General features: G+C 34.5%; 8 protein-coding genes across 11 annotated transcripts; 3 read left to right on the top strand and 5 right to left on the bottom strand.

The window, feature by feature from the left end:
* Nucleotides 1-11,213: 11,213 nt before the first annotated feature.
* On the top strand, nucleotides 11,214-24,061 carry glmp (glycosylated lysosomal membrane protein). Its single transcript, XM_051136281.1, has 6 exons — nucleotides 11,214-11,398; nucleotides 12,994-13,266; nucleotides 15,968-16,162; nucleotides 16,231-16,449; nucleotides 20,740-21,005; nucleotides 22,991-24,061. The coding sequence occupies exons 1-6, from the start codon at nucleotides 11,300-11,302 to the stop codon at nucleotides 23,160-23,162; spliced, it is 1,224 nt and encodes a 407-aa protein (XP_050992238.1). The 5' UTR covers nucleotides 11,214-11,299; the 3' UTR covers nucleotides 23,163-24,061.
* A 1,752-nt stretch (nucleotides 24,062-25,813) lies between these two features.
* Nucleotides 25,814-33,337, bottom strand: tmem79a (transmembrane protein 79a). The gene is made up of 5 exons (XM_051136284.1): nucleotides 32,817-33,337; nucleotides 30,271-30,818; nucleotides 28,847-29,029; nucleotides 28,504-28,726; nucleotides 25,814-26,691 (listed from the first exon to the last, which is right to left on the bottom strand). The coding sequence occupies exons 2-5, from the start codon at nucleotides 30,731-30,733 to the stop codon at nucleotides 26,499-26,501; spliced, it is 1,062 nt and encodes a 353-aa protein (XP_050992241.1). The 5' UTR covers nucleotides 30,734-30,818; nucleotides 32,817-33,337; the 3' UTR covers nucleotides 25,814-26,498.
* Nucleotides 33,338-33,498: 161 nt separating this feature from the next.
* Nucleotides 33,499-53,423, top strand: msto1 (misato mitochondrial distribution and morphology regulator 1). Its single transcript, XM_051136280.1, has 14 exons — nucleotides 33,499-33,696; nucleotides 35,656-35,785; nucleotides 36,774-36,843; nucleotides 37,186-37,261; nucleotides 37,364-37,427; nucleotides 43,242-43,407; nucleotides 43,542-43,656; nucleotides 46,101-46,235; nucleotides 46,382-46,534; nucleotides 47,317-47,448; nucleotides 47,579-47,763; nucleotides 49,452-49,556; nucleotides 49,656-49,768; nucleotides 52,605-53,423. Exons 1-14 carry the CDS (start codon nucleotides 33,613-33,615, stop codon nucleotides 52,856-52,858), a joined length of 1,782 nt encoding a protein of 593 aa, XP_050992237.1. The 5' UTR covers nucleotides 33,499-33,612; the 3' UTR covers nucleotides 52,859-53,423.
* An 11,390-nt stretch (nucleotides 53,424-64,813) lies between these two features.
* Nucleotides 64,814-73,594, bottom strand: LOC127181510 (4-galactosyl-N-acetylglucosaminide 3-alpha-L-fucosyltransferase 9-like). 3 transcript variants are annotated; one of them, XM_051136283.1, is made up of 4 exons: nucleotides 73,358-73,594; nucleotides 66,187-70,156; nucleotides 65,486-65,927; nucleotides 64,814-65,356 (listed from the first exon to the last, which is right to left on the bottom strand). In XM_051136283.1, exon 2 carries the CDS (start codon nucleotides 70,147-70,149, stop codon nucleotides 68,986-68,988), a length of 1,164 nt encoding a protein of 387 aa, XP_050992240.1. In that variant the 5' UTR covers nucleotides 70,150-70,156; nucleotides 73,358-73,594; the 3' UTR covers nucleotides 64,814-65,356; nucleotides 65,486-65,927; nucleotides 66,187-68,985. The 3 variants fall into 3 exon arrangements, 2 of the variants coding, with proteins under 2 accessions (XP_050992240.1, XP_050992239.1); XM_051136282.1 differs by having other exon boundaries at nucleotides 64,814-65,367; XR_007829787.1 differs by lacking the exon at nucleotides 66,187-70,156 and having other exon boundaries at nucleotides 64,814-65,367.
* A 9,659-nt stretch (nucleotides 73,595-83,253) lies between these two features.
* LOC127181566 (4-galactosyl-N-acetylglucosaminide 3-alpha-L-fucosyltransferase 9-like) lies at nucleotides 83,254-84,466 on the bottom strand. Its single transcript, XM_051136337.1, has one exon. The coding sequence runs from the start codon at nucleotides 84,464-84,466 to the stop codon at nucleotides 83,303-83,305; it is 1,164 nt and encodes a 387-aa protein (XP_050992294.1). The 3' UTR covers nucleotides 83,254-83,302.
* An 18,937-nt stretch (nucleotides 84,467-103,403) lies between these two features.
* Nucleotides 103,404-112,299, bottom strand: LOC127181981 (4-galactosyl-N-acetylglucosaminide 3-alpha-L-fucosyltransferase 9). Its single transcript, XM_051137039.1, has 2 exons — nucleotides 112,185-112,299; nucleotides 103,404-104,994 (listed from the first exon to the last, which is right to left on the bottom strand). The coding sequence occupies exons 1-2, from the start codon at nucleotides 112,199-112,201 to the stop codon at nucleotides 103,818-103,820; spliced, it is 1,194 nt and encodes a 397-aa protein (XP_050992996.1). The 5' UTR covers nucleotides 112,202-112,299; the 3' UTR covers nucleotides 103,404-103,817.
* A 4,650-nt stretch (nucleotides 112,300-116,949) lies between these two features.
* Nucleotides 116,950-129,714, bottom strand: LOC127182327 (lanosterol 14-alpha demethylase). 2 transcript variants are annotated; one of them, XM_051137592.1, is made up of 10 exons: nucleotides 129,386-129,714; nucleotides 127,992-128,087; nucleotides 127,711-127,887; nucleotides 126,188-126,314; nucleotides 124,347-124,521; nucleotides 124,142-124,261; nucleotides 122,171-122,366; nucleotides 120,704-120,799; nucleotides 120,454-120,622; nucleotides 116,950-117,563 (listed from the first exon to the last, which is right to left on the bottom strand). In XM_051137592.1, the coding sequence occupies exons 1-10, from the start codon at nucleotides 129,539-129,541 to the stop codon at nucleotides 117,373-117,375; spliced, it is 1,503 nt and encodes a 500-aa protein (XP_050993549.1). In that variant the 5' UTR covers nucleotides 129,542-129,714; the 3' UTR covers nucleotides 116,950-117,372. The 2 variants fall into 2 exon arrangements, with proteins under 2 accessions (XP_050993549.1, XP_050993548.1); XM_051137591.1 differs by having other exon boundaries at nucleotides 127,992-128,090.
* Nucleotides 129,715-134,340: 4,626 nt separating this feature from the next.
* Nucleotides 134,341-141,718, top strand: nup42 (nucleoporin 42). Its single transcript, XM_051136030.1, is given in 8 exon segments — nucleotides 134,341-134,573; nucleotides 136,203-136,458; nucleotides 136,550-136,638; nucleotides 136,848-136,924; nucleotides 138,852-138,938; nucleotides 139,018-139,144; nucleotides 140,690-141,041; nucleotides 141,043-141,718. Coding segments are annotated over 8 exon segments (1,239 nt in total). The 5' UTR covers nucleotides 134,341-134,452; the 3' UTR covers nucleotides 141,173-141,718.
* Nucleotides 141,719-144,179: the final 2,461 nt, after the last annotated feature.

Below are 144,179 nucleotides of genomic sequence, written 5' to 3' on the forward strand. Positions count from 1 at the left end.
AATCCACAACTGTTGCTATTTACACTTGGACTTGGACTGGCTGCCCCACAGTTTACGTTGTATGGTCCGCCTGTTGTAGTGATTCTGTAATGTTTATGTGTCGTATGATTGTGTCTGGGTTTAAAGGTTGAATAAAGATTTGTGAATTGTCATAGGCTACTGGTGCTTTGTTTTCTGCTTTTGGGTTTGCCTGATTGTTATAATATAATTGTTAAATTTGTGATTGTTACAATATATTGTTGTTATTACATTATTTTTATCTGACATATACAGTATACATTCAAGATATTTGTATTATTTCCAGTCAAAATGACACCCCAACTTCAAGGAGCATGTCTCTCATACCAGATTGATGCTGGCCCACTCGGAGATTACTCCAGTCATTTTGAAAAAAAAATAGCCACAGTATTTAGTATTTAGCCTTTGCTAACTTTATTATTCATTGTATTTATTAAAGTTGAATGATTTATGGCATTTATTAGCGCTATTATGTATAATTATTGACACCTCACCGTGGACCTCACTAATAATTAAACCCTGGCTATGGCCGTATCCAGTGTTGTATGTTCTATGTATGTTAATATATGTTATACATATGTGTATATAGCCTATTACATCACTTATGTCTTATATAAGTCAACTGAACGCAGTCTGTAAAAGTTCTTTGACAGTTTAATAAAAAATTTCTAAGAGCCATCATAGAGAGCAATCCACTTTTCCACGTTACCGGAGACAAAAAACCTGCATGAGTACAAACGGGATGAGATGACACAGCACTGACATCACAACCAACGTATAAATGCATCATTGACTCTAAAGTTTAACGCCTGTCTATGTACATGTCAACGTAAAATTATGATCTCATTCACGAACAAATGTTACGTGTGACGTTTGCATAGGTATTTGCTTACCTAACAGCACGTCATCCCTCACGAAAAGAAATGTCGTCTGATGTTTATATACGTATACAGCAACGTGTCATCCCATCACAAATGCAAATTAAATCCTAAATAGAGCAACGCTATTTGCTGTTGTGCAGTCTGACGCGACACCCGAACATATACTTCGTATTTACGCGTACAAACTTTGCGTGTTAATGCGTCCAGATTTCACGCGTTTCATATAATAGGTAATGTCCCCAATGGCGTTCCATAGTATACCTAAAATAATTGTGTAAGTAAAAAAAACCCCGCAAAAAATGCATTTAGAAACAGTTGAGTTCCCCCTCCCCTTCCTCACAGTGGTTTGGCCCACTGCTTTCCCAGTTCAAGTCAGGTGTGTGGTTGCGGGTCAATTAATGTTGAACTCCAGTAAGTAGGGTATATTATTCAATTCAAATAAAGCGATTCTCTTTAATGTAGTTGATGCAGACTCATTCATAAATTAGTTGCGGCAAAAATGCTGATTACCGATGTAATTTTCCATGAATCTGCTATATTAGCGATTAAATTATTACTTATCTAGTTAACGTTAGCTTGTTTACAATAGCTTGTTGCATAGTGCACTGCAACTAACACGACAAAGCCGTTTCCCATGCATTGTTTTATTTGTGACGACTTGGCATAATGTTAACTTAACATTAACGGCCACAGTTAGCATATTGTTTAGCTGTGCATTTACTAAATGAGCACTGTGCTACGTCCGAACTGACCCCACTGTAGTTTTTTGTATAATCAATATCTATTCTGTTCTAAGTGTCTTAATTAATTTTAAAATACAATTTTAAACCTTTTTTTAATTCCTTGTTCTTATTGTTGTGATTATTTTTTTATGATAGTTTTACTATCTTTATGTAAAGCAATTTGAATTACCATATTATATAATAATTGATTTTGTTACAAAACATTACTTATTTTATATATCTTTTTCACAATAACAGTCATGTTTAAATTTTATTGTATGTTGATGGCTTGACTGTAAACAACATAAACAATGCAATAAATAGTTTTGAAGAAAAATCTGCTTTGTCATTGAACCTGAGAAAAACTTTGAAAATAACCATAATGGCGCAGTCTCCATGCTACAATAATAGTGATAGATGCAAAGTTTTTCACTGTGGGGACGTATCTTTATAAGTACAATTTGACTGTATTATTTGTGTCCCCTTCAAAAATTGCTCATGAGAAATTTTATATTTATTGTCCCCCCCTACTGTTAAATGAAATTTACGCCCATGTCATTTGTGCATAAACACCACTGAGCCTCACAAGACCCTTCTCTAGGTGTGAGCATCCATTATAAAACAGGACATTCATTTTAACAACTACGCAAATGTTTTGAAATTTCACGCAAAAATACTAGGGACAAGAGCCCCAAAAGCGCAAATAGCTTGTGAATCAATAGCGAACTTATGCGTGCCTGATGTACGATTCTGATAAACAAGAGCGTCATCCATTAGGCACGCGCACGTTCGTTACTGTTACTCTGATCGTCTTTACCTTTACATTAGCGTGACGGTTTGTTTTATGCAGCCAAGAGATGAAGTAGAGACCTACACTCCCGCGGGAGAACCGCAACAGAGTGCAGTGCAAAAATTAATGGACGAGTGCGGGTGCGGGCGGGATGCGGGAGAATAAAATGATTCTCAAGAACGCAAAATAGAAATATCTAAACATAAAATAAAAAACATAAATTGTTATTTATCTATTGCACTAAAGCAACAAAAACAACCAATATAACATAAAAATTATTAACGCGCAAGAATAGGCAGTTTCGATTTAAAACACGTATTTGCAGCTTGAGCAATGAAGCCATCTGTTGATTTCTGGAACGCATTTGCCAATCAGAGGTGTTTAAGTTAGAATTTGCTCACGGCTTATAAGTTTTTGCACAGTGCTGAATGTTGCGCGAATCCTCTCATTACAACACACGAAGTGTAGACATTGTGGAAGCTTCATTGTGCATATATTCATTAGTGTTGGGTTTGAGTCCACCTAAGTCGAGTCCGAGTCCAAAATGGGCCGAGTCCGAGTGCAAGGAAACACTACTGTTTGTCAGTATCTTAACATTTTTTTTTAACCCAAAGGGTTCCCAAACTCGACCCTGGAGGACCGGTGTCCTACAGAGTTTAGCTCCAGCCCCAATTACACAGCATAAACCAAGTAATCAAGCTCTTACTAGGCATACTAGAAACCCCCTGGCAGGTGTGGTGAGGCAAGTTGGAGCTAAACCAAGGACCAGGACAGAGTTTGGGCACCCCTGTTTTTAACCTTTACAACTAGTAAAACGCAATGTCAACTGAAAAGCAAAAAGCAAAGAAAAGCAAACCTCTAGTGGATCTTGCCATTTTGATTTTTGATTTCACGTCTCATACATCTCACAATTAGCGTCCATGCTCTGCTTAGCAAACTCAAAGTCATGTAACAGAAGTTATGGCTGACTTATGTCTTGTGACATATTTCAGAGTGAAACAGGTTTTAGAATGTGATAAATTATAGGGCGGTACGTGACTTTATTCATTGATATAGTAAGTGTATAAATTCAAGGGTGGGGGTAAAGGAGTAGGTATCTTGGTGAATGGGACCTTAAGAGCAGAAAAAGCACCTCTTTTATTTCTGATTGTGGCTGTGTGTGTTTTGGGTTTTATATGACTTTTTTTTTTCTTGGATGAAAATGAGGCTGTGAGGGATAAACCTAGTCTTTACAATACACTGTGTATAAAGCCCTACATATACTTTCCATAAATTACAGCAAAGTCACACCTATTTTATTTTTGAATGCATTTATAGTCACATTAATTACAATAAATTACATTATATAAAGAAAATTTGATGACGTGCCATTGATTTATTAGAAGATCATGCACACCCAAGGTGTTTTTTTGGACCCATTAAAATTATTGGTGCAAAGATGTTAGAAAAATTATTTTTGTTCATGTTTAAAAAATAATAATTTTAATATAGCAAAAACTAATCAGCTAAAGTAAAACATTCTCACGCTTACTGAAGGCAAGTAAACACTCCAAGCAGGCCTATTACTTACAAACAAAAGGATAAATAAATATATTAATCAAAAATACAAATGAAATAATATTTTTAAAAAATAGATTTTTTTTTAAATGACATTTTTTTTATTTATTTTATTTTATTTTATTTTTTTAGGTAGGTCTATCTAAAGGCTATTACAGAAATATGCTACTACAGACATTTCTTAATAAATGTTAAAATAAAACACTGCAAAATCTTCACTGTATACATTAAAGACGATTCTTATTAAAGTTAGTAAGTGATTCAGTCAAGAAAAGTAAGCGGCTGCAGGTTTACGCTGCTGTCGCTTTAAGATCTGACGCGCATTTAAAATATTTTGACGCATCAGTATTTCTCCCAACTGTTCAGGTTTACTTTTTGGTTTGACGAAACCGACTTCATTTACATGAATAGTCTCTAAGACGAGCATGTGTGTAGCAATAACAGAACCTATTAGAGGCGAAAGAGAACTCAGGTTGGAATGAGAGGCGCGTTCTGTGAGCGCGCTTTGAGTGTGTGCGCACATAAACCCGTCGGCTTTCAAGTAGCCTACTGGACAACACTTAAAAACACATGCAAATACTGTCAGTGACATTTCAGTCAACTTTCTCTGGACTCGGATGGACTCGGGATATTTTCAGAGTCCGAAATGCTCGAGTCCGTGACAAGTCCGAGTCGCTTAAAAATTGTACTCGAGACCGGACTCGAGTACCCCAACTCTAATATTCATCATTGTGTTATAAGAGTTTTATGAGATCGCGATGAACTGAGATGTCAGCTTTAAGGGAGCGCTGTTACAGTAACAGTGCGATGAGGCTTGCTGCGCCGAGTCCGAAGCAATCAATCACAGAACAGGACAGGCTGTGCTTTGAACATTTTAATTTAAAACATTAATAATGAAATTAAACAATTTTAGGATAATATTTAAATTAATTTTAAGCTATCTCGCGGTCCCCCTGGAGGATCACTGAGGCCCACCGGTTGAGAGTCACTGCTTTAGTAAACTGTTCACTTTTCCCTGGGAAACCAAAAATGTTTTTGTTTTGTACTTTTTTTAATTGAATCTCTGCAAAAACTCTCTTTTGGATCTTTTATTTTTAAGTTTATAATTAAGATTATAATTATTGTTAAGATACAGTCAAGGCCATTGAATTTATATGCTAATGCATTTGACTGAAGTATGAGTTCTGCTCTCACCTGTGATCTCGAAATCCTCTGGCATTTCTGTGACAGAATGAACTTTGTCCTCTCTGTCTGGTGGCTTGTCTAAAATATTTTAAATAAATGATCACTTTATCAAACATAGAGTTTCAATATTCATATAGCAGTAAACCTCTCATCAGTAACACACACAATTTGATTTCACAGAACCTTTCCAGTCCACAAAAAGTTCTTTATAGTGGAAAAGGTTTTGTAGATGATTAAAATGTTCTTCATACTAAGAAAACAATGGTCCTTTTAAGAGCTGTGCACTTGAAGGTTCTTTGTGGAAACAAAAATGATTCTCCTATGGCATTGCTAAAAAAAAAAAAAAAAAAAACTTTTTTTTGGAACCTTATGATGATTGAAATAAACTGAGCAACAGTACAATAGTTTACTAAAAAAATCTCTGCACTGACATCATTATGAAGATTTGAAAGAATGTGACAAGTCAGCAGTACTAACCCGCGATCAGTAGTCTGATGGGTTTGTTGAAGTGCATTTCTGAAGTCACTGATTTTGTTCCACAGAAATAAAGACCCGAATCTGACTCTGTTATTCCAGAAATATCTAGAGTGACTGTGTTGATCTCCACATCTGCATTAACTTTCAGACGACTCCAGTTTTGATTGTATCTAACTAGCAGTTTTCTTCCCGCTACACTGCTGGTCTTGGCTGCCATCAGTAGTGTTAGTTGTCCAGAATTAAGATTCTGGTGATACCATGAGATTTCATATTTATCGGTCATGCTGCAGTTCAGACGGATGTTTTCATTCGGCTGGACTCGTAAAATACTCGGATCATGATCTGCAGCATCTGGAAAAAATCAAAAACTGATTATTTGAAATTATTTTGATAAAAACATCTATTATATTTAAGGTTAAAAAGTCTTGAAAACATTAAAGTAGAATAAATTTACCACTGGAAGTGATCTGAATTATCCTATATGAAAACGCACAAAAGAACATGAGCTTCTCCATTGTGTCTGTCATTGGTAAAAACAAAGATCAAACTACAGGTTTCAACGCAAGGCACAGACACTTCAACCACAAAGTGTTTCCATTTCCTTTGTTAACTAAAGCTTATGCAGCTTCTACATAATTTAAAAAGCTTTGTTTTCTTACAGCTGTGGTTTATTAAGCTACACTGTTTCATCTGCAAGGCTATAATGATTCATAATATACACTGACCAAAATTATAAACGCAACACTTTTGTTTTTGCCACCATTTTTCATGAGCTGAACTCAAAGATCCAAGACTTTTTCTATGTAGCACAAAAGGCCTGTTTATTTCAAATATTGTTCATAAATCTGTCTGAGCACTTCTCCTTTGCCGCGATAATCCATCCACCTCACAGGTGTGGCATATCAAGATGCTGATTAGACAGCATGATTATTGCACAGGTGTGCCTTAGGCTGGCCACAATAAAAGGCCACTCTAAAATGTGCAGTTTTATCACACAGCACAATGCCACAGATGTTGCAAGTTTTGAGGGAGCGTGCAATTGGCATACTGACTGCAGGAATGTCCACCAGAGCTGATGCCTGTGAATTGAATGTTCATTTCTCTACCATAAGCCATCTCCAAAGGCGTTTCAGAGAATTTGGCAGTACAAGATCGCCTGAGACCAGCCACCCGGACAGCTGCTGCAACAATCGGCTTGCATAACCAAAGAATTTCTGCACAGACTGTCAGAAACTGTCTCAGGGAAGCGCATCTGCATGTTCGTCGTCCTCATCGGGGTCTTGACCCGAATGCAGTTCGTCGTTGTAACCGACTTGAGTGGGCAAATGCCCACATTCGATGGTGTCTGGCACTTTGGAGAGGTATTCTTTTCACGGATGAATCCCGGTTTTCACTGTACAGAGCAGATGGCAGACAGCGTGTATGGCGTCGTGTGGGTGAGCGGTTTGCTGATGTCATCGTTGTGGATCGAGTGGCCCATGGAGGCAGTGGGGTTACGGTATTGGCAGGCGTATGTTATGGACAACGAATACAGGTGCATTTTATTGATGGCATTTTGAATGCACAGAGATACCGTAACAAGATCCTGAGGCCCATTGTTGTGCTATTCATCCATGACCATCACCTCATGTTGCAGCATGATAATGCAGGCCCTATGTTGCAAGGATCTGTACACAATTCCTGTAAACTGAAAACATCCCAGTTCTTGCATGGCCAGCATACTCACCGGACATGTCACCCATTGAGCATGTTTGGGATGCTCTGGATCGGCGTATACGTCAGCGTGTTCAAGTTCCTGCCAATATCCAGCAACTTCACACAGCCATTGAAGAGAAGTGGACCAACATTCCACAGGCCACAATCAACAACCTGATCAATTCTTAGCGAAGGAGATGTGTTGCACCGCATGAGGCAAATGGTAGTCACACCAGATACTGACTGGTTTTCGGACCCCCCCAATACAGTAAAACTGCACATTTTAGAGTGGCCTTTTATTGTGTCCAGCCTAAGGCACACCTGTGCAATAATCATGCTGTCTAATCAGCATCTTGATATGTCACACCTGTGAGGTGGATGGATTATCTCGGCAAAGGAGAAGTGCTCACTAACACAGATTTAGACAGATTTGTGAACAGTATTTGTGAGAAATAGGCCTTTTGTGTACATAGAAAAAGTCTTAGATCTGAAAAATGGGGGCAAAAACAAAAGTGTTGCGTTTATAATTTTGGTCACTGTCCAAATATACTTTTTGGTATGTATTATTGGATGTGCTCTACATTAGATTTAATGTAACTTCATGTGTGCACAGGCTCTGAAACTAACATTTTGCCACACCTGCCAATGGCCGGTGGCGTAAGAATAAACTGGCCATGAAACTGTATGTGCAGTGTTCTATTAAAAACAGACAGAACAAATATCTAATCTAACTGTATGTATGTATGTATTATTAATGTAATTAATAATAATTACCAATTTAACAATAATTAATAATTAAATCGATGAGGAAATATCTGTATAATAGTGAACTGTAAACCCATTTATAATGCTAATGATTTTCCAGTAAGAGTGTTGCATTATTGCTGTATAATTTTCATTTTCTTCTGCATCTCTCTTCTGCACAATTTATTGCACAAAACATTTTTTTTGCATGATTTCATGTACAAATGTCTCTTTTGTAAAACGTCATGTACAGTACTTATGTAAAGTTTTTGTAGTCTCAGTTTTGTATGTGTATTCAACTATTTTTTTTTATAGTTATAGCATTCATAGTATATGTATAGTCAGATGGTTAACTGTTGTATAGGTCTATAATTGCTTTTCTTATTCGTGTACTGTTTTATGTTTATATTATGTTTAACTAGTATGTAGCACCGTAGTCCTGTGAGACATGACATCTCGTTCCACTATATGTCCACACATGTAGCAGAATGACAATAAAGCTCAACTTGACTTGACTTGATTTTCTTTTTGTAAAGAAAAAAATGTGAACAAAAAAATCTGTGAAGGCAATATTAAAATATATAAATATTTATTATAAATACTATTTACATGAACACATTTTTAACATTTGATATAAAAAACGTACTTTATAGCATATAACATGAAGAGAACAAGAAAAGAAAAGCAGCATATAAAGTGGAAAATGATTAATCAATGATATAAAAATAGGAATCTATAAAAACAAACAGACTGCCCTATTAAAAACAAAGGTCCCTTTGATGCATTTTTGATCATAAAGGTATCCTGGCCTGAGAAAGTCCATTGTTCTGAAATGTAAAGGCCAAAATGGTAGTTTGAGTTGTTGTAATGCTGTGTGTGCATGAAGAGGTTTCATGGATGGTACACAGGAGTGTTTTTTTGGCACTGGAGTAGCTGTCGTGTCTATATGTGTCATTATCTTGGTCCCTTAAGGTGGAAGATAAGCCAAAAGCCAAAAGCCGAAGGCTAGCGGGATCAGGAGCTTGTTAGACTTTTTCCCTTCTGCATCATTTGGATCTGAAAAAAAAAAAAAAAAATGTAACATAACATAATTTCACTTTATGCATTACTATGTACTTTCATTTGTTTTTTTTTTAATTAATACAAATGATGGGGTGTTTAGTGGTTGTTTACTTACTTTTCCTGTCTGACATGCCCTCTGGATCACAGACTGTGGAAAATTTGAGAGAGTGAGCCAATCAATAACTCATTAACTCAACAGTATAGAATTACATTTGTAAAATAACTTAAAGAACAGTTCACTCAAATGATTCAATTACGTTCATGTTTCTTAGAAGAATGAAAACATTTGAATATAATGAGGATGAGGTTGTGTAAACACTAATAAAATATTCAGTTGTGGGTGAACTAGTTCTTTAAGCATGGGTTAGATGGTTTGTGTCCTTACCAGGCTGTACATTGGTTTTGTCAAGGAGTGCAACAGACACTGTTTCACTATTATTGGCGTATATTTTCAGCACATACGGTGTGTCCCTGTGGAAACAGCCTGGCACTGAACAATGTTCTCCATTATACAAACTGGAGATAGTGTACACTTCTTCATGTTCTTCTTGTAAAGGAGGCTTTATAGAAACAATAACACTCTCAAGTTTCTTCAGTTCAGGTGCTCCATCGCAAGACAGAGAACACTGGATACACGTCTGCGGTAGAGGAGAACAACCTGAGGGTTTAAACAATGGTTTTACTGACACATTTTCTTTAAAAACACTGACATTAAAAACACTGCAGAAATAAAATACTCACTTGCACAGTAAACAATGGTCCACAGCAGTAAAATCAACCGTTTGAGCCTGAGGAGAATATAAAAGGGCTGATTATGTGACAGAAAGAAATATCTGTTTTTTTGTTTTGTTTTGTTTTGTTTTGTTTGTTTTTTTTTTTTACAGATTTTCATTGATCATTTAACCTTTGTGCTGTGCTGAAAATTAATCTGGCTTTCACAGTAAAAAAAAAAAAAAAATGGTTGTAAATCTCTCATTACGATTTATAATCACCAAATCATGGATTTTTTTTCTTATTGATTATAGGCCTCACTGAGTTGAGTTTATCCACTTCCGTTTTTGAATGGAAAAAGCATTACTTACATATTATATAATGTTATTTCTATTATTTATATATATATATATATATATATATATATATATATATATATATATAATAAATAAATATATAATATATATATATATATATAATATATATATAATAAATAAACAATCCAATATTTGGTGATGATATAAGTATATGACTTTTCTCTGGTCACTGGTGTTTTTGTTGCCATGTTTTCTTGAGTTTATCCTAAATATTATAAATTAATGAAATTAAAAAGGTATCTACAAGGTTTATGTTTCCTAAAAAATAACAGAGGCAGACACGTCAAAACACACGTCAGCAAAGCTATAAAAATGTCTTGAATTTTAGTAATTTATTATAGGAACTTACACTTGCCGAAATCCTGGCATGTTAGCAGTCCGAGCGAAGGCGGAAGTTGTCTGATAAAAGGTACATTTACGAATTTTCTTTTTTAGAAAGCTGCTGTAAATTGCCGGGCAGACATTCTTGTGAACGCCAGCCGAACACGAAATGCAAGAAAACTCCATGACAGAGCCTGATTAAGCCGGTTTCAACAGGTGTATGTATTGCTACATGTCTTCCGGTTGGCATAGAACTTCCTAAAAAAAAAAAAAAAAAATAAAAAAGAGAGACCTTCCCTCTCTTGTTTATTCTTATGTATTACCGCCTCCACCGAACTGACTGTGAAACAGCAATGCGGAAAGACAGATTTTAGTTTATTCAGAATAACTAACATTCTCGAATGTCGTACTATTTATACCTGAAAATATCACCTATTATATCTAAATTACCGTAATTTCTTTCCACCAAAAGACTTTTTAAATGGCATTCCTGATGTTTCAATTTATAAATATGAATATAAATTATAAAAAATGGACTACACAAAACAAATGCGCTTTTCAATAATAATAATAATAATAATAAAATTAATAAAAAAAAAAAAATGAATGAATGCGTTGGGAATTCTCGGCGAGCACGTTAGATGTCACGTGGTGACGTCACGCGGAACTGATCTCACGTCACATGATCGATATGAAACTACAACAACAGCAATAGACATGTCACTTCTTCATTCCGCATTTATGTTGATTGTTTAAAGCATGGCGACGTGTAAAGTCAATTTTATATTTTCTGTGGTGTTTGTTGTGTTTGGCGCTGCGCTTGGATTCCTGGGAAGTGGAGATACATTTCGACGGAAGGTAACAATGTATCACTGAGATTCAAAACAATGAAACAAACTTCATTCCGGTGCAACAACATATAACATTTACAACGCTGCAAATACTTCCGTCATAGACACAGTTTAGAAAAATAATTACTTTTACCCTTGGTTGTTTTATCCAGTGTTTGGACGTGATGTTTATTTTAGATGAGTTCATGTGTGCATTGAGGCTCATACCTTACAAAAATATTTTGCAGTGGTTCAGTGATGGATAATACCATAGCAATATTTGACTAACATAATTATTTACCTTCAGAGTACAATGGTACATATCCAAAACAACTACTATGGTATTTTTTTCTGAAACACTATACCATTGCACATTATGGCTGATTTTTTGCCTGTCTTGCTGGTTGTCAAGTTCCTCTTTATGTATTTTGAAAGGTCTGAACACAACTAGGTAAGATTTCAGTGTAATTAGTGACATTCAGTAAGATTTTTATTTTATTTTTTTTAAAAAAAAAGAAGTTTTGTTCTGCTCACCAAGGCTACATTTATTTGATACAGAAAAAATACAGAAAAAAACTGTAATATTATGAAATATTATTGCATTTTAAAATACTGGTTTCTATTTTGATATACTTTAAAATGTAATTTATTTATGTGATCAAAGCTGAATTTTCATCATTACTCCAGTCTTCAGTGTCACATGATCCTTCATAATTCATTCTGATATGCTGATTTATTATCAGTGTTAAAAAAGGTTTTGCTGCTTTATATTTTTTTGGAGCCTGTGATACTTTTTTCAGGATTTATTGATGAATAAAAAGTTAAAAAGGCATTTATCCAAAATAGATAGACTGACACCAGACTTTTGAATGGTAGTGTATATTGTTAAAAAATATTTTTATTTTGAATAAATGCTGTTCCTTTTTAACTTTTTATTCATCAAAGTATCCTGAAAAAAAAGTATCACAGGTTCCAAAAAACATTAAGCAACATAACTGTTTCTAACATTGATAATAAATCAACATGATTTCTGAAGGATCATGTGACACTGAAGACTGAGTAATGATGCTAAAAACGTTGCATCACAGAAATAAATTGTATTTTAAAGTATGTTAAAATAGAAAACCATTATTTTAAACTCCAATAAATTTTCATAATATTACAGGTTTTTTCTATATTTTTGATCAAACATATGCAGCCTTGATGAGCAGAAGAAACTTCTTTAATAAACAAAAGTCTTACTAATCCCAAAATTTTGAATGGCACTGTACATTTTAGAGTTATTATTTATGTGTACTGATGTTTCATACTTTTAAAACCCATAACCTGCATCATATTTTATAATTCTAACATAAACTTTAATCGAAATGTGAGAAACTATAATGAGAAATTATTATTTAACTAAATCAAGGCTCAAATATAAGGGGTTTCTTTCTGGTGGCAGTAGTTCAGATTGCTCTTCCAGCATTTTCTCTTTATTAACTCTGTAAATATGGTAACTATAAATTCATAAAAAGATATGCAATAAAATATTACCATGTGGAGCAAAGCATTTCTGTTTTTGCAATTTAAAATGTCAACAAAACTTCATATAATATCTCGTCTTCTCTCGTATGGTCTCAGGTGTCTGTAGAGCTGAATCCTGGTCTGAAGCCTCCGTCGGTTCTTCCTCCTGAGGTGGGTCTGGTTCATGTGCGAGGGCTGGGGCTCAATGACACGCTGCACTTCTTGATCTGTAATCGTGGAGCTCCAGCGCTGTTGCTGGTCCACACAAACAGCACTCAGTCTACGGTGCAGGTGAACTGGCCTAACTTCATCAACCACAGTTTATCCGGCAGCCTGAAGGTGGAGCCGCAGGACAGCGTGCAGTACAGCAGCGCACTAGTGTTCACCAGAGTAAGTGTAAATGTCTGTCTGTGCAAATACAGGCCTTTATAAATAAGTAATATGAATATTCTATGTAGTCTGAATGTAATCTGGATGTACTATATTCACCATGTTGTCATTGTCACATGATCTTCCAGCATCAGTTGCGTCATGTCACTGCTATTTATAAATGGGATAGTAAAGTGAAGTAGTAGGCCATCTGGGTACTTCAGCCTCTTTTATAAGTACTGTGAAATTGGACATACTTCTTTAGTCACATACTGTTTTTCGCCTACGATATAGTTGGGAAGTATGTGATTTCAGATGCATCCAAACTCAGTATTGAATAGATAAATATATTGTTTTCACATCTTATAATAACCTGTAGTAGTAATAATAATAAGCATGCTAAATACTATAAATAAACAAGTATATTTCACAAGTATGCTAAATTTATTACAAGCATAATCTCTTCTATGTAATGTATGAATCTGCTGTCTTATAGTAACTTGTAGTAATACTAAATTATAATAGTAATCTTTATTATAATTTATAATAATAATAGTTATTATTATTATTATTAGCATTCACAAGCTATTTTATTTTATTTATAAATGTGCTGTTTTATAATAACTTATAATAACAACTGTTATTAATACTACTACTACTAATAATAATAATACTAATAAGACTTAAAAAATAGTATAATAAAACATTTTTTTCACAATTATTACAAGCATAATCTCTTTATTTAATTTATGAATGTGCTGTCTAATAGTAACATTTATTATAATTAATAATAATAATAGTAATTATTATTATTATTATTATTATTATTATAAACATTCACAAGTGCACTATTTTTATCAGAATCAGAATTAGCTTTATTTGCCAAGTGTGCGCAAACACACAAGGAATTTGTTGTGGTTTTTTTAAGGTGCTCCTGGTACATACATACATACATACATACAACATTTAAATAAAATAAAAACTTAAAATAAATAATAATGTGTATGAATCTGGAACAGATGACTTATGTACAGATTTGTGCATTATTTTCTCTATATACAGCTATATAAATAAGAGATGTGCATGAGTATTTACATAATAATACTACAGAAAGAGACAATAATTAGAAATGGAGAAAGAAATACAGAAATGAATTGTAGAACCCAGGTAATGATTCATGTTTATCTGTTTAAGCTGGAGATGGCATTTGGGAAAAAGCTGTTTTTATGTCTAGATGTTTTAGTGCTCAGGGATCTGTAGCGTCTGCCTGAGGGGAGAAGTGCAAGCAGGTTGTGTCCGGGGTGAGTCGGGTCTTGGATGATGTTTCCTGCCCGTTTCTTCACTCTGGAGATGTAGAAGTCCTGAAGGTTGGGCAGGTGCACACCAATGATTCTTTCTGCTGTCCTAACAGTCCGTTGCAGTCTTCTTATATCTGATTTACTGGCTGCCCCAAACCAGACAGTTATAGAAGAGCACAGAACCGACTCAATGACAGCGGAGCAAAACTGTGTCATCAGTGCCTGTGGTAGATTGAACTTTTTCAGTTGATGAAGAAAGTACAACCTCTGCTGGGCTTTTTTCACAGTGAAGTCAATGTGAATTACAAACCTAAACTATTTTATTTGATTTATAAATGTTTTATAATAACTTGTAGTAATATGAAATAATAACAATTGATATTATAATTATTCATAATAATAATAGTGATAACAGTTGATTACAGTTCATAAATACACTAAATTGTTTATTACAGGCCTAATCTATTTATTTGATAGTAACCAAATAATTTTTTATTTGATTTGTAGTAATTCTGAATAAAAATAAAGGTTTTAATAATAATTACAATTATTAGAGTTCACAAATACACTAAATTGTTGTTATAATAACATGTGTAAATAATAATAATGATGATGATGATTATTTAAGAGTTCACAAGTACACTAAATAGTTTTTTACATGCATTATCCTTTTTTATTAATAAATGTGCTGTTTTATAATAACCTATACAGTAGTGTATGAAATTGCAACTGTTATCATTATTAATAATAAATGTAATGATGATAGTTAGAGTTCACAAATACACAAAATTGTTTACTACAAGCCTAATCTCTTTTAATTTGACCGTAATCAATTTTTTTATTTGTAGTAATTCTATATAAAAATAATTACATTTTTAATGATAATTATCATTATTAGGGTTCACAAATGCACTAAATTGTTATAGTAGTAACATGTATTAATAAAAATGATGATGATTATTTAAGATGTCACAAGTACACTAAATAGTTTATTTCAAGCCTAATCCTTTTTATTCAATTCATATATGTGCTGTCTTATAATAACTTGTAGTAATACTAAATAAATAAATAAATAAAATGTAATATTTTTAGTAATAATAATAATAATAACAATAATAAAATGTGTTATTGTTAATAACAATACTTTTAATTATTATTAATATCTTTAGAGTTCTTAAGCATACTATATAGGTTTATTACAAGCCTAATCCTTTTTTATTTATAAATGTGCTGTTTTATAATAACCTGTAGTAATTGTAATATTATTTATTGTTATTAGAATTCACAAGAACACTAAATTGTTTATTCTGTTATAAATTTATTATATCTGTTTTTGCCATTGTGCCTTTGAGACACTGATGCCTTTACAGACAGATGAAGATAAGAAATGAAAATGTGAAAACACTGATGTGTTTGTTTATCAGGTGTGGGAGTATGATGACGTCAATGACACCGCCGACCCACAGCAGACCGCGGAGTCCAGCTTTTACCCTCCATACGAGCTCCAGAACTTCACGTGGTCTAACCTTAGCATCAATGATAACCAGTCGGATCCCACTGTGATGCTGTGCGGCGGAAAGGAAACAGAGAGTTTCCTCAACGGCACCCTCTGTCTGCAGGTCAGCAGAACTACAGAAACATCTAACAGGTAATGTTTAGATTTAGAATAACTCATGTGTGTCATCAGTTCTCAGCTTTTGAGTCGGAGGGTCGTGAAAAGGCCTGGCCGAGTCTCCTTCATAACGCCAACTCATCGCAGCTGCGCGTGTGGCTGAACGGCGTGACGCCGCGAGGAAACAGCTCCAGATTCGCTCTGGAGTTTCACTCTGTTGGTGAATCTGAATTCCAGGGACGAGTGGACGTCCACAGCTCCATAGACGATGAATACACACCCTCCATCTTTAAGGTGAAAACTACAGCAAACATGGCTTTGGGGTAACCAGTGTTGGGCACGTTACTTTAAAAAAAGTAGTTAGTTATAGTTACTAGTTACTTCACACAAAAAGTAACTGAGATATTAACTGAATTACATCATTACAAAAGTAACTAATTGCCAGGGAAAGTAACTTTTGTGTTACTTTAAAAAAAAAAAAAAAAAAAGTCAAATATGTTCAATATTAAATATGGTAAATGAATAAAGCATTATACACTAATCTACACCAGTGTTGTGCAAAGTTACTTTTAAAAGTAAAGCATTACAATATTGTGTTACTCCCTAAAAAAAAAAACTAATTATATTACTTAGTTACTTTTTATAGAAAGTATTGCGTTACGTTATTTTTGCGTTAATCTGGGTGGGGCTTGCTTGTTTGTTTTTAATATAAAAAGTTTTTTTGGCATATGTAAAAGCACTTTCACACTGAAAGCCTCAGACTGAAGGAAAAATCAATTTATGTCTGTACAGTAGACCATAGAAAAAGAAAGTTCAACACTCTTCAGCAATAAAAAAGAAGAACAAATGTTAGTTTATCTTGAGTAAATGCATAAAGGATATTTGTATTATTTCAAGTATTTAATTAGTGCAGGTTTGCGTCATTATGAGTTGCATTTCACTGTTTTTATTCATTTTGAGGAATACTGCATGTGGGCTAAATTAATGCATGTTCACATTTAGTCTAGAACTAAAGTATCATCTTACTCTCGATTTCTCTCAACATGGGGACAGGAGAGCTTTCACTCAATAAATAGGGAAAAAAAGTAACTGGCACCGGTGCCATCTGTCTCATTTTTTCTTGATGACCATGAAAAGAACTAGGGTCTACTTTGATTTGTGTATAGTCATAATAACAAGAAAACAATGTGCTTTTGTAAAATAAATAAAACTAGATAAAGTTCATCAAGACACAACTTTGAAATTGGCTTAAGAAAGCTAAAACAGGAAGTTTAAAAAGTTTTAAAAGCTAGAACTTTGAAGGTTTTCAGTTTGAAGTAGTTTTAAGTTTCAAAGATTAGATAGATAGCTAGAACTAGCATGTTGCTAGCATGTGTCTAGAATGATTAGCAAGTTGCTAGTATTTTATTAGCAAGTTGTTAACTTGTTAACATGATTATCATTTTACTAGCATGTTGCTAACATGATTAGCAAGTTGCTAGAATGTTGCTAGCATGATTTTATCATGATTAGCATGTTATTAGCATGCTGTTAGTATGATTCTAGCATGATTAACATGTTACTATCATGTTGTTATCATGATTATAGCATGATTAGCATGTTTCTAACATGTTTAACATGTTACTAGCATGTTGTTAGCATGGTTTTAGTATGAATAGCATGTTTCTAGCATGGATAGCATGTTACAAGCATGTTGTTATCATGTTGCTAGCATGTTGTTAGTATGATTTGTGAGTCACTAGCATGATTAGCAAGATTCTAGCATGATTAGCATGTTACTAATGTGTTGTTAGCATGATTCTAGCATGATTAGCAAGTTACTAGCATGTTGCTAGCATGGTTTTAGTATGAATAGCATGTTTCTAGCATGATTAACATGTTACTAGCATGTTGTTAGTATGATTTGCGAGTCACTAGCATGATTAGCATGTTACTAATGTGTTGTTAGCATGATTCTACCATGATTAACATGTTACTAGCATGATGTTAACATGTTTAATATGAAACTAGCACGTTCTTATGATTTGCAAGTTACTAGCATGTTAGCATGATTCTAGCATGAATAGCAAGTTACTAGCACGTTGCTAGCATGATTTTAGCATGAATAGCGTGTTTCTAGGATGATTAGCATGTTGTTAGCATGATTCTAGCATGAATAGCAATTCACTAGCATGTTGCTAGCATGATTAGCATGTTACTACCATGTTGTTAGCATGAGAAATATATGTAGAGTATAGAAAGCGTGAAATGTCTACTTGTAAATGAAGTAAGTCATATCGAAAACAAATATTCTGTGATAAAGTAATCCGTATGATATTAATGCAAGCAGTTTTTCCTATCTGAGCTCGTTTTCTCGGCTCCGCTTTTCATATTTCATATGCACGGTGATGTAAACGCCCACATCACCTCCGTAAACAAAAATTAGTATTGATCAAGTTCATCTCACCTACTTTTCATTACTGGAAAAACACACGCTAAGAGGAATAAGCCAGAATTTACCTCAGAAAAAGAACGCAAAAATTATAGTAACGCCGCATTTTATTGTCAGTAACGTAACAGCATTGTAATGGGAAACAGTAATTCATTTGATTACTTGTTACTGAAAGAAGTAGCTTATTTATAAAGCCATACTAAAAGTACTAAAATTAAGTTGTTTTTTTTTTTTTTTTTGGTCGACCTTTACAATAAGGTTCCATTAGTTCATTAGTTAAGTTGTGCTTTGTAATTCACCTTAAAATGATCTCAAGAATAATTGTAACCACAGTTATAAAACATTATTATACTATAATCTATTAATTTTTACACCTCTAGATAATATAATGCATTAAAAACATGACCAACACCCTTCAAGTATTATAATGCATTATTTTTTTTTTACTTGTTAACAACTTGCTAATCATGCTAGAAACATGCTAGCAACTTGCTAATCATGCTAGAAACATGCTAACAACTTGCTAATCATGCTAGAAACATGTTATCAACTTGCTAATCATGCTAGAAACATGTTATCAACTTGCTAATCATGCTAGAAACATGTTATCAACTTGCCAGTCATGCTAGAAACATGCTAGCAACTTGCTAATCATGCTAGAAACATGTTATCAGCTTGTTAATCATGTTAGAAACATGCTAGCAACTTGTTAACAACTTGCTAATCATGCTAGAAACATGTTAGCAACTTGCTAATCATGCTAGAAACATGTTATCAACTTGCTAATCATGCTAGAAACATGCTAGCAACTTGCTAATCATGCTAGAAACATGTTATCAACTTGCTAATCATGCTAGAAACATGTTATCAACTTGCTAATCATGCTAGAAACATGTTATCAGCTTGCTAATCATGTTAGAAACATGCTAGCAACTTGTTAACAACTTGCTAATCATGCTAGAAACATGTTAGCAACTTGCTAATCATGCTAGAAACATGTTATCAACTTGCTAATCATGCTAGAAACATGCTAGCAACTTGCTAATCATGCTAGAAACATGTTATCAACTTGCTAATCATGCTAGAAACATGTTATCAACTTGCTAATCATGCTAGAAACATGTTATCAACTTGCTAATCATGCTAGAAACATGTTATCAACTTGCCAGTCATGCTAGAAGCATGCTAGCAACTTGCTAATCATGTTAGAAACATGCTAGCAACTTGTTAACAACTTGTTAATCATGCTGGAAACATGTTAGCAACTTGCTAATCATGCTAGAAACATGTTATCAACTTGCTAATCATGCTAGAAACATGTTAGCAACTTGCTAATCATGCTAGAAACATGTTATCAACTTGCTAATCATGTTAGAAACATGCTAGCAACTTGCTAATCATGCTAGAAACGTTATCAACTTGCTAATCATGCTAGAAACATGTTAGCAACTTGCTAATCATGCTAGAAACATGTTATCAGCTTGCTAATCATGCTAGAAACATGTTATCAGCTTGCTAATCATGCTAGAAACATGTTATCAGCTTGCTAATCATGCTAGAAACATGCTACCAACTTGCTAATCATGCTAGAAACATGCTAGCAACTTGCTAATCATGCTAGAAACATGTTATCAACTTGCTAATCATGCTAGAAACATGTTAACAACTTGCTAATCATGCTAGACACGTTATCAACTTGCTAATCATGCTAGAAACATGTTATCAGCTTGCTAATCATGTTAGAAACATGCTAGCAACTTGTTAACAACTTGCAAATCATGCTAGAAACATGCTACCAACTTGCTAATCATGCTAGAAACATGCTAGCAACTTGTTAACAACTTGCTAATCATGCTAGAAACATGTTAGCAACTTGCTAATCATGTTAGAAACATGCTAGCAACTTTTTTAACAACTTTTTTATCTGGTTTTAGTTTTGTTTTGTTTTTTTAAATTTTATTAAACTTTTCAATGAAAAGATTACAGCGTGCATTATGAATGTCTTTAGAATGCGTTATACATAAATGCTTTATGTGTTACCAAAATTTTAGTTGTTGTTTAACAAAATGTTAAAAGTGTAAATGCATAAATGTAAAATCTGGTATAAATTGTGTTGAGTTGATTGTTGTGAATGTTGTCGTCTCTTCTGTCAGGTTGCTCAGTGGGTGTCGTTTCCGGTGAACAGCAGTGGTGTGAGGGGTTATAATCAGTGGAAACCCGTGGCGTATCGTAAAGCCGAGCCGGCATTTGAGGACGCAACACCCTGCAAACACTCCAGGCTCGTGTCTGTGAATCACATCCCTGACTCTGGTCTGGTTCAGGCGTATTTCACAGACAATCCTCAGACTCACGGACTGAACATCAGCTTCGGCATCGCTAAAGACCCAGTGTTTTACAGTGCCACCAAATACGTCAGCTGGTGAGTGTGATGAGTAATTTGACATTGTTCATGAGGAGCATTAGAGACTGAACTGAGAAAATGAATAAAGCAAGACTGTGAGGGACGGAGGTGCACTGTAAAAAGTGCTAACCTGCAGTTATTACTTTAATGAGCTATTTCTACCTATAGAAAATGTTTTGTTGGTATAAATTAATGTTTATACACTGGTTCAATTATATTTTTGACTTTTAAGAAAAATAGTTATTTTAGACATTGCCATTTTTGTGCGGTCTGTCCAGATTTTACTGTATTTTTACACAAAATATGTAATTTTTGCTTCATCGTGTTTTTCCCCCATACTTGCCAGTCTGAGGAAAATAATAAAATATTACAAATATATGCCCATTCAGCAGTTACAGCATGCTATAACTGATCGAAAAAAAAAAAAACGAATGACAAGGACCACCGAAACCATACCGGGGGAGTTTTTTTTAAAGACAGCCGCCAAAATGTAATTGTAATTTTTGTATGTAATTTTTGCTTCATTGTGTTTTTCCCCCACACTTGCCAATCTGAGGAAAATAATAAAATATTACAAATATTTTATATTATTTTGGGTAATTAGAGTTAATAAAATATTAAAACTTTTTTGTTTTGTTTTGTTTTTTCCCAACTTAAATATTTGGGGAAAAAATTAATGTAATTATTATTTGATTAACGTAATTATTTATTTTTGTTGATCATTTACTTTGGTCCATTTATGGTCCATTTTACAAACTGTTAGGAAAATAATAAAATAGTGAAATTATGTACACTTTTTTTTTCTCGAATATTTAAATTGGGAAAACAAAAACTATATATGTATATTTATTGGTTTTGTTTTGTTTCATTTTTATTTTTTCCCAACTTAATTATTTGAAAAAAAGAAAAAAACATAATTATTATTTATGAGGTGTTTTTAAAAGTTTTTTTTTTTTTTTTTTTTTTTTGTAAATTGAAAGTTTTGTAGTGATATGTTAAAAGATCCATTATTTTATTTATTTTTTTGTCATTTACTGTTTTTTATTTTTCCAAACTGTTAAATAGTGACAATAGTGAAATAGTGCAATTATTAAAAGTTCACTTCACATTTATTTAAATTGGGAAAAACAAAAAATATATATATTGGTTTTGTTTTGTTTCATTTTTGTTTTTTCCCAACTTAAATATTAATTATTAACATAATTCTAATTATTAAATTATTAACATAATTTATTATTTGTGGCGTCTTTTTAAAACCCTATATATATATATATATATATATGATCAACATAAATAAATATTTATTTTTATTTATTTATTTTTGTTGATCATTTACGTTGGGCCATTTTCCAAACTGTAAGAAAAATAATTAAATGGTGAAATAATGTAAACGTTTTTCCCCCAAAATATTTAAATTCAGAAAAACATAACACAATTTTCTACGGGTTTTTTTTGCATGTTTTTTTTTTGTTGTTTGTTTGTTTTTGTTTTGTTTTTTTGTAAATTTAATGTTTTGGTGTCTTTTTGAAAGCTTTGTTTAAAAACATTATTCTTAGTAAAGTTATTATATATAAGTTATATACTATCATACTTCTATAATAAATTTATTGCAACTTGTAACAAACTGAACAGTCTTTGACTGTGTTTTTCCATTAATTACAATAAAGCCCGTATTTTTTAGTAACATCTGCTCATATTTAAATACCTTAAATACAGAATACTGACCGTTTTCATACAGGTTTCCTGAACACCCTCATCTGTCATTGGTCAGTCATACTTATAGTCCCGCCCCAAACTCACGTGATTGGTCGAGCCAGAAGTTGCTGGGCGCTCAGACAAACACATCAATGTTTTATAGGCGTCAGATTACCAATGAGTGACTTATAGAGACTCTGAACATTAAACTGACACACCACAAACCAAATACACACATTAAAACACTCTGGGGCTGCTGTGCTGTGAATGATGTTTGTCTGAACCCTGAACTCTGCTTCACTCCACAGGACTGTTTTAATGGGCGTGGGCGAACCTCCGGCCGAATCGTTCTCCACGTTAATCATTATCATCATAGCTGTTGGACTTGGTACTCCGCTGGCCCTCATTATCGTGGGTGGAGTGTTTGTTTGGATCCGCAAGAGGATGTCGCACTCGTCAGTCTACGAGCCAATCAACTGAGACGTTACGGCACTGCACACACCTGCCAATCAGTGACGAGGTAACTGACTCCTGAGCGGAACATTAGAAACACGTTACTGACGAGTGGATGAGGGAGTGAAATATAGCTGACCAACTACACAGACAAACACTCTCTGGAAGGGTTTTGATTTAAACGTATAACATTGATTTTTTTTACACGTTTATACTTTAACCTCATTGGCCAGTCAAACAAGGATCAAACCTGAAAGTGCAAATGAGTTATTATTTGATTGTTTTGTTTTTACGCCATCATTTTTCATACTTGATGTTTGTTTGTGCCAAAATCCTGCTTGTAGAATCGATTTAATTGGCCAGATTGATGACAGCTGCACATTTTAAAGATTTAAACCATGATTTTCTCTTTAATTCTGAAATCTATGCAAATGCTTTCATATTTAATGGAAACTGCACTGCTGGAGATTCTCAGGGATTCTCACTGTGTTTATTGTGTTGAGTTTTGATGGTTTTAACATAACTGTGGTTTATGGGAGAGTTTATTGTCAAAGATGTTTTTGTAAACGTTCATTTGCACCATGTAGGAACACTCTGAAATCTTTCTTTTTGTTGTTGTTGTTGCCAACAGTGACTTATAAAATGTAAATATGGATTCGACGACTTTTCATTTCACTATATAAATTTATTCAACACTTTCTTGTGGACTGACATCCTGTGCATCATTTATTTATAAACATTTCAACATATACAGATGGAAACTTCAGACACAAGAATGCATTATGATAAACATGAGGAATATGGCCCTAATCTGTGAAATATAAGACAAAATAAACGGCATGATGCAATAAATGAGATTAATTTATTTTTAGTTAATCATTTACTTTTTTCCTGGATGCTTGCAAATCTGCAAGGAAAATAATAAAACTGTACAAATATATGTAAATATAAAAATATGAAATTGTACATATGAGATTGTACTTAAATTATTTATTGTAATTCTTATTTACACTGATTACAGTTATAAAGCACATATTTTTAAATCAGAAGTTTGTCGGTTTAATATTTAGGTTTTTTGGTTTGTTTTATTATTTACTTTTCCCCATATTGTCCAAACTTCGAAAAATTATAAAATATTAAAAATGTTTAAAATATTTTTTTAAAAGGTTCATACAAGGTGCTTAAAGTGCTTGAATTTGACTTTTTGAAATGTAAGGCCTGGAAAACCCTTGAAAATAGCAGTATTCTTAAAGAGATATACTTGAAAACTGCTTGAATTATTGAAAGACAATGTATCTATGAAATATGTTTAATTTTGTCAATAATAATTTTGCTTATTTCAGTTAATGTTAGAAAACAGTTGAGCTAAGCCAGTAGCAGTACTGACAGTGTTGTGTAAACATGGCAAGACCCGAAAACAGGAACAGATGAACCAAATCAATTGAGTCATTTATGCTGGAATCGATCCGAATCAAACTCGTGACTTTTTAAAACGATTCACTAGCAAAAACCAGATCAAATTAAAAGAGCTATTCATTTTCGAATTTTAACATCGCTTGTAACGATTTTAAAAAGCACTTGATGAGTGAAACGGAGCTTTTCGAAACTCCGAATCAGTTTAACCATTGCGTCGCAAAATGATTCACTGTTTCGAAGTGCTTCAATCGGATTCCGTATCACGAATCATTTGATTTAGATCGGAACGGGTTCCGATCAAATGATTCGCAAAAACGCGATTTGAAGTTTCGATCTACATCAAAAGATTCGCGAATGATTCGCGATTTGCGATCCGAGTCCTGATCTAAAAGTTTGGTTTGGGAGTCATTATTCAGAGCGCGTATCGCGAAGATCGGAGATCACGTAGATCAGAACAGGTTTGTGAATCATTTTGCAAATTATTCAAATAAAGTGATTCACGATATGCGATTAATGTCCCGATCTAAATCAAATGATTCGCGTTACGCAAAGTTCCGATCTAAGTCAAATGATTTGCGATCCGAGGCCTGATCAGATCGGGAGTTTTTGTGGATCGTGAATCATTTGATTTAGAACGGAACTTTGAAGCGGGTTCGCGAATCTTTTGGTCGGAGTCGGAATTACAGAGTGTGAATCGTGAATCGTTTGATTCAGATCGGGACTTTAGTGCGGGTTCGCAAATCATTTGTTTCAGGATTTCGGAGCGATTTCGCGAATCTTTTTTCTGATTTTTTTTTTTTTTTCCTTAAACGGTAGAAAACATCAAACTAATAAGGCGGCAGAGTTATAAAAACAAAACTAAGAAAAAGAAGTGTGCACAAAAACAAATCCCTTAAGAAAATTAACTGTGGTTTTACTATCGTAAAAGTGTAGTATACTTTGTAATGCTTTAGTAGTAATAATTTGCATGTGCTTAACTTTTTTTATTAGTATATTTTTGTTTATCTATTGTTCTGATTTTTTAGAATTTAAAAGAGAAGACATTGTCCTTGAAAGTCCTGGAATTTTATTTTACAGTATCTGTATAAAAACCCTATTGTAATTTAAAAAAAAAAAAAAAAAAAACTTAAAATGTAATTATTAAAAATTACAATATATATACTAAATAAATATAAAATCTTTTTAAAATAATACATTTTTATGTGGTCTTTTTAAACTGTTAGGAAAAATAATACTCAAACCTTAATCAAACACAGAGAACATTAAAATCAAACATCTTGTGCATCATTTATTCATAAACATTCAAACATCATGTGCAGATGGAAACATCAGATTCACTAAGACTGCATTATGATAAACATTACATATGAAGAATATGGCACAATCAATGAAATTTCAGCAACAATCATGGCATGACAAAAACAACATGTCTGAAACATTAAGCGTCCAAATACTTTCCTGTAATACAAAAAAATACAATTATTATCCAAGACTAAGTTAATCTCACAAAAAAAAAAAAAAAAAAAAAAAAAAACACATGACATGTCCAGGTTAAAATTCAATTAAATTTTGCTATTTTAGTTCCGTTACACTTCTGACGTTGTTTTTATAATTAAGCATGTTTTAAATATACCAGTATTTTCTTCACATTACATCAATTTCTTTTGATTTCAGACATGTTTGTGAAGTCATAGTGATTAACTACTGAGGTCAGATTTGCTGAAAGCCCAAATCAAGAGCGTTTGCAGCAGTTAAACTGGTTTTATCATGACACATATCGCGTTTCAGCCCATTCATTGTCTCTGCCTTTCAGTGCAAGTGAGAGTCCTTAATTTACTCTTTCAGTCTTTATGCTTTGATCATCTCGCTGGACGGGCGTGACTTCTGCAGTAAAAAAACTCTTTTTTTTTTTTTTAAGTAACAATTCTGATTATTCAGACGATGTTTTCAGCCCCACCATCTCTGCTTTGGGGGTGGGGCTGTAGTGGGCGGGGTCACGTGAAACACCGCCTCCTGTCCACTCACCGAGCCAATGAAATAAAGGTTTGCGCCCAACAGAACAAGCAGAGGCAGGAAGGACAGGGCGAATCCGAGCGCTCGTACGCTGCTGCCGAATACGACACACACCCAGTAGATCAGTCTGAAAATAAAATACACACACGCTTTCATGAGCCACAAAAATACATTCAGAATACACTAATATATGCATCGTTCATCAAGTAAGAGAGAATACGTTTGTAAATCATTTGTACACAAATTCCTATGTAAACCGTCACAGTGAATTGAATGTGACAGTTTCTGTAAAAAATGGTACATGAATGATTTGTTCGGTTTGTTTACATAAAGTAACATGCAGTACATGCTTTTTGGAATTAATAAAGTAACATGTTACTTTCTGAATATAAAACAAAATATCCATGTCACTTTTTTCAGATAAGAACATTTCTTAATTTACTTGGTATTTTAATGTAAATGTTACATTTAAAAGTCACAAGTAACATTTTCCAAGTAAGAAACACATAACATTTATATTTATTGAATTTATTATAAATAGTTTAAAATCTAGCTTCAATAATGTAAATGTTACATTTTTAATTCTTAAAAGTAACATTTCCAAAGAAACTCGTAACATCTATTCATATATAAATAGCTCTCCTCCACAAACAATGTAACACATAATTATTAGTAATATCATTTTAGAGTATTGCAATAATGAGAATGTTACATTTAAGTCTTAAAAGTAACATTTTTAAAGAAACATGTAACATATCTATTCATATGTATAAAATGTCTCTCCTCCACAAACAATGTAACATAATAATTAGTAACATAATATTAGACTGTTGCAATAATGTAAATGTTACATCTTTCAAGTAAAAAAATTTAAGAAACATGTAACATATCTATTCATATATAAATGTCTCTCTTCAAACAATGTAACATATACTTATTACCAACATATTTTTAGAGTATTGCAATAATGTAAATGTTACATTTAAAAGTTAAGAAACATGTAACATTTCTATTTATTGAATTTATTATAAATAGTTCTCCAGGTGTAAATCTCTCCCTTGTAAGTTTAGAGTATTTCAATAATGCAAATGTTACAATTTTAAGTCTTAAAAGTAACATTTCCAAAGAAATGTAACATATCTATTCATATATAAATGTCTGTCTTTAAACAATGTAACATATTTTTAGAGTATTGCAGTAATGTAAATGTTACATTTAAAAGTTAAGAAACATGTAACATTTCTATTCATATATAAATGTCTCTCTTCAAACAATGTAACATATACTCATTACCAACATATTTTTAGAGTATTGCAATAATGTGAAGGTTACATTTAGGTCTTAAAAGTAACGTTTCTAAAAAAATATTTAACATATCTATTCATATATATAAAAATGTAACATTTAATTATTAGTAACATAATATCAGAGTATTGCAATAATGTAAATGTCACATTATTCTTAAAAGTAACATTTTTTATGAAACATGTAACATATCTATTGATATATAAAATGTCTCTCCTCCACAATGTAACATATACTTACTACCAACATATTTTTAGAGCATTGCAATAATGTAAATGTAAGAAAAATGTAACATTTCTATTTATTGAATAAATTTTTTTGATACATGTGAAAATCTCTCCCTTCCTTAAAGTAACATAATTAGTGATGTAACTTAAGAGTATCTTAATAATGCCAATGTTACATTTAAGTCTTAAAAATAACCAACTTCCAACTTGAAAGTAAAAATTTTTATAGTACGCATAACTTTTCTACTTGTATTTCTTTAATGTATCATAAAATTAGTAGTTTTAGAATTTTGCAATAAGCTAAATGTTTAATTTAATTCTTAAAAGTAACATTTTTCCAAGACACATGTAACATGTCTACTTTCTACTGTAAGTGTTACATTTAAAGTAACATTCCCAGCATGTACCTGCCAAAGACAAACATCATGGTGAGAAGCGGCACCAGTTTGAGCATTTCCTGTTGGGTGTATGTTGCCATGACAGCAAGCTGCATGAAGTAGAGCAGGTACAGGTATAGCGAGTCTCGCACGTAATGACCATGAACGGCCACCTCGCGATTTTCCCACGTTCCGTCAAACAGAGGCTTCAGCTTCCCGAATTTCAGACGCGACACACCCTGAACCAGCACACCTGAAAAATAAAGCGTCACGATTCCAAAAAAATCCAAAATGTTTCTTGATCAGCATATTAGAATGATTTCTGAAGGATCATGTGACACTGAAGACAGGAGTAATGATATGATTTGCTCACCCAGTATGATGGGAAAGCTGGCGAAGAATGCGCAGCGTAACGTGTACATGAGCCTGAGGGCGGAGCTGTTGAGGGGAGGGGCATTGAAGGGGAGGAGCTTGTATCCTCCCCACGTCAGTAATGGGAAAATCACCGCAGCAGCCGTTACACACACACACAAGCGCACGATCTCCACACAACTGTCTGGAAGTGAGAGACAGAGATCTGTGTTCAACATAAGCACTCTGATTAAAATATTTTAGCACAGAACAACTTTTGAGCCATTTGCCAAAATGTACACTATGATACTGTATCCCACAATGCAATGCACTTGACACAGGTGATTACTAACACTAAAACCTAAAACTAAAAATTGTTACTTGAAATAAAATAAACATTAACCAAAAAATAAAATACACTTTTCATATTTAAATTACATTTTAAAGTATTTTTTTAAATACTTTTTAATATATTTTATTTTTTGTTACTTGATATAAAATAAACGATAATTGAAATAAAAATCATTGAAAATATGAAAAAAGGTTACTTAAGTGAAATAAATTTAAAAGTTAAATAAATAAATAAATATTTTACTCCAGCTAGATGCAAAGGCAGCATTTCTCTTTTTTTTATGTAGTTCAACTTGAAGTACTAAAATAAAACTCAAAATAAAACAGAAGTAAAATGAATAAAAAACTATATAGGCATATTAAAAATAAAAATAAAAAAAGTAATACAATTTGAATAAAAAATACAAAAACAAAATGACCTAAAGTTTAACTAAAATTAAACTGAAAACCATAAACACAAAAATAAAAGCAAATTTAAAATATTATTTAAAACTATACCAGTATCTCAATAATACTAAAATAACACCAACATTAACTGAAATATTGTAAAATGTTAAAACAATTTAAGCATATTTTATTTTATTTTAACATTTCTCATGTTTAGTTGAACTAAAAAACTGAAATAAAATTAATAAACTGTATAGACTTACATAAACTGTAACTAAAATTACAATGAAAGTGGAAAATATAAAAATGAAAACTAATTCACCTTTAATTTTAAATTTTGAATGACCCAGACAACAGTTTTAATATTTTACACTAAATGCAGTTACTATAATTAAAAATGACTGCATTATAATGTGAATACTGACAATTACTGACAAAAACTATTACTTACGCATTAGTGTGCATACTTCATACTGTTGCATGCTAGTATACAGTATGTACTAACCAATACACAATTACTCAATTCCTAATTGAGACAAACTCCTGTTTTCATCCAAGTATCTTCCATACCACTAGAGTTTAGGGTTGGAATGAAGTATTATGTAGTACCAACTGTATTTTTAAATGATAAATACTATCTGTCCCACACAAATCCAGTTATATATGCTTTGAAAACAAACCTGCTCATTGTTCAAATGCGTGATTTACCTTCGGGTTTGTCTATATCGTCAATCCACGCCGGGTGGAAATGTTCTGGAGGGTTTGTGTGAAAGTTCTGCACGTACAAAGGAATCTTCTTCATCTGAATGTCCTTCTGGACGTTCTCGTGTCCCGTCGGCTGCACGATCATCACGTTCGGCGTGAACGCCTGCACAGCTTTTTCTGGACTCCAGGCATCCTGGAGCCGTTTGCCATCTTCTTCATCATCTTCATCCTCATCATCAGCTAGCGAGCCGTCGTCCGTGTCCCATGGCTTCTTCTGCATTTCCATCGGTTCGTCTTGTTTCTCCAGCTCTCTGCTGCTCTCCGTCCTGCTGTCCGGCTGATCTCCATCATATCTGCTGAGTTCAGTGACGCTCTCACTGGGGTTTGTTGGTTTGATCTCGTCTGGATGTTTCAGCATGCTGGTCTCAGTCTGTTTTTCTGGGTTTGTTTGCTGATCTGTGATCATGTCTGTGGTTTAGTGGTGAATCTACAGACTGATGAATCTCCAATTAGTTCAGGGTTGAATATAAAAGTCACACATTTCCAGAGTCCTAAACACAGAGAGAATGAATCAGCAAATGCAGATCTTCTCAAAATGCCCAAAAATCGCAGATGAATCAGTCTTTCTTTAAATCCTTTCTAAAATCTACAATGACTTTACAGATGACATTAATATGATATTTGTCCCTGGACCACAAAACCAGTCTTAAGTAGAACAGGTATATTTGTAGCAATTGCCCAAAAATACACTGTATGCGTCAAAATTATTGATTTTTCTTTTATGCCAAAAATCATTAGGATGTTAAAAGATCATGTTCCATGAAGATATTTTGTAAATTTCCTACCTAAATATATCAAAACTTAATTTTTTATTAGTAATATGCATTGCTAAGAACTTCATTTGGACAACTTTAAAGGCGATTTTCTCAGTATTTTAATTTTTTTGGCACCATCACATTCCAGATTTTCAAAGTTGTATCTCAGCCAAATATTGTCCTATCCTAACAAACCATACATTAATGGATAAATCTTAATATCTTATAAATCTTAATATCTTAATCTTAAAAAATTGTATTACAAATGATGTATAAAAAATTAACCCTTATGACTGGTTTTGTGTTCCAGGGTCACATATAAGTAACGCAGCTCCAAATTCCATATTTTAATTTCAATAATATACACTATTAAAAAATGTTTTTTTTTTTTTTTTTTTTTTTTTTTTAAGTTTTTAAGTTTTAAATATAACAAATACTATTGGAGTACATTTTACAAGACAATACTATTTCAGTCTTTCTACTTAATAATTTCATATTTAATTCAAAGTGATATTTGCAGCTGTAATTGTATTATATTACATTATATTTGCAGTATTTGTAATTATAAATTAAATCTACTACCAATTTGTAAATTAAGATTGTTTTCAGTGTATTAGTTAATTTTAATAAAATTAACATTAAGTAGGATTAATAAATGCTCCAAGTATTTTTCAGTATTAGCTCACATCAGCGAAAGTATGATAACATGTTTTTTATGCACCTGAAGTGCATTTCTGTTTCCCAAATAGGTCAAGGATTTGATTCCCAGGCAGTGCATGAATTGATCCAATTCATATCTTCAATGCAATGCAAATTGCTTTGGTTTAAATCATCTTCCAAATGCATACATGTAAATAAACTTTTTAATTGAACTTATTTTTGTATTTATGACCTTTTGTATAAAAAAAAAGTGTTAATTTCAGCAATTTAACTTAACCATTATATTGTATTATGTATATACCAGGCTGATTATTGGTGGTGGTAGATTAATAATAGGCCTATTACTTATTATTCTAAAATAAATCATTCTATACGTTTTTGTAAGCGCAGGTGCTGACAGCCTAGCGGTTAGCGCACTGACATATAATGCAACCGCACCTGAGGCCCGAGTTCGAGTCCCGACTCGTTGCCAATCCCGTTCCCAACCCTTCACCCCATACTTTCCTGTCAATCTCTACTGGCCTGTCCGTTAAAAAAGCCAAAGACATAAGTAATGCTGTGTAAAATAAGCATCTTTGTTTTGTTATATCAAATATTCTCTGTCTGCTTTCTATTCATCAGTTCAAAACAAAATTCACCCAGAGCTGGTTTATCAGTGAACAGATTCCTTACGCATTTATCAGCAGACGACGAACACACACACAATACTTCTCTGTTAAGTGTTACTCTGATTCATTACATTGTAAACATTATTGCAGCAGTAAAGCAGACAGACTGCGAGCAGCAGCAGCTGTTTGTAAAGAGTAATGTAGTTCAACCTGTTTAACCTGAACTCACGGAAATCAACACAATATCCAGCAGAAACGACACTATACGACTCACTGTGCTTTAAATCTTGCCAAAGGCTTCATTCAGAGCAAATACAATCACACGCTGCTCTGAATAATTAAAAAATATGACATATAAACATTTTGTGAAATCTGAGATATTTTATACGAAACTTTGATATTTCACAACAAGCAACTTCCGTGAAGTCTGAGAATGAAAAGTTGTTGAAATGCTGTTGTTTCTTACCTGATCCTCCATTGAGAAGATTAAACAAATGTATATCGAATATATAAGAGAACAGGAGTGTCAGATTCGATCGGTATCGCTGTGATCAGACACACACGTACAGGTGTGACAGACGGTCAGCAGGTAAATCATTTCTCTTTCGGTATCATGTGACTGGCGTTAACGCCTAGACTAGAGTATATCGCGCTGAATTCAAAGTAAAGCGCATTTTGACGCTTATACGTTTCAAACTACACGTTGCACTACAAAATCGCACTTAATTAAGCATGTTAAAAAATAAATGAGTTTTCAAATGGCAGGCGTCAGCTTCTAAAAATTGCAAAACGCACTATTTACTGCACTAAAAAATAAAAATGATTAATTCTGCTTGAACACAACTATTGCTAAACACGCATTTGTTCATCTATGAGCGTGTATGTTATTCATCTGATATGAAACGAAACTAGCATATAGTTAAATGAAATTTTAAGAAGGAGGAAATGCGTTTCTAACGTTTTCATAGCATGACAGCTATTCTGAAACTCTTGTTTACTAGCGCTGCCCTGCTGCACATGTGCGCGAGTCAGGCGCGGTGAAACCAAACTACCCCTCCGCCGAGCGACAGCTCCCTCAGCCAATCAAAACGCTACGTGCTTCGTGACAGCCAATCAGAGTGAGGAATCGGCAGAAGGACTAGCGCACACACACGGAAGTTCGTCTGTATCCCAGTCGTGTGTTTTCAGAGCACATCATGAGAAATATCATGTTCATTTGGACTGAACTGATGATTAAAATGTTTTAATATCTAAAAGGAATCATGAGCGGAACGTGCAGGGAGGTAGTTACACTCCAGCTGGGGCATTATTCCAACTTTATCGGGACGCATTGGTGGAATTTGCAGGTGAGTTTGTTTAATAGCGAATGTATTCAGTTTATTTACTGTTAAATACGCGAAGAATCAACATATAATGTTAGTGGATCAGTAATAAATGCCCTGTCAAATGAATTTAGCCTGTGTTTGTTTTTAGTCAGGTGCACCTCTGTTATACCATGGTAACAATAGTTTCAAGTACCGTGGTTACTACAGTTAGTGTTAGTTACAGTAAAACTGTGGTAAATTGGAATTAAAAATCACTGTCACTAAATTAAAATGTGTCAGGTTCTGATACTATTTCAAAGAGATCATAACATTTATGATTTTACAGCAATAATCCATCTGTAGGGTTGTCAAACGAATAATCGCATGCAAAATAAAAGTTTGTGTTTACCTAATATATGTGTGCGGATTGTCTGTATTAATTATGCACATCATAAATACACACAGATGCATGTATATATTTAAGAAAAATATGTTAGTTTTATATGCAAAATATGTGTATTTATATTAATATTTATATTTAAATGTTTAAATTACATACGTGTATGTGTTTGTATTTATATATACAGAAATTATATACACAGTACACACACATTTTTGAAGTAAACACAAACCTTTATTCTGCATGTGATTAATCGTTTGACAGCCTGCAATGTTCTCAAAATGTTCTGGGAAGCTTCTCGCAAAGTTACGAATAATCGTTTTAGAGTTACGTTAACTGAATGCTAGTTCAAGGTTATTTGGTTTTTTAATAATGTTCCCAAGATGTTAGTTGAACGTTCTTCTAACAACCATAAGTTATCCTGCTTGGTTCTGGAAATATTCAAAAGTAACAATCCCATGCTATCTGCAAAATGATAAAATTGATTGTTCCCAGTCATGGTTATTAAATCAGTCCAACATTTTGTTTACATATTATATGTGTGTGCTATGTATATTTACTAATATATATAAATAAACATACATGCATGTATATGTTTAAGAAAAATATGTTATGTTTATATCATACAAATATTTATATATAATATCAATAATATGAATATAAATATGTACCTGTAAATATTTTCAAAATGTGTACATGCATGTGCGTGTATTTATATATACGTAACAAATATATGCAGTAAACATACATATGTTATGTAAACAAAAACATTTATTTTGGTGGCTGTTTTTTTTTAATTTTGAGTTTTAATTTTTGTTTTCTGTTTTTATTTAAATTTAAGCAACCGTTTAATAATTTAGTGTGCTTTTATTAATTTTTTGTCTGTGTAGTTTTTTTTTTTTTTTTAGTGTTGAATAACAAAAACATTAAAAAAACGAAAATTTTGAACTTGCAGAAAACATTCAGAAATAATGTTTTCATAATTTAATAGGAACGTTGCCAGAACATCTTTTGTTAGATACAAACAGTGACTGTAATAAAATTTAGTTACTAGTAGTATGTGGCTATGTAATCAGATTACTATTTTCAAGTCACTAGTAAAGTAATGCATTATTTTTAAATTTACAAGAAAATACCTGAGTTACGTTTTCACATAATTAACGCAAGTTACTTTGTTTTCCCATTTATCGACTGACACACCTCCTGTCCCGTGTTGAGAGAAATTTGCACTTTCTTCAACCTGAGACTTATTAATTTCACTTTCAGTTGCCAAAAATCTAACTTTTGGATTTTCTGTTAATAAAAATAAATAAGCAAGCTCAGCCCAGGTGACAAAAAATAATGCAAAAGCAACATAATGCATTACTTTTCACAAAAAGTAACTAAGTAATGCATTTAATTACATTTTTTTTATTATTGTAAAGAATTACTTTTAAAAGTAACTTTCCCCAGCACTGGTCATGATGTTAATATCAATGTTTTTGGCCATGTAGCATGGAAATACCTTGATATTTATAAAAATGCATTGAACTGAATGTTGTAGATATCTGATGTAATCTCCGTGTAATGGTAAAGTGTGGTATGTGTGTGTTTGTCTGCAGGATGCAGCTCTGGTTTACGATGCAGATTTGCCGGTGGGTGAGCTGCAGAGTGACGTGTTGTTCAGAGAGGGTCTTACTCTCGGTGGACACGTCACTTACACACCCAGACTCATCGCCATGGACCTCAAAGGTAAACCACAGTAAAACACAAGCATGATCACATTTGATCCTAAATCCAATGGATTTCATCCTGCATCAAAAGTAAAAAAAAAAAAAAAAAAAAAGGGATTTATAAAGGTAGAAATGGCTGTGAAAATGTTCATATGCGCATACATACAAACGTTTTGCGCTTATATCAGGTAAATAAATTAATATCACATTGTTTATAAAAATACAAAGACAAATAAGCAATCACTGTATGCATTAATATAATTATATACAAATATTTAGATTTGTTGATATAGTTTTTCATTATATTTGTTAGTAATGTTTTTAGTGGCGTTTTTAATTAGTTTTTTATTTTTGTTTTAATTTTAGCTAAAGTTTTAGTAATTTTGTCATTTTCATTATTATTTTTTAACATGTCAGTGTACTTTGTATTGATTTCTTTTTTAGTTTATATATATATATATATATATATATTATTTTAGTGCTTAGTTAAAACTGAAAGAAAACAAGATGTTGCTTTGGCTTCTAACTAAAATAAGATTTTTTATATTTAATTTCATTTCATTTCAGTTAATGTTTTTTTTTTTTTTTTTTTTTTCAAGTAACTAAAATATTTTTTATGGTTTTAATTGTAGTTAACAATAATAACCCTGGTACAAATAAGCAACGTTTTAACTGCTTTGTGATAATTACACTACTGAAATTAATTCATTAATCAGTTATTAATTATAATATTGCATTTCCAAAACAACTCTTGGATATTAGTCTAAATAAATACATACATACATACATACATACATAAATAAAAGTGGGATTTTCTTGGAATTATTCACATTGCACTTGAATTTAAAATGAATTGTGACATTTATTATGACATTAATTATGAGCAGCAGTACTAGTGATGCTTGACTTTGGCAAACACTAATAATTGATTGTTGCTTTATGTTGTTTATGAATTTAATTTGGGGTTGTTGATGTGTATGATGTTTTTGTTTTGTTGATATCTTCAGGAAGTCTTCAGACGCTGAGAAAGGAGGGCAGTCTGTATGTCACAGAAAATGAAAACACCGCCTTTACATGGTATGAACACCTGTCTGTGAGCTTACATTTCCTGCTTTTGTTCGGGATCTTTTTATTGGCTCTGGATCTTTGCTCGATCTTTTGCTAATTATTGAGATTAAACAAAATTCTGCTTGTTTTTAGAAAAATAAGAAACATTAATATTGTAATAGTACTATTGTTTCATTTTACAGTAAAATAAAATTAATAATAATATTTTTTGCATTACATTTTAAAACTACAATACTAATATTGTAGCCTTATTTCTTACATTTTCAATGCCAAGCCATATCGCAATTTCAGTTTCTATGTTGTATTTCCATATTAATGAATTCTAATTTCTATTTTTTTCCCCGCTCTTAGGGAAGGACAGATTATGACCCATAAAGAAAGTCCTCCCACAAAAAACCCCTTCCTACAAGAGCTGGACAATCTAGATGTGAGTGTGATTATAATAATGTGACTTCACAGTGGATTTGAAAGCGTCTGTTATCTGAGAGTGACACTTATGAAGATTGTCTGTCTGTTTTTCTCTGTCTAGACGGGAGGTTTACTGGCAGAGCCGGATTTCACATGTTCCTCCTCTGCAGTGGATCGCTGCTCAGGTGTGTATGATAGGACACGTTTAATGTGACTGTAAAAATGAATATGACCTCAAAATGAACCCTATTTACATTAATGCATTCAGCACAGGGTGTCTGCAGGTCCTTAAAAAGTTTTAAAATGTCTTAAATAACGTTTTCCTAATAAAAGGCCTTAACAAGTCTTAAAAAGTCTTCCTGTCAAATACATTTTCTATTCATATAAAGTAAGTTGAGATACCCGTCGGCGATCGCAGGGGTTTATTGTCAAATAAATACATTTTATATTTTTGTACTGTAACATCAACTAAGTGTCAGCGATCGCATGGGTTTCATGTCAAATACGATTAATGTTAATAAACAGAAATTTCAGCTACCTGTCAGCAATCGCAGGCAGTTTCTGTCAAATAAATATCCATTTTCTATTCATAAACAGTAACTTTACATACCTATCAGCAATCGCAGGCACTTGTCAAATACAGTTTGTATTCATAGAAACCTCAGGTGCTTAACAGTAACGGCAGGCAGTTTGTGTCAAATAAATACATTTTCTATTCATATAAAGTAAGTTCAGATACCCGTCGGCGATCGCAGGGGTTTGGTGTCAAATAAATACATTTTATATTTTTGTACTGTAACATCAACTGCTTGTCAGTGATCGCAGGGGTTTCGTGTCAGATACATTTTATATTCATAAACATTAACTGCAGATACCTGTCAGCAAATGCATGCAGTTTCTGACAAATAAATAATATTTCTATTCAAATAAATGAACTTAAAATAACTGTCCACGATCACAGGCGCTTCCAGTCAAATACATTTTATATTCATTTACAGAATCTTTAGGTACTTAACAGTAACAGCAGGCAGTTTGTGTCAAATAAATACATTTTCTGTTCATATCAAGTAAGTGGAGATACCTGTCGGCCATCGCAGGAGTTTGGTGTCAAATAAATAGGCTACATTTTATATTTTTGTACTAAAACATAAACTAAGTGTCAGCGATCGCATGGGTTTCATGTCAAATACGATTTATGCTCTTAAACAGCAATTTTAGATACCTGTCAGCAATCGCAGGCAGTTTCTGTCTAATAAATACATTTTCTATTCAAATAAATGAACTTGAAATAAGTGTCGGCAATCACCGGCGCTTCCTGTCAAATACATTTTATATTCATACAAAGAATCTTCAGGTAGTAACAGCAGGCAGTTTGTGTCAAATTAATACATTTTCTATTCCTATAAAGTAAGTTCAGATACTCGTCGGCGATCACAGGGGTTTCGTGTGAAATAAATACATTTTATATATTTTTACTGTAACATCAACTACTTGTCAGCGATTGCAGGGGTTTCGTGTCAAATACATTTTATATTCATAAACATTAACTTCAGATACATGACAGCGATCGCAGGCAGTTTCTGTCAAATAACTAAATTTCCTATTCAAATAAATTAACTTGAAATAAGTGTCAGCAATCGCAGCTGTCAAATAACTCTATTCAAATAAATTAACTTGAAATAAGTGTCGGCGATCACCAGCGCTTCCTGTCAAATACATTTTTCATATAAAGAATCTTCAGGTACTTAACAGTAACAGCAGGCAGTTTGTGTCAAATAAATACATTTTCTATTCATATAAAGTAAGTTCACGTACTCATCGGCGATCGCAGGGGTTTCGTGTAAAATAAATAAATTTTATATTTTTGTACTGTAACATCAACTACTTGTCAGCGATCGCATGGGTTTCATGTCAAATACATTTTATATTCATAAACATTAACTTCAGATACATGACAGCGATCGCAGGCAGTTTCTGTCAAATAAATATCCATTTTCTATTCATAAACAGTAACTTCACGTACCTGTCAGCGATCGCAGGCACTTTCTGTCAAATACATTATTTATATTAATATACAGAAACCTCAGGTACTTAACAGTAACGGCAGGCAGTTTGTATCAAATAAATACATTTTCTATATGCATCCCCCCCCCCAGCGTTTCTTATTTGTATATTCATACATGTATTTAAAACATTAATCTCATAACATCATTTATTGCAGTTTTAATTTTGCAGTGTAAATTATTTAATCTGACTGATATCAGCCCTATAGAATTTATTAATAATTGAATATTTAATTGAAAATGTAATAATTTGACATGAAAGGTGATGCATACATTTCAAAAGTTAAAAAACAGGCCTTTATAAAGGTACATTTAAAAAATAAAGTACGTAAAAGCTGATAGAACACTGATGAAAATATTGCTTCTAAGTAAATTGTTTACACCACCACAAATCTCGGCAATGTACTTTAATGGGAATACTTTGTGTGGAATATTATCTGCTAATATGAAAAGTTCACTGTTTATCGTAGTAATAAATATAATTTATGACAGTGATGAAATTTAGTTTTCTTTTTACATTAAACACATCAAATATTACATATGTATTAGGGATGCACGATATTATCGGACTGATATCGGAATCGGCCGATAATGACTTCAAATGTAAATATCGGCATCGGCCCGATATGAAAAATTATGCCGATATGTTTTGCCGATAAGATGAATATGTTAACTCACATGTGCTAAGGGTGTGCTAGGGATTAGATCACGTCAGCAGTGTGGCTCATTCTTGAAGCAAAGTTTTGACTGAATGAGGAGTAGATTCACTGTTTTGTATCGCTGCATTTAAACTGAGAATACACATACAGAATGATGCATAGCAATAGCACGTGCAGTGGCAGCAGCGGCTATAGGAGAAAGCGCGCCGTTGTTCCATTTGGGATAATTTACTGTTGCCTGTTTCATATCCAGTCACTAGATCGCTAAATGCACATTTTAAATGGTTTTATGGTGCTCTTTGTTGTATTTTGAAACCCAATGGCTGTGTTTGCACATGACATGATCTGCATTTAAAATAAAAAGTAATTACGGCGCGCGGTCAGTGAATTCTCTTTCTTCGGCGGCGCAACGGCAAAACACACTGTTGCTCATATGAAACATTTTTCGTGAATATGACACAAGTGAGGTACAAAGCATTCTTTATAAGTTAAATAATTGGTTAGCAGGCAAATGTTAGTAGCGACCATACTTTTGGATTCATGCAGTTCGAGCCAATACATTTAAAGCCATAAGCGGCTGTGTGTCCTGTTTTCCCGGTTGGTCACGAATTGCCACAAACTTAATAATATTTATAGTTTCTTTTCACAAATCATCACCGTCTCACCCTTTAATTTCGCAGGTTTGTTTTCTTGTCATTTACTTTTAATCCATGTTGTCGGATCATTTATGCGGGTAAACTGCGTGTGGGAAAATAAAAGATTTCGTGGCAATAAATTAAGAATTCGTTAATACGACTTTTTAATTCGTTCCCTTATTTTACAAATTAATAAATTAATAAAACGTAGGAACGAATTAACAAGTTGTAGGAAATAATTATGTTCGTGTCCCGCAGCCCTATAAAATAATTAGAAATTATAATTAAACATGACTTAGTGACTACATTTCTATTACTTTCTTTCCATGTTGAATGCCTTTGTATTGCAGGGCTCTAGAATGATCAAAACTGTCACTTTTTTTTTTTTTTTTTTTTTAAATGTGCAAGTTAAAATTTGACGTGGTCGCACTGCTCCATACAGCGCGGGTTACAGAGTTACAAAGCCGTGGCATATTCAGGATTTCACTGATCACGCAAAGAGTAGTTTTTGTTGTGAGCGCTTCGGGTGTAGAGCCTGGTTTGTATTTGTAGTGTCAGCACGAGCCAGGTGGTGACGGCAAAAAGGACGCGACTATTCTGGAAACGATGGCGGACGGAGGATTTGGTTTTCGAGTAGGGTAAAAGACCGCTTGTTAAACCAGAGAAGGTAAACATGTTGGTATTCTTGTGCAAAAAAAGTGTACTGTTTTGCCAGTTGGTCACGAATTGCCACATAACTTAATATTTTTATTTTCCCAAATCCTCACCGTCTCACCCTTTAATTTCTTAGGTTTATTTTCTTGTCATTCACTTTTAATCCATGTTTTCGTATCTCTTACTGTGATAAATTGCGGGTGGGAAATAAAATATTTCGTGGGAATAAATTAACAATTCATTAATACTACATATTAATTCGTTCCCTCATTTTACAAATTAATAAATTAATAAATCATAGGAACGAATTAAGAAATTGTAGCAATGAATTATGTCCAGTTAATGTCCCGCAAAACACCCTCACAGTCACCCAGTTTAGTTCTACTTTTCTGTTTTCGTTTTGAAATGTTGTATTCAGATTGCGAATTCGAAAGTGAAAGCATCCGAAGTTCGGCTTATAACATAGCAAAAGTGAACTTAATTTACAAAATTCAGATCATAAATAATGCTAGTCTACTGATGAAAAAGAAGGGATTGAATGTAAACCACTCATTACTATTTATTTAATCCTAACGAATAAGTTATTGTTAAAAACTAACTTTCCAAATAAAATGATATATATCGGTATCGGTATCGGCCAAAATGAGATGAAAAAATATCGGCATATCGGATATCGGCAGAAATCCAATATCGTGCATCTCTAATATGTATGTAATATAATGTGTTTTTCCATTACAGGTTAGGTCTTACATTTTATATAAGGTGGTATTAAAAAGGTCTTAAAAAGTCTTAAATTTCACTTGTTCATATCTGTAGAAACCCTGTTAGCAGATGCTTTTTTCCAAAATGACTTTGGCATTGTATTATTATTAGTTCATGCATTCCCTGGGACTGATCCATTGACGTTGTTGTGGGGTTATTTTTGTACACCACAGCTAAAACCATAATAAGAAAAACTAGTGCTGGGCAACGATTAATCACAATTAATCACATCCAAAATAAAAGTTTTTGTGTACATAATATATGTGTGTGTACTGTGTTTATTTATTATGTATATATAAAGACACACACATACAAAAATATGTGCATGTATATGTTTATATTCATATTATTTATAAACATATTTAATATATAAACATAACATTTTTCTTAAATATATGCATGCATGTGTGTGTATTTATATATACATAATTAATATACATAGTACACAGACATATATTATGTACACAAAAGCTTTATATAGGTTGCTGTTAATCGCAATGAAAACAGATGAAACATAATAAACATTAACTGAAATACAATATTTTCCGATATATATATACATAATTTTTTAAATAAAAAAGCTACTTGCCACAACAGCATTTCTCATTTTGTCAGTTTATCTTGAATCACTAAAATAACTCAAACTAAATAAACTAAAAAACATTAAGAACTTTTAGAAAATTGGTAAAACTGACAAAAACACACAACAAAATTACTAAAAGTTGAAACAGAAAATGTAAAAATAAAACCTAATTTAAACCATTAACTAAAACTATAATAGACTAACACTAAATAGCACTAAATAGCACTGCCTACTGTTAGAGGTACAGGAATTAATAATTCAGTAATGCATATTATACTAAAGAAAAGCACAATTGATCTTTATGAAATTTAAATTTAATATTATAAAATGATATGAAATTAAATATTTTATTGTAATAACTCCCCTGAAACAACTTTCTTTTAAGATGAATTTATTAATCTCTCATTTTACCAGTTAACCCCAAAAAAGTATATACTGCTTTACTTTGAAATATATATCTGAAAAGCATAATAAAAAAAATCAAAATGATTAAAAAAATCTATTTTTGTTCTGCATGTTTTATGTTAATTCTGTATTACCCATTTCTAACTACAGCTATTAATTAATGGAGAAGATTGCAGAAGTTGCAGCAAATCAGCAACTGAGCATGAAATCTTGTGTATTTGTATTTTAACTCCTAAAGTGAGCAGCGCGGGAGCAAGTGTTGCTGTAGGGACGGTGAACAGCAGTCTGGAGCGGCTGCGGAAATCCTATAGGCTGGAGGGAAGCGTGAGGGTGTGGTCAGATTTCCTGAAGATCCACCTACATCCGCGCACCATTTCGGTCATTAACCAGTACAACCATGACGGGTGAGTAATTCAACGACTAATGCATTGCATTACTCCAAACCAGTTTACATTCTTTAGCATCTGTCAGATGATTTCATTGGGACTCTGAGTGGTGTCACTGTATTTAGTGTGCATGTGTGTGTGTTTGTGGTCAGTGAATCAGAGCGTCTGGAGGTGTTTGGCCAGGGGGAGGCGCTCTTACAGGGGCCAGTGCTGGAAGATCTGGAGGATCGGCTGCATTTCTTTGTGGAGGAGTGTGACTATCTGCAGGTAAACCACAGATCAGCCTCTGCACAACACCACAACATGATAAACACAACAGGGTGAATCTCAAAAAAACTGTCTGGTGTATGTCCAGGGCTTTAAAAGCACAATATGTAATTTTTTGCCCTTAGAGGGCGCATATTCAAAACAAACAAAGAAACGAAGGCGTTGTTTGATGACGCTGTGAGTGAGTGCAGAATCATGGGAGCTGTAGTCTTCATCACAAGTCAACAAAATATATAGCACTGTTCTAGTGGTTTTTGGATATTTTAATCAAAAGGATATATGAAATGGGAGGAAAAATGGTAAATGTTATATCAGTGCTTTTGCATTATTTTTCAAAACTTTTGCATTCCTCAAGAAACTTTTGGGAAAGAATGTGTTCTACTTGTGCGTTCTTTGCAAGTGAACACAAAACATTTGTGAGCAAATGCAGTGATTTGCACAGTGCAACAGTTTTCAAGCAAATGAAATTTCTCAGAGAATGCAAAAGATCGGCAGAACTCTCAGACACGAAATGTTTACATTTTGACAATTTTGACTTAGTATATCAGAATTTCAGTGTTTTATGTCGTAATTTTGACTTGGTATGTCATAAATGTAAGTGTTTATGGCATAATTTAGACTTTATGTTAAATGAATCTTTTATGTTATGATTTCGACCTTTATGTTGGAATGTTGAGTTAGTATGTCATAAATGTACATTTTTATGGCATAATTATGACTTGGTAACTTTTACCTTGTAAGTTCAACTTATGTCATAATATTGATGTGGTATGCCAATTTCAATATTATTTTGACTTTTTCTATTATGATTTTGACTTTTTATGTTGTAATTTTGACTTGGGTCATAAATTTGACTTGGTATATTGTAAGTTCGACTTTTATGGCATAATTTCAACTTCATTTTGGCTTGGTATGTCATAAATGTAACTTTTTATGGCATAATTTCGACTTGGTATGTCATAAATTCAACGATATATGTTATATTTTTTACTTTTTATGTTCTAATTTTGACGTTGTATGGCATAATTTCTTTCTGACTTTTTATGTCATCATTTCAACTTAATTTTGACTTGGTATGTCATAAATTCAACTTTTAATATTGCAAGTTTAACTTATGTCATAATTTATACTTGGTATGTCTGTTTTGACTTATGATTTTGACCAAGTTGAACTTGGTATGTTATAATTTTGACTTTTTATGTCATAATTTCAACTTTTTGTCATCATTTCAATTACATTTTGACTTGATATGTCATCATTTTGACTTTTTATATTGCAAGTATAATTTATGTCATAATTTATACTTGATATGTCAGGTTTGACTGATGATTTTGACCTTATGTCCTAAGTTGAACTTGGTATGTTATAATTTTGACTTTTTATGTTATAATTTAGACTTTTCATGTCATAATTTCAACATTTTGTTATAATATTGAATTTTTATGTCATAATTGCAACTTTTTGTCATAATTTTTTTGTCAATCATTTTGACTTGATATGTCATAATTTTGACTTCTTATGTTATAATTTTGACTTTTTATGTTATCATTTCAACTTAATTTTGACTTGGTATGTCATTAATTCAACTTTTAATATTGCAAGTTTAACTTACGTCATAATTTATACTTGGTTTGTCAGTTTTGACTGATGATTTTGACCTTTTATGTCCTAAGTTGAACTTATAATTATAATTATAATAATTATATAAGTATATTATAATTTTGACTTTTTATGTCATAATTTCAACTTTTTATAGTGCAAGTTTAACTTATGTCATAATTTTGACTTTTTATGTTCTGATTTTTACTTTTTATGTCATGATTCTGACTTCATATGTCATCATTTTGACTTTTTATGTCATAATTTCAACTTTTTGTCATGATTTCAATGAAATTTTGACTTGGTATGTCATTTTGACTTTTTATGTGTTGATTTTGACTATATTGTAATTTTGAACTACGTCATAAATTTGACTTGGTATGTCATACTTTGCACTTTATGTTGTGCTTATGAATATTTAAAGTCATAGTTTTAACTTTCTATCTCATAATTATGACTTACCAAAGCATGATCTTTTTCTTACATGGTGGAAATGGCCTTCCGCAGTTTTGTAAGTTTCTCAGAAAACGCAAAAGTTTTGTAAAACGAATGCAAAAGCATTGCTGTAATGTATTATGTATGTATTGTATGTATACTTTTTTATGCATTATAATCTTTTATGGGTCACACTTTACAATAAGGTTCATTAGTTAACATTAGTTAACTACATTAGTTAACATGAACTAAGAATGAACAATACTTATACAGCATTTATTAAGTTAAGTTAATGTTAATTTCAGGACTAATGTTAACAAATGACACCTTATTGTAAAGTGTTACCCTTTTATGTGAGTCAGTGAAGAGCAATGTAAATGTAATCTCTGCTTCTGTTTTGCTGTGTTCAGGGTTTTCAGGTGTTGTGTGATCTTGCTGATGGTTTCTCAGGCCTGGGGTCAAAGGTCACAGAGCTGCTGCGGGACTCTTATGGAGGGCGGGGCATCCTCACGTGGGGTGTGGCACCTGTCAATCACCCAGACACGGTAAGACAATACAGCCGTTTGGTGGTTTCGCTAATCTAGAGCTGAACAGTGGTTGAATCAAGTGTTCACACTGGGATTCGTCCGAATCTTGAACGAAAACATAAATGTTAAAGAGGCTAAATTTGTTTTGTGTCTCCTGCTGACAGAGCTCCATAAAGGACTTGTACCATATGATGAACTGTGCGTTAGGAACGCTCCAGATGGCCAATAACAGCTCATTCTTCTGCCCTTTGACCTTGAGAGGCGGGTTAATGAGACGCCCACCTCCACCCACAACTTTCCCACTGCTCAACTATGACGTAAGATGGGTTCATTCGCTGAAATGTGTAATCATTAACTGTAACTAGAACCAAGTAACTAAAAAAGTGCAATTTAAAATTAAAAAAAAAAAATTAAAATAATAAATTATGTAGACTTGTATAAACTATATAGACATATTAGTTAATTCATTTTACTCATTCAACTCATTTTAGTAATTGATTTCTTAAATTTACTTTCTTATTATATATTTATGTACTTCTAAAACTGAAACTGAATAAAATGAATAAAAACTATATAGACCTTTTAAAAAAATCTAATAAAAAAACTTCATAAGACATTAAAAAAAACCTAACAAAAATGACAAAAATACACAACAAAACTACTTAAACTTTAACTAAAATGAAAATAGAAAATATTATTTAAAATGAACTAAAATAAAACTAAAATAACACTATTTATATTTATTAAATGTCTGATGATCCAGTGTATTTTTAACATCATTTTAGTAATTGATTTCTTAAATTTACTTTCTTATTATATATTTATGTACTTCTAAAACTGAAACTGAATAAAATGAATAAAAACTATATAGACCTTTTAAAAACATCTAATAAAAAAAACTTCATAAGACATTAAAAAAAACCTAACAAAAATGACAAAAATACACAACAAAACTACTCAAACTTTAACTAAAATTAAAATGAAAATAGAAAATATTATTTTTAAATGATTTCAGTTAAACTAAAACAACACTGATCTGTTCATTTATTGAGTGTGTTTTCAGTGGTTGTTTGTTGATATTTTGGTCCGTCTCTCTCAGCCGGTGCTGTGGTATCACTCCAGCTCGGTTCTGGCTCTGGCGTTGGACTGTATGACGGCGTCGTACAGATTGAGACAAAACAGCGTCCCCATGTGGCAGCTTTCAGACGCTCTGACCGCCTCAGGAAGGAAGGTCAGTGTAACCGCTGGATTGCAGTGGATTTAGTCTCCGTTTCAATTAAATACAATTTCCCAGGTTATGTCTGTATTTTTTTTGTTTTTTTTTAGTTTGTAGCTTACTGTGACTTCATGCATCTTTCCAGGTTGTTTCAGCGTATGGCTCTGTCCCGTTTCCCATGATGCACGGCAGCTGTCTCCCTGACGCTCTGGATGCGTTTGCTGATGTTTTGCCCTGGAGACCCATATCGGGGTGTCCTGAGATCGGCGACGGGCGCTGTTTCGGCCAGTCAGTGACTCTCAGAGGTTTAGACGGTCAGAGCTCAGTCAGGTCAGAACAACTATTCATTTACAGCTGCAGTTTGATTGATTATCCTTGTTTGTGTATAATTGTCCTCTTACTGAAGAGCACTAGTTTTAAAGTAATGTGTTGCCTATAAAACAAAGTCAATTATGCAACATAAAGATTAATTTAAAAAATCATTCATAGACCTGGGTAAATTGTTCACAATAACATGCTTTCAGAAAATTACTAGAGTGAATTTTCACTTTATGCCAACTTTGAAAACAGTTGTGATATTAATTTATGCAAATTTCAATTAAATTCTGCCTCTTAAAATTCTAATTCCACACCATGTTTGCTACGTTTAAAATTTTGGAATTGAACTGGAATCTAAAATGTAATTTAATTAATTAAATTATTTTCAAAATGTTATACTGTGATGTCCACCAGGGTTATTATTGTTAATTAAAAATATAAAAAAATATTTTGTTGATTGAAAAAGATGAAATAAAATAAAATATAAATATTAGAAGAAAAACTTAAATTACTTAAAATTAGACTTAAAATGACTTAAACTACTTAAATTTTTTTCCTTAATGACTAATTGAAATAACTTCAAATAGAAGCACTAAAATTATTCACTGGAATAAATAAAAAGTAAAAATGTGAAAAAAAAATAAATAAATAAATAATAATAATCCTAAAAAATAGTAGTAAATAAAACTTAAATGCTCATATAAAATGTGATTGATAAAACTGAAAAATAAAAAATAAAAACCTAAATAATTATATATAAACACTAATAATGTGCATAAAAATGTGATTGATATAAGGGAAATAAAATAAATTAAACTCAAATAGTAATACCAAAAAAAAAAAAAAAAATCACATAAAAAATGTGATTGATAAAAGTGAATTAATTAAATTGTATTATTTAAAAAAAAAAAAAAAAGCTGCTTTGCAACAATTTGTATTGTGAAAAGCGCTATACAAGTAAACTTGAATTGAATTGAAAATTAAAATTATACTATAAAAACACTGATAATGCTTATAAAAATGCGATTGATAAAGCTGTATTAAATAAACAGAAATGTGAACGATAAATAAATATTAAAAAAAACTACATAAAACTAAACTGAAATATAAAATAAAAGCTAATTCAAAATGTTAAATTAGCTTTTGTTTTAGTTTGATAAAACTGAAAAATAAATGAACCTAAATAATTATATAAAAATACTAATAATGTGCATAAAAATATGATTGATAAAAGTGAATTTAAACAACATTAAACCTAATAGTAATATTTAAAAATGCTAAAAATGTGATGCATAGAAGTGAAATAAAAATAAATTAAACCTGAATAGTATTATTTAAAACAAAAAAACGAATAATGAATAAATGTGATTTAGAAAACTACGAAAAGAAATAGTAATATAAAAACTGGTAATGCTTATAAAAATGTGATTGATAAAGCTAGAATAAACAGAAATCTAAGAAAACTAATACTGAACATAAAAATGTGACTGATAAATAAATGTAATAAAAAATATTCAAACTACAAAAATAATACTAAAAACTAACTTAAACTAAAATATAAAATAAAAGCTAATTCAGAATATTCAGAAAACATTAATGGAATATATAAATAATACATAATGTAAAGAACAATACTAAAATAACACTGATGTCCACTGTGAATATTGTTGGTGTAATATTAATAGTATTATTTTTTGCAGTCCGTTGCTCCCGGGCACAGAGCCGCCCAGTTCTCTGCACCTGGAGCGCTCAGGAGAGGATGTTCTGGCCTCATACGTCAGATTACATTACCCTTCAACACCACTGTGAGTCTCTCACACACACACTCACTGTTACAGCACTGCACTGATCGTCCAGCTCTGAAACGTCATGCCGTATCTGTGTGTTTGTGTGTGTTTGTACAGGGCGGTTCAGCTGTTCTCCGGTGCAAGTAAACTCACCCCTCCATTCCCACAGATCTTCAGTCCGGCTCTGAGTCCGCAGGGTTTCCTCCCGAACCAGAGCGATGCTCCTTACAGTGAGTGTCACTCTATAATGAATGTTAATATATATATATTAGAAAATGTCTACGTATACTTTTTCCTGTTTGCAATAGCGTTGCATACTGTGCTGTAACATGCTGTAGTACTGCTGTACTGGACAACGCTGGTAAAATGACGCTCTCGTGACGGTATGCTCTGCTCACATGCTCTGATAATAATAGCTTTGTAGGACTATACATTATTTTGATAATTAGTCAAAAAAAAAAAAGTTATATCTGATTCTGTTTCATAGAACTAATAAAATAATATATTGAGATTTAATATTCATATATTTTCTGTCCAATTTTATTGTTACTTTCAATAAACGTGGTTATTTTATTGGCTTGTGATTTTTTTTATTATTTTTTTTTAAATTCAGTATCATTAGTATTATTGAGTTAAATTAGAAAGTCTTACAAAATGACTATATTAATTAATACAATAATAAATAATTATTACAAAGCAGTTTCAGTTTCAGCCAAGAATTTTCATTTTGGTACATCCCTAGATTTTTATGTAAAAAGAAACATTTTCGGGGTGATACAAGACCCCGCTGTGAAATTATCTTGCTTATTATACGGCTACTTGCCACATATGTAAATAATTTAACACAAAATATGAATCATATTTTATTACCTCAAGACGACTGGCAGTACCCGCTGCAGCTGTCTGTTATCAGTTGTAGCGGGTTTTGTCGTAAAATAACAGACCACTAGATGGTGCAATTGATATCAGAAATGAGAATTGCCCTTAGCCCAGTAAAATTATGAACGAATGATGCGTAGTAGTTCTGCTCTAAGCATGGACAAGTTTTTGAAAAGACGACAAGTACCAGGTGAACGTAAAGTAGATGATGAATCTACTTCAAAGATAAAGAAAATAAAGAATAAAGAAATAGGAGAAAATCTGTTTAAAAAACAATGAATGCTATTAAATAGTACAAAAATAGTACATATAAAGCTGCATGCTTTACTTTTAATGTCTCTACTCTAAAAGTGACTAGTTCCTTGTTTAGTTTTCTTCAGTAAGTTGTCACACACTGAATTTTAATGATTACGTTTCAAATAAATCCTTCTGAAGTTATGTTTATGTGTAAATGCAGGGGTGGGGCTTTTATATATATATATATATATATATATATATATATATATATATTTTTTTTTTTTTTTTTTTTTTTTTTTTTCTGCAAAAGGGGGGCCCGGCAGAAAAAGTTTGGGAACCACTGGCATAGTTTATATATATATATATATATATATATATATTGTAGGAGCCATTTTTTGTATTGTTGAGATATTGTGGTCCACTGGGTGGCGCTAAATAATAGGTATAACTAATGCGCCTGTGTAATGAGCCAGGTGGCGTCGGTAATGGGGAAGCACACGGTTTTTGACCGTGCTAAAGGGTAACTTGCCTGCTAGTATGGGAATAATGCGGTATTTAGATAGGTGCTTTGTGTACAAGTTACGAATTTTATATGCACATGTTCACGAAGAAAGGAGAAGCAAAGATCGAGGCTTTGTTTACTCATCTGCACAAAATAAAGACATTCTGCTTGAATCAACTTTAGCATGCATGGACTCTGATTGCACGCGTTAAATACGTGCTCACTCCTGTTACCAGGGACAACAGCAATGGAAGGCTGTAATATATATATTTATTTATTTATTTATTATTAATTCATTTATACGTTGATTTAATTGTAAAATATTTTAATTAAATTGTACATAATTTAGTTTTTAATGCATATTTATATATATATATATATATATATATATATATTTTTTTTATTAATTTATTCATTTATTTAATTATAAAATATATTTTCAATTAAATTGTATATAATTTATTTTTAAAATGCATAGTTTCTATATATTTCTTTTAATCAATTATTCATTTATATATTGATTTAATTGTAAAATATTTTAATTAAATTGTATTTAATTTAGTTTTTAATGCATAGTTTATATTTTTTTTAATTAATTTATTAATTGACTTAATCATAAAATATATTTTCAATTAAATTGTATATAATTTATTTTTAAATGCATAGTTTCTATATATTTCTTTTAATTAATTATTAATTTACAAATTGATTTAATTATAAAATATATTTAAATTAAATTGTATATAATTGTATATATATAGAGAGAGATTTTTTTATTAATTATTAATGAATTTATTAATTGATTTAATTATAAAATATATTTTAATAACTTTTATTATATTTTATTTAATTGTTTTGTATTGTTATAGAATTTTTTTCCTCTAATATTTATATTTATATTTTATATTTCTATAAATATATGTATTATATGAAAAAATCATATTTTTTATAATTATATTTGTTTTATTTTATTTCAGCTTTATTTCAATTTAAAAATGTTTTAATAGTTTCAGTTTTAGTGAGAGTACAGCATTTGGAACTGTATTGAAATGAATTAAATTGCATTTAAAATTCCAGTTCAATTCCTAAATTTTAAAGGTAGCAAAAATGTTGCAATTTTGTAAAACAGAATTTAAATAAAATTCACATAGTTAGCATTTAAATTAACTAAAAAATTCACCTGTACATCAAAATTAAGAAATAATCTATTGCTACTTCCATTTCATTGCAACTTTTATGATTTACCATTATTATTATTATTTTTTTTTTTTAAAGAGATTTGAAAAGAAAGTGGTGGACATTTTCAGGTGCTATAAATAAACATATTACGCTTTTGAAACGGCGTGTATTTATTGCCTGTCCTCACAAAAACTGAGTTTTGACTTTAAACACAGGGATGAAATCAAATAATTGATGTATTTCATGTTATCTTTCTGCGTCTATCTCAGCTTCCTCTCAGCCGGTCGTTGGTCTTCCTGTCCTGACGTCTCTGCAGTCCAGTCCTGCCGTGGGTCTCCAGCTCTCTGAGCTCCAGAAAGCGTGTGCTGCGCTCGACCTGCGTCGCGTGGCCCCCAGCTTCCTCTCGCACGGCCCCGAACACGGCGAGATCACCGAGTCCATGGAGCAGCTCCGCGACCTCGCGCACTGCTACCGCCAGGACCGCTGCCGCTCTTCATCCGAGGAGGATGACGATGATGACTAGGAGACCGCCAGCAGACGCTCTTCCTCCCGCTGCAGTGTCGGGTCAGGGGTCGGAGCCCGGTTCAGTCCTGATTATCAGTCACGTCCCGATGCTGCGTTCACGGCATGTTGCTTCTGGGAATGATGGGATATGAGCTCGCTGAACACATCCTTCGAGAACACCTGGAGCATTTGAAAGAAAGATGTAGAAAACCAAACTGTGTGAAGAAAACGTGGTGGATGTGCATGTCTCTGTATATGTAAACCTCATTGAACCTGCTTTTCTAGAGATAAACTGTGGAACTGTGTAAAAGTTAAAGTTGGACTTTAAGAAAGTTAACGGTTATTATTGAGAATGGACATGTAGCTTCATCAAATACTAAACACATGTTTCAGAAAACCATTTCATTTTGGTTGACTATTTTTTTTGCTTAATCTGAAGGAAATATACATCATGTAACACTGAGACTTGAGTTGGTTTTTCATTGCACAATTTGAAATCACAAAATTCATTGATTTTCTAAGACAGCTTGTTTTCTATAATCTCTTGAAAAATCATAGACAGCACTGTTTGAAAATAATAATAAAAAAGAACCTTCATCATCAAAAGGTTACTTAGGAACTTTTTCATTTGAATGAAAATTTTAGAATTTATTCACCTTCAAGCTGTATGAGTAACCAATAAGTTGGCGGTAGCCACTGACTTCCATAAGTATAGAAAAAAATTGTAAATGGCTATGATCAGTTGCTCATCACCAACATTATTCTAAATATTTTTTTAGTCTTCAACAGAAGGAAGAAAGTTATACAGGTTTGCAACAACTTGAGCAAGTAAATGATGACAGAATTTAAATTTTTTTGTGAGCGGTCCCTTTAAGCGCGATCTAATTAATATTCATGAGCCTAACAGTCAAGAAATCTGAGCGGCGGGAATTCAGGTAAATTACGCTTGTGTGTGTGAAGTGTGATTCATGTGACTCATGTAAGTATTTTCGAATTTAAGTTTAATTCTATTTGTGCTTTAAACCTTAGATTTGTTGCATCTAAAATTCCTGTAAACTTATAAGATTAAATCCACAAAAGGAGCGAGAAGTTGCTCAGAAATATTAGCATTTCCTTAAACTTTTGTCGTATATGTTCGTATTATTCTAAATAACGAGGTGTGCAGTTGTGTATTTTGAGTTCAGGAACGTTTAAGGTTGAAATATTGAGTTGTTTTTATATGAATCAATAGTTTTGGTCTATTTGATGTGTTTTATTATGAGATCCTGGGTCAAAATGTTAGCTACTTCGGCCATTTTCTTACGGATGTCAGTATCTCACATGAAAAACAACTTTATGAACACATCCTTCATATTACTAACGCTAATAATTGACAGGGGATGTACAAGGTGCTTAAAATACAAATTTGATGAAATTTGAAATTTAAGGCCTGAAAACCCCTTGAAAATAGCAATAATCTTGAAGAGGTACTTTAAGTGCTTGAATTATTGAAAGACAATGTATCTATGAAAAGTGTTTAATTTTGTCAATAAGCACATATCTTTTCACGCAATTAAAAAAAAAAAACATTTTATTTTATTTCATTTAATGTCAGAAAACAATCGAGGTAAGCAAATAGGCTAGTAGTAGTACTAACGGTGTTGTGTAAACATGCCTGACGTTGCGAAAAGAGGAACAGATGAACCAAATCAATTGAGTCAATTACCCTGGACCCGCGATTGATTCAAACTCGTGATTTCAATCATTCATTTCAAGCGATTCACTAACAAAAACCAGATCAAATTAAACGAGCCTTTCATTTTTGAATATCAGTATCGATGGTAACATTTTAAAAGGCACCTAATGATGGGTGAAACGGGACTTTTGCGTCGCAAAGTGCTTCACTGTTTCGAAGCGCTCCAATCGGAATATCAAATGATTCGCGATACGCAAAGTTCCGAACTGTCAAATGATTCGCGATCCGAGTCCTGATCTGAAATGATGGTTCGCGAATCATTATTCAGATCGAGATCAGAGTGTGGATCGCGAATCATTTGATTTAGATCGGAACGGGTTCGTGAATCACTTCGCGAACTGAATGATTCAAATCAAATGATCCGCGACACGCGATTTGAAGTCCCGGTCTGCATCCCAGTGTGCATACTATCCGTTCTAAATTCTATGTGATAGTAGTAAGGTTCAATACTATTTAGGGCGGACAGGGTGGATGCAGGGGCGGATCTACCGGGGTAGCACGGGGTGGCAACTGCCACCCTAAGAAAAAGCTGTGCCACCCCACCTGCCACCCCAGAATTATCACAGAATAAAATATAAATGTAAGCAGAGTTTCATGTGCTTCTTTAGCCGCAGCGATGACAGCATAACGCAAAATAATGGCAAAAAACACGTCTTTCGATAAAATGTGCACGATAGTTGCACGCGCACGCAGCGCGCCCAGTGTATTCGACTTCATTATCAAATGACTCTTATGAACCGGTTCGTTTTGAGTCAAACACACAAAGCGCGGCCCAGTTCACTAACGAATTGTTTTACATTTGTTCGTGAATCAGATAATTACTGCTTCTCGGCTAACTCCAAAACATAAGTCCTCCAAAACATCTAATCCCGTCCGGATATGTCTGAAATTCATCGCGTAATTGTTGGTGATCCGATTCTCTGACCGCTCGCTCCACGTTAATCATGGATATAGGCCTTTTGCCGTATCCGACGAAACAATAATAGTATAAAATCAATAAGAAGATGCCGATCACGGAAACTAATAGAGTTAGGTAAGCATCTGGTCGTATTACAGTTTTCTCGATTGTTAACACAATGTAACTGATGCAAATTGGCTTATATTCCCAAACCATTCATTCAGTGCTAAAAACAAAGACACTTTTCTCAAAAACTTTAACAATAAGTAAGTTAAACATTAAGTAACAAAACTGATGACACACCAATCAGAATCTCTGCATCCACCAACGGAGAGAGGAGAGAAATGAACAAATCATTTACATGGGTATTATACTTCCCTGGTGAAAAAAATAGCATATGCTGGTTAGGTATGTTTTGATGCTGGTTTAAGCAGGTCCTTTGCTGGTTTATGCTGGTCATGTTGCTGGTCAAGGACTAGCATAAACCAGCAAAGGACCAGCTTAAAACCAGCATCAAAACATACCTACCAGCATATGCTGTTTTTTTCACCAGGGTTACACACACAGTATAATTATAGTACAGTACCAGTACGTTATAATGATGGAAATTTCACTATTCTATATGTACAGTAAACTGTAGCACATGTTGTACAACTAGAGAAGTGTGACTGTCAAATTTTATTTGTAACCATTTTTTTATGTGTAGCCTCCTGCATTTTTGCAGAACTGAGAAATGACTACCTAGAGTTATAGTCTTGTGTCGGGAGACCAAATAGTACTGTATACTCGAATGACATTTAGCCAAATGTGCAGAGAATGCAGTATTTAATTTTTAATTTTATTTTTTACTATACTGTATTGTGGTTCATACCAAGTTCATGTACAGTTCTTTGTTATTTGAACTTTTCTGGTGCTTTTCATCTGCTGCAAGATTTGTGTGTAATCATTTAAGAATGACTGTAATAACTAGATTGAAACATTTGAAAGACATATTTATGCTGGCTTGTCTTAAGACTTGATTAAAAACATAAATAGTTTGGTCAGTTACATGTTCTAGATGTTTGCTAAAGTGTTGCTAGTTAGTTGCTAGCATATTCTGGGTGGTTGCTAGGCTCTTGCTATGTAGTTGCTGGGGTGTTGCTAGATTTTATGGTTGATTGTGTGTCATGAGTGATTACAGACATTCCCACCTCTGTTAATAACAGAGAATCAAACATTCCAAAACTGATCCAGTTTCAGTGCTTTGATATTATAATATTTCTTTCTAATGTTAGGAAATGAACGTTAAATCATCGACATTAACATCTTAAACTTGCAGTAAAATGTGATTTATACCATCTAGTAGTAATTTAATACAATCACTCAGAAACATTTACTGTATAACCTGTTGAAGTTTTTTATATATATATATATTGTTTATTGACTTGGTGCCATGATGGACATTGCAATGTTGTTATTTATTTTTCATTTTAAACATTATATAGATTACTCAATGGTAATGCAATATTTGTGAACACAACTGTGTATGTCAGACTATAAATCCCCAAAAACTATGCATGGGGGCTTTCATTGGAGTTGCCACCCCTCATAGACCCCATGCCACCCCTTTGCCACCCTAAAAATTATTTTCTAGATCCGCCCCTGGGTGGATGGTATGCACATTGGGACGCACGGCCGATCTAAATCAAATGAATCGAGATACGCAAAGTTCTGAACTAAGTCAAATGATTCGCGATCCGAGTCCTAATCTGAAATGATGGTTCGCGAATCATTATTCTTATTAACCGCATTTTATTGGGACGCTTCAACAGAATGAAAGCGTAGAAAAGCATCCTTTCTTCATTCAGTCTTATTTTCTCAGTCTGCTGTCTGGGTTTGAGTAGAAAGATTTATAAGCCTAACCTATAGGTGTTAAATAGGGATTGTTTTATGATTAACAGAAACTATTTGCATGGTTATCCACTAACTCTGTGCTTGTGTTTGATTGGACGGCGGCAACGGACAGTGCTAATATAAAATAATCCGCGTGTCTTGAGGAGGTTATGAGTGAAAATCTCAGAGTTTGTGTCAGTCTGCGAGTTGGTGGTTCGTTCTGGAGTTTGTGTTTTTAGTTTGAAGTGTTTGTCGTGTTATCAGAGCAGGTGACCGTCATTGAAATGGTTCTAAAAGAGAATCTCAAATATGATGTTGAATTGAATCGTTTCCTATGTCTTGAAACGCGTTCATCACAAAAAAGTAGATTCATTTTAAATGAATGTTGTAAAATAAGCATGTTGTTTTTATTAAAATATATATATATATATATATATATATATATATATATATATAGGCTTATGTTTTACAACATTTTAACACTTTAAATGATATTAGCTGTTTGTGCATTAAACCTTTTTTACTAAAATACAGAATATCTATAATACAGAAATACGTTATAAATACTGATTAAATCCACAGAAGAACAGAAAACTGCTCCAGGTAAAAATATTAGCATTTATAGCATTTCATAATATTCTAAATAATGACAGGTCCAGGTATTTTAAATTCAGTCATTGAAAATTATTGCTTAATTATTTGCTCCCTGTAATTGTTTCAGTTAAAAATATTTGAAAGTATTCTGTGTTTTAAAAACTATGTCACAACATGCATTTCACATTTGTTAATTTACATTTTTTTATCACACTGTGGGATGATTTAAAACAAACTAGTGAAAACAAAATGTGAATAAAAGTGGGGACTACATGGACAACCCTTAACATACATTTTCCCTTATATAGCATACAACTTTTCAAATAAAACCTAATGCTGACATGTTATGCATGAGCTATCAATATCTTTCTTGTGGTTTATAAAATAAACGTGTGTCATTTTTGGATTTTTATCATATTTGAATTTTTGGTTGAATTATTCCTGAAACACATTTGAGTTAACACATTTAGGGATGTGGAATGCGTTTAAGGCCCGGTTCTACGGGGTGCTAGACAAAGTACCGTCAGTTAAAAATAATAACCGCATATTGGAAATATATTTTACAGATGCGCCAGACTTACATTTTAGGAACACTGCTGTCTGATTTTGCTCTTTTATCAACAAAAAAAAAAAGTTCCAAACGAAGTCACAGCTGAGCCGCTGCACATCTCCAAACAAACACAGCAACGTCTAGTTTATGAATAAATCTGCATTTTTTGAACAAATTTAGTGAGTCAAAAATCTAAAGCATGAGCACAGAGAACAACAGTTCTTTTTAGGAGCACTTGTGCTCGTAACTTAAAACATTTAGGAGCACAGTCAAAATTTCAAGTGCACCTTCTGATCAAAAATCAAAAAATCTGATCAAAAATTAGCCTTCCCATTACGAGGTGATATTTGATTGCAGGGGAATTTAGTTTTTACCACATCCAACAATTTTAGCATACATGTGTCTGGTATGATTTATACTAGTATAGCAAAAGGAAAAGTATTGACTTTAAACTTTGAAATAAAGATAATTGGTATACCAAGTTCAAGATTGAGGATTATTCCCACAGAAACTAAAATTTCTGCAATCTTTTTTCTATAAAAATTAAAAAGTTAATAATAATTCACAATTAATGTATACAGTGCAACAGCAAAAAATGAAAAAAAAATGTGACCCTGGACCACAAAAGCAGTCATAAAGATTAATTTAAAAAAAAAAAAAAAAAAGAGAGACATAATCTATAAGCGGAATAAAAAAAAACCTTTCCATTGGTGTATAGGACAATATTTGGCCGAGATACAACTATTTGAAAATCTGGAATCTGAGGATGCAAAAACAAAATCTAAATATATACCTAAATAAAATACCTTTAAAGGTGTACAAATAAAGTTCTTAGCAATGCATATTACTAATCAAAAATTACGTTTTGATGTATTTATGGTAGGATATGTACAAAATATCTTCATGGAACATCTTTACTTAATATCCTAATGATTTTTGGCATGAAAGAAAAATCAATAATTTTGACCCATACATGTGTTACTTAGGACTGGTTTTGTGATCCAGGGTCACATATGTTACATTTATTTAGACCATTTTCTATTTTGTATTCATATATAAATAAATACAAGTCAACCTGCAGTACTAAACAGGACCACATGGAGATGCCAAAAGACTACTATACCAACCTTATAAATATATATGGATCTGTATTCAGAATTATTAAACAGAGCAAAACACAAATTAAAAAGCAAATAAAAACATTCTGAATTTGTCAAATGTGGTGATCTGAATTTAGCTTGACAACCAGTGAACAGTTCCTCTGTCAGAATGAGTGCTAATGCCCATATGTTTATAAACAGCACTGACAATTGCAAACTCTTATAAAAACATGCTTCTTTTCGTTAGCAATCGTTAGTCTTGGAACCTCCAATGTTTGCCCCACTGCAGCTGGAGAGTTTGGCCAGGCCCAGGTCTATGGGGGTACTGGACGGTGCTAAATACCCTCAAACAAAAGCTAAAGCAATTGAAGAACTATCCAACGTGTTAATGCAGCGTTGAGCAGTGTAGCCAATTACATACATATGTGTTGATTTCTTGAGCGCAGTTGCCTATCAATAATGTTTTCGTTTTAGGTTTTTAGTTTGACAGAACTAATTTACTGCCGATTGTGCCGGAGTTCTTATTAAATGCAGTTTTGCGTGCTTGACATGAAAATCATCTCAAGACTAAGTCACATAACCAACTCACTAACAGAACTTTGAGATTGCAATGAACAATGATGAGTAATGGCCTTTCAGTAATGGCTATTAAAGGAGCATGCTTTGTGCATTTTCTAAGCTATAATTCATTCAGATTTTGTATGAAACTGTTTTTCCACACAGTGCACAGTTTTGAAAATGCCATCTGCATATGCTGGGTTCATTCTCAAAATAGCAGTGATTGACACAGTGATAATCAAAGCAATGGATGGGACAAAAAAATATATGCGAGAGCACCGTCAGTAATTTATTTCTGGAACCGGTCCTCGTTAAATCTCCACTACCTGCACACACCCTGAGCGAAATCAGGAAGCATCGCCATTCACTGCAATTCATTATAAAGGAAGTATTATTTCCCCTTTATCTGTATGTTTAATACAAGCGCCATTTTTAAAATTTTAAAAAAGCTCAAATATTACATGGATTTTCAAAATTGTTCATGCAAGAGTCTTGGAGGAATGCACAGCCACTAGGTTGCCTTCATCTCAAACCTTGTTCAGGATTTCTTCACAGGAAAATTCTATAAGAAATGGATATGACAAAAAATGAAATGAATTAAACTGAACTACAGAGTAATTTGCAGGTTGGAGTGGAAAAATAGTCATACAGTATTTTAAGTTCATTAAATCAACTGCAATCCATAATACTTTCCAATTGTTTACACATTGCTTAACTTACATTTCCAATAGTCTCCATTTGCATCTGTCATATGAGCTTGTCAGATCAACTATGTCTTACAATATACCTTATTTTCAACTAAACAAACAGCAACACAACCAAATGCTTCATACACATTTCATAACATAAGTGTTTGGTGACTTTTGTATGAATTCCAATGTAAGTGCCGCCTGCTCTGGGTATTTGCAGCTTAGAACCGCAATGGACCAGGATGTGGTCATTAACTTCTTGAACGACATCAATCTTGAACTGCCCATCACCTTAAACAAAAAAGACATTACAAAATGACCATATACATAATGACAAACAGTTTGAACACACCTTATACACACACACATGATAACATGCAAAAGTAATCAATCCAATTATTTTGGTAACGTTACTAGCACGGTGTCTGTGACGTGGCTGTGTGAACAGGCATCCGACGCATCAGACAGCAACCAACTTCACATTGTTGTGAAAGTCAACAGAATAAATGACTCAATAACTCTTTTCTTTCCGATACTGAACACTGATGTTAAAAAAACTGTTAATAACACAGAATACAAACCCATGATAAGAATGCATGTGTGCTTGACATTCACAGTACAGCAGCAATCACGTTCTCTGGAAAAGAAAAGGAAAAAAACACAACGGTCATTTTGACATAATGTCGTGTGCACTTGTCCGTTAGAGAGCGAAAGATAACTCGATGAGCTAACGTACTGGCACGCTGACCTGAAGCGATACATTTCGTTGCAAAGCAACTTTACACCAAATTAAGGTTTTTACAATATATTTAGTAGTAGCTTACTAGTGGTGACTATGTCAAGTTGATGTACATACACAAAGTGTTTACAGAATCGTGTCACAGACAGCTTGCTAGTAAGGTTACCGAGTTAATGTTTTACATTTTATCATCCGTGTGTGTGTGTAAAACAAGACAATAAAAGGTCTAAACATACCTCGAGGAAGATGTGTGACGATATGCAGAGAATTTAGGGACTTTAACTTAGGGACTTTAATTTAGGAACTCCAACCATATCATCAAGTTCGCTGATGACACAACGGTGGTAGGTCTCAACAGCAACAACGATGAAACACACTACAGCGAGGAAGTAGCTCAGCTGGCTAAATGGTGTGGCGCTAACAACTTGTCCCTCAATGTGGGTAAGACAAAAGAGGTTGTGATGGACTTCAGAAGAAACTCTGTTGACCACCCCCCACTGACCATCGACAGCTCAACTGTGGAAAGAGTCAGCAGCACTAAATTCCTGGGGGTGCACATTACAGAGGATCTCACCTGGACCACCAACGTCACGTCGCTCAACAAGAAGGGCCAACAGCACCTCTACTTTCTCCGCCGACTGAAAAGGGCAAGTCTCCCTCCACCCATCCTCACCACATTCTACAGGGGCACCATTGAGAGTGTGCTGACCAGCTACATCGCTGTCTGGTACGGGAACTGCAGTGCTGCTGACCGCAAGACCCTACAACGGACAGTGAACACAGCTGCAAAGATCATCGGTGCCCCTCTCCCCTCCATCCTGGACATTTTCCTTGCACGATGCTCTAGCAAGGCCTCCAGCATCATGAAGGATCCCACCCATCCCTCCCACAATCTCTTCCAGCTCCTGACATCAGGTAGAAGGTACCGGAGTATCAAAGCTCGCTCTGTCAGATTTCTCAACAGCTTCTTCCCCCAGGCTGTGAGAGTCCTTAACTCCAATCTCCCTGTCCCCCTCTGAAACCATGAAAACCTCAGCCTCCTCCCCCCAACTTATTAAAACTGCTGACAATCTTTCAAAGTGCGATTCTGAGTGTGTTACACACAGGTGAGTGGGCTATACAAACTTGTAGTACTCGTAGTAACACACCTACGCACATTAGACACTTTTTATAAACACTTGCTGCTACAAAGACTCAATAGGATTATATATTTTTATTTGTGCATTGCACTATGTGCTGCTTCCCTCAAAATCTCTCTTCTGCACAATTTAATGCACAAAATATCTCTTTTGCACAATTTCATGTACAAATGTCTCTTTTGTAAAACGTCATGTACAGTACTTATGTAAAGTTTTTGTTGTTTCAGTCTTGTATGTCTAGTCAACTATTTATTATAGTTATAGTATTTATAGTATATGTATAGTCAAATGGTTAACCGTTGTGTAAGTCTGTAATTGCTTTTCTTATTCGAGTTTAACTAGTATGTAGCACCGTGGTCTTGTGAGACACGACATCTCGTTCTACTATATGTCCACACATGTAGCAGAATGACAATAAAGCTCGACTTGACTTGACTTAAGCAGCAGCCACTGATGGAATGGCAACGGTATTCTAACGTCATATTGCCCGTTCACGATTTTAACTGCTGCTACTTCAAGTACTCAGCCGTCTATTACGGGAGAACAGCTGGTTTGCCGTAGTCTTTACAACGTCACAGATTAGGTAGATAAATGTTACATTTTCTAGCTGTTTCTACCACTGTAATTCCATCAGTATACGATTCTACCATTAGTCTTTCATTTAATTTGTGTTGATATGTTTAAACTTAAGCCAATTTTAAGGATGTTTTCATTTGTACAAAGATATGTCTGCTGTTGGCAACAGCACCTAGTTGCTTAATGATTTTTACGTTCTCAGCAACGGCGGGGTTACAGCCTACTTCCGGTCATCGTAGCCGTTCCATTGGAAGCTGTTGCTTAAAGTCCCTAATTAATGTTGAGTGCAACGGCTCCAATGTTCATTTGCCAAACAAGCCAGACAGCAACTAAGTTAACGTTAGGTGAACAATTTATGTGACGGTTTAACAACGCAGTAAAGATAGTTTGCGGTTTGATATTCGGATTTCTTTTGGCTATAAATACACAGCGCGCTGTCATAAACATGCAAATAATCCATTCGTTCTCCATGATTTGTGAATTCTGGTGATGTTGTGCCTTTTGCCCGAAATCTGTTTTTTTTCGATGCGACTCTTAATTTTATAATGCTTAGCAGACTGAAACCATGTCATCTTAACCAGCTTGATCTGTGAATTGTTTCACAGCAAAGCTCTTGTCCGTAAACCCCTTGGTAAGTCTGCTATAGTAAGGAATGTGAAAAATAGGCGCTCTTCATGTTTAACTTTCACAGTTCAGTACTGGTCAGCTGACCCTTTCCTGGGTCACTAACATCACTATTCTGATTTCTGATGTGAAGTTTTCACAGATCAGAATAGTGATTTCCATGACTCAGGGAAGGGTCAGCTGACCAATACTGAACTGTGAAAGTTTTCACAAATCAAAATTGTGATGTAATTGAATCAGTGAAGGGTTAACTGTCCAAAATTGCATTGTGAAATTTGTCACAAATCAGAATAGTACATAAGGGCTCAGGAAGGATCAGCTGACAAAAAATATACTGTGAAACATTTCCTGAAATCAGCAAATTGAAGCCAAGACTTAAGGAAAGGTACAACAACCAAAGCTTAAATTTGAAGATGCCACAAATACTAATAGTCTGTTAGAAACGTGTATGATTTATCTAAGGGCTTGGAAAACCGTTATTCACTGGAACAGCACCGTGTGATATTATGACAGAAGAAAAAGAGAGCAGAGCATAAAGAAACACTGACACGCAATAAATACAGATTGTGAAAGTTTTCACAAATCGAGTTTGACTTAAGAACAATGTTTTAGTATTCAAGCAGTCTGCGTGCACTCTAAAAAATGCTGGGTTAAAAACAACCCGATTTGGGTTATTTTGGCAACCCAGCGCTGGGTCAAAAAAGGACGAACCCAACGCTGGGTTGTTTTGACCCAGTGAGTTGGGTTGAATTATTGACCCAGCATGCTGGGTTGATTTTTTTTTTTTTTTTTTTATGGTTTAAAATTACTACACTGCTAGGCTAAAATGAACCCAAAATTGAGCTAGGCATTAAATCTACAAATCTTGTTCATTATAAAATCACTTTAACACACACAGAATGACTATCAAAAGATAAATGTTTATTAAAAACTACAACAAGAGAAAACATTCAAAAGTAACATGCATGTGAAAAGAAATGCAGAAAAAGTATTAGCAGGTACAGAGTTTATAAATGAAGCACTGAACATTTGCTGACTATTTTGTCTGGTAAATTTTGTATATTGTATAAAACTACTATACAAAAACACTACAATATTTGTACAATTAGTTAATAGTTTCCTTTTTTTTTTTTTACACAAACTAAAAATAAAACCACAACATTAACACTGACATTATAACATTTAACACTAGCGAAACAAAATGAGTTCACACTCATTCACACACATGCTCACAATGTGTATTGTGAGCATGTGTGTGAATGAGTGTGAACTCATTTTGTTTTTACAGACTATACACGTTTTTTTCATAGTCCATGATCGCATACAGAAAATGCATCACTGCCAATTTTCATTATCTCTTTAAGATAATTGATGTAGTCATGAAGCCCCATCAGCTCGGCAAAGGTGTGTGACATCTTTGACATTATCCAGGGTGGCCTCCTCCTTTAAAACCACTGTTGCATCAGTTTGGGGGAAAGATCATTTATCCTCTTTGTCCAGCATTCATCCCAGAAAAAACATTCTTTTACACTTACTCAAAAAAAAAAAAAAAAAAGAAATCATGACCTTTACCTGCCTTAAACCACCTTTCCCTCTCTTATGAAAGAGCTGAGAATATCACCTCCTCACACAAGCAGGCTTCTGTGTCATTAACTCCAATGTTGGTTTAGGTTTTGCAATGAAAAACACAGACATCAGTGCTTTAATTAAAATGTGAACAAGTCATCATACTGTTGTTGCATCAAAATGTTAAGTAAAGAAGCAGGAGACAACAGAAACATGTATTTTCTACAAATAACTTGCATCAATCTCAAAAGAATTAAGCGCTCACCTATGTTTCTGGCTCACCTACGTAAAAATGTTGTTTTACTCTTAGACAAAAAAAACTGATAACATGACATTATGACCTTTACTTGCCTTAAACCACCTTTCCCTCTCTTAGGAAGAAGCTGAGAAGATCGCCTCCTCGCACAAGTAGGCTTCTGTGTTGTTAACTCCAAAGTTGGTTTGAGTTCTGCAATGAAAAACACGGACATCTATTATTTAATTAAAATGTGAACAAGTAATCATACTATTTTACAACAGACGTTGTATTAAAGTTATCTCTTCTGTTCAGTAGAAGAGGCCATTAAGTCTATTTCTGAAGCAAAAACCGCGTCAGCGTATTTTCCAATAAAAGCTCTTTTCCGACTTTTCCCGCGTTCCATTAAGTCTCAAAATACTCCCGAACACACATAATGAATTATGACTTTACATTTTTAATCTTTACTTACCGAAAATCGTCCTTCACTCGCTTCCATCTGCAGACGCTGAGAAAATGGCGGTTTCTCGCACTTTTTTGACGTACGGTGAACACGACGTGCCTGCTCTCTCTCGGGTCCGCGTTCCTAACCCAACATTCTTATGCTGCCTATTTATAGCCAAAAGAAATCCGAATACCAAACCACAAACTATCTTTACTGCGGTACATTAAACAACATAAAATTTACCACAAAGAGTAAAACCGGCTTTCTCAAATTCGAAACCCGACATTAAAATGAAACTTTTACCGAGAAACTCTTCGCGTCTTCCCTTCACTGTATTCCCGCCTATAAGCCACCCAGGTTCTTGTTCCCACAATGCAAAGCGTAATTCAAAAATATGGAAAAATACCTGTAAAAACCAAATACGGAAAATTTCCTTAAATCATTAGGGTATATTGTACTGTATTTTACGGATTTTTTACAGTGTATATTATCTTATTATTTTAGTGGATAGAATAAGTGCGTTTTGGGTAAATTAATTTCAATTTAAGCCCCATATTCTGGCAAGTTGCGACTCATAATTCTCAACTTGTTTTGATAGAGAGGGCTCTCTTTCCGTTATTTTCTCACTTTTGCAAGTTTACTGTTTGGCTACATCAGAAACAAGTTTGTCAGTTATGAGGAAAGTAGGAAACTGACTCCGAACTTCAATGGTACATATCTTCAATTTCCTCCTTTTCACTCGATTTCTTTCGCTTTTAAAGCTTGTAAATACGCAATGCACGTTTTCCTTTAACTTTTAAATTAGCAGCAGTTCGGTGTCAACAAATACAACAAATACAATGTTACAAACAACAAATAAAACGTTAAACTCACTTATAAATTAATCATAGAACTTATTAACAAAACGAATAAAAATTGTTTACACCATGCTATACGCCTAATATAAAATAAGTAACTTAGGATAGGCCTACATACATTTTAAATATAAAAACGAATAAGAAAGAAATTACACAAAGTAAAAATCAGCAAACACTTACAACCAAATAAATAAACGAATTTTCAAAAAAACTTCGAAAACCACCATAGATAAACGGCAAAAAAAAAAAAAAGAAAACATTGCCAAACTTCCACCATGGTCTTGTCTGTCTCACCTGAACTCACTCTTCTTGTCGGCCAGCTCGTCACTCTGCTCGCTGCAAGTCTGTTCTCTGCATTGGGTAACGTTATGGGGTTTTTGTTGTTGTTGTTGTTTTACTCTCTTTGTGCAGCTGTCATTGTTAATTCTAAATGTATTTTAATGTAGAATATGTTACATAAATTATGTTACACAAATATATGAAATATAGAACATCTATTTAAAAAAAATCTGTTTCTGGCTCGTCTGCCAGTGGGTGCCTCCGCCTATGGATGTTATGCCGTCAAACGACATCTTTTCTTGTAAAAACGAGCCACTCAGCATTTTTACAGGCCACAATTTTGTTGCTGGGTAAATATACGTTTTATATGACCAAAGTTACTGCATACTAAAATATATTTAAATAACTATATTGAATGCATGTGCAATCTTTCATTTCAGATTATTATATTTTATTCATAATTTACTTAATTTAATAAGACAAGGGCCGTTACCAATCAAATATTAACAAAACCGATCGTTCCACTGCAGAAGAAACAAGCAGCTGATGTGGCATTTAGATGCATTTACACGTTTAGTAAACCTAAAATGCAGCATGAAAGCATTTACATTGCAAAATTGCAACAGTATCAGTAATATTATAAGCTTGATGTTTAAAATCAGTTGAAAAATGTTGTATGAAATGTTGGGAAAAAATGCAAAGATAAGCTACTTTTAAATATAAAAGTAAACCGCCAACGGGTGGCAGCAAGTGTTAATGAATGAGTCATCGAGTCATGCTTCCAAACGGCTGTTTTATTCAAGAATGAAGCAAGTGCCTGTCTTTATGAATGGACCACTGAATCATTGACTCAAATGATTTTTCTGAAACGTTGAATCATTCAATAACGAAACACGGCTGTATTTTGCTCAAACATGCCTTACTGTTCTACTGATATCATTGTTTTGAACTATTTTCGTTAACCAAATCGAGCAACAACAGTCAACACTAATAATATTGTACTAAAATGTATTTTAACTACTCGTTTGAACTCTTGTATAAAATCAATGTCGAATTTACAGTCGTGTCTGAGGAAAGTGAGTCGCCCGCCACGTGAGGAGAGTGTGTGCAGATGCACCGCTGGCCTATCAGTGGGAAACTCAGTAGCTACTGGCAATGGTATAGTGAATTACTGTGGCAAATCATTACCCTTATTTTAGAAGCTTTTGGCCCGCCATAGTTTAGTGAAGACTGGCATCCTCTTTAAGCTATTCTTGACTGCTTTGATGTGTCGCAATACTGTAGGACACTGTTTTGAAGCTTACATCTGATTTTTTTTTTTTTCTGGCCCCAGTTTTTTAACGATTTTTCATCATCTGAAAGCTGAATAAATAAGCTTTCCATTGAAGTATGGTTTGTTAAGATAGGACAATATTTGGCCGAGAGACCACCATTTCAAAATCTGGAATCTTAGAGAAAAAAAAAAATCTAAATATTGAGAAAATCAACATTAAAGTTTTCCAATTTAAGTTCTTAGCAATCCATATTACTAATCATAAATAAAGTTTTGATAAATTTATGGTAGGAAATTTACAAAATATCTTCATGGAACATGATCTTAACTTGATATCCTAATGATTTTAGGCATAAAAGACAAATCGATCATTTTGACCCATACAATGTATAGACTGAAGTCTGTGGTTAACGTCCTTCAACCCCAGTACCAGCTGCTGAGATCATTAACTACTCTATAGTTCTTGTATCTTCGGATGTGATCGCAAGCCCAGCAAGCGTGCTCAAGACCAAAGGAGGTTGTACTTGAAACAAAATGTTCTCTCCAGGTGAAGTACTGCCTGTACAAACTCTCATTTTGGTCCAGAAGCTTAAGATGTTCAGCTAGTTCTTTAGGGGAGGAGAAGTCGTCCACATGGATGAAGGCATTGCCTGGAATTAATTCCTCATAGTTTTTCCTTGTTGGACCGAGAACCACAGGAACAGTGCCGAGTTTCAGAGGGTTGTAGAGCTTTTCTGTGATGTAATCTTTATGAATGGAGTTCTCAAATGACAAGTAGAATTTACAGCTGGACACCAAATCTGAATAATCTTCATCTTTAACGGGCCTGCTGAAGCTGCATCCGAAGGTTTCTATACTGATATGTTGCTTTAAATTTTCATAGTATTGTGAACGCTTGTAGTTTGAGTTCCAGTTGCTCACAATCCAGCACACAAGTTTACTCTTATGTGGGATTTCATAAGTTGTGCTCCCACCAGTTTTCTCTGAGATTCGGCCATAAGGGATCATGATGTCAGAGTCTTGTCTGTAAGTTGTGGTCAGATTGAACAGATTTTTTACAGTTGAATGCAGCGGCGAGTTACTGGGAGACTCCATGTTCATCCAGATCCATTTCTGGAACAGAGGTCGCTGCAGTGTCGGCATGTCGTCCTCACGGATGTCTCTGTGATGAAACAAAACGCCATGAGCGCTTTTAAACCAATCCCTGTTGTCTGTCAAGTGGCAGCCGTGGATGTTGAACTGTGAACTGCAAATTCCTAAATCAAACTTCTGCCCGAAAGGCCACATCCAGATCAGGAGGATGGTGTCTGGATCAGTCTGTGTCACTGGATCTGTTTGTGTTAATAGGTTTTTGATAGAGATGATGTTCACCATACAGGTGTTGTTGACCATTTCCATTTGATTTGGCATCTTAAGAGCGTTGATGCAGATGTCTGTGCAAGAATTAGATCTGGAAACGGTGGGCAATTTTATCCAGTTTACGGTCGGCTGGTAGTACGTGTAGAATATTGCTGAGAAACATATCAACAAAGTCACTGTGATGAGGAGGTTCTGACAGACTCTGGAACTCTTGAGCTCCATCTTTGACCTTTAATAGAGAGAGCATGATTATGTGCTGGGCACATATTCACAAGAAGTTCTCCTAAATAGCAGCCGAGAGTTTTCTCTTAAAACCTATTCACAGAGATGCTGAGACAAACTTTTACTAAAGAATAGAGAGAAGTCTTAAGCTAAGAGTAAGGGCGGGATTGACCTCATTGCTATGGATGATGTCATCTTGCTTACTATGCACACTGAGATTGGTTGATAGGGGAGGAATCTCTGTCAGAGATTTATTCATAGAAATACTGTAGAGCGTGATATTATGTTGCCATATTCAAATAAAGATTTTAAAAAGGCAGTATAAAGTATACTTCACTTGTTACGCGTACGCGAGGGACAGTGTACAGTGTGTGACGCAAAATCCGTCATCAGAATAGTACGCGACCACACAATTTTTGTAACCGCGGATACTTTGTCGAGTAGAATTATCATGGCTGATAGTAATACATGCAAATGTAAACGAAAACCAAACTGGATGCAAAAACAAAAACTTTAAGTTGGCTTGAGAAAGTTTACAGTCTGAAATAGTAGTTTTAAAGCTTAAACCTTAAATATTTTGAAGGCAATATAATCTGATAGATAGATAGATAGATAGATAGATCTTCAAAAAAAAATTGGCAATGTACTCAGGGTAAGCAGAGGGTGAATGCTGGAGTACTCTGGAAGTGGTTGCAAGGGTGTTGCTATGCAGTTACTAAGGTACTCTGGGTGGTTGCAAGGGTACTCAGGTTGGTTGCTAAGGTGTTGCTATGTGGTTGCTAGGGTATGGGGTGGTTGCTAGGTTAATTTGGATGATTGCTAGAATGTGGCTCCTTGGGTACCTGGGGTGGTTGCTAAGGTGTTGCTATGTGGTTGCTAAAGCACTCTGGGTGGTTGCTAGGGTGTTGCTATGTGGTTGTTATGGTACCTGGGGTGGCTGTTAAGGAGTTGCTAAGGTACTCAGGGTGGTTGCTAGGGTGAATGCTGGAGTACTCTGAGTGGTTGCAAGGGTGTTGCTATGCAGTTACTAAGGTACTCTGGGTGGTTGCAAGGGTACTCAGGTTGGTTGCTAAGGTGTTGCTATGTGGTTGCTAGGGTATGGGGTGGTTGCTAGGTTAATTTGGATGATTGCTAGAATGTGGCTCCTTGGGTACCTGGGGTGGTTGCTAAGGTGTTGCTATGTGGTTGTTAAAGCACTCTGGGTGGTTGCTAGGGTGTTGCTATGTGGTTGTTATGGTACCTGGGGTGGCTGTTAAGGAGTTGCTAGGGTACTCTGGGTGGTTGCAAGGGTTTTGCTATGCGGTTACTAGGGTACTCAGGTTGGTTGCTAAGGTGTTGCTAGGGCAGTTGTTAGGGGACTCTGGGTGGTTGCAAGGGTGTTGCTATGTGGTTACTAGGGTACTCAGGTTGGTTGCTAAGGTGTTGCTAGGGCAGTTGCTAGGGTACCTGAGGTGGTTTCTAAGGTGTTGTTATGTGGTTGCTAGGGTACTCAGGGTGGTTTCTAGGGTGATGCTAGCAGTTTCTAGGGTACTTGCTAGGGTGGTTTATAGGGTACTTGTGGTGGTTGCTAGGGTGTTGCTAGCGTACTCAGGGTGGTTGCTAGGGTACTCCAGGTGGTTGCAAGAGTGTTGCTATGCAGTTGCAAAGGTACTCAGGGTGCTTGCTAGGGCGGATGCTGGGGTACTCTGAGTGGTTGCAAGGGTGTTGCTATGTGGTTACTAGGGTACTCAGGTTGGTTGCTAAGGTGTTGCTAGGGCAGTTGCTAGGGTACCTGAGGTGGTTTCTAAGGTGTTGTTATGTGGTTGCTAGGGTACTCAGGGTGGTTGCTGAGGTGTTACTAGGGCAGTTGCTAGGGTACTCTGGGTGGTTGCAAGGGTGTTGCTATGCAGTTGCTAGGGTATGAGGTGGTTGCTGTGAAGATAGATAAATGGATAGATTTTTTTTTTAAAAGTGATCAGTTAGAAAAGGTATAGCAACTCGAGTCAGATCAGTCTGAATAAAAAATAAAATAAAATAATTCGTCAAGTCCTGTCCCAATAAACATAACTTTGCCTGAATTAAATAATATACAGCCATGAATGAGCACATGTTGGAAATAAAAGCACTGAATTGAATTCTCTCTCTGTTGTCTATGGTCATCATTCTTCTTGTGAAGTCGCTTTTATTTTGCCGTTCACTCTAATGGCCACCGCATGTAGCTTTTAACAAGATTCACTTTTCTAATACACTTCTAAATATATACAACTCTATGGAAATTATTTATTATCTTTGGCAACCTTCACAGTTTGAGTATACTTTTATGTAAATGCATAGATGCATTCAGAATAGAACGATGAAAACAATATTAGTAATTCTGATATAACATACCAATTGAGAAACAGAATAAAATACAATGTTTTGTTTGTTGTATTCCAATATTCCAGAGAATATTATTCAGTGAATTAACATTATCCAGTGAATTCTTCACTCTTGAGCCTATTAAACAGCCTATAAACTGTAGTTTAAAAGGACTCCTGTTCTTTATTTATTTTCTCCATTTGAAAACATTCTACATTCTACATTTATTTAGCTTATTAGTGTTGCAGCTGATGCAATTAATAAATAAAATGTTTTTATTGTTGTAATATGAAGATTAAATTTAACACGAAAGACTGCTAATTTTTCAACACTTTTTAAGATGTTAAGAAGGGCAAAAAACAGTGATGTAGGACGATTTTGAAGTTGGAGGAGAAAATGAGATGGACGTTTTCAGACATACCCAGTCTTGAAATGGAGTGCAGAGTACGTATGGCCATCGCAAAACCAGACAAGATGAGCATTTGTGGTTAAAAAGTGTATATAAACAAATTGTTTTCGAGAAAATGACAGATCATTTCACTAGATAAGATCCCTGGATCATTTTAGAGCCCTTTGAAGCTGCATTAAAACTGCATTTTTAACCTTTAATTTGTTGAGCACCGCTGAAGTCCACTATATGAAGAAAATAATCCTGTAATGTTTTCCTCAAAAAACATAATATTCTTTGCAACTGAAGAAAGAAACATGAATATCTTGGATTACATGGGGATGAGAAGAGCATGCAAAATTTAGTTGTGTTGTTTTCGCTTTGCAGAGCTTGTAGGTCTCTGCGTCATTTTGTACAGATTGTTTCAAAGCAGCTTCAGACTGAGAAACAGGAAATTAAAGCAATAGATCACCTGCTACTCACCTTCAGATTGTCTGAGATGTAGGTGACTTTTTTCTTCAGTAGAACAGTAAAGGTGATTTTTAGCTGAAAGATTCATACACTGCTTGTGAGTCGCTGCTGCATTTACAGACAAGACCAAATTAATCCTGTGGCTCCTGACGATATTTATGAAGTAAAACGATCAGCCTGTGCAGGAAAATGAACATTATTTACGACGTAATTGTCTTTAGTCCTCAGCCTTGACAAGCTGTTCTCAGCAAGTTTGTGACTGTCTGGACCACAAACTTCCTGTCTCACAAACATGAGCAGCAGAGCATGAGGTTAACCACAATCCTCATTGAGAGCACGGAGTTATTGAACTGTCATGCAAAGACAAGACCGGTAGAATCGAACTGGATCAGATGCCAGAAATGGGAGCGTGCATGTGAACTACTTCATTTCCACACCTAAAACACAGTCAGTGTTATGCACATTGATCATAAACGCAGCTCAAAGGCTTCCTACCAGTGGCCCTTCTTCACAAAACGTAACATCTTGTGCAGTTTTATCATAAGGAGAATGCAAAATATTTCAATACAAGCATTTCAGTCAATTGTAATTTTTGCAGTATTTCAAACCTTTAACCCACAGGGGAAAATCAAACCACGGGAACCGTGCATCCAACACGAGCTGATCACACTGATCACAGGTCGAGAGTAAGGTGAGATGACTGACAAGACCCTGCTGGTGGATCTGCTGCCTTTTGTGTTTTTTGTTTATTGAGGATATGAAAGAGTGGTTACAGCGGAGCTTGTCTTGTTTGTCAAGTCCTGCATTCAGCTGATAATGATGTGATAACATGCACAGAGTTTGTTGTGAAGCTGATGATGTACCATTAGCTGCTAGAAGTTTCATTTGGAGCTGTATAGGGCTGGGTATCGAGTTCGATACTTGCTAGGCACCGATCGAAATGCCTCTAAATAGAGTATCGAAAAACCTCTTGTCGTTCAGTACCAAACTTTGATAACTAAGGGGTTAGTCTTGTCAACGTCAGTGTGCCAATAAGCCTGCAGCACTAGGTGTGTTCGTCTAGAAGCGGCACTGCGCAGATCGGCGGCTTTTACACTGAATGCGAAGCCCTTCAGAGCCCAGCGGCAAAAGTGAAACTAATTTGAACTTTGAGCGTGGGATGCGCACCAGTGGTGCGCTCCGCTGCACATGCACTTTGGTCGACGCAGCAACAAACCGTCCTCGTGCTGTGTATCCGTGAGAGCGTTCCGAAACCATAGGAAGCAGTCGAACACCTGCTAGTTTACACCGGTTACACTGTGGCTCATACATGAGGCTGTAGCATGAAAGCATTAACGTACAACCCCCTTTGATATTAAGGCTACGTTTACACTGATGCGTTTTTGTTTAAAATATTAAAACAATCCTCATGCATACTGGCATTTCAGAAAAGATATGTGTCCATACTACATGACCGAAAGTGAGCGTTACATGATCATTCACTGAACACTGTCACTGTGTCAGAAAAGGATTCTGGTTGGTCAAAGCATAGATAAACTCCACACATGGAGATATAGTTCGAAGCATATCTCCGGTGATTATTAGGCGACAACCGAGATTTGGTCTTATTTACACACAGAGATTACGCAATTCCTTTAAACAGAACAACAATTCACAGATAATTTACTCACCCCCTTGTCATCCAAGATGTTCATGTCTTTCTGTCTTCAGTCGTAAAGAAATTATGGTTTTTGAGAAAAACATTTCAGGATTTTTCTCCATATAATGGACTTCATTGGTGCCCCGATTTTGAACTTCCAAAATGTAGTTTAAATGCAGCTTCAAAGGCTCTAAATGATCCCAGCCGAGGAAGAAGGGTCTTATCTAGCGAAACGATTGGTCTTTTTTTTTTTGGAAAATAAAAATTTGTATACTTTTTAAACATAAAAGCTCGTCTTGTAAGATGTTTTACAAACAAAAGCAAAGTTGTCTACATATCAGATTAAATTATTCATTAATGTTTCTATATTAATATATATTTTAAGGCCATTAAATAAAAATGTCCATCACATTCCCTCCTCTGATCGTTTTTACACGATCACATTCTCACATTTTCTAAATGATCCTTCATCTTCCTCTACTTGCAGTTTCTTTCTAAAATCAACTGGCATCATCTTCAGTTCTTCTTTCCAAGTACCTTAAGACATCTCCGTCCAACTCAATCATTCTTTTGTAGTAGGCCTATACTTTCTAGTTGATTGGAAGTAAATCATCGTAGCTATCAGAATTACAGCTCCATTTTTCAGCAGGGGAAGTTCCTTGGCTCTGCTTATATAGCATGAAGTTGATGAGATTTACAATGTGACACGTGAATCCAGGTATCGCGCTCTGCAACCTCAATGGCAGTGTTTGTTGTCAGGATGATCTCATATGTCCAGAACCACCTTGGACAGTACCACGTCTTCCTCAAGAAGTCTCTAACCCAGATCTGTCTTCCAGGCTCGTAGGATTGTTGGGGTTCGCCACCTAAAACCGGTAAAGCAGCTTTCACCTGTGAGTGGACAGAGCTGATAGATTTAGTCAAAGACATCATATAATTTCTCAACTGTCCATCGATGCCTGCAAAGCCCTCTTGGGGAGAAGGCTCGATCCTCACTCCCATCAGTCAACCTGTAAGAATGTCATGTGAGCCGAGAGCTATCTTGGTGCCTTTTTGGGCTCTCATGACCACAAAGACTATTGGGAGGGCTTGAACCCATGCCATTCCTGTTTCTGCCATGATTTTTTCATAATTTGGTTTTTCAAATCTGATTTGCCCATTTCACTGTTTGGGTGATATGCGCAGTGGGTTTTCAAATTTATTCTCAATCTGTTTGCCAATTCTGTGTTTACTTTATTTACAAAATGTGTCCCATTTTCACTGGGCAATCTTTCTGATAGCCCCCACCTTGGGATAACTTCTGTTTTTAAAGCTTTTGCTACTGTACTGTACTGTAACATCAGCTTTTAAACTTAAGGAAACACTCAACCCACATGTCAACAATTGTGAGACAGTACTCATAACTTTAGCATGGTGTAAACTGTATGAGGTCCATCGTGATGTGCTGAAAAAGAAGTTATGGTGTGGGGTGAGCGGAGTAAGTTCGTGGCTTACTTTATCTTCCCACATTATTCGCTATGTAAATGTAACAGTCCTGGAGAGTTTCTCTGCCACAACTGTAAATCATGGGGCTTTCCAGGAAGTTACAATTTGTTCATTCATTGTCAATCTAGAAGCATGGTCTGCCTTGTAAGATCATTTTACAAAATTTGGATACAACTGTTTTGGAAGTAAAGGATTTTGTTGTTTTTTACGTCTTTCCATACTCCATATTCACAGTTTGCACCCCCCCTCTGATCATTGTTTTTTTTTTGTTGTTTTTTTTTTTTTTCCTGATCAGTAGCCATTTTTGAATTTCAGTTAACTGACAATGCAGTCAATGTGTTACCACGGCGGTCTCTGTGGCTCCCTCTAACCGCCATCAGCAGGAACCCTCACCGGACTTTTAGTATGACATTACCCATCCGCCCCGTACCTAGGACCCCCCCCTTCCGGTTCCGGGTCTCCTGGGTCACTTCCTCTAGTCGGCCATTTATACCCCGGCTTCGCGGGCGATTCCCCGCGAAGTTTTGACTAGTTATCTATCAATCCTGAGCATTTTTCCTTGTATTGTGTTTCTCGTTGCCGATCGGACTGTTTATTCACTCTGCCCTTGTTTTCTGCCCGCCTATTGACTATTTTGCCTAGACTAACTTTTACGCTTTGGATTATCTTGGTTGTTCCCGTTTGCTGTTCTTTGACCCTCGCCTGTTTGACTACGCTAATAAACATTTGCACATGGATCCTACGTCTCCGCCTCCATCTGTGAGCGCGTTACACAATGAGATTGTGCATGAGAAAAAACACAGTTAAAGTGTGAAATGTTACCAGGTTTGAACTTGCAAAAAAAAAAAAAAAAAAAAAAAAAAAAAAAAGAAGTCAATACCCATAGACCTCCCATGTTAAAATGCCCAACTTTACAGTGGAAAAAAATATGTTTACAGCCTGGTACAAAAAGTGCTTCATGAAAATTGTGAGGGAGCTGAATTTTTTTTATAACTCATCCGTTTAATTTATATTAAGCCTTAAAGTTCTGCATAATTAAGGGCGTGGCCACTTGAGTGACAGGTGGATTACTGCTTTGCCCTACAAGGCAAAAGATTCGTTGCAGTGTGAAACTGAGAAAAATGGCTTTAAAGGGGTCATCGGATGCCCATTTTCCACAAGTTGATATGATTCTTTAGGGTCTTAATGAAAAGTCTATAATATACTTTGGTTAAAAATTCTCAATGGTAGTGTAAAACAACACCCTTTTTACCTTGCCAAAATCATCTCATTCTGGTCGAGGCTGCTTTAAATGTAAATGAGCTCTGCTCGCCCCGCCCCTCTCTTCTCTCTGTGGAGTGACAAGCCTGTTTACTTTAGCTGCATTTAGCCGCATTTAGCCACTAAACTTGCTAACTAGAACATAGACGGATTTATGTAGATCGGGAGGCACATTCCCTTCACAAACAAACGTAATCTACTGCATTTTCAGCGGTCGGGAGTACATGACGACCACTATGTTCATTATTACATCCAACAACACAACACCTCAATTGAGTATTTAACTGTAATATGAACGATACTTTACTGTAGAACAGATATACAGTATGTTACTGTATTTTAAATTGCATTATGGGAAATATCCTCTTGGCGCCATTAAAATACAGTATTTTTCTTTTACTGTAAATCCAAATACAGTAAAAAAAAAATGAACGTGAAACCTGACCAATGACAGAAAGGCTTTTTTTCTTTTGGGAGAGAAGAAAAGGAAGACACACACACAAGAACCTCGCAGCTGCAAGCAAATGTATGTATAATATTCCTGCTTTGACCTAATGTCAGTGTATTTTTGGGTTAGTTTTTAATTAAAAACAAAAAAATAATAATAAAAATGCTGTCTTTCACGACGCGCAGTCACACTTTATGTGTACGTCGATGGTAGAGAGCTTTGTGGTGGATACTGAGGAGAATTTTCTGTGCAAAACAAATATCTTTCTTTCTTGCTTTTTTTTGTAGGAGGTTTCACCATCAAAGTGTGAACATAAACAGGTCTCTGTCTTGGTTTTGACCAGCAGCCCTGGTGAAAAAAACAGCATATGCTGGTAGGTACGTTTTGATGCTGGTTTAAGCTGGTCCTTTGCTGGTCCTTTGCCTAGCATAAACCAGCTAAGGGCCAGCTTAAACCAGCATCAAAACATACCTAACCAGCATATGCTGTTTTTTTCACCAGGGAGGTGAGTTTTTATGTTAACTTGTATGAAATTGTTGACCAAGAATCCGGGCTTTTAAAGGTTTAAAGCTGGTTTAAAGTCATTTCGCTGTGGTTTTTAATCGCTATGAAATTGCTTGGTGCTTACGTTACCCATTAACCCCATACATATAAGCGTGTAAATGTACAGCATGCATTTAATGCTAACGTTAGCATAAAACCTGCAATGTTCATCTGCAAACACTGTGGCGTCTCTTTGGAGACATTATATGCATTTATTAATCATGCCAAAGTGGACAAAAACTTGGCGAACTCCAGGTTTTTGTGTACAGTGCCTGAATGCTCATGCACGTTCTTAAGCCTCTCTGCACTTGTTGCACATGTACCTCAAAACTAACAAACTTATCTGAACACCATCTGAATTACAGATGCAGCGTGGAAGGCTGTACATTCGTGTCGACTAAATTCTTCAGCCTTTGTGAACACTAACACCTAAGATGGCACATTCAAGATGATAAGAAAAAAATGAATGTCCAGTTAGTAACTGTATAAAGTATTTTAGAGTAAAGTCATCATTTTCAGCACACAGCATAAATGTGACTTTGAGAAATCTGTGTAGATATTAATGTTACTGAGCTTTCTGCTTTTGTGCCAGAGCTGTCCTGTTGTTGATGGGCCACTTTAAAAGAAGCAGAGGATTTGCTGTTCCTTTTAGCCAGTGTAAGTGTTTTTTTTTTTCTTTTCTTTTTTTTTTTTTCCCCTCATTTGTATAACTGAAAACTGATAATTTCTATAACTGACACTTAGAAAAACTTTGTGTTTATGTGTGTGTGTAGGTCACAACAACTCCAGCAGATGCAAAGACCAGGCTTTCACTTCCTTCTACTCTAATCATGCTTGGTAAGATCTTTCAGTACATGATTTAGTGATGTTAAAGGGATGGTGTTTTTTTACACAGCAAAAACAAAAAAAAAAAAAAAAAAAAAAAAAGGGATGCTCAAAGCTCATTTTCAATACAAGCGATTTCGAAATTCGACGATGAATGGCTCTTTTGAGCTGCGTTTTTGCTAGTGAATAGTTTGAAATAGACGAGTTTGAGTTTGAATCAATCGGAGCGGTTCCAGCGTAAATGATTGTGATTCGGTTTGTCTGTTCCTCTTTTCGCGTCTTCAGCCATGTTTACATTACATTTTTAGTACTACTACTGGCTTAACCCGCCAGTTTTATGACAGTAACTGAACTAAGCGAAAAAAGTGTGATGTTTACAAATAAAACATCCACATTTCCATTCGGAAGATGGTTTCCACGTCGAAGATTTCAAACACAAATCTATGAACATACTGAGGTGTGGCAACCGGTTTTCTGTTAACTAGTGAGACACTCCATTAATATGACGATCTGCAGCTCAAAATACATGTTAGATGTAAATATTGTGCATTATGATGGAGTTTGTAGCTTAATTTACTATATTTGAAATAGTTTGAGCACTGCAGTTCAGTTGCTGACAGTTAAGTAGGAAATAAGCTGAAAGCATTCAGTCATCTCATACCATTGAAATCAATACATTTATCAGTATATAAAACTATTTGAGAACTTGTTGTTGTATCTGATTTTATTAGTCTATATTGAGTGATAGTCAATGTAAAAAGAGCCAATAGGAGAAGCAAATTAACACAAAACAGGTGTATAATGTGTTGAAAAGATTCATTTATAATGATTCCTTGACACAGTTCTGTAGTCTGTTTTGTTGCAGTACTCAAGAATCAGTGATCAGATGTAAAGTGCTGTTTATGAAATCTTTGACCTATGGAAAACAATTGTAGAAATGGTTGGAATATTCTAAAAGCAAGATGTGGTTTGAAGGCCTTAGTACCTATAACTTTGAAATAAGTCACACAGGAAAGAATGAGATTTTAGCTTAAGTTGCTTGTGGTTTGCATATAGTAATATTAAGTTGCTCTTCAGGCCACATGGCCTTTAAACATGATCTTTTGACCAAAAATAATGAGGTAAACACACTGAATAATTACTTTTGTTGCATGTTTTGACACATGCTATTGGACATTCCACCACCCTTACAAGACAACAATACAGCCAGTTAATGAGGTGACCACGAGAAAGGAGTTTTTTGGGAGGACAACATCTGCAATAAGATCATTGGAAATGGTTGAAAATGTGAGCCGGCCCATGAATGAGATGGTCAGATGTTCTGCAAGGATTTCGGCTTTGTTGTCTTCTTGCAGTACAGTCTGATTTTGACTTCTGGAACATTATTTTTCAAGACATTATTCTCGTTTGTGAGTGTCTCTTCTCTTCTGCTTTGCAGGATCTGCTCACGGATTACTGTGTCACTGGAGATCTGCTGACATTGCGGAGTAAGTTTGGTGATTGTATCCCGGAGGACGTGGCTCAGTTCTACCTGGCTGAGATGCTGACGGCCATCGATTCAGTCCACAGACTTGATTCTGTGCACAGGTATCTTTACTAACACTCACCTAAACATGCAAATCATTACAGAATGAAAGATTCCTTTAATATCATCAGACAATGATTATATAACTTTTTATATAATATATTTATATAACTTGTATAATTTTTTTTAGAAGTGCAACTTAAAAAAAGTCTTTTGATATGTGAAGTATTTCATTTAATTTATTTTATTCTCACTTTTAATGTTTATTAATTTGTATACATTTTGAAATTGTTTTAACCATGAAAATAGACACAAATTATATATATAATTTTTAATTTTATGGTATGTAAAATAAAAGATCTTGTCTGCTCTTAAACTCATTTTAAATATGTAAACCTAGTTTCATTCATTTTAACCTGTTCTTGGTATGAGAAAATTTTAATCTGTACATTTTTGTAAATCAATTTCTGATTATAATATCTAAACATTGTTATTTTTAATGTATGTAATGATCTTCATATCTTCATATTTAAATTACTTATTCTGTTTATTTATCCTTAATCTCACTTTAAACATGTTAAACATTTCTTTTTAGATATATTTTGTCTTTATTTTATTTTAGCTGTAAATTATTTATCCTGTTTGTCTATACTTTGTTTGTATGCATGTGTGTGTGTATCTTATCCTCTTTCTGCAATGAAAATAGACCTTACTTTGTTTTTTGTTTACCTTATATTTGATTTGTCATCTTATTTTATCTTCCAATATGTAAATAATCTGATTTCTGATATCTGATGTGTCTATTCTTATTATTCCTTTAAATGTTTATTAATTTGTTTATACACCGATTTTTGTATTTATTTTACCCTGTACTTGTCATGAAAATAGGCCATTTCATAATTTTCTAGTCTGTTCAACAAAATGTTGTGATCGATAGTGTCAAACGCAGCGCTAAGATCCAGTAGCACTAATAGAGAGATACAGCCACGATCGGATGATAAGAGCAGGTCATTTATAACATGTCATTTTAAACTTAATACATAGAACTGCACACTACAGTCATAGCACCAATATTAAGCTTAAAACAAACAACACACCAACAAGAGCAACACTCTGGGACTGGCAACGTCTCAACACACTCATGCTCTTGGGAGAAGAACCCTCTCACTGGCTCACTCTCTTGATCTTCTTAAATACTGGTTCCTCTTGATATTGATGAGGAGCAGCTGGTAGGTCCAATCACCTAGATTAGGACAGGGAGGAGCACAGGAAATAGGACAAGACATACAACAAAAACTACAACTCCCAGAAGGCCATTGGCGCCCCACTGGCAGCACATCATGATTGACATACACGATAGTAAAACACAAATTTATACGTCCTGGGACGTAACACAAGATTATACAATTCTTCCTCTCCTGTAGCAGAGAATGAGTGGAATTTTTCTGATGCGATACTATAAATTTTATTGAAAATTTTATCTCTAATAGTATCGATCTTGGATGTAAAGAAGTTCATAAAGTCATTACTGATGTGCTGCTGGGAAATGTCAACGCCTGTTGATGCTTTATTTTTTGTTACTTTAGCCACTGTACTGAATAAATACCTGGGGTTGTGTTTGTTTTCTTCTAAAAGAGATGAATAATAATTAGATCTAGCAGTTTTAAAGCCTACTGTAGAAGGAAGTACTTTCCCTCCATGCAATACGAAATACCTCTAGTTTTGTTTTCTTCCAGCTATGCTTCATTTTCTGGACGTGTCAGACGGTTTTCCTTCATCTTCTTTAAGCATAAAGGAGCAACCATGTCTAAAGTGCTAGAAAAGACACTTAGCCCTACAAGAGGAACTTCTGTTTAAAAATGGATTAAATGTTTAACATCATTAAATGCAGTTATCACAAATTCATTCAGCCATTTTAATAACTAGAATAAGAGCACCAGTAATACATGCTTATGTTGAATTGACAAATTGTGATTTGAAGAAGAGAATATCTTGTAAATTCAGTTTCTGTTATAGGGCTATGATATTAATGTTTGTGTTGCTAAACAATGCTTGTCAAGAGATCAGTAACATATTGCCAGAATGAGAACTAAGTCTCAATGCATCATGTACCCTTGATGTTTTTGCCAAACTTTGTTAAATTAATTTTTTTAAAGTGCATCCTTTCACAGTTTCATCCTTGACAAAAAAAAAGTGGCATCTGCCATGACTGAAGTCTGTGGTTAACATCCTTCAACCCCAGTACCAGCTGTTGAGATCATTATCTACTCTATAGTTCTTGTTTCTTCGGATATGATCGCAAGCCCAACAAGCGTGCTCAAGACCAAAGGAGGTTGTACTTGAAACAAAATGTTCTCTCCAGGTGAAGTACTGCCTGTACAAACTCTCATTTTGGTCCAGAAGCTTAAGATGTTCAGCTAGTTCTTTAGGGGAGGAGAAGTCGTCCACATGGATGAAGGCATTGCCTGGAATTAATTCCTCATAGTTTTTCCTTGGTGGACCGAGAACCACAGGAACAGTGCCGAGTTTCAGAGGGTTGTAGAGTTTTTCTGTGATGTAATCTTTATGAATGGAGTTCTCAAAGGACAGGTAGAATTTACAGCTGGACACCAAATCTGAATAGTTTTCATTGCTAACGGGCCTTCTGAAGCTGTGTCCGTAGGTTTCTATACTGATATGTTGCTTTAAATTTTTATAGTATTGTGAACGCTTGTGTTTTGAGTTCCAGTTGCTCACAATCCAGCACACAAGTTTATTTTTATATGGGATTTTAAAAGTTGTGCTCCCACCAGTTTTCTCTGAGATTCGCCCATAAGGTACCATGATGTCAGAGTCTTGTCTGTAAGTTGTGGTCAGATTGAACAGACTGTTTAGAGTTGAACGCGGTGGTGAGTTACTGGGAGACTCCATGTTCATCCAGATCCATTTCTGGAACGGAGGTCGCTGCAGTGTCGGCATGTCGTCCTCACGGATGTCTCTGTGATGAAACAAAACGCCATGCGCGCTTTTAAACTGATCCCTGTTGTCTGTCAAGCGGCAGCCGTGGATGTTGAACTGTGAACTGCAGATTCCTAAATCAAACTTGGCCCCGAAAGGCCACATCCAGATCAGGAGGATGGTGTCTGGATCAGTCTGTGTCACTGGTTCTGTTTGTGTTAACAGGTTTCTGATAGAGGTGAAGTTCACGACACAGGTGTGGTTGACCATTTCCATTTGATTTGGCATCTTAAGAGCGTTGATGCAGATGTCGCTGCAAGAATTAGATCTGCAAATGGTGGGCCATTTTAGCCAGTTTACGGTCGGCTGGTAGTACGTGTAGAATATTGCTGAGAAACATATCAACAAAGCCACTGTGATGAGGAGGTTCTGACAGACTCTGGAACTCTGGAGCTCCATCTTTGACCTTTAATAGAGAGAGCATGATTATGTGCTGGGCACGTATTCACAAAAAAGTTCTCCTAAATAGCAGCCGAGAGCTTACTCTTAAAACAGGGTGGAAACACTGTTGTTTCAGAACCAGCTAATTAGAATCTGAAGGAGCACTTGATAATTACAGACAGGTGTGTTTGATTAGGGTTGGAACTAAACTCTGCAGGAAGGTTGATCTCCAGGAACAGGGTTAGGCACCCCTGCTCTAGGTGGTTGTTAGGGAGGTTGCTAGGGTATTCTGGGTGGTTGAAAGGGTGTTGCTATACGGTTGCTAAGGTACTCAGGGTGGTTGCTAAGGTGTTGCTATGCAGTTGCTAAGGCACTCTAGGTGGTTGCTAGGGTACTCTGGGTGGTTGCAAGGGGCTTGCTATGTGGTTTGGTTAGCATTCCGTTTGCCGGTTAGCCTGCCATTTGCGTTCCCACTCACGTCTCTATTCACATCTACTACCGCTTTCCTTTCTTCCCTCGCTCTCGTTGATCGCTCGTTTTTATTCTACAACCGCGAGTGCAGCATGTTTGTAGTGTGTTAGCCGGTTAGCTTGCCATTCACTTTTAATTTTTCTTTACGCCTTTTTCTACACAAGTTCATCAGACAACAGTGGTGAGTTGAAATCATTCTACATCTACGGTGAGTAATGGCTTCTTCTCCTTTCCTGGTAACCTGCATCACCTGTCATATGTATAGTTTATCAATCTCTGTCGGCAGTGAGGGATTCACATGTGATAAATGCAGGGAAATAGTTAGGCTGACAGAGAAGATTTCAGAACTAGAGACACGCATCCAAACTTTAATCGAGGATAGTAAGAATGTGAGGGCATTAGATACGGTAGCAGGGGCAGACCTGACCTGTTGAAAAGAGATGGTCTTCATCCCTCCAGGGGTGGTGCTGCTCTTCTCTCTAGTAATATGGCATATAGTCTTAGAGTTTGCACTTGACTAACTGGGGCCCAGGTCAGGAAGCAGACAGACTGGCTAATCCGACCGTCTGCTAGCCGCCTCACGTCACCAGAATCAGTTAATTCTCAGCACATAGAGACCCTTTCACCTAGATATCATGCTATAGAGACTGTGTCTGTTCCCCGAGCTAGACAATACAAAAGACGTCCAAACCAATTTAAGAGTAACAGTCTAATCAACGTTCAACAAATAAAAAACTTACATAATACAGAGAAACAAATGATAAAACTTGGCCTTTTGAATATCAGGTCCCTCTCTACAAAAGCGCTTTTTGTAAATGATATGATCATTGATCATAACCTAGATGTGCTATGTTTGACAGAAACCTGGCTAAAACCAGATGATTACATTATCTTAAACGAGTCTACTCCTCATGATTACTGTTATAAACATGAGCCACATCTAAAAGGTAAAGGGGGAGGTGTTTCTACAATTTATAGCAATATTTTTAGTGTTTCACAGAGAGCGGATTTCAAGTATAACTCATTTGAAGTAATGGTGCTTCATATAACATTATCCAGAGAAACAAGTGTTAATGATAAATCCCCTATGACGTTTGTACTTGCTACTGTATACAGGCCACCAGGGCACCATACAGATTTTCTTCAAGAATTTGCTGATTTTATATCTGAGCTGGTGTTGGCTACAGATAAGGTCTTAATAGTACGTGACTTTAACATCCATGTTGATATTGAAAATGATGCGCTGGCAGCTGCATTTACAGACATTCTAAATTCTATTGGAGTTAGACAACACGTGTCAGGTCCCACTCATTGTCGAAATCATACTCTAGACTTAATACTGTCACATGGAATTGATGTCAATGGCGTTGAGATTCCGCAGCAAAGTGATGATATCTCTGATCATTATCTAGTCTCGTGTATACTCCAGATGACTAAAACTGTAAATTCAACTCCTTATTACAAGTATGGTAGAACCATCACTTCTACTACAAAAGATTGCTTTCTAAGTAATCTTCCTGACTTATCTGAATTCCTCAGCATGTCCAATAGATCAGAAAAACTTGATGATGTAACAGAAACTATTGACTCTCTCTTTTCCAGGACTCTAGATACGGTCGCTCCTCTGCGCCTAAGGAAGATTAAGGAAAATAGTCCGACCCCGTGGTATAACGAGCACACTCGTGCCCTAAAGAGAGCAGCCCGGAAAATGGAGCGCAGCTGGAGGAAAACAAAATTAGAGGTTTTTCGTACTGCTTGGCGGGAATGTACCCTATCGTACAGAAAAGCGTTAAAATCAGCCAGATCTGACTACTTTTCAACTCTTTTAGAAGAAAACAAACATAACCCTAGGTATTTATTCAATACAGTGGCTAAGTTAACAAAAAATAAAGAACCAACAGGCACTGACTATGCCCATCAGCATAGCAGTAATGACTTTATGAACTACTTTACTTCTAAGATCGATACAATTAGAGACAAAATTGTCACTATGCAGCCGTCAATTACAGTGTCGCATCAGATAGTGCGCTATAGATCTCCTGGGGAACAATTCAACTCATTCTCTACTATAGGTCAGGAAGAATTGTATAAACTTGTTAAATCATCTAAACCAACAACTTGTATGCTAGACCCTATTCCATCTAGGCTACTAAAAGAGATGCTTCCAGATCTCATAGATCCTCTGCTAAATATTATTAATTCATCACTGTCATTAGGATATGTCCCCAAAACCTTCAAACTGGCTGCTATTAAGCCTCTAATTAAAAAACCACAACTTGACCCCAACGAATTAACTAATTACAGACCTATCTCGAATCTCCCATTTCTGTCAAAGATATTAGAAAAGGTTGTATCCTCACAGTTATCTTCCTTCCTACAGAAATATGATATCTGTGAGGATTTTCAGTCAGGTTTTAGACCGTACCATAGTACTGAGACTGCTCTTATTAGAGTTACAAATGATCTACTCTTGTCATCCGATCGTGGTTGTATCTCTCTGTTAGTGCTACTGGATCTTAGTGCTGCGTTTGATACTGTTGACCACAACATTCTCTTGAATAGACTTGAGAATTATGTTGGCATTAGTGGTAGTGCATTGGCATGGTTCAAATCGTATCTATCTGACCGCCATCAATTCGTGGCAGTAAATGATGAGGTATCATATCGATCTCAAGTGCAGTATGGAGTACCACAAGGCTCAGTACTAGGGCCGTTACTCTTTACGCTTTACATGTTACCCTTGGGTGATATCATCAGGAAATATGGTGTTAGCTTTCACTGCTATGCTGATGATACCCAGCTCTATATTTCTTCGCGGCCTGGCGAAACGTACCAATTTGAAAAACTAATGGATTGTGTAGTTGAGTTAAAAATTGGATGACAAGTAATTTCTTACTGCTAAATTCTGAAAAAACAGAGGTGTTAGTTATTGGGCCTAAAACCTCAGCGTGTAATAACCTAAAACACTGTCTAATACTTGATGGCTGTTCTGTCAATTCTTCGTCATTAGTTAGGAACCTAGGTGTGCTATTTGATGGTAATCTTTCCTTTGAAAACCACATCTCTAGTATTTGCAAAACTGCATTTTTCCATCTCAAAAATATATCTAAACTACGACCTATGCTCTCAATGTCAAATGCTGAAACATTAATTCATGCGTATGACCTCACGGTTAGATTATTGTAATGCTTTATTGGGTGGTTGTTCTGCTTGCTTAATAAACAAACTCCAGCTGGTCCAAAATGCAGCAGCTAGAGTTCTTACTAGAACCAAAAAGTATGATCATATTAGCCCGGTTCTGTCTACACTGCACTGGCTCCCTATTAAACATCGTATAGATTTTAAAATCTTGCTTATTACTTATAAAGCCCTGAATGGTTTAGCTCCCCAGTACCTGAGTGAGCTCTTATCGCATTATAGTCCCTCACGTCCGCTGCGTTCTCAAAACTCTGGCAATTTGATAATACCGAGAATATCAAAATCAACCGCGGGCGGCAGATCTTTTTCTTATTTAGCACCCAAACTCTGGAACAATCTACCCTACAATGTTCGGGACGCAGACACACTCTGTCAGTTTAAATCTAGATTAAAGACCCATCTCTTTAACCTTGCTTACACATAACAAATCCACATTCTTATAATTCAAATCCGTTAAAGGATTGTTAGGCTGCACTAATTAGGTCAACCGGAACCGGGAACACTTCCCATAACACCCGATGTACTCTGTGCATCGTCAGAAGAATGGCATCTACGCTAATATTAGTCTGTTTCTCTCTTATTCCGAGGTCACATTAACCACCAGATCCAGTCCGTATCCAGATCAGATGGTCACTGCAGTCCCCCGGATCCAGTCCGAACCCAGCCCAGACGGTGGATCAGCACCTAGAGACGACCTCTACAGCCCTGAATGTCAGCGGAGTCCACATCAACTAGATGAGCCCCAGAGACGGATCCACATTAAAGACCACATCACCTAGACGGCTGTCGGCACAAGACCACGGGAACTTTGGCCAGAGGAGAGCTGGCCCCCCGACTGAGCCTGGTTTCTCCCAAGGTTTTTTTCTCCATTTGTCACCGATGGAGTTTTGGTTCCTTGCCGCTGTCGCCTCTGGCTTGCTTAGTTGGGGACACTTTCTCTTAACACAATATTGCATTTTATTTTATTGTTTTTGATTAACTACCTTTACCTATAATGTGAGTGTTTAATGTTGCCTTTGGCATTGTTGATGTACTATTTCCTATTTAATACTGTACAGCCGCCTTGTCACAATTCTGTATTGTTAAAGGCGGTATATAAATAAAGGTGACTTGACTTGACTTGACTTGGTTGGTAGCATACTCCGGGTGCTCAAGACGGTTGCTAGGGTATTCTGGGTGGTTGCAAGGGTGTTGCTAAACGGTTGCTAAGGTACTCTGGGTGGTTGCTAGGGTACTCTGGGTGGTTGCTAAGGTGTTGCTATGTGGTTGCTAGGGTATGGGGTGGTTGCTAGGTTAGTTTGTATGGTTACTAGAATGTGGTTGCTAGGGTACCTGGGGTGGTTGCTAAGGTGTTGGTCAGTTATAAAAGATATAGCAGCTCAAGTCAGATCAGTCTGAAGAGCTGGGCTGAGTTTGGTGGTTAGAGTTAGAGTTGTAAATCTCAAGCCAACTTAACAATAAACGCAGCATGCTTCTAAAAATGTTTACATTCTGAGGCAGATTGCCAGCAACAGTCATTTTAGCCATGCTGAAAAAACAAAACAATAGAAACCAACACAGAATTTTTTATGTTTTTTCTGGTTATAATGGGAATTGTACTGATTTTAAAGTGCCCCTATTATGGATTTTTGAATGAAAACAGCCTGCAGAGTTGTAGATGTGAAAGTGAAACTGTGTATAAAGTTATTGTCTCTCAAAAGAAAGTCGACTCGGTGTCATGTAAACGACTCGTTTTTTTAAAACAAAAACCGGAAAACTGGAAGCCCCCCTCGCTCAAACACTGGAGCGGATTCCTTTGGATGGCATCATGTGGAGAACACGCTGTGCTCTGCACTGTGAGGGTAAATCTGTTAGGGTATGTCCAAAAACTCCCATCTCACTTTCTTCTCAAACATCAAAATCATTCTACATCACTGCAGAAGTACTGACCCAGTGTTTACAAAGTGAATGTTTGTTTTTCGTCATACCCTAACTGTTTTTCGTCATACCCTAACGGAACTATCGGTTATCGGCAAAAATCCATGCCGATAGTTTTTTCCGGGTTGGGTCCGTTGCTGGAGCGGCTGAGAAGGTCGTCATTATACGGCAAAGTCCATATGGTCTTTGTTATACAGCAGGAGAGCAGCCTCTGGTGGCAGAAATCACTGACAGCATGTGCTGTTTGTTTAGACACATGACACTGACCGCTGCACAGAACGGGAAACTTCAAAGGCGGATTTAAAACATCGACAACAAAACGTTGTGTACAGTATACTGTAGTGCATGTTTTCATGTCATTACTACACGATGAATTTGTTGACTACCGGAGAGCTGCGAGTTCTTCTAGACGCGGCGCTGCACTTTTGCCCGTTGTGTGACTAACATATTTTTATAATTTGATTAGAAAACCACAAATGTTCTAGAATAGAAGCAGTTAAATTGTGAAAGTACATAATACCCATATGTATGCAATTTCAATACTGTGGCCTTTGTGTAGATATTTAAAGATGGCCATCTTTAGCTTGATTGTTGATGTAATGGTAACACTTTACAATACAAGTCCATTTGTAACATTAAGACTGATAAAAGCTGTAGAATAGAAGTATTGTTCCTTGTTAGAGTGTGTTAATTTTAGCATTTACTGATATATTTTAAAGTGGTCATCGGAAGTTCACTTTTACATGCTGTTTGAACATTAATGTGTGTTGGCAGTGTATGTACAAATCTACCCTATAATGATAAAAATCCATGCAGTGGTTTTTAATTCATCTGTAAAAATAATATCCCCTTTTTCAAATCGAGTCATTCTCAGATGCCTGTCGGTGTGACGTCACACAGATAGAGGCCGCTCCCACAATAGTTGATTGACATGAGCATCTTACCTAAAATCAGTTGTAACAGTCCAGCCTCCATGTTTTGATCCCGGAGCAGGGATGTAAGTTAGACAAGAATATCTCCAATTGAGCGATTGAGGTGCTGTGCTGCTGGATGTAATAATGAACATAGTGGTCGTCATTTACTCCCGACATCTGAGCCGCTGAAGATGCAGTGGATTACGTTTGTTTGTGATGGGAATGCGCCTTCTGATCTACATAAATGCGTCTATGTTTGTGCAAATCATTCGTGATCCAGCTTCACTTACAGCAGAAGTGAGTTTTTTTATGAATCTTAGCGATCGCCTTTCCTAATAATGTGCTAGTTAGCACGTTTAGCGGCTAAAGTAAACAGGCTTGTCACTCCACAGAGAGAAGAGGGGGGCGGGGCGAGCAGAGCTCATTTGCATTTAAAGCAGCCTCAACCAGAGTTAGATGATTTTTGCAGAGCTGATTTTGACAAGGTAAATAGGGTGTTGTTTTACACCCTAATGTATATTATAGACTTTTCATTAAGACCCTAAACAATCATATCAACTTGTGGAAAATGGGCATCCGATGACCCCTTTAAAAATGTTAGTTGCTTTTGTTAACATTAATGAACTGTTATGATCAATATTTAATTAATATTAATAATTAATAATAATAATACATTTAAGAAATAATTAAGAAATAATTAATAATACATTTCATTAGAAGGGAAGATGCTCTGCGTGTGTTCATCTCAGCACGTAAAATCACAGACACACACACATTTAAAATTATTTAAATGCAAAACCGAAAAACAGCAGTTTGCAAGCGCGCATTGAACGGTGGATGTCGTACCAGACGGTTCGATATTATATTGAGTATTGTGAAATCCCTAGTCTCTACTTCTATTGGTGGCTTGTTAAACCACTAAATCTTAATGGAACATGTCTCAAAACACTAGAGGAAACCATTTTTAATGCTTTTGATGGTTACAAGTTGATGGTTTGTAATGGTATTTGTAGTGGAAACCATTAGAATTTCTGTGATGGTTTGTATTATTTGTTTTTGTTTTTTCAGCAGGAATGATAGTTTGTGATTTTGCCTTATTGACTTAGTGAGTCGTCTTCACTACTCCTAAATTTATGATTAACACACCCATTATTTTTAAGATTTTCTCCTAAATCGGCAAGTTATGAGCTACTTTTATCTTTAAAGGAGTAGTTCATTTCCAGAACAAACATTTCGAGATAATTTACTCACCCCCTTGTCATGTTCATGTCTTTCTTTCTGTAGTCATAAAGAAATAGTTTTTTGAGAAAAACAGGAATGTTTTCCATATAGTGGACTTTTAGTGGAGTTTGAACTTCCAGAATGTAGTTTAAATGCAGCTTCAAAGGGCTCTAAATGATCCCAGCCAAAGAAGAAGGGTCTTATCTAGCCAAACGATCAGTTATTTTCAAAAAAAAAAAGTATAATTTATGTGCTTTTTAACCTCAAACGCTCGTGTACACTGTGTATTCCGGGTCAGTACAGTTAGGGTATGTCGAAAAGCTCCTGCATCACTGCAGAAGTACCGACCCAGTGTTTACAAAGTGAACAGATGCCCTTTACGAAAAAAAGGTGATGTAGGATGATTTTGAATTTGGAGGAGAAAATGAGATGGGAGTTTTTCGACAGTTTTCCCTAACTGTCATGAATCTGAAAAAAACAGGCAGACCTAAACAAGACGAGCATTTGAGGTTAAAAAGTATATAAATTGTATGTTTTTTTTTTTTTTTTGTTTTTTTTAGAAAAGAACCGATCATTTCGCTAGATAAGACCCTTCTTCCTTGGCTGGGATCGTTTAGAGCCCTTTGAAGCTGCATTTAAACTACATTTTGGAAGTTCAAACTCGGGAGCACTGTAGAAGAGAAAAATGTTTTCCTCAAAAAACCTAATTTCTTTACAACTGAAGAAAGAAAGGCATGACCATCTTGGATGACAAGGGGGTGAGTACATTATCTGTAAATGTTCTGGAAGTGAACTACTCTTTTCTCTTTTCTACTTTAAGTTACATTGATTTCTGTATCATTTTGTACAGATTGTTTCAAAACGGCTTCACGTTGAGAAACAGAAAATTAAAGGGATAGATCCACCACAGATGAAAACTTGCTGTTCATTTACTCACCCTCAGATCATCCGAGATGTAGGTGAATTTTTTTTCTTCAGTAGAACAGTAAAGATGATTTTTAGCTGATCCTTTGCGATTTACACACTGCACGTGTGTGGCTGCTGGTGTTTTGAGACTCAAAAAAAACATTTACAGACAAACCCAAATGAATCCCTGTGGCTCCTGACCATACACTGAGGTCTTACGAACCAAAATGATCAGTCACCTTTGTTCCTCAGCCTTGGGAGACTGTTCTCAGTGCATTCATGACTATCTGGACCACAAACGTCCTGTCTCACTTCCTGTCTTGCAGCTTCTGTGTGTATGCTCATTGACAGGAACATGAGCAGCACAACCTTCAATGAGAGCGAGGAGTCATGAGACATGATGGTGTTAATGTACCAATGAATAAGAAATCCTGGAAAGTTTGGATTCCCGATTGGGAGCGTGCATGTTCAATTCAAATTTATTTGTATAGCGCTTTTCACGATACATATCGTTGCAAAGCAACTTTACACCAAATTGACATTTTTACAATATATGTAGTAGTGGCTTGATGTACACATGGCAGAGATGTGTGGTAAAGATCAATTAATGACGTAATCAAACAGACAAAGAACACTATAAATTAGTAGCAGAATTCAGTAGTGCTGTATGTTGTTTCAGCGTTGGTTTCATCTGAAGTCCTCTGTGGGGTTGGCATCATCTCTTCTTAAGTGTTCTGGATCCAGACTGGATCCTAGTTCCTATATCCTTGAATTCCTAGTTACCATGGGATGTCAGTCCCATGGCAAAAACAGAGAACTATGTGAACTATGTCATTTCCACACCTAAAACACAGTCAGTGTTATGCACATTGATCATAGACACAGCTCAAAAGCTTCCTACCAGTGGCCCTCCTTCACAAAATGTAACATCTTGCGCAGTTTTATCATAGGGAGAATGCAAAATATTTCAATACAAGCATTTCAGTCAATTGTAATTTTTGCAGTATTTCAAACCCACAGCGGAAAATCCAACCACGACAACAGTTTAAAACTAGCTCAGTTCCGTGGGAAAAAAAACTCTCACCCTGCATCTAACACAAGCTGATCACAGGTCGAAAGTAAGGTGAGATGATTGTTTTTTGTTTTTTTTAAGATATGAAAGTGCAGTTACAGCAGAGCTTGTCTTGTTTGTCAAGTCTTCGCACACATTCAGCTGATGGTGTAATAACGTGCACAGAGTTTGTTGTGAGGCTGATGTACAAATAATTGTTGAGACAATCTGTGACCTTGTTATTTCATCCCCTACCATGCTGGATGGAGTAATAGCAGGGTTACTACTATTGATATGAAACTAGAAGTAATGCTTTCAGAACAGTCACATTGCACGCCATCCATTTTGCTATAAATCCATTTTGATTCATTTGAGTAAAAATTAGTAAAAAAGAAAGTGGCAAGATGAAAATCCCTATTTTCTGTTTCGAACTTTCACATAGCATCTTATGTTATAATAATATTACAAATTCAAATCTAGATTTAGATTTTCAGAGATTTATTATAAAAACTCCTGACTTCAAAAATTTATGAGCACAGTCAAAATTTTAGAAGCACCTTCTAATCAATAATCAAAAAATCTGATCAAAAATTTGCCTTCCCATTATGAGGTGATATTTGACTCCTTAAAGTGAATTAGAGGGGGATTTCGCTTTTACCTTTGTAATGGCATTTTTTAAACTTTATTAAAAATATGTCCTCTTTTATGTCAATTTTATTTTATTAAATATATTTTAAATGCTTTTTTAAAGGGGTCATTATAGACTTTTCATTAAGACCCTAAAGAATCACATCAACTTGTGGAAAATGGGCATCCGATGACCCCTTTAATTAATCTGTAAAAATAATCCCCTTTTTCAAATCAAGCCATTCTCAGATGCCTGTCGGTGTGGCGTCACACCCACAGAGGCCGCTCCTACGATAGTTGATTGACATGAGCGTTTTACCTCAGACCCACCCTAAATCAGTTGTAACAGTCCGACCTCCATTGTTTCAATGCCAGAGCAGGGATGTAAGTTAGACAAGAATATCTCAAATTGAGAGATTGAGGTGTCGTGTTGCTGGATGTAATAATGAACATAGTGGTCGTCATTTACTCCCAACATCTGAGCTGCTGAAGATGCAGTGGATTACGTTTGTGTGTGAGGGGAATGTGCCTTTATAGGCTATTTGTCCGTCAGAGATGCATCTCTCTGTGATCGCTTGAAATTTTAAATGAACAAGGCTTAAAAACATGTGCAAATGATAAACTTTTGTGACAGCGCGGCAGTGGCCCGACTGGGCCAGCACCAAATTCGTCAACTGTCCCGAGTATCTTTCACGCAAAAGACTAAGAACTGTCACATTTCTTTCAAAAACCCTCTTAAAACACATTTAAAATATATATTTAACACTTACTTTGAGACCCGCAATGATTATCATTAAAGAGTTAAAGGAGAAGTCCACTTCCAGAACAACAATTCACAAATTATTTACTCACCCCCTTGTCATCCAAGATGTTCATGTGTTTCTGTCTTCAGTCGTAAAGAAATTATGATTTTTGAGGAAAACATTTCAGGATTTTTCTCCATATAATGGACTTCAATTGTGCCCCCGATTTTGAACTTCCAATAAAAATGTGTATACTATTTAAGCACAAAAGCTTGCGTAGCACAGGCTCTCGGATGTGCGTCCATGGGTCGTTCTTGAACGATTCGTTCATTTTGAACGAATCTTTAATGTGACTCATGAAGAACGAGTTGTCTCGGGGAGTGATTCTTTCAGTCGCACATGCGCAACATCCTGTTAGGTTCTGCACTGGAATTAGTTCACCTGTTTCGAGTCTTCAGGTTTTTCGAGTTGTTCGTTCATCTTATGGGGCTGTCACGTGATGCTGATTTTGCTAAAATTAGCAAAATGAGTCATCAATGAGATGTTGAACAAGACTCAAAGGTCAGAGTCAGTAAAATGATCGGAAATTCCCATCACTACTACGAATCACGTCTAAGTTTATTGTATGTGTACTCCGGCTCAAAAAGGTAGAGAATAGCGAAAAACTCTTTGTAACTTTTTGTTTGTAAACACAGTTTGAAGCTCATTACCACCTGCTGATTTGAAATTTCGTTGAGTAAGGTAATCTATTACTCCTGATAAACTTAAAACTCATATCAGTGGCTCGCACTAATGTTGAAGCAATTAAAAAAATAAGTAAAATTATAAATTTAAGTGGTGCCTGATTCATCAACAAGTAGTTCAGATTAATTAAAACAAGTTTTACTAACTTAAAAACTAAAAAAAAGTGACAGGAACTCAAAATATCTAAGTTAGCAGAACATTTTTTTTTAAAAATTACATTTACTGTACTTAATCTATTTAAGTATTTTGAACATTTGGGTTTACAGTGCACTCCAGAACTAAAATGTACAGATAATGTACTCACCCCCTTGTCATCCAAGATGTTCATGTCTTTCTACAGTCGTAAAGAAATTATGTTTTTTGAGGAAAACATTTCTGCATTTTTCTCCATATAATGGACTGATATGGTCGCCCGAGTTTGAACTTGAAATGTAGTTTAAATGCGGCTTCAAACGATCCCAAATGCGGTTGTAAAAGACCCCAGTCGAGGAAGAAGGGTCTTATCTAGCGAAACGATCCGTTATTTTCATTAAAAATACAATTTAAATGCTTTTTAATCTCAAACGCTCGTCTTGTCTTTCTCTCCCTGAACTCTGTGTATTCCGGCTCAAGACAGTTAGGGTATGTTGAAAAACTCCAATTGTATTTTCTCACTCAACTTCAAAAATCATTTCAAAATCATCCTACATCACTGCAGAAGTATCGACACAGTCTTTGAACATGCAAAGATGATCAAACACCCTTTACAAAAAAGGTAACACAGCAATATAGGATGATTTTGAAGTTGAGGGAAAACATGAGATGGGAGTTTTTCGACATACCCTAACTGCCATGAACTGGAACAAAAATAGTCCAGGAAGAGCAAGATGAGCGTTTGAAATTAAAAAGTATATAAATTCTATTATTTTTATGAAAATAACCGATCATTTCTTTATAAAATAACTGATAATTTCTTCTTTGCATGTTCAAAGACTTGGTCAGTACTTCTGCAGCGATGTAGGATGATTTTGAAATGATTTTTGAAGTTGAGGGAGAAAATACTATTGGAGTTTTTCAACATACCGTAACTGTCTTGAGTCAGAATACCTGACTCAAGACATAAGACCCTTCTTTCTCAGCTGGGATCGTTCACAAGCGCATTTGGGATCGTTTGAAGCCACATTTAAACTGCATTTTGGAAGTTCAAACTCGGCCAACCATATCAGTCCATTATATGGAGAAAAATCCTGAAATGTTTTCCTCAAAAAACAATCTCTTTACGACTGAAGAAAGAAAGACATCAACATCTTGGATGACAAGCTGGTGAGTACATTATCTGTAAATTCTAGTTCTGGAAGTGAAAAATGTGAGGAAAACAAACTTAAAAACATTCAAAATATGAATAAATACTATTAAAATAACACTGTTGGGGATTTTAACAGCATATTAATTGCTCAAAAGTGACAGTAAAACCATTTATAATGTTTCTAAAGACTTCTGTTTCAAATAAATGTTATTTTGAGCTTTCTATTCATCAAACAAACCTGAAAAATAAAATGTATCTTAAAAGTGGTTTAATAGTTTTGTGGCAAAAGTAAATGTTTTGAGCGAACGCAAAGTTTCTCAGGGAAATGAAAACCACACTGTGGAAAAATCCTGTAAATTTACAAGGAAATTTAACAGTAAAATGCTGTTTTCATGTAATAACATTAAGTTACTGTATTTTGCGATGCATTGTGGGATATGTTGACCACATGTATGGCACTGTTGTTTAACAGCATAATACCATATTTTCCCTTGTACATGTGCAGAGACAGTACGACATTTTGGTTTATCTGCACGAGGTCATTTGGCAGCTCTGCCTTTTATTGTTTTATTTCTAAAGTACGTATTACTTTTAAAAATTACTTTTTAAAAACGTTTAAACATCCAATTAAGCTTTTGGGATTTAAATTGGATAAAAACTTTATGCATGTTTGTATGTGTGTATGCATGCCTGTTTTATGGAATATTGTAAAAATGTATCTAGTGTTATATCAGAATAAAATAACAAAACATAACTTGACTTTGTTCGCTTTTGTAATGCAGTCAAATAGAAAATGCAGGGCATAATATTAATTGAAAATTGAGATCATGGAGTTAGGAGTAGTATGTAATTTAACAGATATATGCTGATAAATTACAGTTGTATACTGTAGATGACAAAACTGCATTTTGCTGTTAATTTCAAAAACAGTAGCACACTATTTTTACAGTATAATGCCGGCAACCACAGCTGGCAGTAGATTACCATTTTTTTACAGGGAATTTTTTGTACAGTGCAGTTCCACTGATTTGCCATGACGTACGTGCACATTCACCTCACCATGACAGAAAGCCACCTGTCACACCAGTGACATCACGGGCGGCCAGTGAATCATTAACCAGGTCAGTTGGAAGCTGGATGTGGGCAGTATGTGATGATACAAAAAATTATAGTTTAATCTTTGTAAACAAATAAACATTAACTTAAATTAAATATTAACCCAGCTAACAGAAATGTGTTCTAAAAATATTTTGCTAACGTATAGGCTCTGAATGTTCAAAATAATAAAATAAAAAAGGGGCTCATGTTAGACAAATGATGGCCCGAGTAGGAAAAAACCAGACTATAATGACCAACAGCCCCATAAACACCAACAATCGATCTAATCGAAAAGGGGCCAAAAGAACGAACGTCTGCGTCGTCTGTGACTGATAAGCTTGCGGAAGCAGTGAATGGAGAAGATGAAATGCAGCACAACCACAGCGACAACCTCAGTAACAACTATGACAAGCACACTTCCGCCTATACATCAGCAACATCACCTACAGAGACCTGCTTTGACTTGTGGTTTGACATGATTCAAAATGATTCTGTGGTGAAGTAAACACAACAGAAAAACAAATGTTACTTTTACATGAAAAAGTTCTGGCAATAATTAAAAAAAACAAAACAAACAACAACAAAAAAAGTACATTTAATTTAAAGAATAAATATAACCATAATAAAATTAAGTAAAACCTACTCATCTTTTTTGATTACTGGTGTTCCCATCATGCACTGGGCATGAATAATTAATAAGATTCATTTTTTTATTTATTTTTTTTATTTTTGTTTTTTTTAGCCCGATGGGGTATAGTCCCTATTGTATCTGTACATATCGCACCTATTGTATCCATTGGCGTTCTTCTTCTTCTTCTTCTTCTTCTTCTTCTTCCGCTCTTGAGTCTATGGCAGCCCACAGAACCGTTTGCGGGAAAGTTGTATAATTTGGCACACTGGTAGAGGACAGTCTCATCATTAACCATAGCAAATTTGGAGTCTCTAACTCTTTAGCGCCACCACTTGTCCAAAGTTTCACTCATGTTTATGCTAATAACTTTTGAATGGTAAAGCACAGAATTAATTTTTTTTTTTTCGTAAGGTTCAGTTTTTTTCTATAATTTTTTGTTTGCAAAACCTACTTTTTTAAACTCGTCCTAGGCGGTTTGTCTGATTTTCACCAAAATTGGCTCAGATCATCTTCAGACCATGCTGGGGGAAAAGTTATGGAATTCAAGTTAATTAGTCAAACCATTCTTGAAAAACGGACGAACAAAGTCTGCAAAAAACACGCAAAATTGAATGTGAGGCTATATCTCCGCAACGGTTTGGCGTATTAAGACCAAACTTGGTGTGTGTTATAACAAGTATGACCTGAGGCTACCTGTAGTGTTTCGGCACAGTGCCACCTAGTGGTCAGGAGATACAAAAAGGCCTGTTTTTGCTTATAACTTCTCAATGGTTTGGCCAAAAATCACAAAACTGTCTCTTTAGATTCTATGCATCATGCCAAGTCCAACCATACCTAATTTTCAAAAATATGCTATATTTTACGAATGCATTGGCGTATCGTTATGAAATTGTTATGGTGTGTGTCTTCGGCACCATGCCCTGACAGCACTCAAAAAGTTCAGAGGCAGTGCCGCCCTGTGGCCAAAAGTTATTAAGAAATTTAAAAAAATGCTAATAACTTTTGTTTATATTAACGTATTTTAATGAAACTGGTTTTTGTATATTCCTTGGATCATGCCGGGAACACTAATACCAATTATGCCATAATTGGATGAACTTCCTGTCCGCCATTTTGTTAAATGTTTAAAACCTACTTTTTCAAACTTCTCCCAGACCGTTGGTCCGTTTTTCACCAAATTTGACTCGGATCATCTTCAGACCATGGTGGCAAAAATTAAATGGATTTTGTGTCGATATACAAAATGGTTTTCATTTAACGCATCAACGAATTTGTTGGAAAGATGCCAAACTGCATCTGAGGCTGTATCTCCGCAAAGCTTTGACATATTGACACCAAACTTTGTATGTGCCATTGTCACCTCACACCACATCAATTTTGTAACAGCGCCACCTACTGGTCAGAAGTTATACACCATTCATTAAACATTAATAATGAAATTTCCAAAAAAGCGTCTGCTAATAATAAATGTAAATGTGATTGCATTAAAAACGCCTATTGCATTAGCCTATTGTGAAACTGGTCTCAAAACATTTCTTGGGTCATGCTGACAACAAACATACCAATTATACTATAGTTGGCCAAACTTCCTGTCCGCCATTTTGATTAATGTTCAAAACCTACTTTTTCAAACTCCTCCTAGACTGTTCGTCCGATTTTCACCAAGTTTGACTCAAATCATCTTCAGACTGTGCTGACAAAAAGTTATGGATTTTGTGTCGATAGACAAAACAGTTTTCGTACAGCGCCACTACAAATTTAACACATGATGCTAAAATGACTCTGAGGCTGTATCCCTGGAAGGCTTTGATATAATGACACTAAACTTTGTATGTGCTATAGTCGCCTCACACTGAACACACCACATCGATTTGATAACAGCACCACCTTTTTGTCAAAAGTGATAATCCATTAAATCATATTACTAGTGGTCGTTTTTATGATTTTTCACCCATTTTGACTAAAATTGTCTTAAAATGGCTTCAGTTACTAATTGCTTTATTTGCTCTGATGCTTGCTGCCTTGTTTGCCTAATGCTTGCCCCACAATTGCTGCTTGCAGATATATTTATTAAGCTGGCTTGAGAAAGCTGGGAAAAATCCCTGGGAAAACTGGAAAAAATCCCGTAGACTTACATTGACGGAATGTTCAAATGAGCAACACTATTCAAACTCCCTTGAGACTCAATCAAACTTCCCTTCTATGTACTATATTTCTAATCCATTTAAACTCATTCAAACTCATCTATCTATCTATCGCTAGCAACCAGAATCATGCTAGAAACATGCTAGTAACATGCTAATCATGGTAACAACATGCTAGTACCATACTAATAATGCTAGTAACTTGCTAATCATGCTAACAACATGCTAGTAATATGCCAGTCATGCTAGAAACATGCTAGAAACATGCTAGAAACTTGCTAATCATGCTAGAATCATGCTAACACCATGCTAGTAATATGCTAATCATGCTAACAACATGCTAACAACTTGCTAATCATGCTAAAAACATGCTAACAACCTACTAATCATGCTAGAAACATGCTAGCAGCTTGCTAATCACAAACTTTTTTAAACTTTTTAAACTTTCTGGTCCGGCTTTCCCAAGCCAACTTAAATTTTGTCTTGACAAACTTTTTTATCTAGTTATTATTATTGTCCAATGGGAGTCTATGGCAGTCCTATGAATGGAATGTAGGGAAATGATGAAATTTGGCACACTTGTAGCGGTGGGCCTGAAAAGTGATCCGAATAACTTTGGGGTCTCTAGGACCAACTCTATAGCGCCACCACCAGTTCAAAAATTCACTTTTCAAACGGTTATAACTTTTGAATGCTTTGTTCTGGAAAAATGAAACTTAGTACACCTGATTACTCTCCTCATGCAAATTATTAAGAATCCTACAAGTTATTTTTTCCAGTAGACAATGGCCTTAAAACAACCTGTTTAACGTGTAATACGTTTCTTCTCTGGGTTTTTTTTTCCACTGTGTATGGGCCAAAAGAGAAATATAAAGGAAATAAACTAAGACAGTTATATACAGTTATCAGTATATCGAATTATTGAATTAGTTTATGTTCGATTTATGCACTGTTAATGCCGTGTCAGATGGAGAAAGCTCCGTCAGTGTTTACTTTCACTTTCTGTACAGTAAATTGACTCAGGTTAGTTCCAGGTTGCCAGGGGGCCTAAGTAAAAAATAAATGTTAATAAAATAATATGCATATTTCATAAATCAAATAAATAAAGATATAGGCTACAGCAGACAGTATTTAATGTATTGTGTGTAATGTAAAAATTAACGTGGTTGCTACTTGTACATTCTCTTTCTAGCCATGCAACCTTTCTCTGGTTTTATACGACAGTTGTACCTTATTAGTAATTATTTTGACGTTGTGTAATTTAATATATTGATTAACTGGTTTTGGTCCTTTTCATTTGCAACTCATTTGCAACTCAATGTCTATTACAGTATACAACATAAATTAAATTACAGATTGCTAATTCAGCAATTAACTTTTGGGAAAAAATATTTTCATTTTACTAGTGTAAAGTAATCTTGCAGCAGATGAAAAGCACTAGAAAAGTTCTAATAACAAAGAACTGTATATGAACTTGGTATACACCATAATACAGTACAGTAAAAAAAATAAAATTAAAGATTAAATTCAGCATGCTCCGCACATTTTGCTAAATTTCTTTAGAGTATACAGTATTTGATCTCCTGACACAAGACTATATCTCTGGGTAGTCATTTCTCAGTTCTGCAAAAATGCAGTAGGCTACAAATAAAAAAAAAATGGTTACAAATAAAATTTGACAGTCACACTTCTTAAGCTGTACAACATGTACTACAGTTTACTGTACATATAGAATAGTGAAATTTCCATCATCTAATATACTGGTACTGTACTATAATATATATATATGTATATATATATATATATATATATACTATAATATTAATGTTTAACTTACTTATTGTTAAACTTTTTGAGAAATGTGTCTTTGTTTTTAGCACTAAAAAAACTAAATCGAAAAAACTGCAATACGACCACAGTCGGAGGAAGGAGGAAGTACTTTCCCTCCATGCAATACAAAATACCTCTAGTTTTGTTTTCTTCCCACTGCGTTTATTTTTCCGAGCTGATCTTTTTAGGGCACTGAAAAGTATAATGCTTTGACTCTGTGATGTTACAACAGTTTTCCAGATATGGCAGAAACCCATAAATAATAATCAACAATCCAATAAAAAAAGTTTACTGCAAGGACAATACAGGAGGCCTTCAATTCATACATTATTATGCTGAATTGACAGATTTTGAATTTCAGTTTTCTGTTATAGGACTGTGATATTAATGTTTGTGTTGCTAAACAATGCTTGTCAAGAGATCAATAACATATTGCCAAAATGAGAACTAAGTCTCAATGCATCATGTACCCTTGATGTTTTTGTTCAACTTTGCTAAATTACTTTTTTACAGCACATCTTTTTACAGTTTCATTCTTGACAAAAAAAATATGGCATCTGCCATGATTGAAGTCTGTGGTTAACATCCTTCAACCCCAGTACCAGCTGCTGAGATCATTAACTACTCTATAGTTCTTGTTTCTTCGGATATGATCACAAGCCCAGCAGGCGTGCTCAAGGCCAAAGGAGGTTGTACTTGAAACAAAATGTTCTCTCCAGGTGAAGTACTGCCTGTACAAACTCTCATTTTGGTCCAGAAGCTTAAGATGTTCAGCTAGTTCTTTAGGGGAGGAGAAGTCGTCCACATGGATGAAGGCATTGCCTGGAATTAATTCCTCATAGTTTTTCCTTGGTGGACCGAGAACCACAGGAACAGTGCCGAGATTCAGAGGGTTGTAGAGTTTTTCTGTGATGTAATCTTTATGAATAGAGTTTTCAAAGGACAAGTAGAATTTACAGCTGGACACCAAATCTAAATAATCTTCATCTCTAACAGGCCTTCTGAAGCTGTGTCCGTAGGTTTCTATACTGATATGTTGCTTTAAATTTTCATAGTATTGTGAACGCTTGTGTGTGTTTGAGTTCCAGTTGCTCACAATCCAGCACACAAGTTTATTCTTATATGGGATTTTAAAAGTTGTGCTCCCACCAGTTTTCTCTAAGATTCGCCCATAAGGGATCATGATGTCAGAGTCTTGTCTGTAAGTTGTGGTCAGATTGAACAGATTGTTTAGAGTTGAACGCGGTGGTGAGTTACTGGGAGACTCCATGTTCATCCAGATCCATTTCTGGAACGGAGGTCGCTGCAGTGTCGGCATGTCGTCCTCATGGATGTCTCTGTGATGAAACAAAAAGCCGTGTGAGTTTTTAAACTGACTCCTGTCGTTTGTCAAGCGGCAGCCGTGGATGTTGAACTGTGAACTGCAGATACCTAAATCAAACTTCTGCCCGAAAGGCCACATCCAGATCAGGAGGATGGTGTCTGGATCAGTCTGTGTCACTGGTTCTGATTGTGTTACCAGGATTTTGATAGAGGTGAAGTTCACCATACAGGTGTTGTTCACTATTTCCATTTGATTTGGCATCTTAAGAGCTTTGATGCAGATGTCGCTGCAAGAATTAGATCTGGAAACGATTGGCCATTTTAGCCAGTTTACGGTCGGCTTGTAGTACGTGTAGAATATTGCTGAGAAACATATCAACAAAGCCACTGTGATGAGGAGGTTCTGACGGACTCTGAAGGAGATCTGGAGCTCCATCTTTGACCTTTAGTAGAGAAAGCATGATTATTTGATTGAGTGTTTGCTATCGTCCTCTTGCATTACCAACACACATCTTCATGTTTTGCTTTGACACAATCTGTATTGTAAAAAGTGCTTAAAGTGCATAAATAAATTGATCTGTGCAAAATCAGTGATCTGTTCCATGGACTATTTTAACAATGTCCTTACTATGTTTCTATGTTTGTTATGTAAATTATATTCATTTTCTTGCACATACTGATCATTTTGTTTCATAAGACCTCAATGTATTGCCAAGAGCCACAGCTATTGATTTGGTCTTGTCTGCAGTGTTTTTTTCCAAGTAACTAGTAAAGTAACACATTACTTTTAAATTGACAAGAAAATTTCAGAGTTACTTTTTTTTAAATAAGTAACACCAGTTACGTTTCCCCCCATTTATTGATTAAAAGCTCTCCTGTCCCCATGTTGAGAGAAATCGGGAGTAAGGTGTTAGTTCTAGAATAAATGTAAACATGCATTAATTCATCTCACTCGCAAAAAACAGATTCAGTATTCCTCAAAATGAATAAAAACAGTAAAATTCAACTCAGAATATAATGCAAACCTGCAATAATTAAATATGTTAAATAATACAAATATCCTTTATGCATTTAATTCCATTTTATTAACCAACGTCTTTGCTGCCGATCTTCAATGATCCAATTCAACCATACTACTAAGACAAAATTACTCAAGGAAATTTTTACACCACACCCTGGACTACGTTCCCCATCAGCCATTGTGGCTATCACCTGTAACCAATCAGAGACACTATTTAAACCCCGGTCTTCCCGTCAGTCACTGCCGAGTATTGGTTTGCAATTATCACTGTTTAGTGTTAGCAACTGTACGGAGCCGTAGTCAGTCGTGTTTTCTAGTTCAGTCTTGTGTTCCTAATCATCCGAGTCTGGATCCTTTGCTTTGTTTTATCGTCTTGTCTGTCTCGCTGCCTGCCTATTGTAACCCTCGCCTGTCTGGACTTCTCTATCGCCTCGCCCTTCGGATAACGTTCACCTTGGATTGACCGTTGCCTGTGTTACGGAATACTCTTTGTCTTGCTGTCTATACACCTGTTTGCCACTGTCTGACCCTGCCTGCCTTGACCATGTCTGTGTCTCGTCCTTTAAATAAAAGTCTGCAATTGGATCTGCCCGTTTCACGCTTCATCTCTGTGCACTCCGTGACAGTAATCTATTTGTTTTCCTTTTTTTGTTGCTGAAGAGTTGGCTTTTTTTTTGTGATTTTACTTTTCTCAAAGTCTGAGGCTTTTGGTGTGAAAAGGCTTTTACATTTGCCAAAAATAGAACTTTTTAGTAGGGGTCAGGATTTTTGAGGCCGATCGGCGATCACAGGAAGCAGTTTCTCGCCGATACTGATCTTTTTAAAGCCTTCTTTTTATCATGTACAATGATTTATAGTGCTACTCCAATCAGGATTTTTAGACACTTATTCAGGGCCTGAATTTTATTTATTAATTTTTTTAAATGGGGGAATTCACCTTTTAGTTGGCTCTTGTGAGAGGCAAGTTTTTTTAATTTGAGGGGTGGAGGGGAGCGTTTTTTTTTTTTCAAAAATATATATTTATCTGACCTAAATGTTTGATCATGCAGTGCGTTTTTGTTTTTAGAATTGTGCAATTATTGCACAGTCACTTACACACAGCACAAGCCTGATTTCCATAAACACATTTATCCATTATTTTGATTTCAAATCCAAACACTGTTACCAAAAATGCTTTTTCAGCATTGTGATCCTTTTTTTGCACCGTACAGTAATACAGCACAGTAATCTTTCATAGACATGTTTAAACAATAAATATAAGCAACACATTATTTAATGCTTTATGCTTTTACGTTTACTTCTAAATTTATATATTAAGTTGCTCAAGCAAGTGGCAAAATATTCAAACTACTTTTCTTACATTATCACAAACATTCTAAATTAAAAAATTACCATTGAGAGAAAGAATCAGTTCTACTGCCTTTTCTTTTGTATTTAGATCTTTATTACAAGCAATCCTGCTGTTAATAAATAACTTTGTATTCCTACCTCCACGAGTGCCATCTATTATTGGCTTGTTTATCTAAAAGTGCTCTCTTCCTTTAAACCTAGCCAAAACCCCATATGTGTTGACTATGAAACACAGTAGACTTTAATGATATGCATTTGTGGTGTAATTATGACATTTTCGTGTTAATACTGGTTCATATTTACCGCAAACAATGCGCTGTCACTTTAAGTTAGCGTGTGCAGAACAGGGTCAATGTGGTAACGATCTCTGCACTGCTGCAGACGCACGGCTCCTGGAACGCACGACTAGACCTCAACCGTGTGCACGGTGCCGGCCTGTATGTTTGTGGGGCCCTAGGCAAGATAATGAAAATGGGCCCCGCTAGTGTAAAAAAAAAACTGTCATAGAAATTTGACAAGTGCAGAGAAAGCACATAAAATGACTATTTCAGTATTTAAGTGTGAATGTGTATTAATTGTAACACATTCAACAAACATATGTAAAAAAAATATTTAAACAAATAAAATAAAAAATAACACAAATAAATAAAATATAAATTAAGTATACACAAAAACGAAGTGAAATAAACATTAATATTCATACATGATAAGAAATGCAGGCTATTCTTCTTGTTTTTAAGGACTGATTGATGATCACATGAAAAAAAAAAAACTTTATTGCATTACATTGGATCCGGGTCTGTAATTATTTAATGTAACATACTAATGTGGCTCAATTTTTTCTTACGTGACAAGTCTGTCTGTGATCATGGGCATCATTGCATATAAAAATCAAGTACTACTGCAATAAATATTATGTATATAGCAGTCAAGAAAATTATTTTTTCCAGCTCCGGAAAGATATTGTTTGAGTTCCATTTCTACCACAAGTTCACTTTAATCTCTCTGTTATCGTTTCATTTTAAATAATTAAAAAATAGAAGAACACTGAGTTTGTTGTGCCTGTTTGTAGGACTGCACAATTTGGCCAAATGTTGTTTTTATCAATATGACTAATTCTGATTATTGTTATTACTAAATAAAAACATTAAACAAAACAATTATTATTGTTAATGATTATCAATATATTTTACAGAAAACTGCAGCATGATCTGTTAACATGCAGGAGGCTTAACTATAAATGTTTAGAGTTTATTATAAAATTAATTATGATTAAAAAGCAATTTTTTGATCAGAAAATCTTATGCATTCACTGAGAGAGAGGAAAAAAAAACTTAGAAGTATTATTATTTCTATTTTTACCCAAAATAAGGTGTTAATATACAGTGGGTCATTTTTTTCCTCATTAATGTACACACAGCACCCCATATTGACAGAAAAAACACAGAATTGTTGACATTTTTGCAGATTTATTAAAAAAGAAAAACTGAAATATCACATGGTCCTAAGTATTCAGATCCTTTGCTGTGACACTCATATATTCAACTCAGGTGCTGTCCATTTCTTCTGATCATCCTTGAGATGGTTCTACACCTTCATTTGAGTCCAGCTGTGTTTGATTATACTGATTGGACTTGATTAGGAAAGTCACACACCTGTCTATATAAGACCTTACAGCTCACAGTGCATGTCAGAGCAAATGAGAATCATGAGGTCAAAGGAACTGCCTGAAGAGCTCAGAGACAGAATTGTGGCAAGGCACAGATCTGGCCAAGGTTACAAAAAAAAATTCTGCTGCACTTAAGGTTCCTAAGAGCACAGTGGCCTCCATAATCCTTAAATGGAAGACGTTTGGGACGACCAGAACCCTTCCTAGAGCTGGCCGTCCGGCCAAACTGAGCTATCGGGGGAGAAGAGCCTTGGTGAGAGAGGTAAAGAAGAACCCAAAGATCACTGTGGCTGAGCTCCAGAGATGCAGTCAGGAGATGGGAGAAAGTTGTAGAAAGGCAACCATCACTGCAGCCCTCCACCAGTCGGGGCTTTATGGCAGAGTGGCCCGACGGAAGCCTCTCCTCAGTGCAAGACACATGAAAGCCCACATGGAGTTTGCTACACCTGAAGGACTCCAAGATGGTGAGAAATAAGATTCTCTGGTCTGATGAGACCAAGATAGAATGTTTTGGCCTTAATTCTAAGCGGTATGTGTGGAGAAAACCAGGCACTGCTCATCACCTGTCCAATACAGTCCCAACAGTGAAGCATGGTGGTGGCAGCATCATGCTGTGGGGGTGTTTTTCAGCTGCAGGGACAGGACGACTGGTTGCAATCGAGGGAAAGATGAATGCGCCCAAGTACAGGGATATCCTGGACTAAAACCTTCTCCAGAGTGCTCAGGACCTCAGACTGGGCCGAAGGTTTACCTTCCAAAAAGACAATGACCCTAAGCACACGGCTAAAATAACGAAGGAGTGGCTTCACAACAACTCCGTGACTGTTCTTGAACGGCCCAGCCAGAGCCCTGACTTAAACCCAATTGAGCATTTCTGGAGAGACCTAAAAATGGCGTCCACCAACGTTTACCATCCAACCTGACAGAACTGGAGAGGATCTGCAAGGAGGAATGGCAGAGGATCCCCAAATCCCAGGTGTGAAAAACGTGTTGCATCTTTCCCAAAAAGACTCATGGCTGTATTAGATCAAAAGTGTGCTTCTACTAAATACTGAGCAAAGGGTCTGAATACTTAGGACCATGTGATATTTCAGTTTTTCTTTTTTAATAAATCTGCAAAAATGTCAAAAATTCTGTGTTTTTCTGTCAGTATGGGGTGCTGTGTGTACATTTAATGAGGAAAAGAAATTAACATAAATGATTTTAGCAAATGGCTGCAATATATCAAAGAGTGAAAAATGTAAGGGGGTCTGAATACTTTCCGTACCCACTGTATGTAATACATGTAATATAATGTTTAATTCATACAGGAAATCCCTAATATCCCAAAGATACATGCTTTTGCGTAGCTGAATAAAACTCAGATAGAGACGTTTTAACTCATGAAACATGAAGACATATCTGTACGATTGCGACTAAATGGTTTATCTCTGCCATATCGGGCATTTTTATATGAATAAACTATAGATGCAATGCAATGCTAATCAACAGCTATAAAATACTGTATAAAATGAAGAGTTCAGATGCAAAAGCCTCTAAATCCATCTGCCATATTTCTTCAAGATGAACATTTCTTTTTGGCTACTTTGTATAGGTTTCTATGTAAGTACTGAGTGCTGAATGGTTAAACACAGGAAAGAATTTATAAGCATTATAATTGTTTTTTCCACGCCGAACAGAGACTGAGACGGTGCCGCTGCATGTCCTGCCAAAAGATCGGTTTATGAGATCGGCCTTTTTAGAGACCACCGATCAAACATCCCAAAGTGATTCGATTATCGGCCAACAGTGAACGGTGGCCGATCAATCAAAGCACCCATACTTTTTGTATTAAAAACAAACAAGCAAGCCCTGCCCAGATTTAAAAAGTAACGCAAAAGTAAAGTAACACATTGCTTTCCACAAAAAGTAACTAAGTAATGTAACTTTTTTAGGGAGTACACTGTAAAAAACAATTTGTTGAGTCAACTTAAAATAATTTGTAACCTGGCTGCCTTAAAATTTTAAGTTTCAACTTGAAATGTTAAATTATACTAAGTGACAACTTAGATATTTGAGTTGAATCAACTTAAAATTTTAAGGCAGCTGGGTTACTTACCCATCTGTTAAGTTTAGCAAACACAAATATCCAAGTTGTTACTTAGTACAACTTAACATTTCAAGTTGACTTATTTTAGTTGACTGAACTTAAAATTTTAAGGCAGCAGGGTAACATTTTTTTTAAGCTGACTCAACAAATTGTGTTTTTTATTTTTTACAGTGTAACTCAATATTGTAATGCATTACTTTTAAAAGTAACTTTCCCCAATACTGTTTGTCTGTATTCCATGAAGCCACAGACATGCATTTTATGAATCATCCAGGATCACGGTTTGAGCTAAAAAGCATCTTTACTGTTCTACTGAAGAAAAAAAATCAACTACATCATCACACATGATTAAATTAGCAACAAATTTTTATTTTGGGGTCAACTATCTCTTTAACAGTGTCAGTGTTGCAATGGTCATCAGATGCGAGTTCTGTGAGTTTACCAAAGACAGTGGTAGTTAAAATCAATGTTTACTTTACTGTTATATGGAAACATTAACCATGTGGCCACAATTTATTTTTGTTGAGGACCAAAGGTTGGGCCACATTTTTTTAAATAAGCAGTTAATATTTGATGATCCATAGTCTCACATGTTTTAATATTATTATTATTATTATTATTAAATAAATAAAAGTGGAAAGTTTTGATATTACAAGGTTTTGGACATTTTATGAACATGCATTAATATTCTAAATTTGGAATTTGGAAGCACTGTATTTTTGATTTAACACAGCATCCTAAAATGCAAATAATGTAATTGGATTAATGATTAATTAATAATGTAATTGATTGACAGAGCTAGTATTTATTATCTCATCTGATTATTATCACCATTTCAAAATAATGTTTTAGAAATAGTTTCAGCTCATATATCATTGACACAGAAAGAATAGAAAGGTCAAAAGAACAGCATATTTTTTAATGGAAATATTTTGTAGTGAGTCTTTACTCTCACTTTTGATTAATTTAATGTGTGATTATTTATTTATTTATTTAATAAATGTAGAAGTCTTTCTGAACTCAAACATTGTACATTTACACATTTTCATTTCATTAGTTTTATCTCAGACAAATGCTTAGTGATGTTTTTGAACTCATCATAATGTGAAAAAGCAGCTACAGTTTTTTTGCATTGAATGGCCAAAAATTTGGGTTATGCATGGCAAACTTCCGTATTCTATAAAACAGATTGCATCACTTGCATATGTGCTTTTTTAAATATAGAGCTGTTTTAGTCAAGATGCCTTCAAAGGAGATGCTGAAGATTATCATTACCTAAAGTCCATTAAATATACATTGCAAGTTTTTTTCATTCTCTTTCTACTTACTGACATTTGGATATTAAAACCGAATAAGAGGCGTAAAGAAGTAAGTAGGTTAGATGTAAAGTCCCTAATGAATACAAACTCCTTTAAAGTTACTCAGTCAACCATAAATCTGATGTTTTAAATAATAAATGTTAAATGTTAGATAAGTAGCTGCATAAGAACTTACAGAGACTCACCTGTGATGTTCTGTCATACAGTCTCACAACATTAAAGCATCTTTATTTACAATCCCAGTCACGTTACGAAAATCGAGTGAAATGTTTTAAGGCACATCAAGCGAATGGAAGTGCGTGAAAAGCTTTGTATCTTTAGTTTCGGTGTCTGAACTCGAGCAGAATGATATCTGTGATTATTTTATGATTAACAGGAATAAAACCTTTTTATTGTTTTTTTACTTATGTTTGATTGGACGATGAAGAATCTATGTGTCTTAAAGAGGTTTTCAGCATATTATAGTGAGAATCTCAGAGTTTCTGTCAGTCTGTGAGTGTGTTGTTCGTCCTGGAGTTTGTGTTTGTAGTTTGAAGTTATTTTTTATGTGACCTTGGCACTGAGATTTATTGCTATCTCTTCTAGGCCTTTTACCAAAGAGCAAGGGTGTATTCACATTAGGTAGGTTTGTGTTGTTTCAGACTAACTCTGGTGTGTTTGCTATGATAAGGTTTTGAGTAACTGCAAATGCTGCCATCCAAACCCTGGTGTAATGATGGCAAAACCAAACATTTGAATCAAAGCTTTGAATCAGCTGAACCAATTGCTTCACAAAATGACTCGCTGTTTAAAAGCACTCCAAACGTCACATGCTGCCAACACCTGCTGCTCAAAACTGTGTAAATGCAACATAAACTCATAAACAGCCCAAACATGCATAAAAACAGCTTTTACAAACCCATTGCAAATGTTTTATTGTTTGTGTTGATTGTAATTTTTGGTTTTGCAAATATTTTTTCTGAAGAAAGATAATGATGAAAGGGTCTTAACAAACTTTCCTTTTGGCATCTTCATTTTTAAGGCCCTGTATGGTTCAGTTCCAGAGATATTTTAATATGGCTCCAAGTTGAAATAATATGGTTAAAATGTGTGCAATTTCAGTGGTCAAAAATCAAATGTGGGTCAATTTGCAAAAATATAAGACTTATTTTCTTTGTAGAGGAATGTCTGAAGAACAAATAATGTTGAAACTAGAGATGTATCTTGTTTCCTTCTGTCAAAACAACTGCATTGAACATCCTTCTTGAGTTATAGGCACACAAACTTTGGAAAAAGAATATTTATGGCATTCAGACAGGTATGTTCAATGCAGTTTTGACAGAAGGAAACAAGATACTTCTCTAGTTTCAACATTATTTGTTCTTCAGAGCTTCCTCTTCAAATGAAAAGAAGCATCATATTTTTGCGAATTGACCCACATTTGTTTTTGACCACTGAAAATGTGTACATTTGAACAATTTATTCCTGGAGCCATTTAGAAATTCCACTATCTCTGGAACCGAACCATGTAGGGCCTTAAAAATGAAGATGCCAAAAGAAAAGTTTGTTAAGACCCAATATCTAAAAGTGCAATACGATATCTTTAATTATTTTAAAGTTACAGACATGCAAACTTTGGGGAGAAAAAATAGAAAAGTGCTGTTTCCCCATTTTTGAATGGTCATCATTTGCACTTACTGCAACAAAGATTGCTAAAGTCAACAGATTTACTAATAAAACTACCAATCTGTGTGTAAAAATAACATTATGACACTAGAATCTTTCTGAAGTCATGTTTAACCCCCTGTAATCTGGCTCCGAATCTCAGGTGAACATTGCCATTTTGACCCCCCATTTACAAAACAGTGGATTACTTAGTAAATATTCATCCATGACATTTTATATTTTGGCTTTCATCACTATACATGTCTATCTATCTTCAGAAAAAATATTAGTAAAATCAAAAATTTGAGCCGGGGACCTCCGGTTGAGTTGACATGGTCATTCCATGTGTAAAACTTTATAATTTGTAATCTATGGAAATAAGGATGGAAGGAAAAATACTTTCAGTGCGTTCTCTTGCAATTACATTGTTGGGTGGTTATAACGTATATAAATTGTGGGCATCAGGGAGCCACTATTAATATGCAAGGCACTGAAATTCCTTTTGAATGTGTGAACGCTTTTTACTTTCACTTTCAAGATTTATGATCACACATACTCTATAAAGTTGAACTACAGAGCAACGGTACTCCCCCCACATTTTTGGTGCTCAGGATCTGCAAATCATTCTATCAGTCATTTCTCTTTACTCTGTTTATGTGGTAAGTGAAATTTTATGTACTGTAATGTAACCGACTACTGTTATGAAGTGGTTAACCATGTCCCATTTGCCCACTATTCGGGCATATCCCTAGTCAAGAATAATTTTAAAGAGTTTGCCAACGTTTACTAAACTGTCGACAGGCTGATCTGAATGGGCACGCTTTTCCATTTTAAGTGTCTTTTGATGCTCTTACATACATTTCTGCTGCTGTTTATCATTTTATAAGGTAAAATATTTGTGTTTACAACCCTGTATCTGAACTGTAAATCATGCCATTTTCCGGTTTAATATGTTACCGTAGACTTTGCCCTACCGCGCTCACAAATTGTATTTGAGCAGATCTTAAAAAGGGTCATAACAATAGCCATATCATCTCTACACAAAGCAGCACTGTGCTTACACATGCTACTTCATTAAATAAAAAGACCATCGAAACTTTTCTGAAGACAGCTGGTTACCTTCAGAGGTACATGAATATAAAAACACCCATGCTGCATTTTGACTTTGAAAGATGCAGCGCTCATTTTTATTCAAGGAAATCAGTCTTTTGAAGTCCAGTTGCCACAAACATTCATATCATGACTCTTGTCTTTCAGTCTCAAAATGTAAGACCTCTTGAAATTATAATTAAGACTTTTCTTGTACCATGAACTGGTCATGAACTGAGAAACCAAAATCCCCTTAATCTTTTGACACATAAAAGGTCATTGTACTATAAAAACATCCTGTAAGCTTCAGAATCTCATGATCACTTTCCTTAACTCAACAATATGCAAATTTACTTTAGCTACAGTTCATCTGATTTTCTATTGAACTGTCAGCAACTGAACTGCAGCTCAAACTATTTCAACTATAGTGAATTAAGCTACAAACTCCATCATAATGCACAATGTTTACATCTAACATGTATCAGAGTTGCCAACTCTCACACATTTGATGTGAGACACACGCTTTCAGGCTCTGTCTCACACTCTCACTCTGCCCGTGTAAATCTCACTCCAAATTGGCAAACCTGCTTGCGATTTTAAACAAAGTTTCAGCTTTCAAATGTTGTAAGTTTTAATACTAAATTCAGACGATAAATACCGTTTTGGCGCATGTAATGTGGCGTAAATCGTAATATGTAGCGCATATGTTCATGTGCTTCACTATACAGGTATTTGCAGCAATTTTTTTGGTAAACATTACAGCATATTATGCATTGATTTTTACATTGATGACATTTACAGTATAATTTTATTCTGGAGAGTGATGAAGAGGCAACCCTTACAAAAACTAAATATGGTTTTACTACAAATAAAACCAAAAAAAAAAAAAAAAAAAACTATGGTTAAACCATGTTAACAACAAATTAACCATGGTCTTGCTATACTAATCATAGTTTAACCATGGTATTTGTAGAAAAACTATGGTTATACAAATGGTAATCAATGCGCCAAAAACATTTACTATAATAAAACCATGGTTCATTTTTATAAGGGTTAATATGGTATGTGACCATACAGTTATTTTTCAGTTAAATAAATGCTCTATATTTTAGTTCAATAATATTCATTTAATATTTTAAGGAGCTCATTTAGTACTAAATGCTATTTGTCCAATAATTATGGTCCATTAATGAATATATATATATTTGGATCGCTCCAAATCCTCATTTGAAAAAATGGATCGCGAATCATTATTCAGATCAGTACTTTGGAGCGCGTACCGCGAATCATTTGATTTATATTCGGAATTTCAGAGCGGGTTCGGGAATCGTTTGTTTCAGATTGGAACTTTGGAGCGTGTGACGAAACATTTGATTTAGTTCGGTACTGTTCATGTCTCTACCAATATTTAGTCACTACTAAATTGTCTTTAGCAGTAATTTTGATCTTCTATTATTTCCTCACCAATGCCAAAATCAAACTTACACCTTTGTTTTTAATGTATACCATTGTTTTAATGTATACAACATCTGTTGCTGCCAGAATAATGGTCAGTTCTGAATATTCTAAATGTGTGCTTTATTTCTCTTTTTGTTCTTTGCTGTCATTATTGCATACTTTGCATGGGCTTCGCTTTATTTTTTTTCCGTATTGTTTTATTAGTATAGTTTTATGTATCTATTTATCTTTTTCAGAATTTGAAATATTGATAAGCTTGATAAGTGAGATCTCTGTTTGTGCTTGAAAATCCTTAAAAGTCCTGGAATCTCATTTGACAGTATCTGTATGAATCATTTATTGCAGATTATGGACTCAAATGTTAGTTAAAAACATCCTGATAAATTTGATTCGGCTTTTCAAGATGTGAACTGATGGACTGGAATGGTGTGAATTACTTGTGATGTTTTTATCATTCTGACGGCACCCATTCACTCCAGAGGATCCACTGGTGAGACAGTGATGGAATGACACATTTCTCCAAATCTGATGAAGAAACAAACTCATCTACGTCTTGAATGACCTGTGGGTGAGCAAATTTGACTGCTTTAAGACTTCAGGTACCTTAAATTATAATAATCCTGAATCCTAAATTTAGAACTCAAATGATTGTGCATGTATCATATATTCTTATATTTATGTATATTACATGCTTAAGAAAACATGTGTTTGGTATAACTGTTGTGAAGCTGAAGAACATTTAACACACAAAAACATCAGTTAACCATTTCTGTATGATTTGATTTTAATGTCAAAACTTTCATACATTACAGGTTTTTGTTTTCTGGACAAAAATTCAAACAGTTCAATCATATAAAAATATGTTCATGCTTTGCTGGAAGGATGACGGTAGAAGAAGGACTACAGGTGGGTGATCTTGATTCTTTTGGATTGGAGTTTGCTGGTAATCTGAGCGCTGCAGGTCACTTTGGGGAAAATAAAAAGTCTTTTAAATAACAGTTGCACAAAAGGTTGGAGATCTGAGTAAGAATGGGTTCGCGTTAGATGCCACGTCACTCTAATTCGGTCACCGATGAAACCTACGCATGTTAACCAACTCAACATTTGTGCTTTGCGGAAGCCGCATTAGTTACTGATGTGCAGCTGAGGTTAAGATGGACTGGAGAAACTGAGCGCGTCCCGTCACTGCTGCGGCTGCGTCTTCCTCCGTTTGTATCTGATGATGGGGTTGTACGGCGTGTGGATCATGGTCGTGTAGTTCACAGCGGGAAAGTGTCCGTCCACCAGCTCGAAGTCGTACAGCCTCAGCATAGTCGACCAGATGGTTTTAATCTGAACGTAGGCAAAGTTTTCTCCAATACAGCGGTGACGGCCTGTTAAAATATCAACCGATAAAGACCAGAAATATTTTAGAAAAAACGTTTTTTTAAACAATATTTATCTGTTCAACAGCGTTTCACTATTGACGTTGTTCTAATCACAACATGAAAATGTTTTAACACTTCTAGAGTATTAAAAACAAATATTCAAATAATACATTTGGGTTAAAAATGTAATTAGTAGAATGTTTTAAAAACATTTTTGCCAACTTTAAATAAAATTATAAATCACAACAAGAAAACTGGACATTTTAATGTTCTTAGAATAATCAAAATAAACATTCAAACATTATATTTTGGGTAAAAATAAAATTTGTAGAATGTCTAGGAAATGTTTTTGTAACATTTAAATAATGTTCTAATCACAACAAGTAAACTAGGCATTTTAAAGTTTTTAAAATATAAAAAATAAACGGTTATTTAACATTTTGTTTTGGGAGAAAAAGTTCGCAGAATGTTTAACAAATGTTTAGTCAACTCTAAATGTTGTTTTTTTAACATTTTAGAATGTTGAAAGTAAACAGTTATATTTTGTTATCTTTTCAGTGAAAATAAAGTTAGTAGAATGTTGTAAAAATGTTTTTGTAACCCTTAATAACATTCTAATAACAAAAAAACTGAAATTTTAATGTTCTTACTATATTAAAAAAGGTTAAAATTTTGGGTAAAAAATAAAACCTTTATATAAAGTTCACAACAAGAAAATTTTTACATTTTAATGTATTTAAAAATTTTAAAATAAACTTTCAATTAACATGTTTTGGGTAAAAAATAAAATAAGTGGAATGTTTAAAAACATTTTTGTAACGTTTAAATAACATTACAATCGCAACCCAAAAAAATGGAACGTTCCATTTTAATGTTCTTAGAATATTAAAAAGAAATGTTTAAATGTTGTTTTATTTTGGGTAAAAATTAGTGTAACATTTAGGATATGTTTTTGTAACCGTTAACCGTTACATAAAATGTTTTAAAAACATTTCAATCACCTTTAAATAACATAATCACAAAATTAAAACTAGACATTCCAAATAATTATTCCAAATAAACGTGCAAACAACATTATATTTTGGGTAGAAAATAAAATTAGTAAAACATTTTAGAAATTTTAATTTTAGAATGTTAAAAAATAAACATTCAAATAACGTTATATTTTGAGTGAAAATAAAGTTAGTAGAATGATGTAAAAAATGTAACCTTTAAAAAACATTCTAATAACATGTTATTTAATTTTGTGGATGTTATTTTTATAATCTCAACAAGAAATCTGGATATTCTAACGTTCTTAAAATATTCAAAACAAATGTTCAAGTAATGTTATATTTTGGGTGAAAATAAAATTAGTATGATCGTTTTTTGTAACATTTAAATAATGTTACAATCATGACAACAAAACTGGACATTTCAACATTCTTAGAATATTACAAATAAACGTTCAAATAACATTTTTGGTAAAAATAAAAATAAAATTAGTAGAAATGTTTAAAAACATTTTAATCACCTTTAAATAACAATCACAACATAAAAGTGGACAATTTAATGTTCTTAGAATATAAAAAAAAAAAACTGGCAAGCAACATTATATTTTGGGTAAAAATAAAATTAGTAGAATGTTGTAAAAATGTTTTTGTAACCTTTAAATAACATTCTAATAACAACAAACTGAAATTTTATTGCTCTTAGAATATTGAAAAAATTTAAATAACATTATAGTTATAATATACTAGTTATACTAGGTAAAAAATAAAATGAGTAGAATGTTATGTTTAAATAAAGTTCACAACAAGAAAATGTGACATTTTAATGTTCTTAATATATACATATATATATATATATAAAAATAAGACTTTTAAATAACATGTTTTGGGTTAAATTAAAACAAGTGGAATGTTTAAAACGCTTTTGTAACATTCCAAATAACATTCTAATCACAAGAAGAATACCAGACATCTTAATGTTCTTGGAAAATTAAAATAAACGTTCAAATGTTTTATTTTGCATTAACTTTTTGGTAGAATGTTTAGGATTTTGTATCCTTTAAATAATGGTATAATTGCAACAAAATATTTTAACATGGATATTTTAACAGTCTTGGAATATTCAAAATAATCATCCAAGTAACATTATATTATATTATATAGTTTTAATGTTTTTAAAATATATATATAAAAAAAAAAAAAAACACTTTCAACTAACATGTTTTGGGGAAAAAATAATATTAGTGGAACGTTTGAAAACATTTAAGTAACATTCAAATCACAACAAGAATACTGGACATTTTAACACTCTTGGAATATTAAAATAAACATTCAAATGATGTTTTATTTTGCATGAAAAATGGTAGAATGTTTAGGAAGCGATTCTGTAACCTTTAAATAATGTTAGAATCACAACAAGAAAACTGGACCTTTTAATGTTCTTAGAATATTTGAAATAAATGTTCAAATGTTTTATTTTGGGCAAAAATAAAATTTAGTATAAAGGTTAAGAAATGTTTTTGTAACAACATTTAAATAATGTTCAAATGATTTACCCTAACTTTCATGAACCGGGAAAAATAGTGCAGGCAGATCAAGACAAGACGAGCGTTTGGCATTAAAAACGATATAAATTATATTATTTTTATAAAAATATCCAATTGTTTCGCTAGATAAGACCCTTCTTCCTCGGCCTTTGAAGCTGCATTTAAACTACATCTTGGAAGTTCAAAATTGGGGCACCAATTAAGTCCATTATATGGAGAAAAATCCTGAAATGTTTTCCTCAAAAACCATAATTTCTTTACGACTGAAGAAAGAAAGACATGAAGATCTTGGATGACAAGGGGGTGAGTAAATTATCTGTAAATGTTTGTTGTCTCTTTTAACCTGAACAGTCAACTCACCTGCTCCGAACGGGATGTAAGCGAACTTCTCTCCGGCGGCCGGGTTGTCGTGCAGGTATCGGTCAGGGTTGAAGTCCAGTCTCTCCGCCCAGGTGTCCCGCAGACGGTGGTTGACTGTCGGAGACACACACACCTGGTGTCCCGGTGGGATGGTAAACTCGCCCACTTTCTGTTAAGCAAACACAGAGACGCTGGTCAGACTGAGGTTCGCTTTACGTTCAGATGACTGTCATATCAGACTCTGTAGTACCTGAGGCGTCTTGGCCATCCTCATCATGGTCATTATCGGCGGTCGCAGTCGGAGCGTCTCCTTCAGACAGCGATCCAGCAAACTCAAGTCTTTAAGCTGCGTCAGATGACAAAACAGCTCTTTAGTGATGTGACATTCAGTGCATTTAAAAAGACATTCACAGTTAAATTCATACATACAGCTTCTTCAATAGCATGTTTTAAATTAGGAATTAAAAAAAAGAGTTTTCCTTAGTTCTTTTATTTGGTTTAGCAACATGATCAAATATAAACCTTAAATGCAATGTCACTTTGGGGAAAAAAGCATATGCCATGAAATACATGAATAGAAAATTAATTTTAGTTTAATTTATTTATAGATTGTTTAATTTAGATTTTTTTATTTTTTTATTTTTTACATTTAAAAAATAAATGAATACAATGAATAAATGAATACACATTATTTAAAAATATTTTTCAAAGTCAAATGTTACATTTAAATTTTAAATTAAATTTTTAGTATCAATATACTATTAAAGCTTTTGTCAATATTTTAAATTAGCTGTAATTTTTTTTTTCATTTTAATATTATTTTCAGTAAGTTTTAGTAATTTTGTTTTTATTTTTGTTAGTTTTTGTTTTTTAAAATATCTGTTGTCTATCTATATATTGCTTTTTAAGTTTAGTTTTTTTTGTCATTTTTGTTTTTTTTTAAATATCCATTTATATATATTATTTTATTTTTTGTTAAACTTTTAAAATTATTTATTATTTTGTTTATTAATTTATTTCATAAATGATTTTAATATTTATTTATTTAGTTTTTTTAAAAAAATATCTATAATTATTATATATAATTATTTGTATTTTTTTTTTTGTTAAAATGTAAAAAATATTTTTATTTTTGTGATTTTAGTTTTAGACTTCAATTTCAAAGTAAATGAGAAAAAAGCTGTTCTCAGTAAACTAATGAAATAAAACGTTTAATTTTTTAAATATTTTATTCCACTTAACGATTATTTTATTTTTAAATAATTATTTGTAATTAATGAAAGTTATTCATTTTAATGAATGAATTTTAACTTTTAATTTTTTTTTAAGTTTGTTTCATCAACTTTGCTAGTTTCTGTTTTTGTAAAAATATGTTTTTTTTTCATTTTAAAAATATATCTATATTTTTATTTTCGTTATTTTAGTTTTAGACTTCAAACTTAATGAAAAAGCAATGTTCTCAGGAAACTAATCAAATTAAGCAGGTACAATTTTTTATATTTAATTTTTAGTTAATCATTATTTTATTTATAAGTAATTATTTGCAGTTAATTTTAATTAACTTTAGAATTTTAATTGAATTAACAGAGTTGTTTTTAATAGTTTTACTTTAAGTTTTAGTTAACTAATGATTCCATGGGGCAGTTTTTAACAGTCATCTAAATTTTGAGTTGTTTTGTTTTAGGTTTGAATAAGCTGATGTTAAATGAAACTCCACCTGGTCGTAGTGGAGCGGAGGCAGATCGTCTCCACACACGCGTTTCTGTTCATTGTAGCAGCGCTCCTGCAGCGCTCTGTCCCGCGCCAGGAAGAATCCCATCCACGCGCTGGTGGTGGAGGACGTGTGCTGTCCCGCCAACAACAGCCCGATCAGCATCCCGGCGATCTCGTCGTCATTTAGAGGACGGCCGTCTCTGCAGAGCACAACAATATGAGGTGCTGTGTTTATATACTCATCCATGCATTTATTTGACTTCATCACTGCTTAAAAAACTCAGTCCTATATGCTTAAAAAGTTAGTATGCAGTCATTTGCTTTTGTTCACACATCCACCACAAGATGGCAGCGTCTTCACTGATGTTTAGCACACATGCGCCACCTAATGGTTTATATAGGCATCGCTGTTTGGTGTTTGTGCATATGTCCAACAAGGAAATTTGTGTTTTTATATTAAACATTTAAATAATAATTGCATAATTTATAATTATATATTGTGCATTACTTATTACAATTATATTCATGTTACAAATCGTAATTATAATAATATAAGTTACGTATTTTTATTTTAATTATTATTCTTATAAATATAAAAATATATTTAATATATCATATACACAATGAATTATCATTTAAACACTTGTTTGAAAAGACTATTATACACCTATATTTTTATGAATAATAGTTACATGATGATTCATACTGTTAAAAATTCATAATATTCTAAATTATATTAGTGTTACATATTTACAGTTACTGTTTTACTTTTTTTATTATAAGAAGTTATTATGAATATTAAAAGAAATTACATTATTTTCCAAAATATATAAGCCTTTTCTTAATCATCTAAATGTGTGCAACACGGACATGAGGGTCATATTAAATAATTATATATTTTTTTGTGTGTGTGTAAAAAATATATTTTGTCGTCTACATTTTATTCTGTAAAATCTAATTATAGTATAACTTGTAAAATTGTTATACATTTATTATTTTATTTTAATAAAAGTATTATTTTAAAATGTGAACCATAAAAATATTATGTTATTTAATAAAATCATATGTAATATAGCCTATAATAAAAATGTATAATGATATAAACATTAATGTTTATATTAATTAATGTTATATTATTAAATAATATAATATATATTTTATATAACATATATATATGTTTTTTTTAATATCTATTTTTCTATTTAAAATACATATATATATATATATATATATATATATATGTTTTTTTTTTTTTTTTTTTTTTTTTTTAGATATTTTAGTTTTAGACTTCAACTTCTAAAACGAGTAAGAGCATTGCTCTCTTTGGAAAGTAATGAAATAAGTTTCATTTTTTAAATATTCTATTTCAGTTAATGATTATTTTATTTATATTTAATAATTATTTGAAATTAATGAAATTAGCGGCTTTGAAGTTGCATAATAAGTATTGACTATCAAGACAAAATAATTATAAAAATAATTTTATTTTCATGAATAAAAGCATTTTTGTGTCAAAAAAAATATTTTCTATGTTTTATTATTGTTATAATTATTATTATAATTATTGTTATATTTATTATTATTATTTATTGTAAAATATAATTATAATATATTATTACTTATACAAAATGTATATATTTTAAAATGTATTATTTTAAAATGTGAATCATAATTATATTATAATAAATTATATATTATGTATTTAAATAAAATACGTAATATATAGCCTATGATATTATATATAAATGATATTATATATATTATATATAAAAACGTATAATTATTTTATAATACAAACATTTTGTACTTATACAAATGTTTAATTTGTAAATGTTTAATGTCTTGTATAAATGTTTAATTTATAATCCAAGGTTATAAATGAAAAAACTGACCCAGACTCAGCTCTGTAAAGTTTAAAGTGGGTTTAAATGATTTGGTTTTGCTCACATAATCATACTGTATGATGGTGACGTACTTATAAGTTGCATCTATGAGCGTCTGCAGGATGTCGTCATTTTTCTCCTCAGCTTCTCTTCGCTTCTTTATGACGTTATAGAAGATTTTCTTGATCTCTAAGTGTGCACGATCTCTCCGCCTAAAAAACAAAACACAGACACATAACGTCATGTGAAATCCGAAGCTCTTCCTCTCGTTAATTTAGTGTGTTGATGCCGTGGTACCTGAAGCTGGGCAGCGGCAGCCATCCGGGCAGCAGCCAGGCCGCGTGAGTGAAACCACCGTCCAGATCGGCGTAGAGCTGAGCGACCCTCTCGTCCAACATGCCGCGGATCTCACGGCCGTGCAGACAGCGACTGGCCGTCAGGATGATCAGCTCGGACAACGCCTCGAACAGATCTGATGAGAAAAAACACTCATGAGTTTGTTTGGAGAAATGTAGCATTGCATCACTCGCTCACCAATGGATGTGAATGGGTGCCGTCAGAATGAGAGTCTAAACAGCTGATAAAAACATCACAAGTAATCCACACCACTCCAATCCATCAGTTAACATCTTGAGAAGACAAAAGGGAAACATTTGGAGCTGTTTTGGCTTGTAAACAGTGCTTGATCTGTGCAGATTTCTCTCCTGATTCAGACCAGACCACTTTTTCACTGAAGAAGCGTTATTATTGATTATGGACTGCATATATTTTAGTTAAAAACATTTTGAAGATGGATTTGTTTCAGCTTTTGTCTTCTCAAGATGTGAACTGATGGACTGGAGTGGTGTGAATTACTTGTGGATTATTGTGATGTTTTTATTAGCTGTTTGGACTCTCATTCTGACGGCACCCATTCACATCCATTGGTGAGCAAGTGATGCAATGACACATTTCTACAAATCTGATGAACAAACTCATTCTAATCTTGTATCACTAATGATCTGAAAAGATGACATTTCGTAGCAAAAGAAACATGTCATTCCATCACTGTCTCACCAGTGGATGCTCTGCAGTGAATGGGTGCCGTCAGAATGAGAGTCTAAACAGCTGATAAAAACATTACAATAATCCACAAGCAATCCACACCACTCCAGTCCATCAGTTAACATCTTGAGAAGACAAAAGGGAAACATTTGGAGCTGTTTTGGCTTGTAAACAGTGCTTGATCTGTGCAGATTTCTCTCCTGATTCAGACTAGACCACTTTTTCACTGGAGAAGTGTTATTATGGATTATGGACTCAATGTATTTTAGTTTAAAATGTCCTGAAGATGGATTAGTTTCATCTTTTGTCTTCTCAAGATGTGAACTGATGGACTGGAGTGGTGTGGATTACTTGTGGATTACTCTGATGTTTTTATCAGATGTTTGGACTCTCATTCTGACGGCACCCATTCACATCCATTGGCGAGCGAGTGATGCAATGACACATTTCTACAAATCTGATGAACAAACTCATTCTAATCTTGTATCACTAATGATCTGAAAAGATGACATTTCGTAGCAAAAGAAACATGTCATTCCATCACTGTCTCACCAATGGACCCTTTGCAGTGAATGGGTGCCGTCAGAATGAGAGTCCAAACATCTGATTAAAAACATCACAATAATCCACAAGTAATCCACACCACTCCAGTCCATCAGTTATCATCTTGAGAAGACAAAAGGGAAATATTTGGAGCTGTTTTGGCTTGTAAACAGTGCTTGATCTGTGCAGATTTCTCTCCTGATTCAGACCAGACCACTTTTTCACTGGAGGAAGCGTTATTATAGATTATGGACTCGGATTTTAGTTTAAAATGTCTTTCTTGTTTAAAACGGATTATGTGTGGATTATTGTGATGTTTTTATCAGCTGTTTGATCTCCCATCCTGACGGCACCCATTCACATCCATTGGTGAGTGATGCAATTTCTCCAAATCTGATGAAGAAACAAACTCTTCTACATCTCGGATGGCCTGAGGGTGAGTAAATATTCAGCTAATTTACATTTTTGACTGAACTACTCCTTAAAAAATAGTGTTTGTGGCAATATTATTAATGAAAACTGATGAATGTAGAATAAATCCGTCTCCTTACTTCTCTCTCCACTGTCTCCCCATCGTTTGAAATAGTCTATTGTTTCTTCTTCGATTATTTGAATGTGTTGTTTGAATTGTGCGATGTTCAGTCCCGTCTTCAGCATTTTCTTCTGCTCCAGAAATAACTAAATGTACAAACAAATCAAATCAACACTGAATGCAAGACGAAAAGGAAATGTAGCTGTTTCAGGGTTACTAACAGAGACATATTATCCACACAAACACAAAACATCAGTCAAGACTTAAAAACTTTATCTAAATAAAACTCACTCAAATCCTGTCTATCAAAACAGTATTGCTGACTAGTAAACAGGCCGTGAAGCCCAAATGCATCCCATTCCAAGGATGCCAAATGATGTTTAGACAGGTGGTTTGTAGGATTTTAAAATGTTATATGAGATTGCATCCAAAAAGAGCCATTTCCAGCTGATGAACAGAGTGTAAGTAAGATTTTCTTTTTAATATTGACTATATACAGTTGTCAAGAATCAAGAATCTGCTAAATAAAACGGATCATACAAAATGCATGTTATTTTTTATTTAGTACTGACCTGAATAGGATATTTCCTCATTTTAAAGTTTACATACACTTGATTATTAATACTGTGTTGTTCCTGAATGATCCACAGCTGTGTTTTTTTGTTTAGTGATAGTTGTTCATGAGTCCTTTGTTTGTCCTGAACAGTTAAACTGTCTGCTGTTCTTCCGAAAAAACCTATAGCTCCCACAAATTTATTTTTGTGTCTTTCCAACGAGGACTGTATGATTTTGAGATCCATCTTTTCACACTGAAGACAACTGAGGGACTCATATGCAACTATTACAGAAGGTTCAAACGCTCACTGATGCTCCAGAAGGAAAAACAATGCATTAAGAGCGGGGGGTGAAAACTTTTGAACGGAATGAGGATGTGCACATTTCTTTCTTATTTTGCCTAAATATCATATTTGTTTCATTTAGTACTGCCCTTCAGAAGCTACAGAAGATACTTACATGTTTCCCAGAAGACAAAATAAGTTAAATGTATCCAAATTTATACATTTCAAAAGTTTTCACCCCCCGCTTAATGAGTTGTTTTTCCTTCTAAAGCTTCTGTAATAGTTGCATGAGTCCCTCAGTGTGAAAAGATGAATTTCAAAATCATACAGTCATTGTTGGAAAGGGTTCAAATACACAAAAATGCTGGAAAACCAAAGAAATTGTGGGGCCTGAAGGAAGAGGAGAACAGCAGCAGTTTAACCGTTCAGGACAAACAAGGGACTCATGAACAACTATCACTAAACAAATAACACAGCTGTGGACCATTTCGGAACAACACAGTAATAAGAATTAATTTTTTTTAGTCAGTACTAAATAAAAAATAACATGCATTATGTATGTTCCCTCTTATTTTGCTAAAATAATTAACATTTTGCAGATTCTGCAAGATGTAAACTTTTGACTCCAAGTTGTACTAATCTCTGTTATTTCCAGGGTTTCCATGATTGGTTTTAAGACGCCATAACAAGTGCATGATCTTACAGGATTGGGCACGTCGTACGCGACGCCCTTGCCGAACACAGGTGTGGTGAGGCGTGCGTACACATCCTCTGCATTCAGATCTTCATTCTTGCTGTTGAACATGAGTGCGGCCGCATCGCTGCCCAACAGATACGTGAAGGTTTTCCCAACCATTGTGAAGCTGACCACAGGCCCATACTATGAGACAAAGACATCAACAACATCATCAGCACAGATCAGAAGCCTGTTATTGCAAAGGTGTGTCTGAATGCATTAACACAGGTGATTCTGGTGATGCTCACCTTCTCATAGGCATTCTCCAGAAACTCAATGGGACTCTTGCCAAAGGCTATGGCGTGACCGAGGAAGGGAATACTGGATGGGATGTGAGGAGGATACTTCTGAGGAAAGATTATATGAAATGAATAGTGGCATACAAAAAAATGGACTGGATGATAGATAGATACACTACCAGTCAAAAGTTTTTGAACAGTAAGATTTTTAATGTTTTTTAAAGAAGTTTCGGTTATTCTTTATTTTAAGGTGTCCTTGTTACAGTATAATTATTCATTTAAATACTGAGTAATATTAATTAACTACATATACTTACTATATAGTTAGGGTCAGGATTAGGGTTTGGCTTAGGGTTACTTGCATGTAATTATGCATAATTAATTGTTATTATAATAGTAAGTACATGTAACGTGTAACAAGGACACCTTAAAATAAAGTGTTACAGAAAATGATTCTGCTCACCAAGCCTGCATTTATTTGATCCAAAGTACAGAAAAAACAGGAAAATTGTGAAATATTTTTACTATTTAAAATAACTGCTTTTTATTTGAATATATTTTAAAATATAATTTATTTCTGCGATCAAAGATGTATTTTCATCATCATTACTCCAGTCGTCAGTGTCACGTGATCCTTCAGAAATCATTCTAATATGCTGATTTGCTGCTCAAGAAACATTTTTCATTATTATTATTATTATCATCAATATTTTAAACAGTTGAGTGCATTTTTTCAGGATTATTTGACGAATAGAAAGATCCAAAGATCAGGATTTGCACTATACCATTCAAAAGCTTGGAGTCTGTATAATTTTATTTTATTAATTATTTAAGAAATGATAGAAATTAATACTTTTATTTAACAAGGATGGTTTAAAATGATCAAAAGTGACGATAAAAACATTTATAATGTTTACAGAAGATTTTTATTTCAGATAAATGCTCTTTCTATTCATCAAAGAAACCTGAAAAAATCTACTCAGCTGTTTTTAACATAATAATAATGTTTTTTTGAGCAGCAAATCAGAATTATTTCTGGAATAGGACCAGAGTAATGATGTTGAAAATTCAGCGTTGAAATCACATAATAAATTACATTTTAAAATACATTCAAATAGAAAGCAGTTATTTTGAATAGCAAAAATATTTCACAATTTCTACTGTTCTTGCTGTGCTTTTGAATCAAGAGGCTTCTTTAAAAAACATTAAAAATCCTACTGTTCAAAAACTTTTGACTGGTGGTGCAGAGGGATGACACTGACTTTGATTTAGTTTAATTTCACTGACAAGTTCCCAACATTAGACGATATATGTACTCATGCATGCTGTTAAAAATGTTTTTATACATGCATACTATAAAAGCAGTGCATGTGCATGAACTTTAGGTAACATTGTGCACTTACTTTATCTCCAGTGTCCTGCTGCTGTTGTCTGAACATGAGTTTGCTCAGGTATCCCAGTGTGAGTGTGAACACAGAAGTGGCGAGCAGCAGTGAGGTCAGACTCATCTTCTGCACGGTGTTCTCGATCAGCTGACTGCTCACCTCCAGGATCGTCATTTTACTTTGTATTTACTCCACAGCACAACAAGAAATCAGATGGTTTTAATAAACCATGCGAAAATATGTGGAGCTTATTAAGATGTTGGCCGACGTCCTAGACCGCTGACAGAACTGGCATCTCACTGATATCCCTAAAAACTTTAATACCTGCCCTTCTCCGCTCCGCTCCGCAGCGTCCTCGGGAAGGTTCCGCCCCCGCCTGATGTGAGCGAGCCGCTCATTGGTCACCTGGGTGTGTCCATCAAGTAAGTCCATGCTCCGCGTCCGCCGTCTCGCACGCTGATTGGCGGACGCTGCCTGAACTGATGTCTGCTTATATGATGTCACCTGCGTCGCTTATGGTCCACTATTGCGTCCAACTTTTAGAGGCCACCTGCTCTTTTCTCACGTACACGTTCGTTCTATATCGATTGCATTGTAGATATAGATTATTTTATCCTAAAAGTCTTATAATTTAATTAAAGAGAAAACGTGTTTATTTCTGCATTTAAATGCAAATACCGCAAAACTGAGCCCAAGTGAAAACATTGTTATAGCTTTATTTCCAAAATGTGTGCAATTCATAAATTGTGTATTTTATGACTAGATGAGTAAAGTTTGAGAACAAATTTTAAGTTGGCTTGAGAAAGCCTAGCCTGAATGTTTGAAGCAGTTGTAAAAGTATGGAAGCAGCTAGCATGATTTAACATGTTGTTAACATGTTTTAGCATGATTAGCTTATTGCTTGTATTTTTATAGGCTGATTACAATGTTGTTAGCATGATTAGCATGTTGTTATCATAATTTTCAAGTTACTAGAATGTTGTTAGCATGATTAGCAAGTTATTAGCATGTTTCTAGCCTGATTAGCATTTTGATAGCATGTTTCGCACGATTAGCATGTTACTAACATGTTTTCTAACATGGCTAACATGTTACTAGCTTGTTGTTAACATGTTTCTGGCATGATTAACATATTACTAGCATGTTGCTACCATTTTTCTTTCATGATTAGCATGTTGCTAGCATGGTTAGCAAGTTACTAGCATGTTTCTAACATGATTAGCAAAGCTGCTAGCATGTTTCTAGCATGATTAGCAAAGCTGCTAGCATGTTTCTAGCATGAATAACAAAGTTGTTAACATGTTTCTAGAATGATTAGCAAGTTGTTATCATGTTTCTAACATGATTAGTATGTTGGTAGCATGTTACTAGCATGATTAGCAAGTTGCTAGCATGTTTCTAGCATGATTGGCAAGTTATTGGCATGATGTTAACATGATTAGCAAGTTACTAGCATGTTTCTAGCATGATTGGCAAGTTATTAGCATGATGTTAGCATGATTAACATGTTACTAGAATTTTGTTAGCATGTTTCTAACATGATTAGCATGTTGTTACCATGATTAGCAAGTTGTTAGCATGTTTCTAGCATGATTAGCAAAGTTGCTAGCATGTTACTAGCATGATTAGCAAGTTGCTAGCATGTTTCTAGCATGATTAGCAAAGTTGTTAGCATGTTTCTAGCATGATTAGCAAGTTGCTAGCATGTTTCTAGCATGATTAGCAAAGTTGCTAGCATGTTACTAGCATGATTAGCAAGTTGCTAGCATGTTTATAGCATGATCAGCAAGTTGCAAACATGTTTCTGTCATGATTACCATGTTACTAGCATGTTTCTATCATGATTAGCAAGTTATTAGCATGATGTTAGCATGTTACTAGCATCTTTCTATCATGATTAGCAAGTTATTAGCATGATGTTAGCATGATTAGCATGTTACTAGCATCTTTCTATCATGATTAGCAAGTTATTAGCATGATGTTAGCATGATTAGCATGTTACTAGCATGTTGTTAGCATGATTAGCAAGTTACTAGCATGTTGCTAGCATGATTTAGCTAGATTAGAAGTGTTAGAAATATTAGAGTGAAGCTTAAACGAGTGTAAATGGATTAGAAATAGTTCATAGAAGGGAAGCTTGATTGAGCCTCAAGGGATTCTGGGAGTTTGAAGAGTGTTGCTCATTTGAACATTCCGTCAATGTAAGTCTATGGGATTTTTGGTGGTTTTGATAGTCTGGTTTACGAAAACCGTAAGCCGGATCAGTTAGAAAAGATACAGCACACCGAGTCAGACCAGTCTGAAGATCTGGACCAAGTTTGGTGGTTGTAGCTTGAAAGCTCTAGGAGGAGATAGACACCGAAATTTGGCTCAGAAGAAGAATAATAATAATATTCTTAAATAGTAGATCAGTAAGTTGACTTTCTCAAACCAACTTAATTAATACATTCCAGTGAAAACTCCCAAATGTTCAACTCTGCATATAAATAAAAAAATTATCTTAATGTTTTATAATTAATATATTAAATAAATGTAAACACTGTGTTTTATATCATTAATGTGGCGCATTTAGAAATAAATATTTGTGTTTAGACATTTTATTTAGGTATTTAAACAAATAATTTAACCCTCTATGGTACGGTGTTGCCTCCAGGCAACACAGCCTATTTTTGTTTTTTTAAATAAAATGAGCTACCCATTTGATGAATCAATGCTATCTTAGTAAAGAAGAAGTCAAATACTAACAAATGAAATTGCAAAAAAGTGGTCACATGACCTATAGGGCTCTATTTTGCTCCCTCTTTTAGGACATGTGCACGTCACATGACTCCATATTTTGTCCAGAGAAAGGTGCAGTTTTCATCAATTTTCATTCATATAATTGCCAACAAAAAATCTGAATTACCTTCACTGATTAGTAAAGAAGTATTTTCAAAAACTTTTCATAATATATCATCAAATATATCATAGGAAATTACAAAAAACTGCATGTTGCCTCAAGGCAATATTGTACCGTAATGGAATCACATATGGCCATACCAGGTATATAACATAGCATACATGTATATGATATTTGTAAGAAAAAAGTCAGAATTATCTAAATGTATTTGCATTTTTGCATGGTACTGTAATGCATTTATAAGAATTGTAATTCATATACAATATCTGCACATATTCTGTTGAGAGGAAGTGCTTTCTCAGCTTTCATAAGCAGTGAGGAGTCATTAGTGAGGAAGGAGATTTTACATGCATGTGCTTGTGTGTGTATGTGCATGCTTGTAAGCATAAGTTATATAGTAGCATAAGGTTATGATAATAAAATTTTTTTTTTTTTTTACTTGGAAACAGCACTAATTATAATGTTTTGGTATGAGAACAGATGTGATAGTTTGGTTATACTTGTGATCCACGATGGTACAGTGTTGCCTAAAAGCAACATGTGGGTATGAAATCTTACTTTTTGTTAAACATAAGATGTGCAAAACATCAAAAGTGTGTGAAATCTATTTGTTCAAATGTTTGATTAAAGAAACTGGTGTTTTAAATAAATTATTTTTTTTCTGCATGAAAATATCAAATGTTTAATTTTGTCCGTTGTGGTACAATGTTGCCTTGAGGCAACAAACTTTTAAAAAATAAATAAATAAAAAAATTATAAAAATGTTTATTGATATTGTTATAGTGTCCAATTTTAAGCAAGAAAAACATCACAAATAATTTTTTCCTCATTGATATCATAATGCGTACCGTAGAGGGTTAAACATAAATACTTTTAATAAAATTCTTTTACATTTTAAAGCGTACACTGTAAAAAATAAAAAACAATTTGTTGAGTCAGCTTAAAATAATTTGTTCCCCTGCTGCCTTAAAATTTTAGGTTCAGTCAACTCAAATAAGTTCAGTCAACTTGAAATGTTAAGTTGTGCTAAGTAACAACTTAGATATTTGTGTTTGTTAAACTTAACAGATGGGTAAGTAACCCAGCTGCCTTAAAATTTTAAGTTGATTCAACTCAAATATCCAAGTTGTCACTTAGTATAATTTAACATTTCAAGTTGAATAAACTTTTTTTTGAGTTGACTGAACTTAAAATTTTAAGGCAGCCAGGTTACAAATTATTTTAAGTTGACTCAACAAATTGTTTTTTACAGTGTATCCAGAGATGTGAACATCTTTAACTTGAAATTTTTAATAAAAGTAGAAACATTTAAAATCAGGCGGAATAACTTGCATCTTTCAGTTTCAGTTAATTGGATATTTGTGTGTAGAATTTGTTGCTCTTGCTGTCATATTTTGTTAGTGCTGTCAAACAATTAATCGGGATTAATTGCATCCAGAATATGAGTTTTATATATATATATATATATATATATATATATATATATATATATTTAGTGAGCATTTTTAGTGTAAAGCATTAAAAAAACATTCACAATAAATACCAACAAATTATCTTCAAAATAAATAAATCATAAATAACTAAAATAAATTAATAAAAATAAAATAAAATACAGGGGCAATGAAGTTGTAGTATGCCATTACCAAATAAAAGTTTGTGATTACTTAATATGTGTGTGTACGGTTTATATTTATTATGTAGGCCTATATAAATACACACACATGCATTCATATATTTACAAAAATATATTTATATATTTAAAATATTCATATATAATATCAAATATATGAATATACATGTAAATATTGTCAAAATATACATAATAAATAAATATTCCCAGCACAGACACATGAATATATTGTATAAACAAAAACTTTTATTTTGCATGCGATTAATCGCGATTAATCGTTTGACAGCGCTAATTTTTATACCTTTAAAATTCCAGCTAACAAGTTAAATCAGTCCACTTGAATACTGATCCAATGCTTGATCAGTTCTTCATATTATGTGACAGAAGTTGTAACACAGTAAGATCTCCAGAGGCGCCGCATCAAGACTTTTATTTTGAAACAAATTGTTGACGTCCAAATGTGCGTCTTGCGTCACGCCGCTGCCGGTCGTTTGGGAAGCAGCGTCGAACTATCCGCACTACCGACAGCACATGATTTGTATTTATAAAGTTAAAAATGACGGTGTGTAGCTTCTTTCTTCAAGGTCGGTGTAGATACGGAGAAAAGTGCTGGAATGAACATCCGAGAGGCGGAAGAGGAGGAGATTTTAGAGGAAACCAGCAGCCCAGCAGAGGAGGTCAAACAAACACAAACACGCACATTATATGTTGAACAACATTATGGTTTTCATGAGCGAAATAGAAAACAGATACAGCCTAAATAATCTGTGTTTCTCTTACAAAACAATTACCATGGTATAACCATCAAAACACCATGTTTTTTGGACACTATGCTAGTAACTAAAAAGAATGCGATAAATTGTATTAAATGTGCACTTTTAAGTGCACTTCAAATCTTATAAGTGTATATATTTATAAGAGAGATAATGTAATATTAAAAAATGAAAGCCACTTACGTTTAGAGGCTCTTACCTGACTATATATATTAATTTTTTTACTTTAAGCTTTAAATCATTGTTTTTATAATCTTGTTATTTTTAAGTATTTTGATGTAAAGCACATGCAGTGAATTATAATTTTATAAGCTTGTTATTTGCTATTACATTTAAAGTTAGTACATTTTAAAATTCCTAAATTACAACTTTGGCTTTATAAATATGTAATTAAAATATTTTTAAATATAAGTTCCAGTAGAAATAACATTAAAGGTATTTTTAAATATTTCAGTATATTTTTACGCATATTAAAGATAATAGAAATAATTATAAAATTACATGATATACATAATTTGTTTCAGTTTGCAAACAAAATGCAATTAGTAACATTTTTTGAAATATTTTAACTATTTAAAATAACTGCTTTCTATTTGAATATATTTTAAAATGTAATTTATTCCTGTGATTTCAAAGCTGAATTTTTAGCATCATTACTCCAGTCACATGATCCTTCAGAAATCATTCTAATATTCAGATTTGCTGCTCAAAAAACATTTAGTATTATTATTATAATGTTGAAAACAGCTGAGTAGAATTTTTTCAGGTTTCTTTGATGAATAGAAAATTCAGAACAGCATTTATCTGAAATAGAAATCTTTTGTGACATTATAAATGTATTTATCATCTCTTTTGATCAATAATTTAAAAAAAAAAATTGATACTGACTCCAAGCTTTTGAATGGTATAGTGTATAATGTTACAAAAGCTTTTATTTCAGATAAATGCTGATCTTTGGATCTTTCTATTCATCAAAGAATCCTGAAAAAATGTACTTGACTGTTTTAAATATTCATAATAATAATAATAATAATAATAATTATAAAATATTTACTGAGCAGTAAATCAGCATTGCAGGCAGAAATAGATTACATTTTAAAATATATTCAAATAGAAAACAGTTTTTTTTAAATAATGAAAGTATTTCACAATGTTTTTTAATGAAATAAATGCAATAAAAACATTACAAATCTTACTGTTCAAAAACTTTTGACTGGTAGTGTATATTCTTTTAAAGTTTATTAATTTTGTAGTAGGTACTCTTTAATAATAATGTTATATTAATATAATAATATTTCTGAAGTGACTGTTTAAATATCCTTATATGACCTCCAAATATAATACAGTTGTATTTTTGCATATATGCAATATTTATGTTTGTCTACAAAAAATGTAAATATATAAACTCTGAGATCAGATTTAATTGTGCCTCCGAAAGTAAATTAATTTAACGCCCGATATTTACTGACACACTCCATCTTCAAACTGAGCTCCAGCAGCAGTGATTTACTAGTTTTGTTTGTGTTGTCTCAGGTTTTGGGAACCGTGTGTGGATAAACCCGTCTCAGCGCACCGGCGGCGAATTTATCCAGCCGTCCTCATTCTCTCGTGGCGGGAATGACGACTGGAGCCGAGGAGGAGGAGGAGGAGGAGGAGGAGGAGGAACGTCGCGAGACGTCAGGAGCTCCGACTTCAGCTTCAGCAATCAGAACAGATTCTCAGCGCTCTCCTCTCACAGTCACTCTGATAAAGGTGGACAGAAAGCAGTGGATGACAATGCAAATTATGTGTGAGTGCAGTTTACATTGATGCATTCACAGCTCAATAAGTGTATAAAGAGATTATACTGTGTTACAGTTGTATGCATGCTTTAATTTCAGGGATACAATCCAGAAAGACATGGAGATCTGGCAGACCTCTGGCCAGTGGCCGTTTTCCTGTTATTCTGCCCTCAAAGGCCGAATCTCAGGTGAGTTTAGCACTCAGACGCACTGTAGTGATCAACCGAGATGCTTTTAATAAAAGGAGCTGTGTGTTTTGCACATTTTGAATGTTCTTCAGAAAATCTCTTGTGAACATGCAGTGTCTTGGCCGTTGCAATTTTGCGAGTAAATGGAGGATTTTTATTTTAATGAATATTTTAGTGAATATTTTGTGAATGTTGTCTGTGTTTTGCAGGCTTTGTTGAGCTGTCTCCTGAGGAGTTGAGACTGGAATATTACAACGGTCGAGCGTCTGGTGATTTACAGGCTTATGTAAGATCACAACTTCACTTCTATAATGATTAATGAGAAAATTAATAAGCAGCTTATTGCTATTTAAAAACAAAAGCTTACCAAAGCTTCATTTATATGATCAAACATACTGTAAAATTGTGAAATATTATTACAATTTAAAAACAGCTGTTTTCTAAGTGAATGTCTGTTAAAATGTAATTTATTTCTGTGATCAAAGCTGAATTTTCAGCATTTTGAAAAAGCCAACTTACTGTTATCCTGTTTAAACAGCTTCTTCTTCTGAGATTAAGTTTTAAAGTGTTTCTCCTCCTAGAGCTTTTAAGACACAACCACCAAACTCGGTCCAGACCTTCAGACTGGTCTGACTCGGGTTGCTGTGTCTTTTCTAACTGTTCTGGCTTACGGTTTTCATAAACCAGACTATCAAAACCACCAAAAATCCCATAGACTTTCTAGCAACTTGCTAATCATGCTAGCAACATGCTAGTAACTTCTTAATCATGTTAGAATCGTGCTAGTAACATGCTAATCATATTAGAAACAGGCTAGCAACCTGCTAGTAACTTCCTAATCTTGCTAACAAAATGCTAGTAACATGCTAATCATGTTAGCAATATGCTAATAACATGCTAATCATACTAGAAACAGGCTAGCAACATGTTAGTAATGTGTTAATCATGCTAGTAACTTAATCATATTAGAATCATGCTAGTAACATGCTAATCATAACTAGCTAATCATGCTAGCAAAAGGTTAGTAACTTCCTAATCATGCTAGCAACATGCTAATCATGTTAGCGACATGCGAATAACATGCTAATCATACTAGAAACAGGCTAGCAGCCTACTAGTAACTAGCTAATCATGTTAGCAGCATGCTAGTAACTTCTTAATCTTGCTAACAAAATGCTAGTAACATGCTAATCATGTTAACAACATGCTAATAACATGCTAATCTTACTAGAAACAGGCTAGCAACATGTTAGTAACGTGTTAATCATGCTAGTAACTTAATCATATTAGAATCATGCTAGTAACATGCTAATCATGCTACAAACAGGCTAGCAACCTGCTAGTAACTAGCTAATCATGCTAGCAACATGTTAGTAACGTGTTAATTGTGCTAGTAACTTGTTAATCATGCTAGTAACTTAATCATATTAGAATCGTGCTAGTAGCATGCTAATCATGCTAGAAACAGGCTAGCAAGCTGCTAGTAACTAGCTAATCATGCTAGCAACTAGCTAATCATGTTAGCAACATGCTAGTAACATGCTAATCATGTTAGCGACATGCGAATAACATGCTTATCATACTGGAAACAGGCTAGCAACATGTTAGTAACTAGCTAATCACGATAGTAACATGGTAGTAACATGTTACTCATGGTAGAATTATGCTAGTAACTTGCTAATGATGTTAGGAACATGCTAGTAACTTGTTAAGCATGATAGAAGCATGTTAGTAACATGATAATCATGCTAGAAACATGGACAAATCATGTTAGAATAATACTAGCAACATGTTAGTAACTTGCTAATCATGGTAAATACATGCTAGTAACACGCTAGTAACGCCCTAGCAACGCCCTAGCAACCACCCTGAGTACCTAGCAACCACATAGAAATCCTGTAGCAATGACCCAGAGTACCTTAGCAACTGCATAGCAACACCTTAGCAACCACCCCAGGTACCATAGCAACTGCCCTAGCAATCACGGCAAGTACCCTAGCAACCGCATGGCAACACCCTAGCAACCACCACATGTAGTTTGTCTATGAAATCTACTGTCTAGTTTGACATAGAAATCTTTTGTATCATTATAAATGTCTTTACTCTCACTTTTGATTAATTTAATGCATCCTTTTTGTAACTGTAGTGTACATAAGCAATTGTCAATCTTAAAAATGACTTATGCTGTAATGCTACAAACTCTGGTGTTTCAGATGAACTCCATTCAGCAGCTGGCAAACCAGTGGAGGAGCAGAGTTCAGGAGATGCGAACCATGAGCAGCTCCACTCAGATGAGCGTGGTAAGATTCTTCACAAGCTTCATCTGACGCTGAACCGGATTAACAAGTGTATCTTAAATCGTGTGATTGATGTCCTCAGATCTCGGAGCTGAACAACCCCAGTTCACCAACATCAACACACGGGTTTGGGTCGACAGGCTCCGGGTTCGGCTCCTCAGCATCAGGGTTTGGATCTTCAGCATCATCGTCTGGATTTGGAGCAGGAGGTTTGTTCTGGACTCAGTCAGAAATCTGAATTTATATTGAATACTAAAATAAGGCGTTAAAGAGCTCTTAAAAAAAATGGAGCAAATTAAACTTAAAATTATTTGAAATGTTGACTAGACTGACTCTTAAAAAGCCTTTTAGAAGGTGCATAACCACCAAAAATGTCAATATCGTAATACTAACTTGTCCTTAAAACTTACGGGTTTGGTCTGCCCAATGATTTTTATCAGGACAAGCTTTAAAACTTATTTTACTTATTTTATAAGATAATAAAATGTTTTTATGACAAGCACATAAAAAATCTTTTCTAGAGTTTATATACAGATTTGTGGTAAATGTCATTAAAAATCAAAAGCTGAGCTAACATGACATGAAATAACAATTAATGTGTTTTTATTAAGTAATGTTAACAAAGATTAAATAATTAAATATAAATAAATATGGAAATATACATAGGTCAAAGACGTTAGAATGTCCACATCAAAAGAAATTTACAAAAATTATTTTATGTCCATAGAAAGCACATTAAATGTAAAGTGTTTTAAGGTTTCAAATAAGGTTTTGTAGAATAAAACGTCAAATTTTGGTTGAAATGTTACATTGTCATTCAGTGTAACACAATATTTATGTAAAAATTCAAACAATATCCCTATTCTGACTTGTATATATTAAAATATATAAAAGAATAAGGAAGCATATTAATTTTATTGTGTTTTAAATGAGCAAAACAATCTTAATTATTTATAATTATTAATTAATAATAACCATTGAATAATAATTCTTAAAATTATATTTCTTACATAAATACTTATTCAAATCAAACTCATTAAACATAATTCTGTTTTTATATGAATTTAAGATTAATTTTACACTATCAAAATTTTTTATATTTTTGAAAAGTCTTTTCTGCTCACAGTGAAGGGTGCATTTATTCGATCAAAATGCAATAAAAACCGTAATATTGTGAAATATTACAATTTAAAATAACTGCCTTCTATGTGAATGTTTTAAATATAGGAATACTAAAATATATTACGATTAAGTTTAAAAAAAAAAAGTTAATTAATTAAAAAGAAAAAATATAAATAAAAACACACAAACTGTAACAAATTGTTTTCTCATTAATAATAACCAGTGTTAACTTGTAAAGTGTTACCAAAATTAATAAGTAGAATTTGATAAAATGTTTGTATTTGTTGTTTTGTTTGTTGAATGTTGAATCAGTCATGTAGCCTGTGAATTTGATACATCTAAATACAATTAATCAACTCTTATAAAATAAAGCAGTAAGCCCCAAGAAGTCGTGGTTTACAGTGAATTTATAACAGCTGACGGGCATTGTTAAAACCCCCTTAGCTGTTATAAATTCACTGTAAACCACAGCTTCACAGGGCTTATTGCTTTTATAAAACAATTATTCCATATATGAGTTATAAAACACCAAATAAACTGTAATGATATTAATAAAAACACTATTCTTCCGCCAAACAATGTAGATCCTCAGAAACGGATTTGATTTCTGTGATGTTGTGTTGTTTTCTCAGGGTTCGGTTCGGCCTCTCAGAGCAGTAGCACTTTCAGCTTTGCCCCGTCCAAAGCTGGCTTTGGAGCATCAAATACCCAACAGGCCTCTGGTTTTGGCAGTGATGCGTTCGCTCAGCCCTCGTCAGGTTTCGGCGCTTCCGCTCCGTCTGTGGCCTCCTTTTCATTCGCACCTCAAGCCACAGAAAACAAAGCCAGCGCTACAGCGTTCAGCTCTGCATCCACGTTCAGCTTCAAGACGTCTTCAGGAGGTCTGGGCACCGAGTTTAGATCCTCAGCGCCGGCCAACAGTGGCGGCGGCTTCGGTCAGAGCAGCGCTAGCAGTGCGTTCAGCGGCGGTGCAGACGCCAGGTCATTCTGCAGACAGTTTGTTCACGCCCCAGAGTGACCTGACGGCAGAAGAACTGAAGGAGTTTTCAGCAAAACGCTTCACGCTGGGTCAGATCCCTCTCAAACCACCTCCTGCTGACCTCCTCATGGTCTAACGTGGACTCTGGGGGTTTGGGAGCGGGTTTGTCTTTTTAATGTGACATTATTAAATGTTTATGGACTTAAGACAGTGTGTCTCTGTGTTTTAGGAAACTTCTGCTTTCACAAATACTGGTAAAATCAGTGATGGTCTAAATAAAATAATTGCAAATGAAGTCATTTGAAAAAAATACAATTTTATCTATCAATCCATGATAAACTGCATTCAAATGGCATTTGTTGCCTTCAGCTCACTATTGCAATCCATTAATTGCTTTGCGAATGGCCAAACTCCTGAATACTCCAGCAAAGTCTTAACAACAGGCTTTAACAGGGTGAGATGACTGGATGCTTTCAACTGATTTCATATTGATCTGTCAGCAACTGAACTGCAGCTCAAACTAAATTAAGCTTCAAACTCCATCATAATGCACAATGTTTACATCTAACATGTATTTTGAGCTGCAGCTCGTCATATTAATGCAGTGTTTCAGTTAGCATTAAACCGGTTACCTCACCTCAATATGTTCCTAGATTTGTGTTGGATGTTGTCTTTAGTATGGAAATGAATGAATATTCTATTTGTAAACATCACACTTTTTCGATTATTTCAGTTAATGTCATAAAACTAGCGAACTATACACGAAATGATAGTGTCTTGTAAACAAAGCTGAAGACGTGAAAACCAGTGACGTCGATCATTCAGTTCAAGCGATTCAGTAGCAAAAACCAGGTCAAATTAATTTCGGCATCGCTTGTAATGATTTTAAGAAATGATTCGCGATCCGCGATTTGAAGTCCCGACCCGATCTGAATCAAATGATTCGCGAAAAGCGATTTGAAGTTCCAGATCTGAATCAAATGATTCGCGATCCACGATTTGAAGTTCCCGATCTGAATCAAAGATTCGCAAAACGCGATTTGAAGTTCCGACTCGATCTGAATCAAATGATTCGCGATACGCGATTTGAAGTTCCCGATCTGAATCAAAGATTCGCAAAACGCAATTTGAAGTTCCGACTCGATCTGAATCAAATGATTCGCGAAACGCGATTTGAAGTTCCCGATCTGAATCAAAGATTCGCGATCCGCGATTTGAAGTTCCCGATCTGAATCAAATGATTCGCGAAACGCGATTTGAAGTTCCCGATCTGAATCAAATGATTCGCGAAACGCTATTTGAAGTCCCGAACCGATCTGAATCAAATGATTCGCGATACGCGATTTGAAGTTCCGACTTCAGATCGCGAGTTCAGTTCAGTTCCGAGTTCAGATCGCGACTTGAAGTTCCCGATCTGAATCAAATGATTCGCGAAACGCGATTTGAAGTTCCCGATCTGAATCAAATGATTCGCGAAGCGCTATTTGAAGTCCCGACCTGATCTGAATCAAATGATTCGCGAAACGCGATTTGAAGTTCCCGATCTGAATCAAATGATTCGCGATCCGCGATTTGAAGTTTCCGATCTGAATCAAATGATTTGTGATCCGCGATTTAAAGTTCCCGATCTGAATCAAATGATTCGCGAAGCGCTATTTGAAGTCCCGACCTGATCTGAATCAAATGATTCGCGAAACGCGATTTGAAGTCCCGACCTGATCTGAATCAAATGATTCGCGAAACGCGATTTGAAGTTCCCGATCTGAATCAAATGATTTGTGATCCGCGATTTAAAGTTCCCGATCTGAATCAAATGATTCGCGAAGCGCTATTTGAAGTCCCGACCTGATCTGAATCAAATGATTCGCAAAGCGCTATTTGAAGTCCCGACCTGATCTGAATCAAATGATTCGCGAAACGCGATTTGAAGTTCCCGATCTGAATCAAATGATTCGCGATCCGCGATTTGAAGTTTCCGATCTGAATCAAATGATTCGCGATCCGCGATTTGAAGTTCCCGATCTGAATCAAATGATTCGCGAAGCGCTATTTGAAGTCCCGACCTGATCTGAATCAAATGATTCGCGAAACGCGATTTGAAGTTCCCGATCTGAATCAAATGATTCGCGATCCGCGATTTGAAGTTTCCGATCTGAATCAAATGATTTGTGATCCGCGATTTGAAGTTCCCGATCTGAATCAAATGATTCGCGAAACGCGATTTGAAGTTCCCGATCTGAATCAAATGATTCGCGAAACGCGATTTGAAGTTCCCGATCTGAATCAAATGATTCGCGAAACGCTATTTGAAGTCCCGACCCGATCTGAATCAAATGATTCGCGATACGTGATTTGAAGTTCCGACTCGATCTGAATCAAATGATTCGCGATACGCGATTTGAAGTTCCCGATCTGAATCAAAGATTCGCAAAACGCGATTTGAAGTTCTGACTCGATCTGAATCAAATGATTCGCGATACGCGATTTGAAGTTCCCGATCTGAATCAAATGATTTGTGATCCGCGATTTGAAGTTCCCGATCTGAATCAAATGATTTGTGATCCGCGATTTGAAGTTCCCGATCTGAATCAAATGATTCGCAAAACGCGATTTGAAGTTCCCGATCTGAATCAAATGATTCGCGAAACGCTATTTGAAGTCCCGACTCGATCTGAATCAAATGATTCGCGATACGTGATTTGAAGTTCCGACTCGATCTGAATCAAATGATTCGCGATACGCGATTTGAAGTTCCCGATCTGAATCAAAGATTCGCAAAACGCGATTTGAAGTTCCGACTCGATCTGAATCAAATGATTCGCGATACGCGATTTGAAGTTCCCGATCTGAATCAAAGATTCGCAAAACGCAATTTGAAGTTCCGACTCGATCTGAATCAAATGATTCGCGATACGCGATTTGAAGTTCCCGATCTGAATTAAAGATTCGCGATCCGCCATTTAAAGTTCCCGATCTGAATCAAATGATTCGCGAAACGCGATTTGAAGTCCCGACTCGATCTGAATCAAATGATTCGCGAAACGCGATTTGAAGTCCCGACTCGATCTGAATCAAATGATTCGCGATACGCGATTTAAAGTCCCCGATCTGAATCAAATGATTCGCGAAACGCGATTTGAAGT

This window comes from Labeo rohita, chromosome 19 (assembly GCF_022985175.1).
Source record: "Labeo rohita strain BAU-BD-2019 chromosome 19, IGBB_LRoh.1.0, whole genome shotgun sequence".
Lineage (NCBI taxonomy): Eukaryota > Metazoa > Chordata > Actinopteri > Cypriniformes > Cyprinidae > Labeo > Labeo rohita.

Excerpts from the sequence above, each read along its gene's own strand:
- msto1 (XM_051136280.1), top strand. The coding sequence starts at position 33,613 with ATGAGCGGAACGTGCAGGGAGGTAGTTACACTCCAGCTGGGGCATTAT. Across the intron at positions 43,408-43,541 it reads AACCAGTACAACCATGACGG|TGAATCAGAGCGTCTGGAGG; the intron begins GTGAGTAATTCA and ends GTTTGTGGTCAG. Across the intron at positions 47,764-49,451 it reads GACGGTCAGAGCTCAGTCAG|TCCGTTGCTCCCGGGCACAG; the intron begins GTCAGAACAACT and ends TATTTTTTGCAG.
- LOC127181566 (XM_051136337.1), bottom strand. The coding sequence starts at position 84,466 with ATGGAGCTCCAGAGTTCCAGAGTCTGTCAGAACCTCCTCATCACAGTG.
- glmp (XM_051136281.1), top strand. The coding sequence starts at position 11,300 with ATGGCGACGTGTAAAGTCAATTTTATATTTTCTGTGGTGTTTGTTGTG. Across the intron at positions 16,450-20,739 it reads ACACACCCTCCATCTTTAAG|GTTGCTCAGTGGGTGTCGTT; the intron begins GTGAAAACTACA and ends CTCTTCTGTCAG. Across the intron at positions 21,006-22,990 it reads GCCACCAAATACGTCAGCTG|GACTGTTTTAATGGGCGTGG; the intron begins GTGAGTGTGATG and ends TTCACTCCACAG.
- tmem79a (XM_051136284.1), bottom strand. The coding sequence starts at position 30,733 with ATGATCACAGATCAGCAAACAAACCCAGAAAAACAGACTGAGACCAGC. Across the intron at positions 28,727-28,846 it reads CAGCTTTCCCATCATACTGG|GTGTGCTGGTTCAGGGTGTG; the intron begins GTGAGCAAATCA and ends TTTATTTTTCAG. Across the intron at positions 26,692-28,503 it reads ATGATGTTTGTCTTTGGCAG|ACTGATCTACTGGGTGTGTG; the intron begins GTACATGCTGGG and ends TTTTATTTTCAG.
- LOC127181510 (XM_051136283.1), bottom strand. The coding sequence starts at position 70,149 with ATGGAGCTCAAGAGTTCCAGAGTCTGTCAGAACCTCCTCATCACAGTG.
- LOC127182327 (XM_051137591.1), bottom strand. The coding sequence starts at position 129,541 with ATGACGATCCTGGAGGTGAGCAGTCAGCTGATCGAGAACACCGTGCAG. Across the intron at positions 124,522-126,187 it reads GGGAGACAGTGGAGAGAGAA|ATCTGTTCGAGGCGTTGTCC; the intron begins GTAAGGAGACGG and ends TTTTCTCATCAG. Across the intron at positions 120,623-120,703 it reads GGATGGCCAAGACGCCTCAG|AAAGTGGGCGAGTTTACCAT; the intron begins GTACTACAGAGT and ends TTTGCTTAACAG.